General features: G+C 44.1%; 2 protein-coding genes and 2 long non-coding RNA genes across 5 annotated transcripts in view; 1 reads left to right on the top strand and 3 right to left on the bottom strand.

Annotated features, from left to right (window-relative positions):
• CELSR3 (cadherin EGF LAG seven-pass G-type receptor 3) overlaps positions 1 to 16,691 on the bottom strand; it is a 91,606-nt gene extending 74,915 nt beyond the window's left edge. The window contains exon 1 of the mRNA XM_083727099.1: positions 12,433 to 16,691. Within this exon, the coding sequence (XP_083583225.1) occupies positions 12,433 to 16,477 (4,045 nt within the window). The 5' untranslated portion in view covers positions 16,478 to 16,691. The remainder of the gene's footprint in view (positions 1 to 12,432) is intronic.
• A 23,614-nt stretch (positions 16,692 to 40,305) lies between these two features.
• On the bottom strand, positions 40,306 to 134,548 carry NCKIPSD (NCK interacting protein with SH3 domain). 2 transcript variants are annotated; one of them, XM_083727169.1, is made up of 14 exons: positions 134,191 to 134,527; positions 88,256 to 88,368; positions 86,091 to 86,286; positions 82,207 to 82,236; positions 79,534 to 79,621; positions 74,547 to 75,145; positions 65,502 to 65,672; positions 64,329 to 64,415; positions 61,176 to 61,314; positions 51,714 to 51,794; positions 50,464 to 50,592; positions 45,692 to 45,784; positions 43,725 to 43,897; positions 40,306 to 42,006 (listed from the first exon to the last, which is right to left on the bottom strand). In XM_083727169.1, exons 1-14 carry the CDS (start codon positions 134,359 to 134,361, stop codon positions 41,803 to 41,805), a joined length of 2,274 nt encoding a protein of 757 aa, XP_083583295.1. In that variant the 5' UTR covers positions 134,362 to 134,527; the 3' UTR covers positions 40,306 to 41,802. The 2 variants fall into 2 exon arrangements, with proteins under 2 accessions (XP_083583295.1, XP_083583296.1); XM_083727170.1 differs by lacking the exon at positions 82,207 to 82,236 and having other exon boundaries at positions 134,191 to 134,548.
• On the bottom strand, positions 112,233 to 119,059 carry LOC310839051. Its single transcript, XR_014561315.1, has 2 exons — positions 115,106 to 119,059; positions 112,233 to 114,031 (listed from the first exon to the last, which is right to left on the bottom strand). It is a non-coding gene; the product is annotated as an uncharacterized lncRNA (long non-coding RNA).
• Positions 134,549 to 142,063: 7,515 nt separating the features above from the next.
• Positions 142,064 to 143,948, top strand: LOC310838636. The gene is made up of 3 exons (XR_014561085.1): positions 142,064 to 142,133; positions 142,865 to 142,943; positions 143,844 to 143,948. It is a non-coding gene; the product is annotated as an uncharacterized lncRNA (long non-coding RNA).
• The last annotated feature ends 231 nt before the right edge of the window (positions 143,949 to 144,179 follow it).

The raw sequence follows: 144,179 nt of genomic DNA, 5'->3' as shown, positions 1-144,179 counted from the left end.
TTATCCAGACACATTGAAGCTACGTATGTTTTATTTCTTTTTAACTGCTGCAGCTGTTAACCATCTTTTGAACATTTCTAAATGCCTGCTTTCTATCTATAATTTTAATACTTTATCTTTTTGTAAACTGCTTAGAGCTTTGGTTGTTTGTTTTACAACCAAGCTGTCTATAGATAGTCTTAAATATATAAATAAAAATAAATGGAAGGGCAACAGAGAGAATACTGGATTGTAGGGATTCGACGGTGATGTCATCTGGCTCTTCTGTAAGAAGTAAACGAACAAATTAAACCCACCTAGGAGAAAATGGCTTGGAAAGGAATGCATATCAGCACTCATGGAATATCTTGTAAAGTGAGGAGGAGAACAGCATTTACCACACATTCAGTTCTGGACAGAGATCTCTAGGATTAAGGGAGCGGTCAATTCTTCTGACCAATTCATTCCCCGCATAGCTCCGAGCACATAGTAAGCTGGCAATCTCACAAGCTTTCTTGGGAACAATGCGTCATGATGAAACACTGTGTGCAAGCAAGGTGGTCTTGTGGGCAGAACAGGTGCATGTGCACATGCAGAAGCACACATGCAAATGCATGCTACGAGGGTTGTTTTTAGGGGCTGTGTTACGTTGCGAGTAGCGCTTGCAGTGCAATCCTGACTGGTAGCTCCGGCCTCTTGCCCAGACTCACAATCTGTTCGACATTAAAGGGAAGCAGATGGTTAAGAGGAGGACCCCCCTCCCCCCTCCCCACCTTTCAATCGACACACAAAGGCAGCCCAAAGCCTGCTGGAAGCGCCAACCCCCCCAGGAGTAATTTTAATCAGAGAGCCTAAGCCATTCTCGACAAACGCAGGCCCTGGCAACTGATGAAGAGCCAGAGGCTGGTGAATATTCATGTCCCTCTCCCACAGGGAGCTTCCTCAACATGTAGTTGCAGGCGCACGAAGGCAGGCACAGCAAGCGGTTGCATGGACAGGTCACGGTGGCTTTCGCCAAACATTTATGCACATCTAGAGTGGGGTTATGGTTGCAGAGAGCTAAGCGGAATGTTCCTCTGCTCCTGGGATATTACAGGAGTGAGCCCAGGCAGCACTTGGTAGCAAAGGGAGCATCCACACTTATGCCTGTCCCCTGCCTAGAAATCACAGGTCCGAGCACTTTCCTGCTTGTCCCATGTTCTCTAGGCATGGGTCTGAGCATTTATTTTTGCCCTTTCCCTTTAGCGTTAAATCAGAGCTAATGTCAATCTGGCGAAAACCCAATTGATGTTTGCTGATTCAGCAGTAAGCAGGGGCTTCCCCAGAGGAAAGTGGCTGGGCAAGCAGAAGTGTGGATGAGCCCAGGGGTGAAACTATGCTTTATTTCATCTGGGTCAAAGACTCAGTTTGGCACTCCCAGCACGCACATTTGTGTACACACACATCTTGACGCATTTGACTGTGCCTGCAGCTTATAAGCTTCAGCTTGGTAGGAACTGGCTGCAAATTAACTCTGGGAGGTGTCTTCCCTTCTCCCCTCCCCTCTCCCAATTAACCTCTGTCTCCAGGGTCTGTCCCTGTGACATCACCAGGGGCCACCCCTTGGTCTCAGGTTTGGATCCTGAAATCTCAGGGTCAGGGATGCTGCTGATCTGTTAACCCTATTTCCTGTTTTGCTGGCCATCTTAGAAGTGGTTTTCAGAAGATACTCTGTGAACCTTTTGGGCTAAAGGGTGGGCTATTAATGCCTTGGAGGCTTCACCCAGGGCAAAAAACCCCCACCCCAGCTAGCACCCCCTGTAGCCACCCCTTGTAGCCATGGCACTGGATGAGCCAGTGGATCCATGGCACTGGATGATACAAATGGGGAAAGGGATCAATGCTCAGCTGCTTTGATCAATTCCCCCAGGAAGGAAGCTCCTCTTCGTCTCCTTACAAAACATACACAGGCCACATGCTAAATGCGGGTGGATGCTCACATGCATCACTGCATGGTCCACTGACGCTCTCCCTTAAGAGACAACAAGAGTGATTACATTTTCTCAGCCTAGCCTAGAACAGAATAATAATAATATATAATAATAATTTATTATTTCTACGATGCCCATTTGGCTAGGTCTCCTCAGCCACTCTGGACAACTTCCAACAGAAGGTTAAAAATACATTATCAGTTATTAAAAGCTTCCCTAAACAGGGCTGCCTTCAGATGTCTTGTAAATGTCAGATAGTTGTTTATTTCTTTGACATCTGATGGGAGGGCGTTCCACAGGGCGGGTGCCACTACCACTACCACAGAAGTCAACAACTCAGTTGCATTAAGTGAAATGGCTGCTGATGCAAAAGGGGAAGGCTGAAACCGGACGTCATTCAAATCTATGATAAACCTGAACCCACTCAATTAAATTCTCCAGTCCATTGTTTCTAGAGGAAGTTGGGCTTTTTCACACAAGAACTCTGCCCAATCTAAAATCCACACTTGGAATAAAAATTCAGCTGTGTTCATAGCTGTAGGGTGGCCAGATTGACTAAAAGGTAAAGGTAAAGGAACCTCTGACAATTAAGTCCAGCCGCAAACAACTCTGGAGTTGCGGCGCTCATCTCGCTTTACAGGCCGAGGGAGCTGGCACTTGTCCGCTTCCACAGACAGTTTTTCCAGGTCATGTGGCCAGAATGACTAAGTCGCTTCTGGTGAAACCAGAGCAGGGCATGGAAATGCCGTTTCCCTTCCCGCCGGAGCGATACCTATTTATCTACTTGCACTTTGACGTGCTTTTGAACTGCTAGGTTGGCAGGAGCTGGGACTGAGCAACGGGAGCTCACCCTGTCACAGGGATTTGAACCGTGACCTTTCGATAGGCAAGCCCAAGCGGCCCAGTGGACTACTACACCCTTAATAGTTGTGCGGAGGAGGGGTTTGTGGTTCAGCAGGGGTAACTTGTGGTTCAGCACTAGCAACTCAATAGTGGAAGACCTTCAGAGTATCTAGAAAATCAAATCAGGAAGGCTGAACCCCAACTGGTCCCAGTCCTAGGTAGGGCTGGACCACCTGGTATATGACCCTCTTAGTGCAACATGAGAAGATAGTCCAAAGACTTCTAGGAATAGCCTCTCACCTCTCATGCCTGCCCATCTTGCAAGCTGCTGTTTGGCCTGGCAGAGGAGATAACTGCACACCATTTCTGATCTGGCAGGTGCCACCCCTGGCACAAATAATACTTTTGTCCTGGGAAAGGCACTTGATATGTGATGATTGGAGCAAGAGCTGGGGTTGCTTAATTGGCTTCGCAGTGTTATTTCCTGCGCAAATGTTTGTTGGGGGTATTTAATGCTAGGCCACTTTGACACCATCCCTGCCAATTGGTGCCTATGAAACGAAGCGACACATTTGCGCATACATATAGATAGATAGATAGATATGTGGGATCTATGCACCACCGGTCAAATCATACACCTGATTATGCACATGAGCACTTTCAGGAGCAGCTGCAAGGAGGAAAGCAACTGGGAAATGGGGCTGATCTTGTCCTAACATTTGCACTAGCTGGTTCCCTTTTCATGCCGTTCACATGCTACAGTGACTGGTAAAGGAGATTGGTCTTGGCTCGACGGCATTTCTATTTTTCAACACACACTGAGTGCTGGGAAACGATGCCTCTTGGCGGATCGGTTTACCCAGGGCAATTGGACTACACACAAAAGAGCACTCTAGCCTTAACAAAAAGATGCTGTGGCCATGAATTTGTGTCCAAGTGGATGGAACTAATTGGTCCCTAATGCGGGACCATCCATATTGGCTTTTGAGTACGGAAGCACTCCAGGGGACAGTTAACGGTGTGTGGTTATAACTGTGCAATGTTTTAGCCCTACATCAGAATAATTTCAGCAGGATGTGCTCCCCCCACCCCAACCCCCTCCCCACCAGGATTAAGAGCTTTTCCTCTTCCATATACAGCATTAAATCCAAGCCGCAGCAGTAGTGACAGCAACAAGAATGTGGGATGCCAGACTGCCACTGTTTTCAAGAAAAAGTTTAGATTTGTACAATTTAAACTGATTAAAGCACTCTAGCACTGGTGCAACAAATCTACTTCTTGTGGTTAGGAAAGTGCACTGGAAATGAATGAATGATTAATGGGAAGACACATAAACACCCTGCAAGCAAGTCGTGATGGATGCTCCCCAAAGTCTGAACTAACTTTTGTTTAAGTTTTGTGCAAGCAAATCAGGATGGATTCTGTATAAGCAGTTCGCCTGGAGGCGCCCATAATTGCCCAGGCAGGCACGAAGGATATCACACACAGAGACCAATGATTTTCAGGTCATAAAAGAAGGAAAATGACTCATCTTTCAAGTCTGTATGTTTTCATGGGATTTTTTGTGGACTAAACTCGCAATCCAAAACACATGTACCAGGATGTCAACTAACCAAATTTAATTGGCGTATACCTCTGGGTTAAAATGCTTCCGTTTGCTCATTGCTCCATGAAAGAAAGAGAGAGTTTGGGGAGAGTTTTGGATTTGATATCCCGCCTTTCACTCCCTTTAAGGAGTCTCAAAGCAGCTAATGTTCTCCTTTCCCTTCCTCCCCCACAACAAACACTCTGTGAGGTGAGTGGGGCTGAGAGACTTCAAAGAAGTGTGACTAGCCCAAGGTCACCCAGCAGCTGCATGTGGAGGAGCGGGGACGCGAACCTGGTTCACCAGATTACGAGACTACCGCTCTTAACCACTACACCACATTGGTTCTCAGGAAAGAGAGAATGAAAAAGAGGAATGGCAAAAACAAAAGCTGCTTGTTTTTGAAGCAAATGCTTCTTTGCTTGGTCCCCCCCTCCCCCGTTATTTTCTTCTGCAAGGCATCCACAGCTCTTTAAAGTTCCTGGTGATTATTTGGGGGAATTAAGCGATTTTGCAAATCAGGTCAAATTTGGCTTTCACGATGCATTATTACTAATTTAATTAAAGTGCCTCTTGCCTTGGAAACTTTAAATGCGGAGATTAAAACACACAATCCAAGGACACTACAAAACTGTTAATTAACAGCTAACCTAAATACATTCAGCTTGCATGACACCCTGAAAATGACTAGCCTGGAGCTCTGGCAGACCTACAAGGGAGCAAATCCCAAAGATGGGACCCCTCCAGAGAAACATCTGGCACAAAACAGAGGGTGAACTCAGCTCCAGGGTAATTTGATTGACTACAGTGGAGAAACACACATGAAGCTTTTCAAGTTGACAGCAAGCGCATTCCGGGGGCTCTAGATGTCCATGACATCTTGAGAATTCCAGATCTTCAAAGATGTTCTACGATGTGAATTTCAGCCATCTCCTCACCCTGATACCTGTTTTTAATCACCTCAGGAAAAATCAAGTTGCAGAGGATGGCATGTAGACTTCTGACAGTCCTTGCGCTTCCATATGCAGTCCATAGGATCATTGTCAGTGGTCCTAAGTGACTTCATCCCAGTTTGCATGAAGGAATGATGGAAAGCTGCATGCAACCCTCTGTGGTTTTACAACGCCACTCAAATTATTGACTGACAGCCGAATTCCAGAAGTCGGTTGAAAGGCCTGTGTGGAGCTTAGCCCTTAGGGTTCCCAAGCCAGTTTTCCTGCTTGCTGAATCTCAAGCCCCATGCTAGGCTTGCCAATTGTGTTTGCCAGTGTTATTATACCAGTGGCTGCTGTGGTATACACGGAAAACATTAGTGCACATCTCTGAATTCTAGTGTGTGTACCAGGGAACCACGACTGGGTCCATGCCTCCCTGACACAAATAATAATAATAATAATAATAATAATAATAATAATAATAATAATAATAATAATTTATTATTTATACCCCACCCATCTGGCTGAGTTTCCCCACCAACTCTGAGTGGCTCCCAATCAAGTGTTAAAAACAGTACAGTGTTAAATATTAAAAACTTCCCTGAACAGGGCTGCCTTCAGATGTCTTTTAAAGATAGGATAGCTGCTTATTTCCTTCACATCTGAAGGGAGGGTGTTCCACAGAGTGGGCACCACTACCAAGAAGGCCCTCTGTCTGGTTCCCTGTAACCTCGCTTCTCGCAATGAGGGAACCACCAGAAGGCCCTCAGCGCTGGATCTCAGTGTCTGGGCTGAACGATGGGGGTGGAGACATACCCACTGGGTGCCTGGAGATGTGCAATGCCTTCCCTGTCTTGACTGCTGCAGACAGCAGTGCAAAACTGGTGCAACCATGAAACCCATGATTGCTGCGTAAAAGGTGAAGCAACCGATCTGCCCCCCCCCCCATGAAGAGTAAGAACTTTGACGCAGCTGTGCCTGGTAGGGGTGCTGGATTTATTTGGAAGCCAGCGTTGCTGCTGGAAGGGGGGGCAACACCAAAGGGGTGTTTCGTGAGCAGAGCACCTAAGCCCCAACAATTGGTGCGCGCAAAAATGGGTCACCTTGTGTCATTGTGACATCAGATGATGGGAAGGGGTTGGCCCCATCGACCTGTCACACTTGGCCCACAGAGCGTGCGTGGAGAAAAGGATCCAGTCAGATCTCTGAACGAGGGGCTACAAAGAAGGAGAAAGGAACTGCATACAGAGTAGGGCTTTTTCTTTTCTTTTCTGTGACTGTCTCATCTTCTTTATAATATCAAGCTTTGCCCTTGGTCTGTTAGAAGAGCTTCCCACCACTTGGGAATGTAAAAAAGTAAAGAACTTCTGGGAAATGATATATAATGAGATGAAAAAGATGTTGAAATATACATTCTTATAAAAACCAGAAGCATTTTTACTTGGTATTATAGGTCATGACATTAATAGGCAAGATGTTAAATTGTTTTTATATGCAACAACTGAGGCAAGAGTACTGTTAGCCCAGAAATGGAAACAAGAAGAAAATCTGACAAAAGAAGAATGGCAGACGAAATTAATGGACTATGCAGAATTGGACAAAATGACAGGAAGGATTCAAAACCTGCAGGACCAGAGATTTACTGAAGATTGGAAGAGTATATGAATTATTTGAAGAGCAACTGTAATCAACAAATTACGCTAGTAGGACTACAAGACGTTTTGTAAGGAGAAATATACGAAATGTTACAAAGTAGAAAAAGATAAAGATATTGGTTATGAGTTTGAAATGTAATAGGGAAGATAAGAAATGCATACTGAGAGATTAGATTGGAAAATTTTCAGACAGGATTGATGGAAGTCAAAAATTTGAATAAGATGTAAAAGTATGTTTAATTACTGTTGAAAATGATATGTTTTTTTTTAAAAAAAAACTACTAAAAATTATATTTAAAAAAGAAGAAGTGCTTCCCACCACCAGGCTGGTTAGGCAGCTTTGTATATCCAGAATTAATTTTTCTAAGCAGCAGCAGACATCCGCTTGCGCTTCCTGTCTCTATGGAACAAGCTCCCGCCTCGGCACTAGCTGTTTTGACATGAGGCCTTTCACAGAAATAATTGAAGAATCTGGGAGGAATCCTGCCCTCCCACTTCCAAGGAAACTCCGTTAGCTGATTCATACTCACTTCCCTTTGGGAAGAATCATTTTGATCGTAGTAATGTAAAGTTTTATTCAAGCCTATTAGTATGATGCAGCTCATTCTCTCTATTTATCAATAGCTTTATTAAGTCTGTTCCTAAAGGAATAACATTGGCTTACACCTCTCATTTTAATTCTTCACATGAACAGGATTAAACCCACTCATGACAGCATCTTCTGATCCAGCATCTGTAGCTACGATAGTATACACATTCATCCTGTGATATGGCGAGCTTAAGGCTATAATTTTAGTATCATTTATATACCATGCTGACTCTCCAAAGTGCTTTACACTTTTAGCACATGGGGGATCTGTGCATGGGTGCTCAACCACATTGCGATGCTCCTCTGGGCCTTCCTGAATTGTTGGGATGTGTCTTTTGAGCTGGGTGGCGGCAGGGGCGCCGACTTATAAAATATATTGGGGGGGCGGGGGCCCATACCGACTTATAAAAAATATTGGGGGGGCCCAAGACCTCCAAACCGCTGCTGCTGGGGGAACGAAAGGGGTGAGCCCTGGGCTGCCCCGACCTTAAGTGAACCTGTGAGGGCCTGGACGGTGAATATTAATGAGCTAGGGGGAATCCCCGCTTCTCGCGGTGCTGACGCCAGCCCCACAAGATTGTTGATGGGTCGAGATCGGGAGTGGCTTTGTTTTAACTCATTACTGAATGTATTTTAAAAGGTAACTATCGTCAAACAAGGAAAATAAAAAATACCAACATAATTTTGTGATTTTACAAAGCATAATATAACTAATAATTTTCTTAAATTATTGGGGGGCTGAGCCCCCCCAAACGAATTTTTGAGGGGGCTCGGGCCCCCTCAGGCCCCATGGAGTCGGCGCCTATGGGTGGTGGTGCACACCCTTTTCCCACGGTGGCTCTCTGCTGTGCGAGACCATCTCCAGGCATCCACAGCAAAACCAACAAGAGCTTCAAAAGTGGTGGCACTGAATCAGTTGCTGTTGAGATATGAACCTGGCTTTGTAGCTCTCACAGTCATTGAGCGCCATTGGCACCATCAGCAAGAGTGTCTTTTAAAAAGGAGATTGCAGGCACTGGGGCACCTAATCTGGATCAGGACCCTGGCATGGAGGGTGGGGACACTTTCCCACCATTTTGGCCCCAATCCATATCAAGATTTACACACTTACAACTTACTTTTTTTAAAAAAGCCTGGCCCTCAGTTAAATGTTTCATCTATTGGAAGTTGCTGAGTTCATGGGATGAGCAGGAATGAAAGCTAATAATAATAATAATAATAATAATAATAATAATAATAATAATGCAATATTATGGTCAAATGCCTTGGTACTCATATGTTTTGGCACCTGAATGCCGCAAAACCAGAAGTGAGTGCTCTGGTTTGCGAACATTCTTTGGAACCCGAACACCCGACAGGGCTTCCGCGGCTTCTGATTGGCTGTAGGAAGCTCTTGCAGCCAATTGGAAGCCACGCCTTGGTTTTCAAACATTTTCAGAAGTCAAATGGACTTCCAGAACAGATTCGAGAACCAAGGTACAACTGTAATAATAACAACAGTTGCTGATCTTTTGAAATAAATATGTGCTCCCTGATACAGACTGAGGCTTGCCATCTTAATTTCTGCGTGGGCCCTGTGTGTTATTAAGCAAAGTAGTAAGTCTGGGGTTTCCATCCATTAAGATCCTTTTTCGTAAATTGCTCCCTCCTCTTCCCTAGACATGACTAATTGTGCATTGATTCCAGCCACCAGCTCTGGCACTTGTTTCCACTGGATCAACTTGGCATGGGAGGTACTCCACAAACAATAGATTCTTTTTTAAAAAAAGAAAAGAAAAAACACAACAAAAATAAAATCCAGGGGTTGCAAGAAGGGCTTGAACAAAATGGCCTGAGCATCCTCAGCCACCACCAGAGCCAACAAAAGGCGCAGTGCTCCCCCCCTCCAATCCTCTACACCTCTCCCCCACCTCCTCGCCTGCCCCCAGGGAGGGCTCCTTTGCCTAATTCCCTTTCCATGCTTCTCCTCGCCTGCATGAGCTTAGCCTTTTCTCTCCTCATTTCCACACTGGAAGCTGGGGAAATGACAACACCGTCCTTTCGAGAGCCTTGTTGTTCTAAGGCAGTTTAATGTGATACCCGAAAATGTGATTTCTCCCTGCCTTTGTGCGGGGTTAAGTGTGTTAGGGAGGCAGAGCCAGCGTCAGCAGCGCACCCTGGCAGAAGCATGAAAAGGTCAGCTTAGCTCTCCAGTAATCAGCGCCCAATGCCTGCCTGTGTGCCTGAATACGATATCGCCCTGCCCTGCAGTTACAATTAACCCCTGAAGAACCCCAATCTAGCAATGAGCCCCAGCAGAACACATCGCCTGCACCCCCCCATCCTTTTGAAGGAAACAAGGGCTGCCTTTTCCAAGCCCACTCCCTAAATTAGTCGGGGGGGGGGGTTATAGGAGAGGGCTGGATGATAGCTAAGGATGTGGGGAAAGTCATGAATAATGTAAGTCTCCCTAGACACAGCTGGGTAACTAAGCCTGTGAGCCACTGATACATACAACCTCCTTCCTCTGTCTCTCCCCACTCCCCATAAACAGGGGCCTCCTCCCACACCCGTTTGCACAAGTCACAGTTGGGTTATTTGGCATAATTAGGCTCCATTTTCAAGCACACCTATTGCTAGCAACAGAAGGAAGGGGGTGGCCTTACGGAAAGAGTGAAAGATTGGAGCAGCTCAAGCAATCTATGTCCTATTCCTGGCCGTAACGTAGATTTTCCTTGATGGCCTTTGGCTATTGGTGTAACTCCTCTCCTATGACTGCTTCCCACTAATAAAATTAAAATAACATCTCCTTACAGTGCAGGGGAAGTTTTCTAGGGACACATTTGTTTTTTTATATGTCTAGACCTGACCTACCAAAGTGCCATCTATGGCATTACACTCAGGCACAAAACTAGTTTATGCCAGTACAGCAAATGGGCCTTTGAAAAATGGACCCGGCAAAATCGATAATGATAAAGGTAACATTAAAAAGGAGTAGGATTAATACCCCAAGCCCATGTTTAGTAGGAGGGCAGGGAGGACAAAGTAGGGACTGGAGCCAAGACAGACATGCTGACATGTTAACATGACCAATTAAGTGAATTAAATGAAAAAGAGCAGTTTTGATGAAATCTGACCATCAGGCCAAATCCTGATGAAGATGAGTGAGTTGTGGCTAGGGCAAAGCCTGTTAAGACTCCAAATGGCACTGGGAACAATTTTCCATCTTACAGCAAGGGGGGGACTGATGTTTTCAGTGCCTAGGTCTGAGGCAGCATCTAAGAGCCAGCTAGAGTAATATCAGTTTGGCCATGGGGGATCAACTTGTTTTTAAGAGAAAACTCCAAAGCATTCAATTATGTGTACCTGAGCTGCGAGAGAGAGGGAGTCAAGACCTTGAGAAAGGCAGCTGATCCATAGGCTTAGAGATGCATTTAATGGACATGTGTAGCATGGGATTCTTAAAAGAAGAGGCGCTGGGGTTGAATATATGACCAGATGTCATGTCTTCTGTCCCAGAAGCCTTTAACTCTCAAAGCCAGATGTGCAAAGGCTGTTATTGGGCAAGGGAAAGACAGCCCAATTAAGCTCAGAGCCACTCTCTTCATTACTACTTCCTCTTTTAAGGCTGAGCCTAGACAATTCTGAGGCTAACTTCTAACTGGCATTCAAACAAAACAAAACCAAAAAAACACACTAATGGGTTGGCACTTTCTTTTCTTCTTTTTGCATTTTGCTAGCAAGGCAGCTTGCAAAAGTAACTCTGCCTTGCCATGGTTTGCAGGTGGGAAAGCTGAGGTCTGGGAGATGGGAGACTTGTTGGCATATACTTGAGGGTAATTAGCCAGCATTGCCATCACGGTATCCCTAAGCCAGTTTAGAAGGAACTCCCTGCAGCATGGCAACAAGAGTAGATCTTTCCATGCCGTTCAGTTCTTTGCTGGGAAGGCCAGAATGACAGATAGTCATGGACAGTTGCCCCAAATCTCAGAACAAAATCCTCCCCCCCCCATCTGCAGCCAAAGTACTTTTTGGTGCTGAGCATGCTAAACCACTGTGCCGGAAACCCACAAGCCCTGTGGAAACTCTGGTAGCCATCATGCTGCTTCCAGCTAGTCCAGGCTAGTCCAATGGAAGGCTGGGAGATTTAAAATCAACAGAGGAGCATGGTCTGAACAAAACAGCAACCGTGCCTCAGAAATCCTGCACTGGGTGGTATCTTTTTCTCCGGGCAACCCTTAACCTGCTCCCTCCCTCTTTCCCACCCAATTCCAATTAAGTTCCACAGCTGTGGGGAAAGCTCCTAGGAAAGCAAAGCTCTCCAGGCTACATCACTTGTTGCAACCAAACCCAGACGCAGATTCTCCTCTTGCAAAGGCCTTGCAGGAACACACTCTACATTTAGTGAGCTGTTTCCAGCACTGAACAAAAGAAAGCCAAGAAAAGAGCCGGGAAGCCACTCCAGCCGTTTCCCCCTTTTTTAATCCTCTCGGCAACAAGCAGGTTTGTCTCAGCCCATTTGCATCCGTTCTCCCTTCCTTTGTGTGCACTTTATCTAATTTAGATTGTAAACTCTTCAGGGCAGGAACCTGGCTCTGCCTAATAAATTATGAAATGAGTCTGCCACGAGATAATAGCGAGCAATCAAATCTTGCCTTTTTGGTAGCCAACTGAGCTATTACGCCCTAAAGGAAGCAGGGGGAAAATAAATAAAAGATCCACCAGCATAATTACCATCAAAGTCTCTCCCCATCCCCCTTATCCTCCACCCCCGGCATAATGGTCCAGTACTGAGAGTCTGGCGCCGCTTAACACGGCTAAAAGGCTAGCCCAGTTGTCATAAGTCCTGGAAATGCAACCTTTCCACAGTCACCAAAAGCACTGAAACTGCCTTTACCTGTGACGGTCACCAGCATGGAGGCCACCAAAGGACGATTGTTGTCCAGCTTGCGACTCAGCCGGAGTTCCCCACTAGTCTGGTTGACAATCAACAAGTGCAGCTCATTTCCTCGTTCAAAGGTGTAGAACAGTCTGTCAGATGCATCTGGGTCATACGCAGGGATCTTCCCTATAACCCCAGAAGGAAAGGTGTTGGATTTGTTGGAGACGTAGTTGTTAAAGAGAATCTGGAAGTTTTTAAGGATGGGGCTGTTATCATTCTGGTCAATGAGCTTGATGTGGACTGTGGCTCTGCTGACTAGGGGGGCAGAGGTGGCCTGGACTACAATCACATACTCTGCCTTGCTCTCATAGTCCAGGTCAATCAGGGCTGTGAGCTCACCCGAAAATATGTCCATCTGGAAAATTTCAGGGATGTTGCCTTCCACAATCTGATACATGATCTGTGCATTGGGCCCTTCATCTGGATCAACAGCTGTAATCTGAGCCACCACAGAGCCCACAATGCTATTTTCCTTCACTAAAACCTCAAACTCTTCAGCTGGGAAGACAGGAGCATTGTCATTCACATCTTGCACGGTAACTTGAATGTGGACAGGTGTCCTCTGGGGAGGGATGCCTCTGTCCACGGCATAGGCAGTGAGTTCGTAGACTGGGATGCTCTCCCGGTCCAGTCTGCGGACAGTGCGGATAATCCCAGATGTGGGTTCTATTGTGAAATCTCCATCCCCATCATCCCCATTCTGGAAGGTGTACTGCACTCGTCCGTTGGCATGGGCATCCCGGTCCGTGGCGGAGATCTGGAGCACGCTGGTGAAGGGAGGGCTGTCTTCCGAGATGATGCCTTGGTAGTGAGCGCTAACAAACTGAGGGGCATTGTCATTGACATCGTTCACCATGATTTCTACGTAGGTGGTGTCTGCTTTCTGAGGGATGCCGTTATCTTTGGCTGTAATGGCCAGGGTGTAGGTCACTTGGTCCTCGTAATCCAACTGCGCTTGCAACGTGATGGCGCCAGTGTCTGCATCAATGCGAAACTGAGGAATGTTGTCTTCCAAGTAGTAGGTAATCCTGGCATTTTCCCCTACATCATCATCAGTGGCACTGATCACCACCACAGTGCTGCCGACAGGGCGGTCCTCGTTAACACTTACTGAGTAATGGGCGCTCTGGAACACTGGCCTATGGGTGTTGGCATCAGTGATGTTGATATGGACATGACAAGTGTCATGCAAAGTCCGGTCCGAGGCTGTCACTGTCAGCACAAAGCGCCTCTCCTGCTTGTAATCCAGGGGCAAAGAGAGGGTGATTAGTCCCACACCTGCCTGGGTACTGATGGCAAAACGGTTCCGGGTGTTCCCACCTGTTACCTGGTAGCTGATGGCACTGTTCACATCCCGGTCAATTGCCGTGACACTCAGAACACTGGTCCCCACGGAAGCATCTTCGTTGAGACGGATAAAATATTCTTTCTGGGTAAATTCAGGCCGATTGTCATTTACATCCATTACAGTGATGGTGACACTAGCAGAGGCAGACAACGCTGGAGAGCCGTGATCCCGGGCCTCTACTCCAAAGAAGTAGTGCTCCACCGTTTCTCGATCCAAGGGGCCGCTCACAGTAATCCACCCAGTGGCACTGTTCACCACAAAGGGGGTGTCAGATGAGACCCCAGTGAGTTTGTACTCCAGGCGAGAGTTCTCTCCATAATCTGCATCCACAGCCTGGATGTGGATCACCGAGTGGCCAAAAGGGGCATTTTCTAACACTGATATTTGAAAAGGGGTGCTGACAAAGATGGGAGCATGATCATTGATGTCCACTACTTGGATGCTGATCATGCCTGTGTTGTTGGACAGAGGAGGCCGCCCTGCATCCTGGGCACGTATCCTCAGTGCATATTCCCGCTCAACCTCAAAATCCAAAGGAGCCACTACCTGTATTTCCCCAGTCACACTGTCAATGGAAAACTGGCCCCTGCTGTTCCCACTGATGATGTTATAATGAACTAAAGCATTATTGTCTTTGTCCAAGTCAGTGGCAGTAACTCTCAAAATTTCCGAGTGGGGTCTGATATCCTCTCTTACCTGGACTATGTACCGCTTCTCACTGAACTGTGGGACATTGTCATTCTCATCAAGGACTGTGATATAAACTCTAACTGTGGCCGATCGAGGGCCAGGCTCCTTACCTTGATCATTTGCCTCCACCACTAAAGAATATTTCTCCATTTTCTCCCTGTCCACTTGCCCACTGGTGGTGATCAGCCCTGACCGGGAGTCTATTTCAAAGACAGAGTGAGCTGCTTGCTCATTTACAAAACGATATCTGATGTTGGCATTGGGTGGGGAGTCCACATCTGTGGCCCTCAGCTGTAAGATAGGGTAGCCCTCTTCAACATTTTCTCTGATGGTCTCTCTGTACTCACTCTGCTCAAATACTGGATTGTGGTCATTCCTGTCTGCCACTGTAATGGCAACCATGGTGGTGGCAGAAAGACGGGGAGCCCCGTGATCCACCGCGGTCACTCGGAAGTAGTGCAGGTCCATATTTTCTCTGTCCAAAACTTCAGTGGTGGTGATGAGGCCATTTTGGGAATCGATACTAAACAACTCCAGGGACCTGCTGTTCATCAGGGCATCCATGGAATAGAGTAGGCGCCCACCTTCACCTGAATCGGGGTCTTGGGCTGCCATCGTGATCACAGGGGTCCCGGGAGGCTGGTTTTCGGCCACTTGGACCTGGTAATTATACTGAGGGAAGAGCGGATGGCGATTGGCTGCTCTCCGAGTCCTTAGCAAAGGGAGCAATGCCCCGTCTCTCCTCCGTTTCTTGGCACACGAGGAATGGGTTAGCTCATTCTGCATAGTTGGGTGAGTAGGTTTTAGCGGCAGGTAGGGAAAGAAGTCTGGAGTGGAGGGACTCCTAAAACCCACGCCGAAACAAAGAGTTTGTAAACAGCCTTTGGTGGAGTCGAGCGGGTGGAAGAGAAGGCAGAGCTCCGACTTCCTCCGTTCTCCGTCTGGGTGGGCGCTCAGCGAGACGCTGGGAGCTGTCCTGCGCGGTGGTGGTGCTGAAACAGCTCCTGCCCAGCCTCTCCCTCCCCAAGGCTGGAGGCAGCATTGTTCCTGGCCGGCTCCGCAGCACTCGCCGCCGGCACAGCGACGGGAAGCCCCCGCTTGCCCCGCGCGGAGCTGGAGGCAGGTCAGCAAGGCGAGCCACCCGCAGAAGGGCGAGCGGGAAAAAGAAGCGAGGCGCATTCTCGAGAGCCAAAGGGGCTTCGCCGGCGTCGCGGCTCCTCTCCTCGCTCTTGCGTCGGATCTCAGCAGCCCACGCGGGTCCGTGTCGTTCCACACGCGGGGAAATCTCTGCCCGCAGAGGCGCACTCGCCGGCTCCGGGTGTGGAGACCCGGTGCGCGCAGGCGGGATTGGGATGGGGCCGCCCGGCTAGTCTCTCTATAAGCTCCATTGTCCGGCTTTCCGACGCCGGGCTTGCAAGGGCTGGAGAAGGTGCCCGCCTGCTCCCAGTCCGCCCCGAGCCTGGCTCGCTGGAGAAGGCATTCCCGGGTAGTCCGGTGGCACCACCACGCGGGGCGTGGGGGATCCGGAAGAAGTGCGGAAGCGTTTATAATCCACAAGCAGGGGGAGCAGCTGCCCCACGCCCCCGGGGCGCTCGCTGGACGCCGGCTCTTCTTCTTATCCGGCGGTGGGGTCACGTAGCCAGCCCAGGAGGCACCGCCGGCCCCCGGCGGGGGCTGAGAGGAGGTGCCGTCGCAGCCCCAGCCGCCCCCTCGGGCACTGGCTGCGGAGGAGGCTCCCCACCGTCCCCCGACGAGAGCGCAGCAGCGCAGCTCGCAGCTCGGCCCTCCCGGCGCAGCCAAGCGGGCGCAGCCCAAGCCCCCTCTGTCCGACGGCTCCCCCAGGCTGAGGGGAAACAAAGGGAGGAGAAGGAGCAGCAGCAGCCCCAGCCGGCGGCACTGGCGAGGACGGCGGCGGCGGTTTGGTAGTCCCGGCTGCTGCTGCTGCTGCCGCCGTTCAGCCATGGTCCCTCGGCCCCTTCCCCGCCCCCCTGCCCGGGCCTGGCACTGCTCCGGCCCCGCCTCGCCTCTGGCTCTGCCCCCTTCTCCGCCTGCGCCGCCGCCGCCACCACCATCTATCTAGAAGCGGCGGCGGCTCTTGCCTTCCCTGCGGGCCTGGCTGCTCCGCGGCGGCGGCGGCAGCATCGCCTCCTCCCGCAGCCCCAACATGGCTCCCGGCTGCCCCGATGGTCCGCTCCGCCCTCCCTCCCACTCCCTGCCGTGGTAGCGCCCACCCGTCTGGCGTAGGCGGCTGAAGCCACCGCCTCCGCCATCTTCGCTGTGGGCAGGTGGGATCGGAAGGGAAGGGGCTGGAGGAGGAAGAGGAGGAGGAGGGGTCGTCTGGCTGAGGCTGACGGAAGGTCTCGTCGGGGCTGGAAGGGGGCGTGCCCGCCGCGACGCCGGGCTTGGCTAAGCGCTCCGAGGGCTCCGGGAGCTGTCCGACGTGCTGATCTAGAGCGATTCTTTGGGCTGTTTAGGAAATAGGTGGGGTCTCCGCTGGAGTCGTTTGGGGAGAATTAGATGGGGTAGAACGCGCCATCAAGGCACTGGTGTAGAGGCAAGGAGCGGACTGTTTTGAGAACTCGATCTCATTGCTTTGGCCCTAGGGGCATATGTTCAAAGTTCTCACAATGCAAAATTATCCTGTAGCACAATCTAAACAGTTTTTTTGTACACACACAGGTAGGGTGAAGTGGGTACCCACCTGTTTAATGCAGGCATGTAAAAGGTAAAGAAGGTTAAGGTAAAGGACCTTTGGATGGTTAAGTCCAGTCAAAGGTGACTATGGGGTGAGGCGCTCATCTTGCTTCAGGCTGAGAGAGCCTGCATTTGTCCACAGACAGCTTTCCGGGTCATGTGGCCAGCATGACCAAACCGCTTCTGGCTCAATGGGACACATGACGAGTGCCAGAGTGCACAGAAACACCATTTGCCTTCCACAGTGGTACCTATTTATCTACTTGCACTGGTGTGCTTTTGAACTGCTAGGTTGGCAGAAGCTGGGACAGAGCAACAGGAGCTCACTCCCTCACCTGGATTTGAACCACCAACCTTCCTATCAGCAAGCCCAAGAGCCTCACTGGTTTAGATCACAGCACCACCCGCAGGCATATGGGCATTATGCACCAGGTTAGTGATTGAAATGAATCAGCTGAGTGGTTATTTTCTCCAGATTAGAGCAGAGAACAATGGTTAGGTGGTATATGCTGTTTACTTTTATTTAAAAAGAAAAAAGGCACCAGCTATTTTTTCTATCCCAACAAAAGTAGTTCCAGACTACTTTTTAAAATATCATTAGTCTATAAGAAATGAGACATTTAGGCTAACTGATCTGCCATCAGATCCCATGCGTGTTTGTTCAGAAGTAAATCCCACCAAGACCAATGAGGTTTGTGCCCATGTGTGAGTGCCTAGGACCAAAGACTTAATTAGATCTCCCTTCATTAAGAGCATTCAATGAAGCTTGGTGTGCTCCTGGCCAGAGTGAAGCAAGTTGTTTCTACAGGATTGGAATATGTTGCAGGAGCCAGGGAAATGAAAGATCTAGAGACAAATTATACGACACTGGAAGATTATAAGGATGCCAAAATTAGCATAGCTGCTGAAGATGACAGTGACAAGATGTTTGGGGGAAGGGTCATGTAGAATGAGGATCAGAGGGGCAGGATGAGGAAGGTAACCTCACTGGAGGGCAGCAAAGAATACAGCTACAGGGAGTGAGTTGGGAATAAAGGACTCCTAGTCAATGAATGATAGGATATGGGGTAGCCCCAAACTTATTTGACAGCACAGCAGCAATTAAACACCAGTTTCTTATTCAACAGCTCAGGGAGTTTTCTTCTGAATAAGGAAACAAAACTGGACTATGACTCCCAGCACTGATCATCAGCCATGGTAGTTGGCGCTTGTGAGAACTGAAGCTCAGCAACCTCTGTGGGCAAAAGTTTCTCCATCCCTGATCAGAATGATGCCTCACCTGCTATACTTAGGACACCTGCCTTCCTGTTTGTCATGTGCCATTTTCTTTTGTTTGATCATTTCCCCTTGCCATCCTGCTTCTTTGCCCCTTTCTCTTTTCTCCCTCCCCTCCTATCCTTGCTTTCTGGTCAACCAATGTGGAAAAGATATGAAATCCATTCCCTGGGGCACCAGTCATTTCCCTTTGACTCTTCCTTTTCCAGCAGTTGGGATGACCTGCTGATTTAGTCTAAGTCTCCCAAGCTGACCTCCCCCCCCCCAATCACATCTCCCTCAACATGCATTTTTAATGCATCAATGGTGGGGAATTAACACCTTCTCAGGAAATTCAGTTTTTAATTAAAATGGGGAACCAGGAAATTGATGGTGAACTGACATGGTCTTACTGCTGATTGAAGACACAAAGCATAGCTTTGGCTTCCGCTTGTTTTGTCCACCCCCCACCCCCACAATGTCATGCTGCTCATAAAAATCCCCAATCAAGGGAGATGAGGTACAACACTTCTGACAGGGTGCAGATCGGCTGTATGCCAAATGTCATTATACACAATAGTGCTGGAGGAGATGAAATAGATGGCTAACTTTCTTTTAACTCTGCCTCCCTAATAAAATTGCTGAGGAAAAGAAATATTGCTTCATTGAAGAGGTGCAGCCTTGCAGTCCATCATCCCAGGCCTTTGGCTGTGATGGCTAGGACTGAAGGGAGTTGGTGTCCAACAGGAGACCCCAAAAACAGTAGCGGCAGTGTTGGTGAAGTCCAGAACATGACAGCATCGTGCATATGTGTGTGCTGTCCTTTATATGATCAGACACAAACCTGCCATATGTTCACCACAATTGGCTCAGGCAGCATGCTTTGTTGCACCTTCACGTAAGAGCAAGAAGTCCCATGGACAAGGTCCTATCATGGTCACCTCTGTCTGTAATACTGTGCTATTGGCTGCCTGGTTTGGTAGGCTAGAGCGGGGTAGTCAGTGTGGGGCACTTCAGATGGCGTTGGACTCCAACTTCCAACAGCATAGCCAACAACCAGGGTGGATGAGAACTGTAGACCAGCAACATTTAGAAGGCACCATGTTGGCTACCCATGAGCTAGAGGAGAGGAAAAAATGCTCCAAGGCACAAGGAAGCTGTATATGTACTGCTGTGGTATGCAGGAGACAAGCCCAGGACCAAGCATGAAATATGTGAAGGCATTTCACCTCTCCCACTCTCCTAAGTGTAAATAGCAGTCATGGGAGAGCTGTCATCAGGACCAAAACCAGGCAGCATGGGGAGTGGGTTAACCCTCTGTGCTGCAGTCTCAGTTAAATTGTCCTCAAGCTCAGGAGGTTCCATTGATTCTAAGGAGTGCTTCCTTCCCAGGATGAATAGCAGCTTCAAAGAGAGGTAGTCCCCCGCCCCGCAAACCCCACCCAAATAAACACTGCTAGAATACCATAGTGCTGGGATAGGTGGCATTTCTGGTTTAGTAGGTAATTTCAAGTGAGATCCTTGGATGCTGAAGAGCAGTGCTGGGGAGCTTGTGGTCCTCCTTATATTGTTGGACTGTAACTCCTCTCCCCCCCCCCCCCAGCCATAATTTGTGGGACTGAAGGGAGCTGAAGTTCCCCAGTCCTACTGCAAACTGTGGTAGGGAGGCTTGTCGTACCTGAGCACAACTTACACACGACACAAATGCAAACACATGGAATCACAGAGATGTGGTTATTCAAGATCGTGGGCCTCAAGTTGTGGCATTCTTCATGGATGTTGCCTTGCACCTTAATTACCAAGGGGGATGAGTATGAGATCACCAAATCTAAATCCGGGTAGAGCTGAAGGCTTATTATAAAACACCAGGATGATTACAGTGAGTAAAATGCTTAAAATCCATAACATTCAAATGGCTAGAGAGGATAAAATTGTCAAAATTTTAACTTGGACTAACAGGTTAAAATTGCTCATCTTTATGGGTGCAAAAATAGATGGAAGCAGGGAATATTATTGTTGCCATATAAGGAGACGGTACTGGGGATGTAACAGGCGGCCTGGAGGCCTAAATGCAACAGGAAAAACTAGTATACAAATGGTATGGGCAATATGCCTATGATGGGAGACCAAAAGTAGACACACATTCACTAGTTGCCCTGAACCCCATGTGGTACAGTATGCAATCAAGCAGCCTGGTGTCTCCTTGAACCTCCCCCCACCCACTACTATGGTTAAGAACAGAAAAATGACTAAAAGGAAAGCACATGGCTTTGTTTTCCCTTTAGGTTCCTGACTAGACCTGAAGAAATGGACCAGCACAGAGAAGAGGCAAGGGGACAGGGTAGAAGAGGGAGGAAGGAGATGCTTGCTGGAGTTGAAGTATTCCTGGGTCCTGGAGTATTCCATGGAATCCTGGCAGACTGAACCTCATGGCCCATTGGGGACAAGAACTTAAGGAATGGGTTCCCTAAACAAAAGGCCAGCAAGGTTGACTGGAGAAGGGTGGAATTTGCAAAATAAAATGTATGTATGCTAAGTAGCCGGAAGTAGGCTACTTTAAGTTTCTGGCCACAGAGCAGTATGCAGCAGCCTTAAGTAGCAGAAGAAAATTGAATAGGGAGACCCTGAGCGCCAACTGCAAAAGCAACCAGTGCAAAGAGACTGGTTTGTACAAAAGCAAAGAGGAAATGGAGAATCCTAACCTTAAGAAATGCAACCCTGGTTGCCATATTTCAAAAAGTAAAAACCAGGACTTGCTTGCTCATTGAGAAGGTGCTTTTGTTTGGCCAAATATCGGTCCATGTCTGGGTTGGTGATGTGCACAGGAATTGGGTGAAGATTAAGGCATTTGCATACATCTGAAGTACTTTCTCTTCTCAGACAATGAAGGCAAGTTTATCTTGAGTGTATCTGAAGAAGTGTGCATGCACACGAAAGCTCATACCAAGAACTAACTTAGTTGGTCTTTAAGGTGCTACTGGAAGGAATTTTTTTTGTTTTGACTATGGCAGACCAACACCTACCTATCTGTAACTGAAGTTTATCTCCTGTTAGGGAGGATACCTAGTGGGAGCCAAGATGAGCTTCCTCTGTCATGCTTACAAAAGCCACACAGTTTACACAGTGAAGCTCGATGTCGTGGAGTTCAGGGGCACACTCAGGGTGCCAGGGGGCCTGAGAACCTTGGTAACAGGCTGGATTCCAATGACCTCTTGTAACCAAACAGAGCTTGATTGTAGCCCGGAATTACATCTATGTTCTTTGCTAAGTACCACAAACCCACAGATTCTCCCATGAACATATGGCAGTTTGAAATACTTCCTTCCAAATGGTAACATGGCCAGGGCAGGAATTAGATTTCAACTAGGGAAATCAGGAGTGTGTGTTTAGGAGGAAGAGTAAACCCCCATTTCTTGCAGGAATGGAGGGGACTTGAGTTTCATGTACATTAATGGATGACCCAGGTCACAGTGACAAACACATTAGCTTTCACCTACTTTCTCCCCTTGCTTGAGAGTCGATCTCAGTTAATCACTAGATCCGATGACTCCAATGCAAGGAGGCTAATTATGCATTGCACTGAGCTCAGGGTTTGGTTACATCAGATATTTCCCGGAATGGGCAGTCAGACAAATTACAGTCTGAACATACCGCCTTTTTCAGACCCTGGCTCCTCATATAGGATTTTCTCTGCTCTTTTAGAGCTTGCACGAACAGCTCATTTGCTGTGTGTTAGTAATACAAAATATGACAAAAAGGCATTGAGTGGAAATCAATGGTACGAAAAAAGCTGCATTTCCTGGGCTGCCACTCAGGAAGCTGAGATTTTGAGAAATCTTTTTGATGTATGAAAAATCTAATGCTCCAGTGCCTCGTGGTTTGTTGTAGGTTTTGAGAGCAATATTTTTTTTAGGAATCTATTCTTGTTTTTTAAAATAGTTTTGTGCCTGAGGCTTCAGCCTGATGCACACTGACAGCCCTCCGTACAACTTGCTGAGTCAGTATACAGAGGACTGAGTTGTAACTTTTTGCCTCTGTCCTTCATAAAGCCTTTTGATTACTGCAGGACTATTTCCAAAGGGTCTTCTGCCATGTCTTGCATGATGGTCCTTTGACTCTTGGTCACATATATGGCAGTCCAGACATTTGGGAGAAGACCAATCAAGCCAGGTTGGTCAGAGGAGTGTCTGTGTAGAAATCACTGGCCTTTGCATGGCTGGAATGTAGGCCACTGTACAAAAAGTAAGGGTTACCTCTGTTGCTCTGCCCATGTTTGCCTATGGTCCCATCCATCACAATCATGTGCCCCAGAAGGCAGTTCCACATGTGGTAATGTAAGCCCATGATCTGAGAAAGGTTCCCCCACTCTTGCTGTAGGGAGTTACCATAGACTGGTGACAGAGTACATAGTAATTTTAAAACATTTTTTAAAAAGGTATTTTTATGGGTTTGCAGGGGGCAAGGATCCCCTAAAATTCCTGGGTTCCAAGTTCTCCCCTTGATTTCTGAAATTAGTAAATGTGGAGTTTGATCAATGGATTTAGCAGGGCCTAAAAAATAAGTCAAGGCAGCTTCCTCAAGATTGATTGATTGATTGATTGTATTACTTTACCACCCTTCATCATAAGATCTCAGGGCGGTTCACAGAATAAAATACAGGATAGAAACAAGTAAGTAAAACAAAACAGCAACACAATAACACGTCCCCTTCCCACAGACACATTTAAAAGTAGAATATTAATCAGCCAAATGTCTGGTTGAAGAGGAATGTTTTTGCCTGGCTCCTAAAATATATACAAGGAAGGGGCCAGGTGAAGCTCCCTGGGGAGAGCATTCCACAAATGGGGAGGCACTGCAGAAAAGGCCAATTTTCGTGTTGCTACCCCCCAGACCTCACATGGAGGAAGCACACAAAAATGTGGCTGAGAGATGTGCTATCAAAGAACAAAATGAGCGATGACAGAGTCATTATCTTGACAAAAGGTGGAGCATTCAACATCAGACAAGAAGAGGAGTGGAGTCCCTCCCCCAGCTGTGTGTTAGTTAGCAAAAACATATTAGGAGACCTGGGAGGGAGCCAGGGTTACAAGGGGGTGTTATGTCACTGCAGGGGGGGGAGTATCCTCTTTGCATGAGGCTTGGGTTGCATTTTAGCAAGCGTTTGGGGGAAGAAAGATGGGCCCCTGTGCGATGCAGAATGCTGGATGCTGTGTAAAGGAGACACAAATATGGTGCTTTGGCTGCCTTCAATGCTGTGCAGTTGTGGGAAACAAGCTCCTCTTGAGATGAGATGCTTGGTCCCCTCTCTCTACCCTGACTCGGGTGTAAATACATGTGAATAAACCATATTTCATAAAGACACTACGGTCTGCACTGTGCCTCTTCCCCTCCCCCAAAGGAAACACAAACCCTGGTTAAGTGCCAAGACCCCTGGAATCCTGCATTGCCCAGCAGAGATTGGGGTGGCCAGTAAGAGTATAAAGTCCTTCTAGTTAAAGGTGGGCAACTGAGCATGTGTAACAGTAGCTCTCAGGATTGCAGGCACAATGTTTTGAAATTTGCATGTCTCATCTGCTTAATTAGGAGAGAAGGAGATGCAAAGAAGAAAGAAAGAAAGAAAGAAAGAAAGAAAGAAAGAAAGAAAGAAAGAAAGAAAGAAAGAAAGAAAGCTGAAAATCAATAGGTTTAGGTTATATGGCTGGTTTACATATTGAAGCCTGACAGGCAATCCTAACTAGGAGTTCAAATGAATTGCTCAGAAATAGGTGTGGCTTGTTTCATTACACATTTGGTGAACAAAGGATAGCTTGCACTGGGAGCTTAAAAACCACTGAGCTGATGGAGATATGCACAGAGGACTCCTTTTGCAGACAAGATGGTTACAGCATTGTTATATAGAACTGGTATATAATAACAAGTATACAGTGCTTTCCCCCCTAGAAAAATAGAAGTCAGTACTCACCATGAAGTTGTTACGTAAGTGCTACACTTTTTAACATCAAAAAAGGAGGTTGCCAGTACTGTGTACTCTTGGGTACCCCCTAGGGAAAAAAGCACGGCAAGTATATGTATATTTGTAAAATGGGATGCTGAACAGTGATTTCCCTTTAACTGAACAATCTCTCCAATTTGAACAGCGCCAGTCAAAACATTGGGTTGGAGCCAGACTTGTCTGTGTTTAGATTGGACCAGTTAAAATCAATGAGAGTTAAAATTAGCCATAGATTTCATGAGGTTTTCATTAAGTCTGGCTCTGTCTGCATTCAGCCCATTCTAAACTTTCATCTGAAGGAATTGAGATTCTAAAGTAGTTAGGATAGGCAAAGTACAAATAATTTATTCCCCCCACCCCAATCACCTAGCTTTGTTTATAACTCAGACACTCTTTAATATTTCAAAGCATTTCTCTCCCTGCAATGGCTAAAGCGGTCAATGAAATCGGAAATGCCCTGTGCATCATAGGGTTAACCATCCCTTGCCAGTTCCAATGATGGCTTCCAGTGGTACAGCCCTGGCCACCCCTGGCTATGGCATGTGGATGGCATGAGCCAGTGCTCAGCTGGCTAATAGGAGGCTGCTACAATGATTTAATAGAAGCAGGGCTGGGAAGAGAATTCCAATCAGAGGCTCATTGTCCCCATTATTATAGTGGAAGGAAACCACCCAATTCACGCCCACCAATACCCAGCACGAGGGGCCGTCAGCCGCTCATTGTCTACCTTGGAGACTCTGCAAGGCTCAGATTCTGGAGCTTGATGCTTGCTCTCATTGTGTGCACTCAGTGATGCAAATGTTTGGGATTTTTAAAAAAAATCTCTTGCATTTTAATTCTGTTAATGTTCTACTTTATGGTCAGGTGGCTAAGAAAAAACAAACCAGCCTCCCAGCTTCAGGAAATCTGACAGTTTTTAGCAGTACCTATTGGGCAAAGGCCCTGAGTGTGGCAGGAAGGAGGGGGGGAGGAATCTAATTATTTGCTCAAATGAGATAATATTTAATAGGTCCCCAGCTTCTTTTAATCTAAGTTGTGTAGCCATTACTTTGCGTTTAGAATTCCATGTTTGAATAATGGGGTGATCTTGCCAACTTGCAAAAATCCAATTATACAACTCAGATAGCGATCTGGCCGCCACAGCCCAGCCAATTAATGCTGTGGAAACTTTAGCACCTGTGCAAGCGGTGGGTCATTCTGGGGAGCAGAGGGCAGACGGAACTTCTTGAGTGAAGTGGGCTGCTTTCATTCCTTCAGACAAGAGGAGCGAAAGCAAACCGGTGGCAATGGCTGCTCTCTGAGAACGTGATTGGAATAAGCTCTGGTGCCGTCTGAATGAGCCCTGATAATGACAGAATCGGAAAAAGGCAGTGTTAAAAAGTCACCCTACCTCAGCCACGGTTATATCATCATTGTCCAATGAAATGCAGACACTAAACAGACTTTATTTTCCTCAAAGTGCAATGTCCCTCATTAACTGCCAGTTACTTGCAAAAGGAGACAAATTGGATGGTGGGAAGGAAACCAGCTTCACTGGAAACACCAATGGAAGGGGCAAAGAAGTGCGAGAGGAATGAGAAAGTTGGGGAAATTGGCTGGGGGCAGATCTTCCACAGGGATACAGGACAGCAAAAGACCTGTGCCCTGGACAGCTGATAAGAACTGAAGGTGGGGCCGATTTTCATATTTTTTATATGGAAGTGGTGACAACTGCCTGAAGGTCTTCAGCTCCTGTCACTTTCTCTTCAGTAAGTATCCGCCTCCCAACAGTTGCCTAAGTCCCCTCCTCTTCAGGGTTTTCCCCAAGCAATCTGAGACTACGCCAGCATGCCTGCCTTTGCTCCTCCTGTTCCATGCCTCTCCTGGTCCGGGGAAACTAGGGGGGAGAGGAACTCGTAGCAGCAGCAGGAGGAGACACCCTTGTTTCTTCACCAGCCTGACTCATCTCTGTCTCTTGGTCTCTCCCAAGAGACTTCTCTTTGTCACGGACTTTCCTTCCTCACTAAGCCCTGTTGCCTCTTCAGCTTCTGCCACCTCCTCTTCCCAGTCTTCTCCTCTTCTCCCTCGGACCACTCATTGTTGTCCCATGTCGACAGTACCCCTGGGTCACCTACCAGTATCAATGACAAAAAAGAAGTTAAAAGATTCCTTAAGCAGACATTTGTTTTAAAAGCACCGTCAGCTTCTCAGATAGGATGCTTTTTATCATCAGATCCTAAAACAGTTAAGACAGAGTTCTCAAGGGGAAAAGGATGCTCCTCTGCATTCAGTTTCCAAATAATCTTTTGCTGCTATTTTCTAGCTCAATGTGATTTATTAGCAGCCTTCTTTAATACATTGTTTGAGCAGGAAGATAACCGCACAGACCACAGACTACAATGAAATGCTTATTACGCAGGAAGCATTCTTCACAGAGCCACATGAATTAATTACGGTGACATTATAAAGCCAGTGGTAGGACTGTGGACACGTTCAAACTGCTGCTCAGGTTGCACAATTAAATTTGGGTTGGAGATGGTGTACAATAAACCCACTTCCCCCCAAAGACTTGACTTCTTCTCTTCTTCTTGCGACAAGGAAAGCGACGGGAAAAGGCACTGGGAAACGTGAGATAGCATTTGCTTTATGTAACATTGTGTAAATAGCCAGTGTAATCTAACTGCTCAGCAAACAAATTGGGATGTAAACAGGTCACCTCAAAGCCCCCTGTGTGTAAAGCCCATTTGTTGGAAAAGCTTCAGAAAAGAGCAACCAACATGGTCAAGGGAAGGCAGAGACTCCCCTATGGGGAAAGGCTGCTATGTCTGTGACTTGATAGTTTGGAGGAAAGGCGAGTAAGAGGTCCGGAGGGTGGCAACATGATAAGAGGCCTTTTCTGCAGTGGCTCCCTGTTTGTGGGATGCTCTCCCCAGGGAGGCTCATCTGGCGCCTTCACTACACATTGTCAGGAGCCAGGCAAAAACGTTTCTCTTCTCTTCTCCACCTTTTTAATGTGTTTATGGGATGGCGCGTTATGAGTCTGCTTTGTTTTTGTTCTTGCTTTTTTTGCATCTGTATTTTGTATCTTTATGTGGAGAGCTGCCCTGAGATCTTTGGGTGAAGGGCGGCATGCAAATTTAATAAATAAAATAAAATAAAGTGAATAAAAGTACAGTATGCAGAGCATGAAGAAAGCGGGCAGGGAAACAGTTTTCTCCCTTTTGCATAACAATTGAACTTGTAGTTGTCCAGTGAAGATTAATTTTGGAAGATAAAAGAATGGACTTCTTTACGCAGCTTGAATGTTTGCCATGGGCATCTGGTTGGCCACTGTGAGAAGAGGATGTTGGACTGCAAGGAGCATTGGCCTGATCCAGCAGATTTTTTTTCTTATGTTCTTACTTAGTGAGTCTATTTGCAGGGATCTTTCCTTCCTCCCATGGCCAGAGTCCATATCTGGGTACCACCTGCTGGGAACAAGTGTGGGAGATGCCCTCAGGCCCCTATGCATGTGGTTGCTCCCTGTCTGGAAGAGGATTCTAGACTAGATAGGCCAGCAAGGCTCCTCTCACATTATTTTATATGTTCCATCAATCACCTGCATCTGCCCTGTCAACTGGAGTGCAAGTTTCTCAAGGAAGCAGAGATAATGAAATCTCCAATGCTCTGTCAGGCTGCTCAGCCACCAGCACATCTATATTTTGCAATGCCTTTTTCAGTTTTTAGATGGGTCAGAATTCCTGAAGGATCACAGCCTGCCCTATATACTTGGCCACACTTTTGAGCTGCCTCCAAACTGTCACTGTTTTCCAGGGAGGAATTCAATCACATATTGGAAATGTAGGTTTGTGCAATTAAATTCACTCTGTCAGTGCTCTGTTTTAACAAGTCCTCTTAAAAAAACCCACAAACTTATCTGGGGTTAAGAAAGTGAAGGGGAAATGCACTAAAAAGAGAGAGAGTAGGGTAATGTTCAATTGATGGGCTGTTGTATAACCTCTGCACAAATGAATCAGGATGAGTTCTCATTGGCTTAGAACATCCCCGCATACAAATCAGAACAAAAACTCAATCAAGAGGAGATCGTATAACCTCCATGCAAACTTTGTGCCGGCAATTCAGGATGAATGCTCAATGAACATGTTGCCAGCAGAAATCCTGATGCATCTTAATCAGAGACCCTTCTCCAGTTTCCCTCTCTGAATGGGGTGAGGAGACTCTTGAGAGTCCCATGGACTGCAAGAAGATCAAACCTATCCATTCTGAAGGAAATCAGCCCTGAGTCCTCACTGGAAGGACAGATCCTGAAGGTGAGACTCCAGTACTTTGGCCACCTCATGAGGAGAGAAGACTCCCTGGAAAAGACCCTGATGTTGGGAAAGATGGAGGGCACAAGGAGAAGGGGATGGCAGAGGATGAGATAGTTGGACAGTGTTCTCGAAGCTACAAACATGAGTTTGACCAAACTGTGGGAGGCAGTGGAAGACAGGAGCGTCTGGTGTGCTCTGGTCCATGGGGTCACGAAGAGTCGGACATGACTTAACTATTAAACAACAAGCCAATAGGGACAGGACCTTTAGGGGAGGGTTGGTGCCCTGATTAAAGAATGCCCTCCCCAGGGAAGCTTGCCTAGCACCTACCTTAATGAAAATCTTTTCAGCATCAGTTAAAAGTCCTTTTTATTCTCCCAGACATTTTATTTCTGTCTGTGGAACAAGCTTTTTGCCTCGAGCTGTGTTCTAGTGCTGTTTTTAATTATTTTATGCTGTTTGTGTGGGTAGGTGCGCTGATTTATTTTAATTGCTTTGATCATTTACATTTTATTGAGGGTTTTTTTTGTTTTGTTTTGTTTTTTTGGTAAGCTGCCCAGATGATGTGGCAGTGTCAATGTATTTTATACATTCTTACAATTAGCATTACATTTAAAGGCACTCTTTGCAAGTTCATGTAGCAAAACAGCCTTTCACAGTTGAGCACCATCCAGATGTTTTGGATTACAACTAGTATCATCCTTGACCACTGTCCAAACAGTCAAGTGAGAGTCAGAGTCTAAAACCACCAAATGGGGGCAGGGAAAGGCTGTAGCAGAGTAATCGGAACAGAGCTTGCCTTTTCTAACGTTTCAGTGGGCTTACCTCCCCAAATGTGTTTTGTTAACTTCGGAGAATGGATTCTGCCAAGTGATTCTCCGGGTCTAGTGATTCTTTTGGCAGGTTCTTGAGGACTGCTGAAGACCAACATGCAGATTGGTGCTTGCTTCCTGCAGTGGAGTGACCTGCTGAGGCCCTGGATTATTCCATACACATATGAGTGGACTTCTTCTATACAGTCTTTAGAATCTAAGCCCTTGTCCATAAATTGTGAACTGAATCTCAGCAATTCCTGTTTTGACTATAAAGTGTATTTTATTAGTTCACACCACATGCTGTTTGTTGATTGTCCTAATGGGTACTCCACATATTTCCATAATTAAAATGTTATTTATCTCTACTGATATGTTCGTATTGACTTGTTTACCCTAGTGCAGGGGGACAAGGAACAGGTGGCCCTCCAGATGTTGTTAGACTCCAATGCCCATCAGCCCCAGCCAACAGGGCCTATGGTCAGTGATGATGGTAGTTGTGGTACCTGGGAGGCCAGTTTCCCAGTCCCTGCACTAGTGATTCATTCCTTTGCAAACTTGGAATTTCCATCCAAGTTTCTATGCCTCAGATACACTTAAAGGAGACCTGAAACACGGCAAGGGAGAGAGACACCTGACCCCATCTGTTAGCCAGGGAAGGAATAGAGCTTCTTGGGCTTGCTGATCTGAAGGCCAGTGATTCGAATCCCCATGACGGAGTGAGCTCCCATTGCTCTGTCCCAGCTCCTGCCAACTTAGTTCAAAAGCACACCAGTGCAAGTAGATAAATAGGTACCACTGCAGTGGGAAGGTAAATGGTATTTCAATACACTCTGGCTTCCGTCACGCCAGAAGCAGTTTAGTCATGCTGGCCACATGACCCGGAAAGCTGTGGACAAACATCAGCTCCCTTGGCCTGAAGTGAGATTAGCACTGCACCCCATAGTCGCCTTTGACTGGACTTAACCGTCCAGTGCTCCTTTTACCTTTACCTTTTAGATGCTCCAATGCTTGCTTTCCTCTTCCCTCTGCATTCCTTTTTCCCTTTCATTTCATGTCCCTTAGACTGTAATTGCATGGGCAGAAGCTGCCTTTTACATCTACATCTACATCTACATCTACATCTATATATCTGCATCTGCATCTGCATCTGCATCTGCATCTATATCTATATCTATATCTATATCTATATCTATATCTCCAACATATGGGAGAAAGAGAGCTTAGAAAATTGTAGAGACTGTATAAGTATTTATTAAAATAGGAGGAGGCCATCTAGTTGAACAACCTGCCTCTGTTTGTGGAAGAGACAGATTGGCAAAAGCTGTGATCCAGCAGATTTGGCTAAGGTGGAGCCAAGCTTATCAGGTTCTTTTCTTGGCTCGGGTGAGCAAGCCAAACAACAGTGCCAATTTAGGGTCTTTACCAGAAGCTTCTGACCCCAGGCTCCTGTTGACCAACCTCCCATTGTGTCTTGCTTTAGTGGCTACTCCATGGAACAAATATGTAACAGGCAAGCCTGGCAAAGTGTGCATGAGCAAGCCGTCCCAATGGACTTGGAAGTGAGGTTAATGAACCCACCTGAATGGTAAGAGATGCGCAAACACCAATACACAGCTCTACATCAATACTAAGATGCACGTTGAGTCTGTGTGGTGTAGTGGTTAAGAGCGGTAGACTCGTAATCTGGTGAACCGGGTTTGCGTCTCCGCTCCTCCACATGCAGCTGCTGGGTGACCTTGGGCTAGTCTCTCAGCCTCACTCACCTACAGAGTGTTTGTTGTGGGGGAGGAAGGGAAAGGAGAATGTTAGCTGCTTTGAGACTCCTTCGGGCAGTGATAAAGCGGGATATCAAATCCAAACTCCTCCTCCTCCTCCTCCTCCTCCTCTTCTTCTTCTCCTCCTTCTCCTTCTTCTCCTGTAAGCTCAGGTGTCCTACTTTTTCTTCAGCCTTCCTCTGCACAGTGCAGCCCCAAGCCTTTGGCACCAGCAGCTACATGGACTGCAAGCCAAGATCAAAAGGGCCGACAACATAAAGGTGTGCAGATATTTCAGGGAAGCCACAAAACAGAAAGAAGCCTTTGCTTTCTATTCTGCCTGTAGCTGCAATGTTGCTTTTCTTCTTGCATACTGATCTGAGGGGGGTGGGGGCGAGGAGAAGAGCAGTTTTGTTGGAGAGCTCAGTGGGGTAAGAAGCACACACTGCCAGCCACAAGGCCTCCTGGGGGGCAAATTTACCACAGTTTCTACATAGCCAAGGTAGAGAGCCTTTGGCCCACCTCCAGACCTCTCTTTCCAGCCGTGTCCCCTTCTCAAGTGGTTTTGCCTGAGTGGAATGTGATCATGCCTCTTGCTTGCCTGGATGACAGAGGTGTGGATGATGGCACACACCAACTCCATGGGGGTGATGCTTCTACAGCGCCTCCCCTAATGTCCGCTGGGATGGGGCTCAGCCCCCCCATCTTGAAGGGGCAGAGAAGGCCTGGCGGGATGTCGCCCCAGGCGGCACAGCATCAGGAGATGCTGAACAGAACAGTTAGAGATGCCCTCATGTCCTGATTGTGTACTCTCCCACTCTATGTGGTTGCCTGCACCAGGTCTTCAGAGACTCCTCTAACCAGGCCGTTGAAATTCAAGTGCGCTGTCAGGATGCAGAAATGGGTTGAAACAGGTGCCTTTTGTTTGGTATTGGAGTCTGCCAGAACAAAATGGCGAGGGGGTGCTCAGGTCAGGAGCAAAAGGAAGTAGGGTGTGTGTGATGACAGAGACCACCCACCAAAACACCACCACCCACTTAACAAACCCCTCTCCCAAATGCTAAAGGCTTCCATAAAAGTAATGAGTGCAGCTACAGTTCATGTTTTCACTTATCAGTTTTTCTGCAGTTAGGCAAAATGTAGGCTGGGTTTTTCTAAAGAGAGAGAGAGAGAATGAGCTGGCATTTTGATGTTCATACGTCCTGCCAGTATCCTGTACTGGTTCCTCTCTAGCCACTCTCACCTAGTTCTGGGCTTGACAGCCACCAACGTCCTGTATTTTAGTGCTATGTTATGAGGGGCCAGAAGTGTTCTGGGAAGAGACAGGTATGCCTTTACCTTGGGTGCTGCAGGGGTGATAGTTAGAAGAAGACAGCTGTGGGTTTTGCACAGGACCTGCTGGTCTTCAACTGTTTTTACAGGCAGGCAAGGGATCAGCAGGGGCCGAAGCCTAGGCCCATTGTGCAAACCCTCCAGCATTTCTCTCATGAAAATAGACATCCTATTCAATAATAATAATTTTAGTACCGTATTTTTCGCTCTATAAGACGCAGCAGACCACAAGACGCACCTAGTTTTTGGAGGAGGAAAACAAGAAAAAAAAAATATTCTGAATCTCAGAAGCCAGAACAGCAAGAGGGATCACTGCGCAGCGAAAGCAGCAATCCCTCTTGCTGTTCTGGCTTCTGGGATAGCTGTGCAGCCTGCATTCGCTCCATAAGACGCACACACATTTCCCCTTACTTTTTAGGAGGGAAAAAGTGAGTGTTATAGAGCAAAAAATACGGTATTTATATGCCACCCATCTGACTGGGTTGTCCCAGCCAACATATAACAAAACATAACAAAACAGTAAAAAACCTTCCCTACACAGGGCTGCCTTCAGATGTCCTCTAAAGGTTGTATAGTTACTTATCTCCTTGGCTCAGGGGTCACACGACTCCATACTCTCCAACATTTCTCCAATGAAAATAGGGACATCCTAAGGCAGTGGCGTCTAAACTTTTTCCAAAGAGGGCCAGATTTGATGAAGTGGAGGGCCGTGAGGGCTGACCAAAGGGCCAACCAGGGTTGTTGACCTTTTTTATGATTTTACCCCAAAGTTGTTGAGCTTTTTTGAGGATTGAAGTTGTTGAAGTTGAGGTTTTTTTTTAGGATTTTACCCCAGGAAATAAACTACCACAGGGGCCGGATTAAACCGACCGGTGGACTTTGGACATAACTGTCCTAAGGAAAAGTGGGACATCCTTGGATCAAATCAGAAAGTGGGACAGCTTCTGTAAATCTGGGACTGTCCCTGGAGAATAGGGACCCTTTCCCTTTCAGGCGCCCTCTGTTGGATATCCCTAATTCCAAGTGTAGTCATAAGAAGAGCCCTGCACTATTAAGCCAAAGGCCCCTGCATTCCAACATTCTGGTCTCAGTCACCAACCATATCCCACAGGAAAATGTGCAAGCAGGCGCTGAATTCAAAAGCACTCATCCTGCTTGTCCTTGTTTTACACACACACACACACACACACACACACACACACACACACACACACTCACACTCACTCACTCTATGCAGGGACAGAACTTTAAAACCCAGTCACAGGTCCAAAGGAGCCCCCTCAAATATGCATATAAGCAAAGATTTGCCTGAACAGTGCCAACACAATGTTTGGTTATGTAGCTCCTAGCTGCAGGCACTTGCCTTTTCGTGTGTGGGCTTATTTACATGTATGCATGGATTTAAGTCTGTTCTTGTGCACTGCAAGCAAAAAATAATCTTTGCATCTGAGGGAGGGAAACGGCGCATTGTCAAAATGCCCTCCCCACTTTCATAAAAAAAATTGGGGGGAGAGAGGGAAGAGAAGCTGCTCTTTGAGTAGCGAGGGCTGATGACTACATCACTCTTATGACTTTTGCCATCAGCTGATAGAGATAAAGCTAATATCATACTATAATCCACTGAAGCCTCTAATAGGCTTAGGAATAACAGGGGTTTACAGCCTCATTAATGTTCAGCACTAGGTATAAGAAGCAAGTACAATTGGGGAAGTTCTGCACAAAAGAAAACAGTGGGCTGCTACATGGCTAGAGCCTGCTTACCTGTTGAGAGCAGAGGGGGAAATATTAGAAGCAGGAAAGGATAAGAGGCGAGCAGCACAGAGAAGGGTCGATTATATATAAAAAAGGAACAGGTAGGAGCTAAGAAAAAGAGTAGCCAAGGAAACACTGACAGTTCAGTCACTGTCGCCCAGCTAAACTTAAGTCAAGCTGTGCAAAAGAGCTGAAGTCAAGGTTGTCTCTTCTGTAGCACAGCAGAAAACTCACATTCCTAGGCTACCCCACAAAATACAAGGCACAAATTCATGCCCTTTGGCAGGCAGCAAACACACTAGATGTGACTTGCTCAACAGCATTACAGCTCCAGGGCAGGGATAGAAGCATGTTCATAAACCAAAAACTAAAACAGGTGAGTTCAACAGATGAGCATCTCTCCCCAGACAGAGGCTCAAGAGGTCCAAGCATTGATGCAGATGCTCTAGTCTGAACCAGCAGCATGGTGCAGAGTGGTTCACATTGGTAGGAGTTGGCCTATTACAGAAAAAGATAGTTAGGTTTGAGGGTTACGATAGCTGGTGATGAAGGCCAAGGTTGCCCATCATTTTCAAGGTCTGTAGACCTGTAAGTAATCCATGCTGTTCTTTGGGCATGTTTAGTGCACCTAAGCAGAGGTAGCTACACTCGAGGAAGCTGAGTCCAGCTGACTTCGAAGAGAGATAGAACCCGTTCTAAGTGCATATATGCTGGCTTAAAAACTTCCTGCGGATTGCACTATTCAGATAATGGGAAACTATATACAATTGACCTTTTGCAAAAGGTTGCTTTTCTAAGCTCTTTCAATGAACTGGCACATAACCTAGACGTAATGGGTATTTCATCTGTGGTTCACCCATCACCTAGCATTTGTGGGACACAGCCTGCCTGTTATTAGGGAAAAGCAGGTTATTGAATGTATGAAAGAAACCTGGAATGGAAAGAGCAATCAGTCCTATGCCCATTATCTCAGCTGGCAGTTCAGAGTCAATCACCTGTAGAAATGGAGGCAAGAGGCTGTCCGCTAACCTAGGCTTTGTTCCATTTGCAAACCTGTCATCAGCTTCGTTATTTAACTCCCAAAGTTGCCTTTGTTTTAGCCTTCCACAAGACCACAATGCACACAGTTTCAACTCCAAAGACCCACAACAAGGCTTCCCTTTCGGGCAACTGCATTTAAAAAAGATGTTGGGATAAGGAAGTTAAAAAGAAAAAGAAAATGACTATCTTTATGGAAACAAACCGTCAGGGATGTGGCGATGAGTGGAGGGAGAGGAGGAAGGGTTTTGCTTTTGGTTAATCAGTATTTTTAACCCTTGTTCATCAGTATCTTGGGTTCCATTTTTTCTCCCTCTTACCATGCTGTATTTAGAGGAGCTGCAATCTACTGAATGCGGTGGCCGAATTCGCAACTTAAGAAGGGATAGATGGAAAAGTTGTAACTGGGGCAGATTGCCGTCACATTACACTTTCTTGTGTTGGGACCAGTGAACGTGCTTGTTACAGAAAAATTGGAGAGAACCCAGCTGCAAATGTGATGCTGTGCACACCTCCCTCCACACCTCCCCATACAACTGCTTCTACTTTTCTGATGTGTTAGAGCAAAAAGCAGCTTGCCAACCCTAGTAAGAAAAAACCTCCTGAGCACGTGCAATTTCCCATTTTGTAAAAAAAACCTCACTTAAATCATAGCACCATCCTGGCGACAGGGATAAGATGGTTGCTTTTGTTGTCCCCCATGTTGCTGTAGACAAGGTTAATATATTCTAAAAGTACAAATGATAAAAATAGGCTCTGTAACCCTGTACATGGTTCTGAAAGGATGCTGTGGGGACCAGCATCAACCCCAATAGCTCCAACATGCCCATAACAGTCCTAGGGGCTGATACTGGCCAGTTTGCTATCTGCTGCTGCTCTCTGGGTGGTCATTTGAGGCCCCTCCAAGTTGTAGACCCCTGGACCTCAGCCCCAAGATTGAGCCCTAGCTGCACCGCAGTGTGAGTGCATGCAGGTGGCCAAGGGATGGTTGAGGAGAGCATCTTCTGAAGCAGGGCCTGGATGCTGTGATGGCTAACTAGTTTCTGGTCCCCGTTTTTAAGCTCAGGGTAAAATAATAGGACACCTGCTGTGGCAATATTTTTAGGCCTAAACTGAACACAGCTTCGGGCATTCTCAACCTACTAAACTCAATGCATGCCTAACACTTGGTTGGATTTAAGCCATAACGTTGATTGCACTGAGCAGATTCTCTTTCTGCAGAAAGAGCAGCATTCAGCTTCTGTGTTCAGTAAAGGTTCATGGATTCAGCTTTGAGAGACAACAGACACTTCTAGATGACCTGTTTGTTGAGCATTCGTTGTGATATGTTTGCAAGAAGATTACATGTTCTTGCAGGAAATGTAGACAACACTGGCTATTTAATGAGCTTTCGTTCTGATTCATTTGTTGGGCCAGACTTCCCAGCCCACTATAATTGCACAACTTGAATTTACCAGTATGTGACTGAATCCCACCCGAAGATAGAGTCAGCCTGACCAAGTTTGCATTAAAATCACATTTTAAACCACACACACACACAAATAAAAATTTGATTTACAAACTTTCCAAGTCTGCAATTCTGCTCTGACAGGTGTCTTTCAAACAAATCAAAACACAGACTGCCCCTTCTTACCAGAGCAGGTGGTTAAAAATACATTTTCAACAATGTCAGTGAATCTTCTGGCAACAACTAACCACTGAAGGGTTTCTTTTTTGAGATGTTTCTTACAGAGAAGATGATATTTATTATTTATTTCAAGTATTTATATACTGCTTAATAGCCAGATTTTTAAATCATTGTACATGGTTTTTTTAAAACCGCACACACACAGACATGTGCATGCAGGCACACTCAAAGCCTAAGAACAATTAAGTTCCAACCTAGAATTTTAGTTGCTAATCCTGCACCCATTTCCATTTTTTCTAGTAAGAATTGATTCAACTCCTGAGTTGCCTCTTTCAGAAAATGCAAAGTAAAAAAATGAATGCAGGTTATACCCACTGGGGGAGGGGGAAGGTAAAGCCAAACATTCTCACTGGAACAAGGACTAAAGGGCCTTCTGAATTCCTCCATGAAATTTGTGAGCAAAAAACACATCTTGCTCATCTGTAAAATTTCAGATCGTTGGAGATGCATTTCTATAGTATCAGTAAGGGGGGGGGGGCAGTCACCCAGGATCAGCTAGCAAAACAAATTAAAAAATGTTATATGTACATCCTCTCTTCTGCACTGTCTAGGGATATCCTTGTACGATCAGATATACATAAATGTAGTTTTGATTCCCCCACTGCAGACTATCCAACAATTCACTCCCATGCTGTCAAAACTGTCCTCAGAGTGGCATACCCCTCCTACAGACACCAGGAACAACCTTGCCCATTTCACCTTTTGTCAGCCTTCCAAGACATCAACTAAATGTATAAAAGGATTAAGGGACTCTTATGGTAGGGTCAAAAATGAAAGCAAAAATACACACAATTTTTGAAATTTCTAGGGTCAACAGTGGGTACAGCACAAGGCATACATGCAAAAGTGAACAAAGATAGCCTTGCTAGGGGGCTGCTTATAGCATCCCTCTCCCCTTACCCTCTTTTAGGAAAGGTGTTTAGGCAGACATAGGGGTCAAAGGCATCTCATTAAATGCCAGGCCTGCTCTGTTCCAATCAGACTCTTTGACAAGATGTCTCCTTCAGTTTATAGGACACCGTTATTACATAATGGGCCTTATCACAATATGAGGAAGGCTTTGCAAAAGCTATTCATCTTCCTTGTACAATATCCTGGAAAGGCCTTATCAAGCACCTTGGAGATATTAGTTCCTTCTCAATTTATTGAAGTTATTTCACTGCCACAGAAGAGCAGAGATTGGCAGACAAGCATAACTGCACTACACCTATTTTCAATCTGAGAGAGAGATTGTGTAGGGAGCAGTCAGCAGTACCTGCTGCCATCACGCATTGCTTTTCTTTTTTTTAAAAAAAAAAGAATTCAGCCCTGCAAGCAAAAATGTGATGGTCTGCAATTTTAAATGCAGACAAAATGCAATTCATGGGTGACAGATCTAACTCTACCTTAATTTTGATGTATTATCATGCATAGGTTGTTTATAATCCCAACAAATTTGGCCTGCACAGCAAGGAATGAAGTATTCAGTTAATGTCCTCTTGATGTTCTAAAAAGTTTCACAAAATACTGAACTAGGTAGGAAGTCAGGAGCATAGGAGCCAACTCCTAGCGACCGAGGTCCCTTCAGTCCCCCCAATAAAATATTTGAGGGGGTTGGGTGGCAGCCCCCAGCCATCATAGATAATGATCATGGGAGTTGCAGTCCAACACCATACAGAGGGCCACAGGTTTGCCATCCCTGACTTAAGTGCTTGGTGTCACACAGGAGGAGTGCCCACCGAGTGGTCAGTCATGGTTTTAATCTATCAAGAAAAAAGGAAGAAGACTTCTTCATGATCTGCAGAAGCAAAGATGGGAGAAGCAATTGTCTGACCACACTAGGACATGATCAAGGCCGGATTTAGGTTTGATGAGGCCCTAAGCTACTGAAAGTAATGGAGCAATTTATATGTCTGGCTGTCCTCTGTCAACAACAAATTGTTGCTGTTTTTTGTGTTGAATATATGCTATATGGTAATTTATGGACCTAATAGGTATCTAAGGCCATTTGCACGTAACAAAATATGTATTTTATCAAAGTAATTGTTGAACTGAAATACAATTAAGAAGTATATTAATAGTGCGATACAATTAAGAAGAAGTATATTAATAGTGAAATAATTATTAAGTTCTAACTGTATGTAGGTTTTATTTTATTTGGTTTTTTTATCTTATATTTTGGAAATGTACATCCAGTTTTTTCCCCTTTAATTTTTTGGGGGGCCCCAAGAGAGTGGGGCCCTAAGCTATAACTTGTTTAGCTTATACATAAATCCAGCACAGGACATGATATCCTGACTGGAGAAGAGAAGCTGAATTAACCTCACTTAATGCACTTCTCAAGCAAAAGATGGTGTTTTAAACAACCCCCACCAATAGTAAAGACACCTGGAGCTTATGTGTTCTCACTGACTAGCTGAAATCGCCCAAACTCCCAAAGCTAGGAAGCAACTGTAATTGAATCATTTTAAGATAATCAAATGAACACACAGGGCTGCAGAAGCTCTTGGCAGTTTCCTCAATGCCAGCCACCTACGTCATTGACTGCTGGGATGAAACAAACAAACAAACAAAACAAAACAAACAAACAAAGAGAAATTCTTGGTGCTTCCTACCCACCTCCCCTGGCAAAAGTTGTGGAGGAGGAAAGTTGCAAGGTTTTTTATCATTTAAAATAAAACGAACAGAATCAAACCCTGTTGGAGTGGTGGTTCTCATTTTGTTCATCCTCCCATATTTGAGGTGGGGACAGGGAGAAGGAGAACTGCAAGCATTATATGGTTGTCCTAGACAGGGCAGAGGTGTCCCTGCTCAAATTGCAGAGAATGCTAAGATACTCTCTCCATTTACACTGGGAGTTTGCTGCACCAGAAGCAGTGCAATGGTCTAAGTTCATGTGCTCCTATTTGTACGGTTGGGTGCCTGTTGCATTGGGACACCCCAGATATCCACTTTATCTGCACTGTTGAGCTGGTTCTGGGAGTGAAGTGGAGCAGGCAAGGGAGAACAGGGAGCAACCAGGTTTTGAAGTCACCAGGCCTCACTAGGTCCAAGGCTATAAAACAAAGCGTTAGCGACATGTGCAGACTGCTTTAGCTAGCAATTTTGCAGTGTTGTCTTGCCCTTTGTAAAAACACACTTCCAATATCCTGCAACTGATACAGAATATGCAAATATTATCAAATTAAAAAAACCACACAAATATTTATCCATTGACTACGTTTATTTGATTCTATGAAAATACAAATCCCTTTCAACGTTCACAATGGTTTTTATTTTAAACATTTCACTTAAAAACAGGGCTGTTCACTCGTCTCAGACAGTGACCCCCAAACTAACACTTTGCTCACCAGCTCAAACCTGATGGCCAATTCTGGAGGCTCCTGGCACTGACATCATACCAAAGCAGATGCCCGGGCCCAAGGCAATTCCTTAATTTATTTGGTTCACATTAGGTTTAGAGGTTATCCAAATATTTCCAGTTTTAATTCAAGCTACTTCTACACTGAAGATTGCAAAGCTCTTGTTTACCCACTCTGCAAAGAGCTTTGGCAGCGTGCATGTTTATTAAGATATTACAGACCCGTATTAGTATGTGAGCCTGTCGGAAAGATCTAAATAGGAAAAAAGCAGGCAAATCCATTTTGCAGGAGACCTGGAGGAATTAGATAAAGAAAAGGGAGCTCTCCCGATTTGTGCATATTAAGGAGCAGAGCTATCAGATACCAGGCTTAAGCAGCCTTCAGGACATAAAAAGGTAAAGCTAGGCAGAACCAATTGCTATTAAGCTCAAGGCAAGAAACACCCCCAGGCTGAAGGGAGAAGAGCGTGTGCTGCCATCTACAGATACATGGTCCTTGTGTGTGCAGTGCCAGAGGCAACAAGGCCAGTACATCGCAGGAGACAAGCAGCAACTCTCAAAAAGGACACACCTTAGCAGTGAGTCCAGGCAGAAGATCTGTCAAAGGAACCCCTGCTGCCTGGACCATCGTTATCTCTCTGCTGGCGCCGTGGGCGAGAAATTCAAGCGCAAACACCACGGCATAGAACAGGAACGGAAGCAGGTGCTTACTTGTATTAGACCCCAGATAAGCCGGTCTCTAACCCAGAGATCAAGCAGCGGGGTTTAAAAAGGACTGAAAGGCTCACTGGACACAGGACTAAGAGAGTAGCAAGCAGCAGCTTCCTTGGCTAGGATTGCAGCACTTGAGCACTAGACACAGCAGACGAGATGTTACAAAAGCTGGCCGCAAACACTGGCCTACTCCACTGGGTAGCGGCAGGACAAGAAATGCCGGTGGAAATGGATGCTGACAGCAGAGACCTCTTGCTTTGGGATCCTAGGTGCAGCTCAAAGACCCTCAAGGTCACAGGCCTCTGCCCTCTCTCCTGTGCAAAGGTCACTAGGGAGGTATATTCTCCTAGACTTGTCAAAGCACTCCATCTGTGAAGACACCTCTTTTGCCTCCAGCTGTTTTGCCCCACCCCTTAGAAATGGGCAGACAACAATCAACTTGAGCTAACTGCCCAATGACTTGCATAAATGCTGAACATTTCTTCTGTAGGGTCTTATGGCACTCCACTTAAACCTTAGGGCTCACCTGAAGGGACAATAAGGTGTGAGTGGTACTGGAAAAAGGGATGGAAACGATACAACCACAAGAGGCATTCTTATCCCCAACTGTCCTTTCCCCGCACCAGTTAGCTGTCTCCAGGAGAGATTTCTGGAAACTCCTTATAGATCTCTTGGATTATCATTTTGTCCATCTGGCACTGCTGACTCTCCTCCTCTTCCACCATGATGCGCTGCAAGGTCCTCTGCAAGTCAGTGTAACGGTGCTTGTGCTGCAGGTATGGCGTCGACCGGATGATAGAATGCATCAGAGACAAGTATTCCATCCGCAGCTGCGGGAACAGAAGACATCGAAAAGGGCTTTAGCAGCAAGATAAACACAAGCGGAAACACAGACATTGGAAAACAATCTGTTCGTCAAGGGCAAGACTGCAGCACAACAATTGCAAATAGAATAGGCTCATAGGTGAAAGATTCTTCTGCGATCTTTGTTTTCCCCATTGGTCCATAGGGGCCCTCACTTTCAGAGGAGTTCTGGAAATCTATTTAGCCAGCCAATCGAAATAGCTGAATGGCTTTCAACTACTAGTCAACTGGACTCGGACTCAGGTGGCTCAATAAACAACATCCCAGCACTAGATTTGCCTCTTCCATTTCAAGCAGCTTCAGGGATGAGAACAATTACTCAACTAACCCTGGCCAGAAAGAATGCAGACTCTAGAATATACAGCCTCATTGCTTTGCACAGGGGAGAAAGGAGATGGTAGATAATGCTTTAGAGAAACATTCCTCTAGGTTTCAGGCTTACTGTATGAAGCCAAAATGTGAGACAGCTAAAATCCCCAACCTTGACCGACCAAAGGCCCAATAAACTGAGAAGCCCTCCTCTGAAAAGAACCTGTCAGCCATGCATATTTATTGGTCTTGTAGTCTAGCCTATTGGAAAAAGTTTGAGATGGGTGACAGCTTTAAGAACAGATGTTCTTTGCAACTATGAAATATAAAAATATATGTTATGCATGCATAATTCAGGCTTTTAGTGAATCACTAGAAAAAGTAGTTCAGCAATGGAAAGACTAGAACAAAACACAACCTTTGTGCCCATTTGAGCTTTTGGAGCACAAATGCTATCAGGATGATATTAAAGCGATTTCAGAATAAAGATGCCAAAATATTGGTGCCCCAAACCCATTAGAACTTCATTGCAAAACAGGAGCACATTGAATTGGTCCTGGGAGGCAAATGCAGACTCTAGACCATTAGTCATCAACAGATGGTTCAGGACCTAATACAGCCGTACCTTGGATCCCAAACGCCTTGCAAGTTGAATGTTTTGTGAATGCCACAAATCTGGAAGTGAGTGTTCTGGTTTGCGAACGTTCTTTGAAACCTGAACGTCTGATGGAGCTTCTGTGGCTTCCAATTGGCTGCAGGAGCTTCCTGGAGCCAATCAGAAGCCACACTTTGGTTTCCAAACATTTTGGAAGTTGAACAGACTTCCGGAACAGATTCCGTTCAACTTCTGTATTGGGTTGTGGCCTGATCTATGGTGAGTCACAACAGCAGTGCTTCCACCACACAAATATATGGCTGAAAACTTAAGCAGTGGGTCCCCAAATGCATGTTTGGGTTGAAGATGGGCCCTGGGTCTGAAAAGGTTGAAGACTGCAGTTCTAGAGCATTGGCATGACGTGCTTCTAGCATTCCATCACTACCAGGAGATGCACCTTCATTATACAGTTAAGTGTAGCTTCAGAGCCTGTACACAAACCCCACCGACAAAAGGTAGAAGCTGCAGCACTGGCTGTCCCTTTTGGCTTTACTTTAAGAGCTTTACTTTTTCTTAAAATTAAAAAAAGCATCTTTCTAACCCTGCTGGATGCGAAGATATGCTTTTAAGTGTGTGGCAAATGCCTGCAAGCTGGAAGAGCTGCCTATCCATTCAGACACACACCAGGAGGCTTCCATCTCTTCACTCATGTTCAGTTCTGCCTCTTTTTTCAAACTTCCAAAGAGGAGGCATGGGCTTTCTTTTTCTTTCTGTAAGTACCTTTTCTCCGGGGGAGAGATCTGCAATCTGCCTCACAATTATGTCGATCATCACCATCATGTCTGTGTGGTAGAAGATGTTTGCCGTGTCCTTGCTGGCAAAGATGTCCTGTAGAAATTTCAGCACGGAGTGGGGCGGCTGCGGCTGGTGCTTGAAGATGCACACGGGGTCGTCTGATCACAGGTTAGAGAGAAAGAAGCTTGTTGTGACATGCATAGACACAAGCTCCCTTTAGCCGAAGGAAGCAATTTATACACAATGTGCGTGGATGGAGAGGCTTAGCTAGTTTCCGAGCAGGAAAGAAACCAGTCTCTTGAAGAGCAGAGAGATTTTCCTCCCCATTGCAGCGCTGCCCTAGGAGGAGAGAGAAAGCTTTCCACAAGTGCATTACCCTCACCTTGTATTCTCTATCAGCGCCTCTCTTTATAGAAAACTGGCATAAACTGTATTCTGACACATGGGTCATACAACTGTAACATTAAGCTTACCCCCTAAGACACCCACTTCTTCCATGGACCACTTCACTGCAGCTCCATACATGAAAAAGTGTAAGTGCAGGACATATACTCCTGCACAAGGGACAAAGACGGTAGCTGCAGGGAGGCGTTCAAGGAGAATCTTGCTTAAGTCTTGGCATTTGAGAAATAAACTCAAAGTGAGATGTCAAGAGTAAGCTTTCTAGCAACAACTAAGGATCTGAAAGGAGGCCAAGGCAAGGAGATTCAAAAGTTAAAAACAGCCTGCAGTGTGCTAAGAACATCATTTTCAGTCTGGAAAAGGGCTTAAACCAGGGATAAAGTAGAAGCATGAAACACAGGAAGTCATTTAAGAGCAAATCAACAAAGTAAAGGGAGCCTGAACACACACACAAGCAAGCAGGACCCCCATGCTCCTAAATACATTAGTCCACACAATCCTTTGTTAGGAAGGCATAGGTAGAATACTTAGGGAATTAGAGAGTGTAGGGGGAAAGCTCTCCTGCTTTAATGAAGTGCTTTACAATAGGCTCTACAGCAGACTCAACACAATGTTCAGCGCTGGCAAAGTATTCTATAGGTGGGCTACTTGAAAAGCTGGTGGGTTGGGAGAGAAAGAAAACACAACAGGATCCCCTAAGAAGCTAGACTATGGAGGTTTTTGGTTCACAGAGTGTGTCAATGGGGAAGAAAATCCAGTTGTTGAGACATACACAACCACTGGTTTCAAAATATCACTGGAGGTTGGGCACAAAGAAAATCAGTATAGATCCAAAGCTGATGACAAGACCAGTTTGTCAAACCATAAATCCTTTTGAAGGAGGGAAGGGGAAAGCAGAGGCAAAATACAGAACAAAGGTGGGGGGTGGGTGGGTCCCTTGGGTTTGTTACAGTGACTACCAAGGCTAGGAAGCATGCTTTTAAGAAGTGGGGAGGGTTATTAGGATTTCACATCAGCTACCAGATCCTTTATTCAATACCATCTTCCCTGGTTATACAGATCTCAAAATCCCTGAGAAACAGCTGCACAGAGCTTTGCACTAAATATTTATTATACAGTACTTTTATTCTGCTTCGCAACCAAGACACTCCAAAGTGATTGCAAACAGCTATTAAAAATTCAGTTTCCAAAAATACAGTTCTAAGGACACCACGGTTAAAATGTTGGGGGAGCTACACTCCAAACGGCGCTTTGTCTAGTTCTACACACCTGGAATACAGCTCTTTGGCCAGATAAGGTCACTGACTGCCGTTCTGCCACTAACTGAGCAATTACCTGCATTCCAGCAGGTCAATCTCCTTATACCACAGAGGCAGAACCGACTCCCCTGGCCTAGAAACTTTAAAAGGCAGAAAACTTCACGGGAGCTTAGAACTGTTTGCCAATTATTCCTCCTCTGCAATGTCAGCAGGTGCCACTCTTCAGATCTACTTGGCCATTAGTGCTGCCGTTTTCTCAAAACAGTAATAGGAACCTGCAGACAAACTCACCTGCACGATTCAAGAGAAGAAGAAGCTTTTCTGTGAAGGTTTTGACATTGGGGTGCTTGCTCATGGTAACCATGATCACATTATGCTCAGGCACTAGAAAATAAAACAGGCTTTATTAGAAGTGACCAGCTGCCTGTAACTGGCTTACTTACAATACCTATCAGTGATGGAAAAAAAGAGCTGGGGGGAAGACACATCTCCACTGCCCACCCCCAACTTCTGGAGTGTCGCAATGCAAAGTAGGGGTCTCTCTCTATAAGTGGAGGGTCTCTGTGCCAATCAGAATGCCGCTTATTCAGGAGCCTACAATGTGTGGGAATCTTTTATTAGTAGAGGAGGCTCCCTGCTTCATACTGGGAGGATAGCAACATGGGTAATGGTTTGTCTCTGCTTGTGTTTAAGGCTTGCAACCAAGCAGAATGACTGAACAGGGCTAGTGTTGTTTACCCCACAGTGATCACTCGACCCAGATGCACATCCCACTCCCATCAGGTCTCACAAACACATCAATATCATAATGCTGTTGCCTAAGATGGGACTGCACCAGGAATGCCATGTACAGCCACTGCAGAGCTGAAGCACGATCACAATAAAAAGGGTTGCCAAAATTATCAAAGGAATGGAGGCAAGGGACTTTTTAGTTTAGAGAAAAGGCAAGTAAGAGGAGACATGACAGAGGTGTATACAATTATGCTTGGTGTGGAGAAAGTAGATAGGGAAAGGGTGTTCTCGCATAATACTAGATGTCAAGCTGATTAATATTCTGTGGCCTTTTAAATGTGTTTGGGGGTGGCTTATGGTTTTGTTTTTGTTCTAACTACAGTGGTACCTCGGTTTACGAACTTAATCCATTCCGAAAGTCCGTTCTTAAACCAAAACTGTTCTTAAACTGAGATACGCTTTCCCTAATGAGGCCTCCTACTGCCGGTGGCCTTCCACCGTTTGGATTCCGTTCTTAGACTGAGGTAAAGTTCTCAAACCAAGACACTACTTCCGGTTTTGTGGAGTTTGTAAACCAGATTGTTCTAAAACCGGATCATTCTTAAACTGATGTAGCACTGTATTTATTTGCACTTTGACCCTGTATTTTTATATTGTGAACTGCCCTGAGATCTTTGGATGAAGGGTTGTATATTTAATAAAAGAACAAATGAAATGAAACGAAGTAACAAAGACACGGTGCAAGCAAATCAGGATGACTCTTCACTGTCATATAACTTCCTCGCGAACCAATCAGGACCAATGTTCAGTAAACAACTGACACTGTATAACCTCTGTATAAACTTTCTGTAAGCGTGTCAAGATGAATGCACAATAAATATGTCATCTGGAGAAACCCTGGCTGTAAGAAGCCTTGTTATGATGCAACCAGTGCTGTAATGTAGTTGTCCGTTAAAAATGCCATTTTCATTTTATACATGTGTCCCCTCCGCAATCTTTAGGCTGTCACCTGTATCCTCCATTTATTAGTTTTCTTTATTACTTTATACACCTGGGGGAAAAAATCAATACCACCACTTTCTTTTTAAAAAATAAAGCTTTTTGTTATTTTCATACATGAAACTACTGAATTTGCTACTAGCCATTATCAAGCATTAAAGCCCGTATTCAAAATCTGGTCGAAGATTCTAGAACAAATGTTTAACTTATACAATACACACTTCTTCATTTCTACCGTGTGCGTTTGCATCTAGTCACTACGTCAGGGGCTGTTTCAAAACAGGGGCTCACAGCTTGCTCCTGAAATAGTCATCAGGGTTTGTGCTGCAAAATTCAGCTGCAGAAATATGTCTTGCTAGGTAATGTGAAGCTCCCTGCTCTCCAGTCAGCAAACGACACCTGCTCAACCAAGAAGCCAAGATTATTCAGACAACCATATAGAAAATTGAGCTTACTTACGCTACACCACCACAGGGGATGGGAAGACGCCAGAAAGAGGCTCAGACAATGCCACGCAGTGGAGGCCCACCGCTATTTCGGCACATGCCATAATTGATGCCATTCTATCACACAGCATGGGCATGGAAGTGCAGGAGGAAGCGACAGGAGTAAGTAGTCAACAGCTCCCTTCCTCCCTGTGAAAAAGCTAGTATTTCACAGTCTGGTTTAAGTTTAATTTTGAATGTTTCATACTCACATCCCGAACAACTTGTAACGAAGGCAGCAAATGAATGCAAATGATTTTTTTTTAAAAACAACAACAACATTGAGATGGCATAGCCTCTGTCCAATCAGAGCTACCATTGGTCTGTCTGAGTCACCTGACTTTGCACCACCTACCTCCCACCCCTTGTTTCATGGACAACAATCTCATTACTATTCATGTGTAGGGAGGGATATTTTTAAGGATTTCTTTCTATTTTATTTTATGTTTTTGTGCTTTATTCCTTAAATAAAGAATCTTATTCCTTAAGATTGTGCTGCCACTTTTACATGATTTTTTTCTTCTTCATTATTTATGCTTTTTCAACTGCATGTTGCTTTGGAAGGCCTAGGATGGAAGAGATACATGCTTATAATAAGAATTTGGGCTTATTTGTTTTTGTTTCAGAACCATACAATATGGCTATGTATGAAGTGGGGAGGGAAACCCATAAGGATGGAAGAAGGCAACTGATTCTGTCTTGCCATCCCTTGCAATTTGCAAATGACCTCAACTTGCCATGGTGATGTCTTTGCCTCCATTACTGCTCCCTCCATCTGCACTTACTGAATGCTGTGTCTAATACTAGTTGGCACTCTTCGGGCAAATCAGAGCAAGACAACAGAAAGGTAGAGATGTGTCAGGGAAGAAAACGGTAGAACCTCTACATTTCGGGAAATATGTATAACATTTCAGAAAGCGTCGTGCCGAAGACAACACACACACACATACACTGAACAGGTTTCAGAGAAGCAGAATTTGTGGCCTTTTCTGCATTACACACTCTGGTGGCTTGAAAGACATAGACTTTTTTTCTTACACAAAAAGAAATGCAGCCCAAAAAGAGGCTGAGCATTATTTTGTAAGTTCTTGACTAAGTTCCAGTTTCCCACTGTACCCCAGGTGGGCACAAAATAATTCATAGAAATGCTCTGCCCGTCAGGTGAAACAGTGTAATTACTCAAACTAGCCAGCGCTCAAAGAATAAAACTGTAATGAATAAAAGGGAAGAAAAAATAGACTTAAATCCGTTTCTATTAGGTGATTAATAATGCAACAGATTTATTTATTTACACACACACTTTACTATAACCCATATCTTAATGATGTTATCCCTTAAATACTACGTGGCAAATTACTGGATGTGTTTATAGCTGCTTAATCCATTCCATTTCATGAAGCCTAGGTGGAAAGGCATCCCATGCAAAAGCAGAAAGCAATTAAGGCAAGGCCATGAGAACTTGGCAGCGCAATAATTTGCCAAGATATTCAGGATTAACAAGATGCAGCCTGATGCCACGGTGTGTTTTGACCTGCTTATGACTGCCCACTCAAAAAATTACATTAAAAAGTGCCTGCAATCACCAACAGCAAGGCTTCCCTAAGCTGCTTCCCAAAAGGCTCAGCCTGGCAGGAACAAGGGGAGATCAAGTATTCCTGGAGAAAGTGCTGCCCAGCAGAATGCCATTATAAGGAATAACCTACAATGCGTCTACAGCTAATGAAATTCACAAGGCACAGCAAGGGATAAGCAGAACACCTGCCAATCACCGAAAGGAGGAAGATGCCCAGTTAACTGCATTGCTAAGGACCCAGTACTTGTTACAACGAAGTCTCAGACTGGAATTTCCTCACAGCAACCCAGCTTTGAGTCTCCACATTTCATGGAGCACAACTATGAAAGTGCAGTTCTCACATGCGCACTTTACCTATTGGGGAACGCAGGGAGGAGGAGGATGAAACTGTTTTTGATCGTCCACAGGTTAATATTAAACAATGAGCATACAGCCAGTAGGGGGAAACACGTATAGGTGTTTATATCCTACCAATAGAAGCCTCCAAGTCAAGACAGTAGAATAGGCGTGCTCATTTTTAAAAGGGGGCCATAGATGTAGTGGGCAAAAAGGAAACCGAGTGGAAAGAGAAATGGGGGGAAGGGCATACTGTGGACATCAAAGAGGGCACAGTGCCAAACAAACCAGGACTCCTCAATGGAACAACTTCATCCACTGAAGACATACCATCAGGGAAGCATCCTACATAGAAAGCATGATCATAATGCATGACTTCAATGTGCCTCACACAGACTGGGCAAGTGTGTGTTCTGACCCAGACAAAGAGGCAAAATTTATAGACACCTCAAATGACAGTGCCCTAGAAGAGTTGGCCATGGAAGTGGCTAGAAAGAAGGTGACTGTGGATTTAATCCTGAATTGTGCCAAGATGTGTGCATGTTGCTGAGCCAATTGGAAATACTAATCACAGTGCAAAAGGAGAGCTCTGATAGGTCAGTGTAAAGTTCCAAGGGGAAAACTGCCAACCATGTTTACCAAGTTGGCAGGAAAGTTTTCCCTCTCGAGGAAGAGGTGCAGAAATGAGAGCTTGCTGGCAAGTCCGGAAGCAGTTTAAATCTCCCTTAATAATACCTGAGCTCATGTTTTCAGAAATGTAAATCTGCTCCCCTTCCACCTGTTGAGCATGGCCAAGTGTCTTATTTAAATCTGTATCTTACCCATTCCAAAACCTAGGCAGAGGCTTCTTGCAACTTAAACAAAGTACAGTGAAAGATCTTCCACAGCTCACTGCAAACCTTGGCATCATCTCAGCTGGGAAAACTTTTATTACTCACCTGGAATGTGAAGGTTAAAAGCCAGAAGAACATTAATGAACAGGTCAGGTAGCTGGTCTGTGGTGTCTGATGGCAACCCGTCTTCAATCACATCCAACAGAAACTGGACAAACTGGGAATTGAGGTGCTCTGTGCAAAATAAAATATATTTAGAAATGTTTTTGTTCTGTTGTTTTTTTTAAAGGACTCCACACGGGATGTGATTTCTGGTATGTGGAGCAAAACTATAAGGCCAGCCACTACATTTCACAAAGCCGAGTAGCAAATGAGACACTGGGGTTATTCATTTTGGGTTGTATTTAAGTCCTATTCAGAGTAGATCCACTGAAATAAATGAAACTATGTTAGTCATGTCCATGTGATAAAGACAGGAAGTCTGTATCTGATGTGCATTAAATGGATCATATTGTATTATATTCGTATTAAGTAGGTGTACAGCCGTCACCAAGGCCAAACAGTTCCACTAACTGAGGACCCAAACTAGATGATAAAAGAGGGGTAATCCAAGTATGGATCCCTGCTATGCCCTCGCCCCACCCACCTGCTGGTTAGACACAGCTTTTGGGGAGAGGGACTAGGATTGGTAGCTATGGTGCTGGGAGAGGGAGATTTAACCCCTTTCCTCTTGCATATTTTCCCTTGAAAAGTTGCTCCTCCCAAGCTGCTATTTGCCCAGAAAGGGTGGTTTACTGAGAGCCAGTGTGGTGTAGTGGTTAGAGTGCCTGGCTAGGATCTGGGAGACCAGCATTCAAATTTCCACTCAGCTATGAAACTCACTGGGTGACCTTGGGCCAGTCTCTCCTGCTCTCATCATAACCTATTGCACAGGGTTGTTTGTGGGGATAAAATGAGGAGGAGAACTATGTATGCTACTTTGAGCTCCTTGGAGGAAAGGTGGGGTATAAATGAAATAGACAGACACAGACTGTGGAAGGACGGAGTTGAAGGCTTAGGGCCATTTATCAGCTAATAAGAAAGATATGGATGCCCTCCAACAAATGTCCTGACTGATCTCGGGGAAGCTGAATTCAACACACAGTTCTGAAGGGAAGACCAAGCAAGTTTTCACTCATCTGGGCTCCATCCAGTTCTCATATTCCCTGTAAGCGTTTTGGTGAGCCGTTTCCCAGACTGTGGAGAGCAATCTCGGATCAAGCTGTCTCTCTTTAATTATAGGTTTAAAAAACTGCAGAAATCCTCTGCTCAGTGGCAGCTTGCCATCCACCCCCTGTGGTGGAGCTTTTTCTCACCATAGTGATGATATGGCAGCGGTTCTCCCATACAGAATATCATAGCCAGCACCAAAGCAGAGTAGCACATCTTCTGATGGTCTGGAAAAGAAAGCCACGAGTTCAGTTACACCTGCGCCAGGGCACATGCTCATGCGATCTAAACATGGCAGGCATCTAGAACAGCAATTGAAGGAAGGCAGCTGGCTTGCTTGCAGGTCTGCTCTCTTTCTTCCCTAAGGCAAAATTTCTGCCACATTGAAAAAAGTCAAGATGGAAAAAGAGATTATACAATGAATGCAGTAGATCAGAAGATATGCGTTACATTTCCGGCATGGTGTCAGCTCTTAAACAGATACTGTATTGGCCTGAATATAAGCCGCAACCGCATATAAGCCGCACTTTTAAAATTCAAGGGGGGGGGGGGGAGAAAAAAAGACAATACCCAAATACCCAAATATAAGCTGCTCCCTTAAAATTCCACAGGGACTCACACCCATTCTGTTTTACCGTATGTGTTTCAGCAACGATATCATAACAGCCAATTTTTGTAAGGTCGCAAATTTAAGCCACATATTAACTTTTCACAGTCGAATTTTTTTTGGGGGGGAGTGTGGCTTATATTTGGGCCAATACAGTACATTTCTCTCAATATTTGATACCGTCAACAAAGTCTTGAGTCTTGAAGTGGAGTATGCAAGGGCTACATGCAGAACTGTTAAGTTTAAAAATAGGGAATTTGCCCACTGCCAGATGTTGCTGTATAATTCTCACCATCCCCAACTCCTGACCATGCTGGCTAAAGCTGATGGGACTTGGAGTTGAACAAGATCTGGAGGTCCACAGGTTCCTCATCTCTAGTCCAAAGACCAGAATGTCACTGCAAAAGGCAAGGGCCAAGCTCCACATCTGCTGGGTTTTTCTTTTTTCTACAATCCTTGTTCTATGTTAATTCTAACTGAACTTTCAGATGTCCATTCTGTCTGGTTAAGGCAACAGAGTTTGATTTCTGCAGGGCAAGGATAGGAAATCTGTGGCCCTTCAGATGTTGTTGGACTCCAAGTCCCACCAGCCCCAATGGTAAAGGACGAGTTGTAGCCCATCAACACCTAAGAGTCACCCCTGCTGTTGAGCAAAATGATAGCGACTTACTCCTTACTGCAAAGGGTGCCTCCATCCATTGGCTCTAATAGCACAAACAAAATCGGCAGTAGAGGAAAGAGTCTATTCATTCCCTGCTTTCATATTTCCTAATTCCGATCACCTCTTGCCCAATAGATTTCAGATTGGTGAAATTGACTAGACCAATTTTACACAAATGAAGTTCACTGTGGAGGATAAACTTGTTTTTCAAGGTTGGTTAAGGCATTAGAGCACACATTTAAAGAAAAATGGATTTAATAAAAATTCCTGGTCTTAACTTGTTACTGATGCACATCGGGACAGGACCTCTTCTCCTATTTCTTTGACTGCTAATTGTATTGTAGTATTAAATTCTGATTTGATTGCTTTTTAATAAAACAGGGGGTATGGCACATTATCAAATGCTGTGCTGGAGAAGAATAGACTTCTGCTTGCCCAGAGAAATTTCACCGCTCTTCTCCCCACCCCACTTCCCAGAGCCTTCCACGGACCTCAGAGTCTTCTCCAAAAGGTATGGGGAGCCTCTGGAACAGATTTTGGGGTAGTGGGGGAGGCGATGCAAGGGGGAAGAGGGAAAGGGGAGGTTCTGGGCACGATTGGAAATTTGCTCACACATTAAATTCTGCCCTTTGTATATGGATTTGTTTGTTTGCTTTGCTGTTAATTGTGTTGAGCGTCTAAGTGAAAGAAAAGCAGGACAATTTAAAAAATATAATACAACTGGGTTAAACAGCTTCCCCTACCCCAAATAGTATTTCAAGATCTCACATATATTGTAATTTGGTTTGTTGGGTTTTTTTACAGCCGTTCCTGTAGAACACATTTCTTTCCTATAAATCAGCAATAGTTTGGCTACAAGTCACCTGAGATTCAGACTATTCCAGGTGTGCGTTTTCGCTTCCTTTCCAGTGCACATTTGTACCTCATGCATCAACCTGTCCTGCAGCCTGCTAGTATAGCACAATTTTCACTGGCAGCATCTATACATGAGCGCTCCACAGAATCACAGCCACTGCCTTTCCTGAATCTTAATTAGTTGGCATGTTCCAGTAGGGGTTTAAATAAGAAACGCCACATGATAGGGCATATGGCCACAATGAAATATGCACTGCACTGTTTACAAGAGATCATTAAAGCATGGAGAGGTTTACACAGCCTAGTTATTATGTGCAGCGATGAATAACCCAGTAAAAGTTGGCTCATTTCTGTATAGGCCAATACTTCGGTTATGTACTCTATGTGACGATTAGCAGGAAAGTACTTGGACTTCGAAAGTGTGGATTTGTCCATTTCTCTCTCAACATGTTTTGTTTCCCAGGTGGGTCCCAACTTTCATCTGGCACAACCATCCCCCTCCGCTGGATGTGACCACCAGTTAAGCAGATGAACATAAGAATTTGTGGCAGGGTTGGACACAGGCTTCCCTGAAGCTCCAGAACAGGTTAGGGAGCGCCAATGTTTCACAGGTACCTCGCTCTGTTATTTTACCAGCAAATGTGCCATCCTGGGGGAAGCTCTCGTGTCCAGACACCACCAGCTTTGTTTATGGGTGCAGCTGCCTGGGAGAAGGCCTTTGGCTGCCTGGGAAAGGAGTCAAGGAGCAGAAGCCCCAGTTAGCCAAGAGAAAGGAGAAAGAAACTGGGGGAAATGATACATGATCTGACAATACATCAACAACCCAAAAGCACCCTAAAACTAAAACAAGGAAAGAGCAGAACAATGAAACATGTTCTGCTGTATAGGGTCTCTGCTATTCAAATAGCACGCCCGCCAGTGTATGGGGATTCTAGGCAAGGAACTATTTGGGGCTGATGGGCCTTCTAAAGATATCAAGCCATCACTGCAGCAGGTGCTTTGGTTTTGCACTGGGCAGCAATGTACTGGTTTTGCACTGGGCAGCAAAGTGGCAACGTACAAGCTGCCACTGGCCACTGCTACCATCTTCTCTGGTATTGTACCCGGTAGCAGTTACTCGCAGAGGAATGAAAAGAGCTAAGGCAATTAAAGATTTGTAAGAAATATATATGGAATGCTATATATGGAACTGAATAATTCAATTATTCAGTGCATGCTAAATTCATTGATACAAAACCTTAAGATTGTTCTGAGCACATAGTTCATTTCTCTTAAGCCACGGCAAAATGGTGCGTCCTTAGCAAATTTGACCAGTCACTTTTCTATCCTGAGCATATTAAAGGAGAAGGGGAAAGGGTTACCAGTAGCTCTATGAAGACTAAAAAACCACGATTCAACCCAATTCACTTTGAAGACACAATTCACCAGGGGGGACCTATGATGACTGACACTACACACAAACTGAGGCCAGTTTATGAAGGGCAGAGGAAATGAAAACTGCATTACCCAGAGTTTTGAGTCAGCTTGAATGTTTTCTGAACTTAACCACAAAGCCAATCCTCTGGACTGCAAATGCAACAAAGGAAGATTAGGACTTTGGAAGGGCTTGAAAAGTGAAGCTCATAAAAAAGGATAGAGCAAAAGAAAAATGTGGAACTGACAGCAGTGTTGTGTCTCTATGTAGCAATGACAAGGGACAGTTGATTACAGGAGTGAATTATAAACAGAATTGTTCTAGTTAATACTGCCTTGCTGTGTCTTATAATAAGCTTCCCCCCAAAAATACCATGTGGAAAAGATTTGCAGACTAGAAGCACCACAGGAAAGTGGCTGTCCAGGGTCAAGAAGCTTCTAGCAGAAAAAGTTGGACAGCAGCCAAGGTGCTTGCATCAGCACAAGGGGAAAGCATTATTTCATCAAAAGCATCCAGAATCCATGCAGAGAGCTTTAGCCTCCAGTATTCCTCTTTAAGCACCAGGCAGGATCCAATGGAACGCTTGCTTCTGGCTTGACAACAATCCCCAGCCGCCTGAGAGTTGGCATGGATTGCTCTGCTCTTTGCCATCCGCAAAAGGGATTAGATGCTCTGCAGTCTATCAGAAGACAGATCAGCCTCGATTCCCAAGTTCCAAGCAACAAAGTAAGCCTCTATCACTCCAGCACTCAAGGTCATTTTTCATGAGAGAATCTGTTTACAGTTTTGTGACAGCAACAGCAGAAAAAGAAAAAGAAATCATCTAAGCACTGTTGCACAAAATGGCCCCTGGAAAGAAAGAAATGGCTGACATGGACCGGTGGCAAAGTATTCACTGCCCCTTGCCACTTTTTCATTGTCTCGGTGATCAGTCCTGTTTCATTGTGAAGTGTTATTTCAAATGAACTGGTAACTGACATGAAGGGAAAGCGCTGGATAGTTTTGGCTGTCAAAATCACATACCTGTCAAGGTCTGCCATTGCTAACACATGAGCAATAGTGTGTGTGCAAGATGAATGCTCCTCAGATGTGCTGTGTGGGGATAGAAAATGCTCAAGCTGAAAATAAACGTGACAGGAGGGCATGGGGCAGAATACCTTTCCAGAAGCAGATGCTTCAGTCAAACGAAAACATATGTAATATTTATAATCTAGTCTTATGGTCTGTTCCCTTAGCAGCTTATTTGTATTGTATTTGAAGCGCGCAGAATTGAAAAACAAAACTGTTAGGGAGCAATTGCACAAAAGCTAGTTAATACTAACCAGGAAGCAACTACTGGCCACAAAGCCAGAGGCTGACTCTAGAAGATTGGAAGGTACTATCTGTAGGGAGATCACAAAGGAACAGCCCAGGGCAGCTACCAGGAGAACATGGTCTGCACATTTGGTGACAGCTAAATTGGCTGGCCAGGTTGGGCAGGTGCTACCACACAGCTCTGGCAAGATAGACTTGTAGGAGTGGTATCAGACTTGTAGGAGGAAGGAAGAAGCAGGAGACAAAAAAGACCTTCTTTTTCAGCGCCCCCCAGCAAAGACAAGTTAGAGGTCTAAAAGGGCACCTGAACTCTGAATTATCCAAGCAGTAGATGAAAAAAGGAATCCTTTTGTGAGAAATACGGAGTATAGAATAAAAACATCTGCCTGTAGACGAACTTATAAATTAGTGATGTATGGAGCTGAAAGTTTATTTTTAGATGCCAGCAAGCTAGGACTAATCTTAAAATCCAGGCAAGCTTCCCGCTAGAGTGAACAATGAGAACTACAGCTTCAAGTACTGCCATCTTAACCAGCAGAAATAAACACCCTTACAGAGACTTTTGCATGCCAAGATAAAAAACGCCAACAACTTCAGACACTGTGGACAATCAATAAACTGCTGTGATAAAGAGAAAGCTCAGACATCTATAAGCATAACAAGTATAAAGTGCAGGCACAGATCATATTTGCATTGCAGCAACGCAGGGAATGAATGAATGTATCACAGAGCAGAGCTGGGTTGCCATCTCCCAGATCACCATCCCACCCACTCAAGAACACACATCCCCTGCCTGATCCCCATGCTAGTTCTGCTCTGTAGTTTTCCCATTTTGTTTGTGTTAAGTGTGACTGTCGGATTTTTTATACCTTCAGGGCAGAACCATCTTGGCTATCTGTATGCAGATAACGGCAGCCTGGCATTCCCTCTCATCCCCTTGCAGCTCAGCAAGGCTTAGAGTTGCATCCGATCAAGCGCAGGGCATTCATGTTCTCTAGCCTACCTTGTGCTTCTGCTGGCTTTAATTAATCCCCTCTCTCTTGTTTGCCGCTTGCACTGAGGAAAGGCCGTCTTACTGGTACATATCAACCCTATGCTTAGCACCCGAGTGTACCCCTCGAATGGTTTTTGAATGCGACAAATGAAACAAAACAGAACTGCGGCTTTCTTAAGGCTGGCCAAAGGATTCCCTTCAAAGTTTTGTTCTTCAAAGAAACTGTGTAGTGAGCCTCTGTTTGGACTTATCGAACAGATCTGGTTGCACCCTAGACAGATGGAACACAGTTTCTCATTACCATAGCTACGTTGCACCCGTTTGGTAAATGTCCGGTTCTTCCCTCTAACCCGTAACTTTAGATTAAAGCCATTAAGCTTCCAAATCCTTTATCAGAAGCCTTGGGATGTCTGACAGCAAACCTCATTTTAGATACAGTGGAACCTCAGTTTTTGAGTATCTCGGAAGCCAAACGTTTTGGTTTTCAAATGCTGAAAACCCGGAAGTAATTGCTTCCGTTTTCGAACGTGCCTTGGAAGTCGAACGGCTTCCGAGACGCGTTTCTCAATGGAATCTTCCGCCCACCCATTGTGCCTCGGTTGTCAAAAGTTTTGGAAGTCAAATGGCCTTCTGGAATGGATTACGTTCAACAACCGAGGTTCCACTGTATATAGCTACACAGAGGAAAGGGGTGGGTTGTTCCATATGGCAAGCTGAAATGCTTGTGTGGATGCATGCTGTGCAGCTGAATCCCACCCAGAGCTGGTAAGGCTACAATCCTATGCTCACTTGGATGAGAGGAAGTCTCACTGAACTCAGAGGAGCTTACTACTGAGCAGACCTGAACAGGATTGTATCACAGGAGGCAGTGGGGTGCAAAGGTTAGCGCTGAACTTGGACTGGGAAGATCAGAGTTAAGCTTGCACAGCTAACGCCCTCTGTCTAACCTCTCACTATTATGCTATGAGGATAAAGTGAGGTAGTTCACCTGTACAGGTAGCTCACTACCCCTGAGCTCAGTCAAAGGATGGGATGCAAATATGGGTAGTCATATAATCATCATTTATAATGCTTACCTTCAAAGGGTTATTCATTTGTATAGAAAAGCAGGTTGTTAATGCCACGTTTGATAGTGGATTATGGATTCAGTTTTAAAAGATTAAGGGTCTAGACTTTATCATGTGTGCTTGCATTAGTTTCAGAGTTCTAATTAAACTAGTTCCCATGGTGGCAGTCTGTTGCAGCATGTGTGTGTGTGTGTGATACTAAGCCAGATAATTTTTAAGGGATACTTAACTGATTTTTTTTAAAAATCAAATAGCCCATTAAATCCCAATAAAACTCCCACTCTTTTGCCAGTGTACTAGATGGCAACAGGTGACAACACCAAGTCAAAGACAGCAACTCTTTTTTTAACTATTCCATGTTCAGCAGCTGAATATAAAAAGGTAAAAGGAAACAAGATACAGCCCACTAGAAAGACACCATGGGCTTCTTTCTCCGAGATATGTATGCATTGCCCATCAAAGCCATGGAACAGATAGAAAGCCAAGAGATTTAAATCGGCACTTGGCAGCAATAAACAAACTGCAGAATTAATTTATTCAGCCTGCTGCATATTTTATACATATCGAAGAGCAGAAGTAGCTGGCTCTGCTAAACCTAGTTAATAAAAAAGTTCTCTGTCTAATGAAAGCATTTCCAGTCTTTTTCTTCTGCAAAACTTTGCTTTCAAAGACATGGCTTCACACGAGGTCACCCATGAGATCAAGATCTACCACCCCTTTTTAAACTGCCTGAACCAGGCAAGTTCACCCCCCACCCAGCCATATCCATGCTATTGCTCTTCCCTCATTTCTAAATCAGAAATATACAAGGCCACCCTTCCCCAAGATTTACATACACTTTCCCTCATAGAACGGACAAGGTATCGTTCCCGCCAAAAACCTTTATCAATGCTCCCCAACTCACTCAAGCCATCTTCTGAGCCACTTGAAAATTAAGCTACTTGAATGATCATTTAGAAGGAGGCCAGTAAACTCAAAACGCATAGACCAGCACCTTACTACTCGCTCAGCTACCCGGGAGATGCTTGCAAAACCCAAACTAAAACTCAAGCACTCTCTCTTTGGCTATCATGAGCTGCTTCCTCAGCTTGCAACGGGATTTCCAAGGATGTAGAAGCATGGAAGAAATGCCAGGCAATTGATCAAGGATACGGGTAAGAGAATGTACTTTCAGATCTACTTTCCCTCCCTCTCTTCGCTTCCTGTTTTTAGTCCAGCCTCAGCCCTTATCTGCTTCAACTTGGTGGCAAAACTCCACTGTGCCCATCAGTCTTAATTTCCTACTAACACCCATCTCAGAGACTCTTGCAATGGTGGATTAGATTGCTGTCCAAATACCTGTAACAATTATTTTGGATGCCCAATCTTCATAACCCCACAATACCTCACAAACTGCCCAGAGTGGCTGGGGCAACCCAGTCAGATCAGATGGGTGGGTGGGTAGGTAGGTAGTAGCAGTAGTAGTAGTAGTAGTAATAATAATAATAATAATAATTTTTTATTTATACCCCGCCCTCCCCAGCCAAGGCCGGGCTCAGAGCGGCTTACAAGCAATAATAAAAACAAGATGAATGATTACAACTTAAAAACAAAAATAAAATACAACATTAAAATAATGGAACATTAAAATATTAAAATGTAGCCTCATCGCAGGAGGAGAAGGAAAAGAAAGAAAGAGGGGAAAAAGAGAGAGAGAGAGAGAGAGAGAGAGAGAGAGGGGGGGGGGGAATCAAATTGGCTCCAAGCCAAAGGCCAGGCGGAACAACTCTGTCTTACAGGCCCTGCGGAAAGAAATCAGATCCTGCAGGGCCCTGGTCTCATGAGGCAGAGCGTTCCCCCAGGCCGGAGCCAGAGTTGAAAAGGCCCTGGCTCTGGTTGAAGCCAATCTAACTTCCTTAGGGCCCGGGACCACTAGGGTGTTGTTATTTATGGACCTTGAGGCTCTCCGTGGGGCATACCAGGAGAGGCGGTCCCGTAGGTACGAGGGTCCTAGGCCGTGAAGGGCTTTAAAGGTCAAAAGCAGCACCTTAAATCTGACCCTGTACTCCACCGGGAGCCAGTGCAGCTTGAAAAGCACTGGGTGAATATGCTCCCATGGCAGAGACCCCGTGAGGAGCCTCGCTGCAGCATTCTGTACCCGCTGGAGTTTCTGGGACAGCTTCAAGGGCAGCCCCGCATAGAGCGAATTACAGTAGTCAAGCCTGGAGATGACCGTCGCATGGATCACTGTGGCCAGGTCGGGGCGGGAAAGGTAAGGGACCAACTGCTTGATGCGGCGAAGGTGGAAAAATGTCGCCTTGGCTGTTGCTGTAACTTGCGCCTCCATGGAAAGGGAGGCATCAAGGATTACACCCAAACTCTTAACGGAAGGCAATGGCACTAATTGGGCCCCTGCAAGAGAAGGGAGTTGGTCCCTCATCCCCATGCCATCCCGACCTAGCCATAGGACCTCTGTCTTCGAAGGATTTAGTTTCAATCGGCTCCCACAAAACCATCCAGCCACAGCTTCCAAGCATCTGGTCGGGGCCAAGTCAGTGTGGCCATCCATCAGCAGATAGAGCTGAGTGTCATCAGTAGTAGTAGTAGTAGTAGTAGTAGTAGTAGTAGTAGTAGTAATAATAATAATAACACCACCTCAAGATCTCCATGACCAGCAGCAGAGATGTAGCAAGAGCCATTTTATAAGCTTGCCTTACCTTGGGTATGTGTCTGCATGTCTCGAGCTAGCTCCATTGGCAGGACCGAATTCACCAGAGCAGAGATAATAGCAGCGTCCAAGTTGCACATTGCTCCAAAACACTTCAGAAGCAGTAGCCGTAATGGCACTCTGTGCTCCTAAAAAGTTATAAACGACAAATTTTAAATGACAAAATGCCAGGAAAATACTTCCTTTTTGTTATCAGTACTCACCAAGATTAAGTATTTAGTTTAAGAACTGAGCTCAGCAAAGCGAGTACATTTAACTTCACTGGAACAGTTTCAAGTTACAGATATCTGTGTATCTGAAGAAGTGTGCATGCACACGAAAGCTCATACCAAGAACTAACTTAGTTGGTCTTTAAGGTGCTACTGGAAGGAATTTTTTAGTTTCAAGTTAGTGAGTTCACATGGAAGCTGGCCTTTCAGGGTATGCAAAATGGTGGCGAACCGGATTTCACCATTAGTTTTTCCTGCCTAGTTGTTTATGAATAAGATAATCAAAAAACCAGGAAACCATGGTTAGTGACCTCTAAACAAGCCAGAAATGAAGCTACAACTTGTTTGGGAGTTATTAACCACAGTTTCCTGGACTCGGAGTACGGAGAAATGACAGTTAACCTAGACTTCCTGGTTTGTCGAAACCAGCTCTGAACACTACAAGACAGTGCCAGATAACCTCTTCCTACTTGAGGCAAACCCATTTATTGCCACCTTCCAATTTGCCTTCTGTGTCAATTTGTAGCATCACACAAGTTTTGTGATAGAGTGCAGTCCAAGCATTGTTTGGGATTAGAGGAAAGTAAGCTTACTCCTCAAGAGAGGGTCTCCTAAGAAGAAGAAGAAGAGTTTGGATTTGATATCCTGCCTTTCACTCCCCTTCAGGAGTCTCAAAGCGGCTAACATTCTCCTTTCCCTTCCTCCCCCACAACAAACACTCTGTGAGGTGAGTGGGGCTGAGAGACTTCAGAGAAGTGTGACTGGCCCAAGGTCACCCAGCAGCTGCATGTGGAGGAGCGGAGACGCGAACCCGGTTCCCCAGATTACGAGACTACCGCTCTTAACCACTACACCACACTGGCTAATTGATACAACTGGGAACAGATGAATTATCCACTAATAAATAACTCCAACTCCTCTATAATTTCTTTTCGTGTGTGAAGATCCTTTCAGATATTTCATCACAGAAAGGAAACATTACACTTGTAAAACTTATTTCTGATCCATACAAGTGGACTATCTGTCACAATGGCAACTCTCACCACACAGGAACATGCCTCGTACCAAGTCATAGCGTTGGTCGATCTAGTTCAGACGCAACTACAATGACTGGTAGTGGCTGTCTGGGGTTTTAGACAGGAATATCTCCATCTCCCAGCCCTTCCTGGTGATGCTGGGTACTGAACCAGGAACCTTCTGCATGCAAAGAAGATGCTCCAGCAGTAAACTACAGACCTCCCCCTACTTTCCATGCGCTGGGTTTTTTAAAATAAAAACATGTTTAAAATAAAATGAATTAATGATGACAAGCATAGGAGAGTGGATTATCTAGGGCAGATGGCTGTAACAGCGAGCCCTCGGAAAGGGATGGAGCAAAGAAGCACTAAAGAGAAACACCTACATGTTACTCCGCATACTTGATTTCCTTCCTTTGTCCCAGAGAAGTATCTTCATAACCTAATTTCCTACCCAAAGCTGTTTATGAATGCACAGATGTGCATCAATTAAGAGAAGAGCAGGAACAGCCTGCCAACGTTCCCAAGGCATTCTCAGAAATCCTTCCTCTCGATGACAGCAAAGCTGCTACCTCTGTTCCTGAGTGGAGTGCTTTTGTGTGTTTTTATAAAGGGCAGCTAGATTTATCTTCCAAACTGCTAGCAGAGATGTGTCCATGACCCAGATATAAGGCTTGTTCTCAGGCACACTTTTCCTGATGCCACAAATAAACTTTGGAAATAAGCAGTCCTTTGTTATGGGTTCATTTACAGCTTATGCTCTCTAGATTTACAGTGTTAAGCTCACACTCAGCATGTTTATATTCTTCCTTTGCTCTTACTGTTTGGCTACTTGATCGTAGTGTGGAATACTACAGCCTTCATAGGTGCCTGATTTAACTGGCGAGCCCATGCATGGGGAAGCTATGCCCCCCACCAGATGTTGCCAGACTACAACATCCATTCTCTCTAACCACTGGCCAGATGGGACCTGGACTCCAACAGCACCTGGACGGCTAAAGGTTCACTATTCACAGGCTAGACAAACCAATTAGAAATATTCCTGGAACCGAGAATGCCAGGAGGAGGTTAAGGTTCTTGACAACACTGTTGTAAACTTGTGTTCACATTTTCACTTACTCCTGTCCCCAAAAACTCTCCATCGGTTTTGATTTGTGAACAAGGATTACATAAAAACAGTGTGCCCCCTACATGCAGCTGCGATGATAACAACAATAATAATTTATTTATACCCCGCCCATCTGGCTGGGTTTCCTCAGCCACTCTGGAGCTCTACACCCATGTCTGGTCAGATTCAGAATGAGTTTTCCACCACTGGTGCTCTAGCCGTCTCAACGACTGTTTCCTTGCCCTCAGCTCTGGGGAAAACCACGGGGCTGTCCGGGCTCCATGAAATCAGAGAGGGCACTTTGGAGCCAGACAGTCAATAGGTAAAGGTACCCCTGCCTGTACGGGCCAGTCGTGTCCGACTCTAGGGTTGTGCGCCCATCTCACTTAAGAGGCTGGGGGCCAGCGCTGTCCGCAGACACTTCCGGGTCACGTGGCCAGCGTGACAAGCTGCATCTGGCGAGCCAGCGCAGCACACGGAAACGCTGTTTACCTTCCCGCTAGTAAGCGGTCCCTATTTATCTACTTGCACCTGGGGGTGCTTTTGAACTGCTAGGTTGGCAGGCGCTGGGACTGAGCAACGGGAGCGCACCCCGCCGCGGGGATTCGAACCGCCGACCTGACAATCGGCAAGTCCTAGGCGCTGAGGTTTTACCCACAGCACCACCCGCCGTTCCTAGACAGTTGATAGCCCTGGTTAACTCTGCATTCCAGTGGGCCACCAGGGAATCAGCTGAAAGGCCATCAGCATGGGATAAAACATCCTCTACCATTCTCTGGAAACAAAAAATATTGACTGCAGCCTCATACCATCTGATAATATGTAACAAGGGACATAACCGATTCAAAGTCATTCTTCTTGCACATCTTCTTGCAGACTTCAGGATCCGCATCGGTCTGGAAATGTGGATGGAAAAATCAGTTTCCCAGTGAACCAAGAATGGATTGTTTCTGACAATAGCCATGCAAGATGAACCTACAGATCTGTCCCAAACCACAAGCTTTCCATTCCCCAAACATAAACTAATATAATGCAAACTAAAGTTATATTCAGTACCAAAACAAGTCTCTGTCCTGAAGCAAAAACAGTCTACAGATGTATGGTCCAAACAAAAAACCCCATATATAATTCCAGAGAGCTATGCAAGCTGCTGAAACAAGAGCATGCTGCTACCTATAAAGTAATATATCTCTCATTCTGGAAGATAAAATAGCTTATAAGGGTTTTTTTCCCCAAACCCCAAATTTCCAATTTAATTTCAGGCCTAGAAGAGGAAAAGGACCCCCTCAAGCCAATCGCATCCTTAAACAATGAACATTCACTAAAATGCACCAAATATGAGAGGTATAAGTTGTTTTGGACTTCTTTCCCGCTTGCTAATAGATGCCTCTTCTGAAAGAGTCAGCCTTTTAATGTAAATTTACACCTGCAGACTCCTTACTTTAGAAATGCTATTGAAGTTCACTCTAAAAACAAGCAACATTAGGCAATTTCACATTTCAGTTCACATTCATGTTTGTACACATGCTGGCCTCTCAAGAGAGATATGGATCAAAACAAGGTTATCATGCCACATATATAACAGAAATGCATCTGTATCATTTTTTTTTATCCCCACCCCAGCTAAAAAGTTACACTAGAGCTTTCCAAACTGTCGCAACATGTTAGTGTGTTGGCTGCAGTGTGTAGTTGTGTTAAGCAAACGCTTCCCTGTGCTCCTCTTGGGGCTGGAAAGGGGTTAGTTTAATGGGTAAAACTGAATTACTGTGTCACAAAATGATGCATATCTAAAAAGTGTGTCACCAACATGCAAAGTTTGGAAAGCTCTAAGTCCTGATTGTTACTCGGGGCTCCTCCAGGAGGATATGTGGGGGTATAAATTCAATAAATAATACATAAATCAAATTTTACATTTCTGCTGAACCGAATTCTGAGAAAGTAACCAAGTCTCCAGCCATGCAAAAGCCAGAGCAGGAAATTACCAGAATACGAAGCAGTTCCTCCAAGTAACAGCAAATGACGTTTTCGTCTTCATAGAGGGCCCAGCTGCGTTGCTGGGCATCATCTTTATGGCGGGCCAGATCTGCAAATATAACCTTTAGCCTCTGTTCATCATGGCAGATCTGACCAGAAGGCAGTCCTGAACAAAGATCCTGCAACAAAAACAATACACATCGCTTTAACAGTGAGCAACTACTGGAAAAGCACTTGTTTTCAACTATAATTTAATTTTCAACTGAGATTTAAATGGCTAAGGTAAGTGCACCTTCCAAGTGAAGGCCTTCAATGAACGGCCATTTGCAAATCGCGCACAGGCATCCATAAATGCCACAAGTGACTTATTTTACTTTATTTTATTCCACATCCGGATAATGTCTTTTATTTGTTTCTTACCCTGCTTTCTTAATGGCCATTGGTCTTAATAATAAAGGTTTTATTTGAACTGGCCACAAGAGGTTGAATGGGGTTAGTATCACTTATGAGAATACCCTCACAGTCATAAGCATGAATTAGTACTCTGAAAACTGAAATGTCTGTTCTGCTCAGTGTCCTGGGAAACGGATGGCAAACAGCTTGAACAATTAGTTAATTCAGCTGGTACACAGAAAACGATATTCCTCAAAGATGTGTATAACCTGGGGAGCAGAAGTGTCAACACAATACAGCTCATTGGGCACAATCATATCTGTAAGGAAGGAGGCAGTTTGGGAATCTTACAACTGTTGGGTTTTTGCACCTGCCAACTATGCCATTAACCTGATTAAACAAATGAATTCACATTGGCAGAGGGGGTGTATAAAGCAACTGTGATTCTCCTGAAGATTAGAAATCTATTTCTCCCTATTTGTGCAACTTTCGTTTTCTCACAAGGCATGAAAGTGACCCTATGTGCTTGCAAAATGTGATGAAAATCATAGTCCTAGGAACCCAACTAAAAGAGCCTTGCATCGTTTTAGAGTTCAGATGGTAAGAATCTCCATCTCCCATCACACTGTTCATTCAACCTCATTTTAAATCAACACTGTGAGAACAGAAGCACCGTTAACTCTATCAGATTTCTCCAACCCTTTCTTTCCCTTCCTTAGACGGAGCTCTACTGCTACTATATTGGGAATAGGTAAAGAATCATGCTAATGTGTTTTTTTGGGGGTGCCTCCCCAACACCCACAACAACAAAAACCATACAGGGGCAGTTGCTTAGATGCAGCCAAGAGTTCCTTAGCTGGCTAATTTGCAGTGTGGATGGGGGGGAAAGGATAACACATGGTTGGAACTGAGCAAGATGATTTCTCTAGAGGCCTGATTTCCATGCAAAACATGCCCTAGAATTTGCCATCAGCACCTTGAAATGTCATCTCTCAGTATCTAAGCAATTTGCAAGGAAGGAAATTGGAAGCCGCCTTATACTGTCAGACCATTAGTTCACTTAGCTGCATGCTGACCCTACTACAGTGGCTGGCTGTAGTTCAACAGTTTCAGATGGGTGGAATGCCCAGCAGTTCCTTGAAATGTCAGAGATTGAACCCGAGGCCTTATATTTGGGATGAGGGTGGGAGAGTGGAATAAGGACAAAAGATACTAGCCTCTGAAAACCACAAAAGCTTGGTGAAACAAAAACCAGGCTTCTCCTGGAGGGGTGTCCCCAAACAAGTATGCCACAATAAATAAGTCCTTGTTCTGTGCATCCACACTGACTGAGCTTTATAGATGGTTCATGCAACATTTTTTCAGGACCAAGATAAAACTTTATGCTTTTATCTTCACATAGACTTATAGTGATGGAGGTCTTTATCCAGCCCTATGGCCTGAGACAGGATTTTCCACAAACAGATCAATTCAGACCATAATATGACCCAAACCAGAGGAGAAGCATTGTATGATTCTAAGGTACATGCAGAACCATTAACTCAGTCCTTGCTGAGGATGTGATCAGACAAATCAGACAAGTTCCCAACACAAGTTCCCAAACAGCAAAAGTTTAATCCAGAAGTAAGTTAAAGTATTTCACTTCCATGCTCTCCATATTGCCAGTTGGGTAAGAAATAAACTAAATTTGTAGTTGGCTGACTATTTAAGAGTTGGTAGTCTGAAGAGTGCAGAACTAAAGTGTTTCATTGATAGAGTGTAAACAAAAGGTGTTTGCGAGCAAAGGTGCGCAAATAAGCTGTGTCGTTGGAAGACAAGTTGGACCCTAGTTTTACACTGTCATTTTGAGGGATCATGACCAGACTCTCCATGATGATAAAAAAGTCAAAGGTCAGTGTATTTGGGCAGCTGCACATTCAAAACTGTTCCCCCTCTATACATGCTGGGCAGCCATAATTGCAGTTCCACTATGTTACTTGTGCATTTCTTAAATTTATATCCAGTCCTTCCTCCTGAAGAGCCACTATGTGTGCCCTGGGTGTATATGGATTGAAAATTGGGTTGATGTAACTTATCACGAAACTATAATGACTTCAAGATCCAAGTCTGCTATTTGCTTAGTGCAATAACTAACTTTGTTTTGTAATCAGCAAGATAGGGCTTAACTAATGTGTCATATAAGATGACCTTTAGACTAGTCAACAGCAGTGTGGGAGCAGCATAGTGTTAGAAACTGAGATATGAAAGCTACGAGCTAAATGGCACCTTAAACCTAAGCTACGGGCACAACAACAGAATGTCTAGGCGCACTTTTTTATAACAAAAATACAAAATGAATGAACTGCAGCCAAAATATCATGTTCATTTTCCACATGCTCTAGTCCTTCCCCTGCCCACCCCCCTAATATCCTTAAGAGGGTCTCTTCTCCAATCTTCAGAGAGTAGCTAGAAGTGGTCAGGCAGAAAAAGGTCCTCCTTTCCTTCCGCTCTGCAGTTTTAATCTGAAATCTTAGGCGCAGTACGGCGCCCTGAGCTCAGCAACTGTTTGCGCTAATGAAATTGCCCGTCACAAAATGTGCCTAGAACAATGGGAGTTTTGAACACTGGGCATAGTGATGAGGCAGTGGCCTCACAGGTTTGCAACACTGAGATGTTCCCAGCCCCAAGGGATTGCCTCAAAGCAGCATGGTCCCCGTACTATTGGGGTGGGGGCAATTCCCTGTCTTGAGGGTCTTTCCTTCAAGGAACCTCTGTGCAGCCCATCAGGGTGCCTCAAGCTAAAATGGTGCTTGACTAATTTTTTAGTATAAGCAAGCTTTTTGAGTATAAGTAGTGTTTCTGAGAATGTGAGCATGTTCTTTTACAAACTCGTGAAGTGTGTATGGACAGCAGTGCTAGCTTCAGCATGAAGTTAAGTGCTTCTTTCTCAAACAACCTTAACTATGTTCTCTCTGGGGAAAGTGAGAATTGGAGGAGGGAGCTGAAAGATTTTCTAAGAATTTTTTCCTCCCAAATGGAATAAGAGATCATCATTGATTAAAGCTTCCTGCTGCTCTATACTAAATCTCTCAACCTTTTTTCAGGCTTCATATTACATTCTTTAATTAGTTGTATCCTTTCTTCTGTCCTCCTACTTTAAATTAAAAGTCAAAGCACTGCTTTACTAAATCAATTTTAGAATCCATTACCACAGACTTATTCCCAATGTGCTCTTTTGAAGGATGAATTGCTTGTGGTATTTTTCATTCAGGTCTGCCTTGCTGCTGTGTTCATGCAATACAAGGATCAAGGGAAAAGAAATATACTCATACCTCTGATGCTGCACAGAGTCTGCCAGGGTGTCCTTGCACTTATTCTATAGTGGAAGCAATTTCAAAAAGAAGGAACTTGTACCTCTCAGGTACTCTCATATACCTAAATAAGGCAGGAATGGAGAGAATCTAGCCAAAGGTGTAATTCAGGCCTCCTTTGATGTAGGAGAGACTTCTTTTTAAAATGTCAGTAGAAGCTAGCTTTCCCTTGAGATTTGGGTTTCCACTTATTTCTCTAAATTGCCTTTTAACATATTGCCCATTTGGGCAATGTAAGAGAACATACATCCACATAATGACAGGCTGCTGAAGGCCCACTCGCACACTGTGTAAGCTGCTCCTGTGGTAACTTCAGTGCCCCTGCACACATGCCCTCTGCACATTTTATTTAATATCCAAGTGTGGCAAACATGCATTCATTCATAAGATCAAAAGAGCAGCCCTTCTGGATCAGACCAGAGGCCTATCAAGTTTAGCATTCTCCTTCCGCAGCGGCCAACCAAATGTCTATGCAGGAAGCCTACAAGCAGGGGGTGAGGGAAGCAGCACTCCCCTGCTCATAATCTCCAACAACTGGGAGCCAGAGGTACTGATTTTCTGACACTCAATGTAATCTATAGCCATCGCGAATGAATAATGGTCATTATAGGCCTTATCCTACAGGAATTTGACTAATCCTCTTTTAATGTCAGCCGTCTTTGGACTTCAAATTCCATAGTTTAACTATGCACTGCGCAAAGATGCACTGTGTATTTCCTTTTGTCTGTTCTGAATCTCCCACCGTTTAGCTTCATTGGATGGCTTTTTGGGTTCTGCTATTATGACAGGAGGAGAGAGGAAAAAATCACCCAGTGTGCTTTCTCTGCACCATGTGTATTTTTGTGAACTTCCATAGCGTCCCCTCTTACTCATTTTTTAAAAAATTCTCCCTAGACTAAATAGCTCCAAACATCCTCTTGTAGGGGTTTGGTTTGATCTATAAGCAGCTATGGGATTTGCTTTTTCTTGGCTGGGGCCTATGGCCATTGCATTACTATAGGGTCTTCAATTGAAAATGCTTCATGATATTGCCTCCTCCTATAAATATCGGAGAGCCAGATCTAGAGCTGAAACAAGTACCAGAATTGGACAGCCATCACTAGTTGTACGGAGAAAGTTACTACATTTGGAGCAGAAGTGACTGTGTGGGGATTCACACACAAGGATAGAAATAAATGTAAGTTTATATATAAATAAAAGAAACCCAGCTTGGTGTCCGGTGCTGTTCAGCACTTCCAGTTTTGCTGCGCCTTAAGTCCCTTGACTGCAGTCACCAAAGCATATCTTGCAGCCCAATAACTCTGTGGAAGGAGTGCTTGAGTGACTGGCCTACAGATGACGATGGGAATACCTGACAGGCAAAGTGGGGGGAGCATAATTATTGCAATAGGAGAAGCCAAAAAAACTCCTCTTGTTGTCCGGTGCTGCTGAACATCTGTAAGCACTTGCTTCCATTGCGCTGCAAAATAGCCTTCCCTGTAAGAGGATTATAACTGCAGAAGAAGGAGGAAGGAAACACCCTGTAATTACTACACACTCAGCTCAGGGAACTGAGCTTGCTGCTAAATGAAACACTAAGTTTCCAAAGGCTCTACCCTAGAGAGAGGCTCAATAAATTGAATTAAGTGTCTGTCTCACTCGGCACTGTTAATCTGGGCTGGAGTCTCCTAGGGTGTGCTGTTGAGATGGCAGCCCCATCTCTTACATTAAGCATAGGTTAGTACAGTGGATTTATCACACAGTCATCAACGGAGTCATGTACAATGATACCTTTTTATTTATTTATTTAGGGCTCAGGGGAGATGATTGTGCATACCCACTCAAAAAAACAAAAAAAAACCCCCTAAAAATATTCCCTACATTTTTTTGAGAGTGCCATTGGCTCTCCAAAACGGCTAGCCAGGACTTAGGGGGGAAGGAGCAGAGCAGCTTTTGCAGAAGTGCAGCCACGTTTGCACAGCAGAATTGTCATTCCATCTGCTAGCAGTGAAGGCGAGATAGCAGCAGAGGGAACTTTCCCAAAATAATCATGTTCTCTTCAGCAGAAAAGATTGTGATTGGATGTTTCCCGCGTATAATTTTGCCCTCCAAATACAGAATGACAAACACAGATGAGCTTAAGGCACATCTTACAAATACTGTAGTGTAAATCATTTAAGTTGGCTTTTGTAAGGCATAGTCTGGTTCCTGGAAATGTATGGGGTGGCTATACAGCAGTAATAGTTGCTAGTTACTTAATAAGAGCAGATCTGACCCTAGCTGTGCGAGTGAAAGAAATGGAGTTAGTGATGAAATCGCATTAAGGAGGCGCATGATATGTCAAGAAGTTAGTCAGATTAGAGAGCTTTGCTAATAGATTAATCTCGTTCAAGTCCATTAACGGCTTGGTTCACAGTGGAAACCCTGTGGATGAGAGATGGTAGGGAAATAAAGTGGACTGTTAAAAGGTGGGGAAAGCACTTCAGAGCAACTGTGAAAATATGTGGGCTCTAAGGCTTTGCTTGCCCCAACATTTTATCATCGCAATTTTAATTTGGTTTTTTAAATCTGTTGCTGGCCTCGAATAATTTTTATGCATTACCTTCATACACATGGCTTCCCTTGTCAACAATTTAATGCTTGTAGGTTTTATTTTATAAGTGCTGAATTAGTTCACCCAAACACTATGCAATTAGGTTGTTATAGTCAGCTAAAAGAAAGGTAATTGGGATGGGGTTGACCTTGAGATGAATCATGAAGTAATACTGTTACATGCCGCCCCTCAAACTCAGAACAATACTTCTAGGATTGTGGTTTAGCTCTGTTTTTAAGATTTTGGTGGTTTCTTCACTCCCACTAAAGTATTAAGGAAATTGCCTGGGTTCGTAGACACTCTTGGCTGCCCTGTTGCTTTGACTGTATACTTTATATTTGACTTTCTTCAGTAATGTTTTCTTCTGGATTGTTTTATTTGATTATTTAATGTGTTCTAAAACATTTTTGAAAATTTTCTTTAAAATATAAAGCGGTACAGAAATGGAATTAATAATATTGATAATTTTTTGCCATACGCTGCCAAATGGGGGGAAAACCACGGTCTTGTTTTTCTGAGTAGGGAAAAAGTGACAAGAGAGGTTGCACATTTGGGGTTGGATCCAGTGCTAGTCCTACTTAGACTAGACCCACTGAAATTAAGAGACCTAAGCTAGTCATGCCCATTAATTTCAATGGGGCAACTCTGAGTAGCAGTAGCAGTGGATACAGCCCTTTAAAATTATCCTTACACGAGAAGTTGGTGCACAGACTCCACACATTTCCAGTCTTCAATTAAAAATTGGTTTTGTTAGTGTTTTATCAGGATACAGTCAGCTCAAAGTATTGTAGGTGTTTCCTTTGAGCCATAGAACAGGAACAGAAACCAACAGTCTAAGCCAAATTGTAGACAGGTTGTGGGGAGAAAAGGCTGCAGCATGAAATTGCTTATAGGTTTCTGCTGAATTGAGGCTGAGTATTGATACGCCATCTTTATCAAGTTAAAAAGCAATTATCTTGATTACCCAGTGGGTCACATGATCCCAGAAATGTGAAGTTCCGCTGCTGCATCTAGCGATTGTGTTCACTATGGACAGCTAACTGGATTACAATTTGATCTGAATTTTGAGCAAAACAGTTTTCCATATCTGTATGCCTCGCTAAACCCTTTTGTAATCTTGCCAGCATCAATAATGCTTTCCTATTAGAGGTCAGTAGGAAGTTTCCTTCTCCACTACCACACAACAGAAAGGAACTGAATTTAATATTATTCCACTTAAAGCCAGTTAGCCAGACAGACTATGGAGTCAGTGGCAAGAGTGCGCAATTTAATGTTGGGGGAACGAGCAGTTCCAGCATAGCTCAAGTGGTTTGAAGATGCCACTTGGTGAGTTAAAGAGGGAATTGGAAACTGTGAACAAAGCATAAACCTGGCCCTACATGCTGCACCCATCAGAATCTGTGTTAAGCATCCATCTACCTGTGAGGTGGAGAGGACATGGATCAGACCTTCTCATAATCAGTGCTCACATCATGTAATTCATAGCTGTGGGAGATCTGGCTTTCCATGTCATTGAGCGCACTGAGCCAGGAAATCAAGAACCCTCTCCAAGCACACTTTTTATGGCAATGCCCTTGATGCTGTTTCTGTCCTGTGATAATGTTGCTAGGATTATTTTACACTAATTTTTACACTTGTTTCTCAGACGGACACCCATCCAGGCACTGACCAGATCCAGGCCTGCTTAGCTTCAGCAAGCTGTGACCTCAGACCATACGCTGGTAAATAAAAGATGTAGCAGGGTAGAAACAAAACTAGTTTATAGATAAATAATAAAAAAAGAAAACATCGTACCCCAGGTTGACAGAGACCAAAGGATTTGACTTTTGGGGCCATATGAACACAAAGCAGTGTAACAGCATTATCTCTAGAACTCTTCATTTGGGGGGGGGGGGAATGTGGTTTTGGATAAAATAATCTGAACAGGACCTCACAGTGAACCAATGTTGCTTATGGTTCTCCCACCTCTTGCAGGCCAGATTTATGCAGTTCCTTCTCTGTATGCCTAACCCCACGTTGCCAGTGTATTATTTACCAATAAGGATGTCAACAAGACCGCATGATCCCATTCCCTTTTTATTCTGTTGCTCTTCTGACATATGAAGTGTTCAGTAATTCTACCATCTCTTCATAAATAAAGCCCAGTAACCGAGCATGCATTCTGCTACTTTCTGAGGTGACAAATACACCATAGAGTAGGGATGGGCAGAAAGCAGGATATACTGGTAGATCTGGGTAATTTGAAGCAGATTGGCAAGGATTATTGACTCCCAATTGTTTAACAATAACAGCACCCCCTTCCTGGCCACAAATTATATACTTCTGACACACCAGGGGGCAGGGGTAGTTAGGAGTGGATTCTTGTCTGAAAGGACTGTGACCTCAATTCAGCTCCGGTTCTGGAATCAAATTTCTGGGCTCAAAATTATTTAATTCTTATTCAATGTATTTTGCACCTGGCTGTGATTGGTGGATCGTGGGATTCTAGAACAAAAAAATCAAGGACACCCTGCTAGTCTAAAGTTCAACCATCTCTAAAGGAGCTGGCATAACCTCAAGGGGATATGTCCACTCTTATTCTGGACAGAATATGATCCACGCTGCCTCAGTCACCTAAGTACTTGAGCTCCCAACTCATGTTACTGCCTGCCCACTAATAAAACCCCATGCCTTCTAAAAACAAAGTTCATCAGCCAGCAAACCACAGAAAATGCTTTTCAACCTATGTATTTTCCTACCTTGCTTTCCACCAAAGAGATGAGAATCTGCTCCATGATGCTATTAGTGGCAGGAACAGAAGTTTGGATATGGCCAATTACTACACCAATGGCAACCCGGGAGAGCTCATAGCTGAGATTCGTGTTCCTGCGGACGAGTTCAATCAATTCGGCGCCTATTGTCTTTGGCACAGATACTACTAGGCTCGGTGATTCATGATCTGCATCCTCTAGATCAGCTGACTTTTTATCTTCCGGGCAAAGGGAGTCAAAATCCTCTGCTTCCGCAGGAGCAACTGGCACAGTCTCCTTGGCTTGTACGGTCTTCTCATCATTTGCACCTGAAGCCCCTGCTTGCACGGGCACTTGTGGGGCAGCCCTCTTGGTCTGGGGCGATTTGCTTGCACTCCCATGCTTTCTTTGCCCTGGCGGGCTAATATCCAAGCTGTGCGATGCCATCGTGTGGGCACTTCTGCTGGGGACAGGGGGAGGGGTGTTGCTGGGGCTGGGAGTAGCAGTCGGGAGAGCCGACTCTGTCGAGCCAGTGTACAAGGTATCCAGCGAAGTTGTGCTTACAGAGGAGGCACTAGAAACTGACCGAGAGGTGATTTCAACTGCGTCTGAAAGGCAACGATTAAAATGTCTTAGCAACAGCATCAAAGGAAAGGAGGGGAAAAAACAAACTGCAACAGCAGAGTCCATTAAGAAGCTCATTGTGCATGCTTCCAAAGTAGTTTAACTAGCCTTCCTGGTTCACTTATCTCAAAGCAAAATTGTATTAACTCTCTCTTGAGTATTCCTGATCACTAACCTCTTTCCAACAAGGGAGAAAAAGCAGCTCTGCAGACATGAATTTTCTTCGAAGATCCCAGGGTTTTTATTAAAAAGCATTAATCTGCAGGTGGAAGAGATTTTCCCCGCAGGAATAGATGCACTTTTTTCTCTCTTTCATTTTTAAGCATACAGCTATTACTTTTGAATAATGTTTCTTACATATTTCAAATTACAAGAGGAAAACTGCCCATTGCTGAAGCATCCCCCTTTTCCTTTCTGCAGCTACTTTCAAGCACCAGTTGAGAATGTACTATGTACGGAAGTCAACAACAGAGATCATTGGCTACAAGGTACTGACCGCCACCCTCTATAACACTCGTGGCTCATGGGCAAAACGTAGCCTGCCAGGGCTGTCCATTTGGCCCACAAGGCTATTTCAGGTAAGTCATGCCTACCTAACATATGCCTGAAGTCATAGGACATTAAGTGAGGTCATAGGATGATGACTGATTGGCTTTGCAGGACCTGCTGGCTGGCTGACAGTCACCAAGTACACGGCTTACAAAGTGCTTCACGCAGCATTTCAGAAGTGCCCATCAATCAGTTGGATGTTGGATACTTGGAAAGCACTGTGAAGAGCACTGTGTTTAGACAGGTGTCAATCACCCGGCATCATTATGTTGTCATATGACTGACCAGTATGTGGTCCCATCCGCCTGACAAGACTGGCCCGTGGGGTGGAGGTAAAGATCTGGCCCTCCAGGCCAAAAAGTTCTGCATCTCTGACCTTTAGCTCAACACAATGGGATGTTGGTTCACAAGGTTTATCCTAAAATTGGTCAGAGATCTTCCTCCTGCATGGAATTTCTGGATGCCCTTTGGTTTTCTATAACAAAAAAACCTTGCATTATATTACGATTCGCTCTTGCATGGCTGGCGTTGTTAAGAAGTGGAAACAACCAGTTACAACTTTTACAGATAATAGGAATGGTTTGTACCTAATAAGTAAAATAAATAAATAAATAAATTTATTAGATTTGCGTAATTTATTTTCTTCAGCAATCTTGCTGGTTAAGGCTTTCTAAGTACCATGCTATTTTTGCAGCCACAAACTCATACCTTCACAAACCCAAATACTCAAGGCAAATGAAGCATGTATGTACGAACAGTCCAACTGCTGGAATGTCTTGTTTAAGATTCTGCCTGCATTTCCGTACTAAGTTTTATTCCTTATCTTCCCAAAATAGGCTACTATATATCCCACAGTCAGTCTTTCGCTGCTAAGACAAGGAAGAGTATATATAGTAAATAGTGACATAGATGAACAACTTGAGAACCTTATCGGTAAAAGGAAAGAAGCAGTGCTTTCAAATGGCAACAACGCTGATTCTAATTCTTGATTAACTGTATCACCCTTATGTTACCCACCACTCTTAAAAACCAAAGGGGAACAGATTTATTCTCAATTCCCAAGAAGATTTTTTAAATTGCTAATGAATCACTAACACACTCTCATTGCCTTGTACTCAGCACACACGCCTAGCAGGATCTGGCTCCAGAATATTTCCTTTCCTTTATTTATTTAAAAGAAACATTGGTAACCTCTATACCTACTGATCTCTTTTCTATACAGGGTAGGACTCAGATTCAGATAATTTATTACGGTCAAAGACCAGTAGGACTCAAGTAACACACAAGTTTAAGTACTATGCTTTATTATTTTTGGCCTAAGTCATAATGCTTAACCAATGTTTGTTTTCCTTACACCAAGTTTTCAATGCTAGCATTTGCCTGGTTGCTTCAACAGAGTATAAATTTCCCCTGGGTGACTAGGGCTGATCTAGCATAATTCCTTTGCACCTAATAATCCAGCATGATTAAACTTTAAATAATGAAACTCATTGTATGTGCTCAATCTGGTACTAAGTAAATTATTAGTACCTACATGCAATCTAATACTTTGACGGTCACACCTCAAGCCTCCTATAAGCAATATGAGTTGCTTTTGTTGTATTTGCCTCACTATGTGCCTAGTTTAGTAAGGTTCATGGTTCCTTCCAACTTTTTTGGATTTTTAGCTCTCTATCTCTGAAGAGGAAACAGACGGAAAAAAATTTGGACACAGTTTCTTCCAAGTGCTCTTGATTCTAGATGTGTTGGAGTTATTGTTATTGAAAATTTCAGCTTGAATCTATGCATGCACCTTTTCCTCCTTCTTCACTCTTCCCTTTGCATAAGAAGGGGAAGCAGGCAGAAAGCCGATGGTAACATGCCCAAACTAATGGCTTAGAAGCAAGCCAGATATGGATCTATGGTTTAAAATTCACCTCTAGTTCCCCGACTTGTTTGGAAGGCATTAACCACAGTTGCCCATTTCAGACATAAGGGGAAGCTTTGATTAACTGCAATTTCCTGGTTTGTTTTGCTATGTGCATGAAAGGAAGAGTGAAGCAGGGGCAAAGAGGCTGTGTGTACAGCTATTATAACTATGGTTAGAAGTAGTCAGGACTGACTGAAATCCAGAATGAGCAACCCTGGTCTATGACTTTGGCTCAGCTTCCGACACTCAAACGTTTCTGATTACAAGGTGACAAGTGGGTCTCACTGGTGACTTAAAGGGGCAACACTTAGCTTCGGAACCTTAACCAGGGTTAAAGCAACAAATGCTGATTGGTTCTAACCATGGCTATGTTTTATGTCTGCACTGGGCATTTCTGAAGAAAATAGTTCCTGTTGAATAAGGTTGACCTTTTGGATAATTCATTTTTCAAAAAAGCATAGCACCGGAGAATTATCTGCTTTGTTCTCAACAACACTGGGCATTTCAGATTTAATGAACATACATCATTGACGGCCAGCAGTTGCATAACTGACACACCCTCCTGGTAAAAGCTGAAAGAATATGGTTCCCGAGAGCACCGCTTCTACAATGTTCAGCTCCGAACAAAGAGCAGGATGGATTGTTCCCAGAAAGCTCCTTCTTAATTGAGCCCTTCATCATTGCATTATTAGTGGGCTCCCCCTGGTGATCTATGGAATTATCACATCTTGGCCAGGGGAAAGCTGGGATTCTCAGTACACTTGGTTGCAGTACTCCAAAGAACAACAAGAAGTGCTTATGCACCTTAGCCAAAGCAACTAGCTGCACAGAGGCATGTCTGTCATTCAAATACTGCCACGTCCTTTGGGAAAGACCAACCACTGCCACTTCCAGCTCATCTGAAACTGACTAGAAAGGAAGAAGGAGGTGTGGTGGTTCCCATGAAGCTATTTATCATAAATCTCTTAAATTCTCTCTCCAAGTTACTACCAGAACCAAAATTCTTAAGGGGGGAGCCCTAGGCACATGTATCTCTCTAACTGATGAAAGATTCCAGCAGTTTCTGGAATACCCAAATCTAGCCACAAAGGACACAAACATACACCAATCCATTCCTGAGCTTTCTAAAATACGCATGTTTATATTGTGTGCTTACTCATGCAAATCTTCCCATGATAATAGCTTTAAGTCATAGGACTGGTGGTTTTGTAAAAAAAACCATACGGGAACAGCCTGAAGTTCTCAACTAGATGAAATCGTGCTGGAACAGAGCTTTCCAAATTGTGTGCCACAACACGTTAGCGTGTCAGCTACAGTGTGTAGGTGTGTCACGCAGAAGTTCCCCACGTTGCTTCCAGGGTTGGAAAGGGGTTAGCTTAACCTCCGGTTTCCTAGTAAAACTGAATTACTGTGTTGCAAAATGATGCATGTCTAAAAAGTGTGTCACCAACATGAGAAGTCTGGAAAGCTTTCTGCTAGAAGGTTTTAGAACAATTGGAAAAAATCGTTCTAGGACTGCAAGCCTTCTTCTAAGTTCCATGGCAAAAAATACAAAAGCAAAACATTTGGAATAAACTCTTATCCATAATACTCCTTTCCATCTTGTGGAACACACACAGCCGGAAGTAGCTCAGCGGTACATTACCCACCCTACCCCAGATGTTTATAGGGCCGGTGGACCTGGCTTGGCCAAAACGATCTGACAGTTCAAACGGGGAGGCCTGGTGGGCCTAACCAGGCCTGTGACTCAGAGGATCCCCACCGTGATGTAGACAATACTGAGCTTGACGGACCAACAGCCTGACATACTATAAGCAAGTTTTCCACATTCCTAATAGTTGACAACCAAATAAGTTAGTTGAGCAATGCATCTGATCCTCAGTGTCATACAGCCGCAAAAAGCTTTTTTCTTACTTTTAACAGAGGCAGCCATCTGTGTGTTTTTGTATTTCTCTGGCGGTGGCGGAGTAACGGGAGCTGCACGGCGTGGCTGTGGTGGGATCTAGAAGAAAAGGTTTTAGAACAATCAAAGGAAGTAGTGAAGACAGACACATAAAAAATAAATCTTTTTTTTTCTCTGTGTGCACAAATTTGTCCCAATATTGCTCTTTTCATTCCTTAAAGATGCCGCTGGAGGATAGCGATGTTAATAATAATCAGTTTCCTCCAAGAGCAAAGCAGAAGCGTCTGAACGTGTCGCTTTCCTCCCTCCCATGGACAAGACAAGCAGCATGTTTAATTGCTACGTTCAGCAGTGCACTGTGTGCTTGTGTTACACAGACCTGTCAAACATGTACACTTTGCCTTCCTCTCAGCCCCTCCACAGAGGCAGCAAACCATGTGCATATTAGATGCATTCGGAGCGATCCATGCAACAAATTATGCTCGCAAAGGGATAAAGACAAAGACTAGAAGCATGTAGGTTTTCTTCGCATTAATGCATTCAGAGCCTTTTTTACTGAGACCGGAAAAAAGTCTCAGGCTAGACAAGGCCATTTACAATGCCATTCATTCCCTGCAGAGGCTCCTGACAAGGAAAGCTTTGACTCGCGCACGGTGCTTAGAGCTCCCTACAGCTAGCACACTTCCAAAGTCACATAATTTTTCTGTGAGCAGATAAGGCTGGAATATTAATTGCATAGCTTGATCAGCAGTGGGAGGAGGGGAGTGGGGCAGAGGCTAGATTAGATAGTCCGTCTGTGACATCTGGATTAGACAGAAGTAGCTCGAGGTCAGCATTTCCCAACCTTGGGCCTCCAGCTGTTTTTGGACTACAGCTCCCATAATCCTCAGCTAGCAAGACCAGTGGTCAGGGATGATGGGAATTGTAGTTCGAAAACAGCCGGAGGCCCAAGGTTGGGAAACACTGCTCTAGGTTTTAAGGCTCAATTTCCTTCTTTTGGGATACAGGAGCAGCACTTCCCATCCGTGTTAGAAACTCCCGTTGTTCTAGGCGCATTTTGCAACAGGGAATTTCATTAGCGTGATCAGTTTAGGCGCTGTACTGCGCCTAAAATTTCAGATTAAAACTGCAGAGTGGAAGGAAAGGAGGACCTTTTTCTGCCTCCCTGCTTCCAGCTACTTTCTGAAGCCTGGAGAAGAGACCCTCTTAAGAATATTAGGGGAGTGGGCAGGGGAAGGACCAGACCATGTGAAAAAGGAACGTATTATTTTAGCTGCAGTTCATTCATTTTCAGCTTTGTATTCTTGTTATAAAAAAGCGCGCCTAGACATTCCATTGTTGTGCCCATAACCTAGGCTTGAGGAGCCATTTAGCTCCTAGCTTTCATATCTCGGTTTCTAACACTGCTTCCCATTAGTGTTTGTTATAACAAAGTCAGTTAGCCAGCTAGAGAATAGTTTCGCATTCAATGGCACACGTCATCCTGGGCTCCTTAACACAGCCCACTTCCCCAAACTTAAGGCTTTGAGGGGCTACATCGCTACAGGGGTCCTGCACCTGATTTCCTTTATTTGGCCTCATTCTGCTCCTGGAGTTCTTGCCACTCAGGTGGCAGCTGGAGGCAACTCTCTTGACACCAACGCTTATTTGCAGGAGTCTGGATGGTGAAGACCAAAAATCTCACCTTTTGGGCCAGCACTCATCTCTTGCACTCTTCTTCCTCATCTGTGTTTGTCCCCTCTCTTCTCTCCCCTTCCCAGAAAAACAGGACAGTCCTTTCCTTATACAGTGGTACCTCGGGTTAAGTACTTAATTCGTTCCGGAGGTTTGTTCTTAACCTGAAACTGTTCTTAACCTGAAGCACCACTTTAGCTAATGGGGCCTCCTGCTGCCGCCGCGCTGCCAGAGCACAATTTCTGTTCTCATCCTGAAACAAAGTTCTTAACCTGAAGCACTGTTTCTGGGTTAGCAGAGTCTGTAACCTGAAGCGTATGTAACCTGAGGTACTACTGTACTTATTTAAATGCCTTTATGCATCACCACACAGCAAGCTGCACTGTTTTGGAAATTATTATTTCAGTCTATTTTTGAATTTATCATTTTATGGTCTGCTGATGAATTTATCATTTTATAATGTGCTTTATAAATAAAGTAAAAAGGAATCAAACCTGGCTCCTCTAGAAGCTACACTAGATGTTTGGGAAAGTCATATCATCTCTGGCCACTGGCCATGCCGGCTGGAAATTGAGGGGGTTATATTCTATCAACACCCGGAGGGTATCAGGTTGGGGATGGCTGCTGCTTTAAAGGATGTTCAAAAGATGTTCATTTGAAGAAAAATGTTCAAAATTTTTCATGTGCTTAGGGCCAGCTTATTTTTGGAACTCCATGCATCCCAAATAGCCAGTCGTTTGCATATTCTACTGTAAGCAGCGTATTTTGCAGAATAGTGATTTGCAAGTGGCAGCTTCCTGTCAACGGTATACTAGGAATTATATATAAACATTATTGGTTAAACAGCAGTGGGCAGGAGATAAATGGAAACTAAACTGAAATACAGCTTTTGAACAGAACAAGCATAGCCTATGGTTATGTTTTGCAGAACATTTTACACTTAAGTATTAAAAAGTTAAAGTTAGGGTATATGGAGTTAGAAACTACAACCATAAAATATGTTAACTTACGCCATGCTTTGTTTCTGGCCTTTTATCATTCTGAAATCGTAATCCAGAATAAAAAATAAATAGATAGATAAAATGAAATGATTTTTTTTAAAATGAAAGATACTGTTTAAACAGCTCCATCCCATTCATTCCATTACCATAGTGAGGCCTATGTGTTTGCCTTCCACAGTCATTCTTTACTTCAAGCCCAGAATTAACAGTTAAGGTTCATAAACACAATACTTAAAACCACGATGAAGCTCAAGCTCAGTCCCTTTTTTTTAAGTTTAAAGAAAAAAGTGTTACTCATTTGAAAACTGGCAATGGTTACACATGATTCTAACGAAAGACAACAACTCATTTGTTCATTTAGAAATTATGGGTATTCCGTCTCAATAAATATCAGACAGCTGGGAGTTTAGGACATAAAGGATGTCTTTCAAAATACTGGCAAAATGCCTCTTCCTTTCCCCTAAAGCAGGGATGTCCAACAGGTCAATCACAATCTACTGTTAGATCCCTGGGAGGTTTTGGTAGATCGCGGTCGATGGCTCGAGTCCCTTTCCTTAGCATTGGTAAAATGGGGCCTGCCCCCCATTGTTGCACGACTTGCAGGATGGAAGACGGAGTTTACTCAGTGAGGCTGTTTGTTTCCCCAGCGATCCGTTGCTGAGTGGCGCTTTTCTCCTTTCTTTGTCCCTAGAGCTTAGGTTTGAATTCTCAAAAATCAGGGCATTCCTCCTCCCTAAAACAACTTTGACCTGAACCCCCAAAAAGGGGGCAGATCACTGCCATCCTGTGAGTAGATCACAGTGTTTTGGGAGTTGGCCACCCCTGCCCTAAAAGATTATGTATATGCACATGCACCAAGTCAACTTAAATCTTCAATCCTTGGCATTCTGTAAACTTTAAAGGCTCTGAAAACTGCTTGGGTATGACGAGGAAGCAGCAGAATTTGTTTTTATATTATTTATTTAAGTTACTTCTTAGCAGCGCTCCAATAAAGGATTCTAGGGCAGTGTGCAAAACTGCAAATAAAAGTGCTTCATGCCACTTGGAAACCAACAAATAAACATAACTAAATAAGCCGGTTATTTTAAACGTTCCATTGAAGTCAGCTAAGAAAAGGATCTTGGTTTTTCAATGGTTTCCATCAAACTTCTCAAACTGACCCCTATGTGTTCTTTTTTCTTTTCTTTTTTTACAAAATGATAAAAATCTGTACTTTAGTCCTGGGTGGTGTTCAGGAAATCTTTTAAAAAACCCCAAAACAGGATGCAACACAGATAAGACCAATATAGTTTGTTGTTTTGCATAAACATGAGTTATTTTTAAAACTTCCGTCTGAGACTTCATAAGATTACAAAGCAACACCTTCATTATTGTTATAAAGGCTGGAAGCTCATCCGCAGGTGTAGCTGTAAGTATGCTTTGCACAGGCAAATAAATATATATTTCTCAAATACATTCCTGCTGGTTAGTGTGCCTGCGGGCAAGAAAGCTCAACAGCTCCTGCTAATCCTCCCCTGTCAATACCCACAAGAATGTTTTTCTCCCAACAGCCAGATTTCTTCCAGCCTCAGAGCCCATGATGGTGGGCAGAACAGTTTTTTTAAATGGCTGGGAGAGGGACGTTGTCAATACCACTCAGTGATTGAAGAATTCTCCCATGTAAATGCCCCGTCCCTATTTAGCACTACCAGGCATATTTCCATAATGATGTACAATTCTGCTCTCAATGTTGAAGCTGCCTGAGTTTCCTCTGCATCCACCCTTGCTTTGTAGAATGACAAGAATAGCCCAGTTCTGAACATGTTTGCTGCTTGCTGCTTTTCTGGATGTCGACCAGAAGTGAGAGCCTGTGAAATTTCAAAGAATCAGGTCAATTTCACGCTGCTGATGCTTTGATGCTTTCTAAGAGAAGCACCAACAATAACAAGGGAATACTGAAAATAAATGGGGGGGTTGTTGTTGTTGGTGAATCTTCCATCTTCCTTCTCTCCTTGCAAGCTGGTTTCACGTGTAAGACCATATCACAGGTCACACCCTTAAATGAGTTCTGATCACTTCAGGTTTAGCATACCCTTGCTAGCTAGAGATTCTTGTGCAAAAAGGAACACATGTCCCAATATCCAGAAAATCCCTACTATGGGGGGCTGAGAGCAAGCTGTCTAACAGAACATGCTTCCTCCAAGTCCAAGGTTTCTGGGTTGTTATTTTTTTAAGGATCTTTAAAAGAATCTGGGGAGGGGCATTGGCTTTGCAAGATGTGTGCCCTACGACACGTGTCTTCCAAACCCCATTGCCCCATCCTCAATATCATTTTGGTGGCAATTCCCTGTTTACCTTTGCTAACAACTCTACTTGGGAAACAACGGTGATGACAGTGCCAAAGAGAAGTCAATCTTAACAATCAGGAGAGCTGACAGGTTGGTATTCTTCAATTTGGATGTTCAAAAAGTATTTTCTCTCCAGCGATTCTAAATTCATCATCTGTTTATCACAGTGCAAAGCGCGTTCCATCAGGAGCACACTCAAAAGAGATTGTGGAGGATTTATAGCCAAATTGGGTTTGGGAAGCTTCCTTCCTATTAGTCAAGGCACTTCATGTTTTGCTAGAGCTTCACTGGCACTGAGGGTCATGATGGAGAATACAGATGGGGAGTGGATTTCCATCATTCATTTTTCTGTCTATAAAGAAGCATTCTCTGGCCTCTTCCAAAGGAGATCTAACGAATTTATTTGCCTTCAGTGTAGATATAAATAGATGAAGAAACAAGTTGTTATGGCAAGTGACATGCTCCATTCCATTCAGACAACCTTTTTTATAGTTCCCGTCAATATTAATGTCCTAATAATCACTAAGACAAATAACGTCATTTCTGAAGGAAGAGTCTCCCTGTTCCTTTGGGAGGGAAAGGAAGCCATACTTTACTGGGCCAGTAATTCCAGCAAACTGTACTATCACCTTCAGAACTCAGCCTACCATTTGAAAGACTTAGACAGGCATCTGAGAAGTCTCAGAATATGTTTAAATGTCTACAAAACTAAGTTTTGCTTCCTTCATCCCTCCCATTCTTTTTTCCCTAGTGTGCCATGGACCAGCCTAGAACTAATTTTTGTAAGCTGCTCCAACAGTCTTTTTAGAGAAACAGGATATAAATGCCTTAAATAAACAAATCTCTGCTTACAAATCATATTTCCTGTGCTTCCTTCCTTAGTTTATCATCAGCACAGAAAATTTAAGGCATATTGCGCAATGCAGTAAACTGGGGAACAAGCAGTCACTGTAGTTAAAAGAACTAATCTGTCGAAGAATGGGCAAGACAACAAGAAACACTGTCCCAAATACATTTTTCCTACTTATCTGAGAAATCAGTATCTCTTTAAAAGCGAGTTACGAGACTGCTGAATGCCCTAATCTGCTCTCACAAATCTCTCTTCTATTGGCCTCTTCCTGGGAATTCCCCAAAGTTTTACAAATGAAACCATCACACACAGTAGCCAGGTCTATCATAGGTTCAGCTACTCTATAGTGCTTGTCAACTGTAGTGAACACAACTTAAGAACTGATCTCAAGCTGCCATTCAGTTAATATCACCTGCAGTCACCTCCTTCATTCTCAAAATAGAACACCGACAAGAAGCAGCAGGTGGCATGTAACATATTTTCACCTATGCTCAATAAAATAACGCATGGGGGCTGAGCTTCTAAATAGCTGGCAGGTCCAATAAAAAAGAAGCTCTTTACTTATTCTGTAGGATCAACACTCACAGCCAGCTATAAATGGTTAAGTGTAAGAGGTAGAAATTCTCTCTTTCCCACCCAAGAAAATTTTTTGACACGATTAGCACATGGAGTAGGTATCTTGTAAGATAAAGGATTAAATATGCCACAGATCTCACCTGGTAAACACCAACTTCCTCCTCTTGGGGATCTGTGTTAGGCAAGCTATGGTGTCGCTCATATCCAGTCCTGCAGACGCCATTGGGTTGCCTGGCTAGGTCCAGGTGATGATCACTGGAAGATGGAGTCATTCCTTGAGTGGATGGTGAGTGACTTTTGCGGGAAACAGTTTCCTTCCGATGATGTATCAGCTTCCTGGCAACATAAAACAACAGCCATATTGAGGAAGTAGAGCTCACAGGACTGGTCCAGAGTTCCAAAGCTGAAGTCATATTACTGAACTGTGAACACGGACTGACCTTGAAGATCTTACTTCAGCGGCAGAATGAATCCAATTCCACTGAGCTATCGAAAGCTATGGGCAGCATTCATCTAATGAGTGCCTTTGCAAGGTCTTCCACTTTCACAACAGGGCTCCCCCACATCCCTGCGCCCATAGAAACTGGCTCTGGGAGGGGCTTGGGAGAACTCCCAGAGCAACATGCAAGCGGGGAGGGGATCATTCCATCTGACAAGTTGAAAAGCTTCCACTGTGCTATGTCGAATTCCTCCCAATGAATTTTCCCATCTCCTACTTATGGTGTGCAAGGTTTAGTATTTTACTATTTCTTGCCCTTTTGTTCATGATTCATGAGATATTTGACGACAAAAAGATGTGCAAGGAAAGAGTATCTCTCATGAAACTGAAGTACCAATGTTGGAAAGCAAACCTGTTTTGATTTGCAGGCACCAGACATTTATAGCCTAGAAAACCAAGGAGTTCAGTTTAGAGGAAGAAGCTCTGCAAAGCTCTTTACTTCCCCTCCAATGAAACTGGATTGCAAACAGTGTGAATGCAGCATTTTAAGCTTTGGTTACCACCTTGGAAACGAAGCTTCATTGATTTCAAGATTACACAACTCTTTGGTATCTTGGCACCTGCACATAATTTGTGATGAAACTACTGTGGCTTTATCTTCTTCCTTAAATTTTAATACTTTGATCTGGAATACATACCAATTCTATGGGCACTTCTGAAAAATCAGGTGCTCTGGATTCATAGAGGTGCTTTGGTTGCCAAAAGGATCATCTTATTACAACTGGAAATCCTCATGTTTCCCCCAGGAGGGTGTCTGGATTAGAATCACTTAATCACTGGCAAGCATGCTGACATCTTCCCATTTATATGGCATGGTTTTCTTTGTGACTCTCACATTATCTGGGTTCCTTTGCTGCTGCACATCCCTCCTATATCCCATTCTCCCTACCCTTCTCACTTCTTCTTGCATATTCAAGCCTTTTGTCTTCCTTATTGCTTACCACATTGGGTTGCTTATTCTAGTAGCCTACTGCTTTCTTGTTTTTTCCCCTTTTCCTTTATTGGGTGGGCAGGGTTGGGAAAGGGAATGGGCAGTAGTTTTAGCCACCATTATTAGTGCCAGATAACACTCCACCAATTGAAAAACAAATAAAAATATATTACAAAAGAAAGATTGTGTCTGCACATGTCAAGCCCAGATACCCAGCAGCCTTTTCTAGGTGGGACTAACATGAGAAAATCTGTAGTAAATGGATAGTTTCTCAGGGCTGATCTAGAATTGCTAGCAAAATCCTGAGGTTCACGTGTGCACTTTCTACTTTTGCGCTGGACCCTCTCCAGAAAACCCATGTTTCTTTGTCCACTATTGGGTTGTGCTTAGTCCGATTTTTCTGAATGTGTCTGCCTTGCGCTTCTTGGGGTTCAAAGTGGCTGCAAGGAGTTGCTAACTAAGGAAGCTCTAGGCTTCCAGGACTCGTTGCTCCCTCCTCCCTCTCCATTCTCTGGAGGCACCAGAATGTTTGATGTTTTATCATATCCTGTATATGCTGGAAGCTGCCCAGAGTGGCTGGGGCAACCCTGTCAGATGGGCGGAGTACAAATAATAACATTGTTGTTAGTATTATTTTATTTTTTAGAGAGCAGGTTTTGTGATTATGCAGAGATGGGAAGCAATCAGGTGTTAGCTCCAACAATTCTGATGAGACTGGAGTACAAAAAAGTGATAGAGCAGGCACCGCTCCATGTGGTGGACACCTGGCTTGGCCCTGAATGCTAACCGCATGCCTTACAGTCATTGGCCCTCAGATGTGCCTTCCCTAAAATTATTTCCATACTGTCTTGAATATTCCTGCTTGCTGTACTTACTGGAGGACATCCCTCTGCTCCAAGTTGTATTTCCCCCCATTCTTCATCGCTGCATTATGAATGGCCTCAATAGCTCTGTCAATAGACTGCAGAACCACATCTTGTTCCAGCACCTAAGGAATGTAACAGGCATTGTGTTAAACACCTTCACTTTCATCTCCCCATCAACACTTATAATGACAACGTGAACCTGACAAGCGTAGCCATCTTAATTCTGTTTTATGGACAGACTTAGAAACTCTCTCATTGTTTTGGTACTCAACCACAACGTACATTCGTAACAGAAATCAATTCCCTCATTTTGTTTCTTATGGGTATTTGATAAAAGTTTCTTTAAAAATAAACAAAAAATAAACCCCAAGGGGTGTGTGTGTGTATGCGTGTGTTTTAAAAAAGTAATATACAAAATGGATTCTGTCTGTGCAAGATTTATTGGCGGAGTAGAAAAACATTTGTTTGGAGGCAGCAGAGGATACATCACAACTCCACTCACCCATCTTGGGCCCTGGAGCCCCAGCAATTCATTACATGAAGATCAATGGCAAGACTTCAGAGGCACAAAGCAGCTCTTCAGATCAATTTCACATTCAAATTGCCACAGTGACTCTTCCACCCTCCACTGCAAGTTGTGACAATTTGAAGCGTGTTTCCTTCCATTATCTTTGCTTGCCTTTAGAATAGAATGAAGGGGCTGGATTCCCACATACCGCCAACACCCATCTTGAAAAAATATAGGCGCAAGTATTGACTTGAAATACGTCAGGCAACCAAACACCTGAGAACAGCTATCCCATGATTCATACTACTTAAGGCTCCTCCAGACAGCCTTTTTTATTGCACGTTCATGATGATTTGTGCTCATGCTGTTATCAGGGCAGTCATATGTGATCCCACTTTAAATATTGCTTGCACCGGCAAAAGTTGTAGGGTGGTCCTATTGCTTCATTTCCAGTCAGCGCATATCCTGTTACTTCTGAAATCCTGTACCATTTATACCACAACTATTCAGGTTTATTTTCATCCTACTTCTGTTGCACTATAGCCCCTTTAGACAGCAACCTTGTGGTAAGGTTATCCCTATCGCTATTGTTCTCCAAGCAAACGGGCATGCCCTTCATCAACCAGCTTTGTTTTTGTCAAATCTTTTTAAGGCAAATCATGAATCTCACATTCACCAAAGTGTTATCTACTCCAGACATTTAATATGCTTATGAAAACAAATGAATGTTGATGACTGCTGGCTACAGTCTTCCATTCGCTTCACTGCAGGCACAAGTCATCATTGACACTCACATATTGGCTCTGCATGATCTGACATACTGAGTGCGAACTTTCTTGGATTAGTTATATATGCTGCTGTTAGCAGTGGCAAGGTCCTGTTGGAAAATTGAAGGAGTTGTAATGAAGTTGAATTCTTGCTGGTCAAGAACATAGCTATTCTTTTAACTTCCACTGACTAATCAGTAAGTGTTTACGTAGTACAAAAAGGCCCTGATCTGAAGGGAAAAGCAACCAGGAGCTCAATAGATCCATAGTCTTCAATGTTTGCTAACTCAGGACCCACCTTTAACCCAAACATGCAATTGAGGACCCATTCCTATTTTTATTTTACATATATCTGTATGGTGCTGGATACTGCTGTTGCAACCCAACTTAGATCAGCCTGTGGCTGGTAGTGGGTTCTGACCCACTAAAGGCCAGCATGTTATGAAGTTGGGAAGCCCAATCCCAACCTCCACTGCAAGTCTGCAGCTTTAGGGGCATTCTGTGAAAGTAGGGAGGGGCAGAGCTGTGCCCCTCCACTCCTTGCTAAAACCTGATTCAAAGTCCACTATTACATTTGCCATCACTCAATTATTGCAGTATTGATAGACATGGATCTAGCTCTAGAGATAGTGGCTGGTTGGCTCCAAGGCTTCTGCCCAGCACTCTTTCCCCACTCTTCCCATGCTAGTGCAGCAGAGTTCTAGCTACAGCTACCCAGATATAATAATAATAATAAATAATAACAACAACAACAACAACAACAACAACAACAACAACAACAACAATTTATTTATTTATACCCCGCTCATCTGGCTGGGTTTCCCCAGCCACTCTGGGCAGCTTCCAACAAAATATTAAAATACAATAGTCCATCAAACATTAAAAGCTTCCCTAAACAGGGCTGTCTTCAGATGTCTTCTAAATGTCTGGTAGTTGTTTTTCTGTTTGACATCTGGTGGGAGGGCATTCCACAGGCCAGGTGCCACTACCGAGAAGGCCTTCTGCCTGGTTCCCTGTAACTTGGCTTCTCGCAGAAAGGGAACCGTCAGGAGGCCCTCCGCGCTGGACCTCAGTGTCTGGGTAGAACAATGAGGGTGGAGACGCTCCTTCAGGTATACAAGGTCATTTAGGGCTTTAAAGGTCAGCACCAACACTTTGAATTGTGCCCGGAAACGTACTGGGAGCCAATGTAGGTCTTTCAAGACCGGTGTTATGTGGTCTCAGCGGCCACTCCCAGTCATCAGTTTAGCTGCCACATTCTGGATTAGTTGTAGTTTCTGGGTCACCTTCAAAGGTAGCCCCACATAGAGCGAATTGCAGTAGTCCAAGAGAGAGATAACTACAGCGGGCAGATAGGGTCTCATCCTGCATACCAGATGGAGCTGGTAAACAGCTGCCCTGGACATAAAATTGACCTGCACCTCCATGGACAGCTGCAAGTCCAAAATGACTCCCAGGCTGTGCACCTGGTCCTTCAGGGTCAAAGTTACCCCATTTAGGACCAGGGAGTCCTTTACAACTGCCCGCCTTCTGTCCACCCAAAACAGTACTTCTGTCTTGTCAGGATTCAACCTCAATCTGTTAGATACAGATGTTGCGGCAACTCCCCAAGTCAGAGCAATATTTAGAAAATTCCTTTTACCAGTACTGTAAGCCTAATGTTTCATTTTATGAAGCAGAGCACAGGATCAGCTTTGTGGCCCTACCACTGACATTTGATGTATTAGCCTTTACGTATTAGCCTTTAGTGGGCAAAACCCAATTTGCTTAGATGGGTTAATGCCATCTAAATGCCAACCAACTTCTCTGCTCAGTTAAGGAGTGTTTGGAAACTTTATTTGCCTTAGGCAGGATTCTTGTACAGCAGAAGGTTCCAGCTCCCCAGGGGGTTAAGATCTTTGTTGCCCATACAAAGGAATATGAATGCCATAAAGCACTGTACATTATGAAGGCATTACATTACTAGGTCAAATCTGTACTTAAAGAATTCTATGAATACTATGGAAATAGACTTTCAAAGATGACAAAGGGAAGTGACCTTGCAGTCCTCCAAAATTTAGATACCACGCTGCCATCAGCTGAGCTTTCAGGTCAAGATGAAACTTCCGGGGTTTTTTTTCCAAAATAATTATCTTACAAGAGAAAAGATAGGGAGAAGATATGGGAGAGAAGAGTCTGAATTTCATTAACACTCTGCGGACTCATTAAAAATATCAAAAATGGGTCTAAGCTACCTTGGTGTTTTTAATACAAATCTGTGAGAAAGCCCTCTCTAAACTTTTCCTATGGAGAGTGAGAGTGTGAGATAGTGTGTGATTAATAGTCTAAGCAGAAGATAACTGAATCTCATTTGCAGGTTATCTTAGCTTTCTGTAGGGAAAGCTATTACGTGTTTAAATTCAGAGTAGAAAGGATCCAAATGGTCACATGGTCTAATCTCCCACCCAAGTTGTAAGATCTGCCACACCCTCTCCCAAACAATTCATGCAATCAAGACCACTAAAGTCATGGTGATGGCTGCAGAGAACATGGCCCCAACGAGACTAGTAAAGAACATGAGGAGAAAATCAGCTTGTCTTCTATGACAATGCAGCTCAGCAAACGAGAATTGCTTCTCATGCTTGGAAGAAGTTATTTTGGGAATCTTCCCTGATCTTTTTACCAACAGGCCAAAGATGTTGCCCTAGTAATAACGAAATCACTATTAAAAAAGTTTACTATTCACTATCATTTTATGAAGGTCTCACATACTTTTTTAGGGTGCATGCCCAGTGGTTACAACAGATCAACACATTTCCAGAATTTAAAATAGCTATTAGAATGACATTTAAATAAGAGCACCACATAAACCAGTTCTTAAATCAATTTAACACCGTCACCTAGAGACAAATGGAAGAGTCTATTTCCAGTTTGTGTCATTGCATATGCTAACACCAAGTCCATTCCATCATGTTACCAAAATTTTTAGTTTTTTTTTAAAAATGTGCAAAAGTTACTAACAACGTTAATTACTAACAATTCTACAAAGTGATAAAATATGAGGGCAACTTTGCTTCATCCATACACCAGGCCAGGAGATGGAGATGAAGTCAGTTTACAGCTGAGGTAATTCCTTGAGAACCCTTCACCACAAACAATGCTTCTTGTACAACTCTTTTGGGTAGCTTACCCTCCCACGCCCCCCCCCCCGAACAGCAGTATCAAACTGTGCAGGATTCTCCAAAGAAGAGGTTGTTGTTTATTCCTGTGACATCATCTTACTGGCGTCAACTAAAACTGAACAATTAAGACATTTAGAGCATCTTTGTCAGCTATCATCTCATTTGGGCTTCCCCTCCTTTCTTCCCTCCTCTTAGTCAGGCACTACATCATTTCTATGAATTCACAGCAAAAGCTTCTGAACATAAGCTATGTGCCTTTGTTGACTTTAACAATGCTACGCAATGCACACACACACAGCCCTTCAGTTATCATGTTAACGTTGCATGTCTTTTTAAAAAAGCACCCCCTCTTTTCTTAAAACTCAAGTAACTTCTGTCACACACAAAAGTACTTAAACTACGTCATAAGCGGCACCAAGTTAGCCCTCAAAACCACCAGCACCTAAAGAAATGGTTTCTAAAAATGTCATCATTTTAAAGCATAACTTGGGAGGGACATGTTCTAAAGTCTTGGGGCTGCTGCACAAACGTCATAATCCACCCCACAGCAGTTATTGCTTCTTTTACATTGGAGGTTATTGACAAAGCGACCCAGGTGTTGTGAAGGGGCTGAGAAAACCAACAGAACCACTACAGTGACCACAAAACTGGCTGAATACATCCTCACATTCACACTTCTACAAGGAGGCAACATGCAGCATTTTGCACTAAATTAAAGCTGCAAGTCATATTCAAAGCAGTCCCTGGTAGAATGGCATAATCTTAAAATGATCCTCAAGACTACAAATGTATGATAAAAGATGCCAAAATTCCCGATTTTGGAGCAGGAGCACAGCTGATCTGCTGTTAAAAGAAGCTCCTAGCCCTAGGCACCACCTGTTCTTCCGAGTAGAAAAACTGCATTGGGGACTGACAGCCCACCCCAAACAGACACCTCTCTTTCAAGAGAAGCGCTTGAGATTATGCCACCAGCATCACACTCAGAGCGGGTAAAAATTAACAAACTGTAGTGCTAGCAGAATTGCTTCTCCTTGCACAAGACGGGATGCCTGCTTCTCCCCAAGGCGTAGCAGGGGGTGCCGTGGCCCCGGGGGCAATGTTGAGAGGGGGCTCAAACAGGCGCCCCCATAGCAAGCTCTTTCATTGGAGCCTGGCTCCATGTCAGAAGGAGGTGTGCCCTGGCTGCAGTGCTTCTGCCTGGTGCCTGACCTGGTGGTAGAGAGCAGGAGAGTGGGCAGCAGCTTCCCCGCCCGTCTCCTAACCCTGAACCATGGTGCACGGAGGGTGGCTTCTGTGCCCCGTGAACCCACCCTGGGCAGCACAGGCATATGTTCCACCGCTGGCTTCTTCTAAGCACTGGGGACCCCTCAAACAGTACAGGTTATGGCACAAAGGGCTGTGATCAGTAGGAGGAATGATCACAGGATTGATGCAAAGCCACCATCATGTACAACCATATTTTTAAAGGTCAGTCTCCCCTCCCACATTAGATCAATTGTTACTTTTTTAAAAATCCAGTTAAACATAAAATCTGAATTTAATACTAACGTATTAAATTCTGCGCTGCTCATGAAACTCTGTTCATGGCCCTCCATCAAACACCCTGAGTTTAAGCCTACTCTTCTCTATGGAGAAGAGTTGTCAGGTCAAGCATTATAAATAGAACATAAAGTATGCTTAAGCCAATTGTTTTCAGAGGATTTAAGCATGCTTAATTCTGTATTAAAATGGATTGCAGACAATGTATTACAGCAAATTATGAATATTTATAACTAGCTTCACAGAAATTTACTTTCCATCTCGTGGAGAAATACAGCTTTATCAAATAGTAAGGAGTAAGTTGCTTCTGGAAACAAACCTACAACCCAGCTGAACTCTATCCTGAATTAAAGTTACCTTTAGGCAAATGACCTTGCTAATTGCCTTTCAGTGTGTACAGAAGAGCCAGACAGAAATCCATTACAGTGGTGCCCCGCAAGACGAACGCCTCGCAAGACGAAAAACCCGCTAGACGAAAGGGTTTTCCGTTTTGGAGGCGCTTCGCAAAACGAATTTCCCTATGGGCTTGCTTCGCAAGAAGAAACCTCCGGGGACCTCTTTTAAATGCTAGCGGTGGGGAGCAAAGCCTCCCCCCCCCCTTCTGGCCTTCAGAAGAGGTCCAGGAAGGCCGGCGGGGGCCGAAAGGCTTTGCTCCCCACCGCCAGCATTTTAAAAGCAGTCCGGGATAGCAGGGAAGCGCTTCCCGCTATCCCGGATGGCTTTTGAAGGGCAAAAGTCTTTGTCCCCCCCCCCTGCCTTCCCGGGGGCTTTTAAATTGCCCCGGACAGCGGAGAAGTCTCCGCTGTCCCGGGGGCGATCTTAAAATGCTGGGGGACGGCAGCAAAGCCTTCGCTGCCACCCGCCAGCATTTTAAGATCGCCCCGGGACAGCGGAGAAGTCGCCCCCCGCCGGCCTTCAGAAGAGGTCGGGGGACAGACTGTCCCCGGACCTGGTCTGAAGGCGGTTTCCATAGGAACACATTGATTGATTTTCAATGCATTCCTATGGGAAACCGTGCTTCGCAAGACGAAAAACTCGCAAGACGAAAAGACTTGCGGAACGAATTAATTTCGTCTTGCGAGGCACCACTGTATTTCACAATTCCAGTCCTAACCCCTTGTTTCTTAAGTAAGCATGATCTGCAAGACCAGAGGTTTTAGAGCATGCTCCCAGGTAGTTTTAACCCTTTAAAAAGTTGTAAACTATCATGTTTCCATTGGTATAGTAGCCAAGTAGAAGGTACTCCTTTTCAGGGGATCTATGAATGACAAAGTGGAAGCTTGATTTAGACAGATCTCTTCAAACAGTGTTTTAAACCATTGTTTAACAGAACCATCCAAGCCCCTATACAAGTGGGGTGTGTTCCTCTGTCCATCCCAGCCTTCATCAGTGAGGCAGCCCCACCAGCAAGGAGCACCCCAATTCACCCAACCCAAAATGTAGGGGAAGGTACTGTTGATAGCCTCTCTGCTAGCAGCAGCCAACAAAATATGCTGAAATGCTAGTTCAGGAGCTGGCCCATGATGGCAACAACTTATCCAGGCCTCTTCACTGCACCAGCCTAGGAACTGGCACAGTAAAGGGGCATCTCCCCTGTCAACCTTCACCTTCTGCCTTGGCCAAAAGGCCAAGGAGACAACAGATCCGACCCCCAAAGAGTGTGCCACAGTTGTCACTGCCACTGTATCAGCAGCAGTGGGCAATGCATTCCTTGGAAGTTGGATCTGCTGCCCCCGTGGGTCCTGCTGCCTGGTGCAGTTGCCTTATCTTGCTTCACGGGTTCGCCCTGCCTATAGCTCAGGGATAAAAAGCAGTACATTGCAATTGTAAATTACAAATCAAACCCCATGCCACTTCTACAGGGGCTTCTTGGTGAATGGGAGGGGCTGCTGGTCTCATCCTGCCCTTGCTCCTGATGTAGATCTTCACTCACACCTTCTTCCCTGGTTGGGGTGGGAAGCATTTTGTGGTTTGCCTCAGGTGCCAGAGGGCCTTGGGCTGGCCCTGGCTACACTCTGGGGTACGACAGCAGAAGAATGGCATATAAATAAAATGCCACAACCAGTGTAGTATCATTGGACCTGTCATGCTTGAGACTAACAAAATGACCGCCTTGGTTTCTCTCTCTTTTGTGGTTGGCTGTCTTAATTGTATTTAGTTCTGAAATTGTTCTATGGGTCTTTGGACAGCAATAAAGATTTATTATTCTTATAAATAAAATGCATTCATTATGAATTTATTATTATTATTATACAGCGTTTAGGAGATGGGGAGATTAATAGGAAAATAGGAAGGCGGGGAAAGGGGTAAGCAAACCCTTCCTTCCCTTCTGCTCCTTCACTGCTTCAAAGTGCCTCAATCGACAGCTGTTTTGAAAAGGAAACCATGCTATTAGGACTTTATGACATGCCCCTGAGACAAAACCAGTCTGACTTAGATGTGAGTTTAAAAGGAGCATTATTCAATAAATTCATGAAAGAAGATGGTGATGATAACGATAACCTTCATATAGTATTAACTGAATTTCTTACCCAACCTTCACCATAATGTTCTAGGGCAGGTTACAATGATATAACCATACCATATTAAAATCAGTTAAAACCATTTAAAATAAGGTTAGGACCTTAAAACATGTATCTTAGGTGTCAAAGACCAGGGCAAAGAGTTGCATTTGTACCATATGACAGAAGCTATACAATGAGGGTGCTAGACTCACCTGTATGGGTCTAGTAGGCTTTTTGCCCTTTTATAATGCTGACAGATACCTCAATGGTTTAGCATTCCTAATCCCTGAAGAATCACTACCAGCAAAGAAACCGTTGCTGGGAAATGTAGATGTCTTTGTACAATAGAATGAATTTTGTAAGAATGCATGTTTAAAGATGTGAGAAACACAGAGCAGGTTTCAAATAAAGGAGTCAAAGCAGGTATAACTATTACGTGAACCAAATAAATGTGGAAGCTTTTCCTTACAGTGGTGATTGACCCCATGGTGTGTTTTCATGGTACTATGAGAGGTCCATGTTGCTCAAACATGTTAGATTGACTCTGGAAGAGGCCTGAATCATCAAACATTAATTGTGCAGAGGATACCTTCTTTATAGTCTAGTAAGAGGCAAAGCTATAGAACTGAATCAAGACACGGATATTTCCAATCTCTGTTATTAACATGAGCAAACAGGCAATTTAATCATCGAATCTCAGAGGGCTTCTTACTTCTCTGCTGGATTAAGACAACAAATAATATAAATAAGACATTTCCTGCTTGAAAGCTTCATACAACATGCTTGAGCCTGCATTTGAGACCAACATAAAAAGAAATTGCTCCTTTCCCAACAACTAACAGGACAGATTATCTTCACTTTTCAGAAGCATTTTTAATTAAACTCAGTTACAGAATATTCATGCAAGTGTTCAAGCTACTAATCAGCATTTCCCAAAAGAACTGCCTTCACCCCTTTCTCCATAAAAAATCCATCTCTTTGCAGTCATTGCTCGGAATCTTCTGACTGTAGAAGATTCAGGCTTTTGTGCTGATCAGAAGGGGAGGGGGGACGTAATGATAGTACAGTATGTTTCTTTCTACACCCCATCCCCCAACCACTTTTCTCTTTTCCATTTTCTGCCTCCCTCCAACACACTTATATCACTCCTGCAGAGTACTTCTCTAAGTGTCACTCTACAAAACACCATGGTTGTTTAAATGCCAGTCACATAGGAAAACTTGTTCAGCAGTCTAGAATAATCATACCTTTCAGAAAAGCATTTTTCTAGACAAATGGGATCTTATAGGGTTTGCTGACAGAACCAAAGATGGACTGCAGGCATGCGCTGTGCGTGCAATTTACATATTTAAGGCAATGGGCCTATTACAGATATGACAAGCCCCTGAAAAATGTGCCTTTCAAACCAAGTTTTTCCTTTCCTTTGGCAAGGTTAGATTAAGCACAATAATATTCTACTCCTTCCTTGTCTCTCCCAATTTAGGGGACAGCAACACAGGCCCGAAATGGTTTCATTCCAGAGGTCACATGCTAAATTAGAAGCAAGATGCTTTCTACATTCAAGGTTAGGAATTTGAATTACTTACAGAAGCTAATGTACCACATTCAAGCAAGTGTCAACAATAGTTTGCATACCCTCCCAAGGAAGCAGACAGAGGGGAAACAAAGATGTTGTTCAGGTGTTTTCTGCTACAGTGGCTTCCTGCAGACATAATGCTTAACCCTATTTTGCATAACCATGGCTGGCTGACTTAACCCAGTTAAAATCAGAGCCATGCCAGAAGGTCTTTAGAGACTCTTCAGCTCAGTGCAGGAAAACAGAAGAGTATGTGAAACCACACACTCACCTTTTTGTTGCTGTTGCCACAAAATTGTAAGGTTTTGGAAGCAACAGAAATCATGCTTGCCACTGCTGCTAGCTGTCCTTTTCTTCAATACTTTCTACCCAAAAGATGCCAATGTGAAGGCGGTATCAGAAGCAGCTTGTGAGGTGAAGAAATTGCCTGAATCACACTTTGCTCAGTGCAAATTACAGTCATACCTCGGGTTAAAGTAGCTTTGGGATGAGTATTTTCGGGTTGCGTGCTGCGGCGACCCGGAAGTAACGGAGCATGTTACTTCTGAGTTTCGCCACTCGCGCATGCGCAGACGGTCAAAATGACATCATGCGCAGAAGCGGCAAATCACGACCTGTGCACTCAGGTTGCGTTCACTTCAAGATGCGAACGGGGCTCCGGAACGGATCCCGCTCGCATCCAGAGGTACCACTGTAAATGCTTAACCATGGTTAGTGCTAAACATTGCTTACAACCTGCTCTGTGACCAATTCTTAAGCACTGAAAAGTGAGTGTGTTGGTGTGGTGCCTGAAGTGTTGGGAGACCAAGGTTCAAATCCAAACTGGACTATGAATCTCAACTGGGTACAATTGGATCAGTCTTTGTCTCTCAGACTCAGCTACCTCACAGGATTGTTGTGAAAATAAAAATGAGGGGGAAGAGAGAGCCACCTTGAGCTACTCAGAGGAAAGGCAGGATATAAAGGTAGAGAAAAAGCAAAGAATAGCTTTAAGTTTTCAGACACAACACTTAATCGTTAAAGTGTTATGTCCTCAAGGGCCAGGCTTATTGCACATGTAGAAACAAAAGGCCAGTTGTTGCATTCCTCTGTGAAATCATATAGTCAAGTGTCCACAGCCACATGGAAAAAAGTTGGTGTGCACCTGCATGTACACATGGAGAAAAAGAAAACATATCTATGATTATAGTTGCACTTTTTACGCTAGCCATGATCTCAGTACTGTAATGCATGAAGGTACATGTGGTTCCCCCTAACTTTTGTCCATGTGATTATGTACTGTGAATATGGACTCCATGGAAGAATTTAGTGTAAATTATTTTTTTTTAAACTTGCCTAAATAAATAGCTACATTGTTTCTAAATTCCTATTTCAATAGAGAAGGTGCACCCAAGAATACAATACAAACTCAGAGACCATAAGCGGCCAGAACATTCTGCTCCCTTAGGGGTTGCCTGATTGTTCCAAATGACAGTTTTTCCCTCAGAGTAATTATAGGGCAAGCCATTATAATGGACTGAATTACTCTTACCCGGGGATAGGAAGGCTGTGATCTTCCAGATGTTGTTGGACTCCAACTCCCCAAATCTCTGGCCATTTGCCAGGTTCATTGAGGATCTGGAGGTCCACAGCCTGTCTACCCCTGACTCGGGCCAAAATATACATATTAATAGTACAATCAGCGCGCAACCCCAGAGTCGGTCCCGACTGGACCTAATAGTCAGGGGTCCCTTTACCTTTACCAACTTGGATCGCCTTGGATAACACAATGTGCAAGGCTCCCTTCCCCCACCTGAGGAGCCTAGAAGAACAGCACTACTGGGAAGAAATAAGACTTTCCTTCTCCTTTATCAGCAGCTGCTCCTCTCCTTCCCAAACAAATCTGGCTATCGAGCATTAGTTCCAACACTAATAGCAGAGGGCTAAAATGAAGGAGATAGGAGCTCAACATTGTCAGGATCAATACATCCATGTTTCCCCCCTCTTATCTGAAAAATACATCCATTGCAATAAAAATATAGGCGAAGAAGCATGGAAACTGCCCTAATCACTGCCATACAAGTTGGGGACACAAACTACATGGTGTTAGCCAACATATGACAGCTGAACGGACCACTTTTCCAGTAAGTTGGGTCAAATACCTCTGAAATTGCTTTTGATTGCTTCTTAGTGCCTTGATGTGGTAGACTCACACAAGTGCCAGCTTACTGAGTTCGTGGATTTACAGCACTTCAGTGGGGCCAGGCAGACATTTTACATTGCTGCTGACTTGCATGGGGAATAAATAAAATAAACTTAGGAAACTGTTTCAGAAAGCCTTGTGTTATAATAAACATTTGCTAACAGTGGAAATTCTGGTTTTAGTGAGCCATTTTTTCCTGGATGAAGACAGAAAGAATTGTTCCACCAGCGCTAAGTTTAGAGGACTACAAAATCAGATTTTAGTTGAGAATCCCACTTTCCAACAGATTGTACATATCACATTTGGACTAGTTCATTTAGCAGAGACTCCAGGAAATGAAACAAAATTTTAAAAAATTCCTAACAAACTTAGTTGGTCTCTAAGGTGCTACTGGAAGGAATTTTTAAATTTTGTTTCAACTACGGCAAACCAACATGGCTACCTACCTGTAACTAGAATCCAGGAAATGAGTAAAGGTCTATAGCAATTCAAGGGCAGAAATGCTATTACTTAGCTCTTCCATTTCACATTACAGATTCCATTTCACATTACAGTGGTACCTCAGGATACAGATGCTTCAGGTTACAGACTCCACTAACCCAGAAATAGTACCGTGGGTTAAGAACTTTGCTTCAGGATGAGAACAGAAATTGCGCAGCGGCGGCACAGCAGCAGCAGCAGAAGGCCCCATTAGCTAAAGTGGTACCTCAGGTTAAGAACAGCTTCAGGTTAAGAACAGACCTCCAGAACGAATTAAGTTCTTAACCCGGGTACCACTGTATTTTTAAAAACTAGTATCTCACACTTACAAAAAGGCCAGTGGGAAACTCATGTCTACATGGAGCAAAGTAAAAGCAATATGTCTTGAAACTGTGAGTGTGTTTCTTGAATCTAAAGGACAAGAGCTTTAAATTAGGGGTTAGGTGTGAAAAGCACACACACACACACACAGAGAGAGAGAGAGAGAGAGAGAGAGAGAGAAACCCTATTAGGGCTGTCTCCAAACCTAATGCTAGACCCAATGGGTGGAATTCAATGTCGTACTATTACAAACCTCCTACCAGTGCAAGCATCTCACATATGAAACAATCCCCACTCTCCTCCCCCTGAACCCTGTTCTGGGGGGCTTATCCAATTTCAAGGGCAAGGGCACACAGGAGGAGGAGGGGAAGCCCCATTGCGCAAGAAGTTCTGGAGCAGGGCTTCTGCTGACATGACGTTAGGCAAATCCTGTCCACTGAAATAAAGGGACCTATGTTAGTGACATATTTTAATTTCAACGGGTCTACTCCACCGTTCAAGAAGGACACTGACAAACTGGAACGTGTCCAGAGGAGGGCAGCCAAAATGGTCAAAGGCCTGGAAACGATGCCTTATGAGGAATGGCTAAGGGAGCTGGGCATGTTTAGCCTGGAGAAGAGGAGGTTAAGGGGTGATATGATAGCCATGTTCAAATATATAAAAGGATGTCACATAGAGGAGGGAGAAAGGTTGTTTTCTGCTGCTCCAGAGAAGCGGACACGAAGCAATGGATCCAAACTACAAGAAAGAAGATTCCACCTAAACATTAGGAAGAACTTCCTGACAGAAAAAGCTGTTCGACAGTGGAATTTGCTGCCAAGGAGTGTGATGGAGTCTCCTTCTTTGGAGGTCTTTAAGCAGAGGCTTGACAACCATATGTCAGGAGTGCTCTGATGGTGTTTCCTGCTTGGCAGGGGGTTGGACTCGATGGCCCTTGTGGTCTCTTCCAACTCTATGATTCTATGATTCTACTCTGAGTAGCACTGGATAGCACCCTTAGATTTCTCCCAGGCAAAAACAAGTTGTGTGGTTTTTTGTATAAGCAGATTCCTGGCAGTGCATACTGAGGGCTTTAAACCATCCCTGTTTCAGGATTCATTTCTTCATTACATTTTTATGGATTTTCACAAGAGTAATAAAAATGAAGAGAAAAATAAATTTTGAACCTTATAAACATAGAAAGCACTGAGAGTACAAGTACGGCGATAGAAGCAATAAAGGTCATAGAGGTAGAAAAATTGTTAGAATTATAGCAGAATAGCCATGAAATTATAAGGTAAAATATTCAACTAGAACTACTCATACAATCTAGCAATATGTCTACAGGATGAATGCTGGTTGGCATACTATACAAGTAGGTACCAGCTCTCAATGAAATTGTCAAGACACAATGACTTTCTTTCATAGGCTTGTCCATTAAAACTAGTTTCCAGAGCTCTTGATAATGGCCTGGTTCACATGTAATAACAAGGAGCAGAGGAGCTGCTTGTAGGGACTTTCAAGCAATATGCACCAGCTCACTTTAAAGTGATGCATGGACTGTGTCCACAGTCTGGCTAATTATCCATGCACTAGTAACCTATCGGCTAAACTACAGTAACACAGCCTTTAGTCTGATGGCGCCCAAACTATGCAACACCTACCCCAGAAATGTTATCCTGGTGCTTTCTTTGTTATTTTTTTAGACACCCAATGAAGTCCACCCTCTTCCCCCATCTAGTTTTATATTGTATGCTGCAGTGAAGCCCATTTGGTGAAAGGTGTGGAGTGAACACAATAAACGAATAAATGCTCCTTTGCCCTGGCTATCCTCTAGTTGTGGAGGTGCTGATAACCAAAAGAACCCTGTCATCTTAGCAAACGCCATTCCTTACCAAGGGAACATAACCACATCTCCATCCTTTCTTCTCCCTGCACCAAAAACACCCCCGGCTACATGCAGAAATAGTTTACGGGGCAGTACATAAGGGGTAAATTCCCTCCCTTCCTTTGCACAGTCGGGTTACATTCCTCACGACTGGCATATGCCAGGTAGATAGTGCCTGTTTTCCACAGGCACAGTACCAGCCATGAGTTCTGAAGTTTCACAGCTCAAAAGGGAGTTCTGCACTGACTTGACAGGAAAGGAAAAGTGAGGAAGAATAAACTGACCTTACTCCCCTGAGCTGAAGCTCAGCTTGCTGCTTGATCAATAGCCAGCATCAGCAAGTAGTTATTAAAAGGGAAGCTGCCAGCAGTCACACAGCTCTACAGTCAACAGCCCAGCTGCCCAGCTGCAAAGGGGGAAGGAACGGGATCAATGAAGCCAGTGGGGAAGCTGTGGACTTAAAACCCATGCAAAAACAAAACATAGCTTTCAGGTATAAGCTACATAAGGAAAGCCATGTGTACTTTAATAAAGCCACTAATGAGGGAAAGGCACTCCTCTTATGCTCAAGGGACGGACTTGGAAAGAAAATGCCACTAGTTACATTTTTCTTCCTGGACAGATGTGAGAGAAATTGTACAAAGAGAACAGTAAACCAGAGACACAAATCCCAAGGATCTTTTTAACAGCAATCGGAAGAGAACCCAGGGGCTTGACAGAGAAGCCTCCACTTCTTCCTACAAAGCTGTCATTGTGAAATTTAAAGGCATCAGCACAAACTTTAAAGAGACCTTGAGATGTTCCCTGAACACGTTTTATTCTGATCTAAAGGACAAGGCTTTGCCTCGTACGGGACATGCTCATATTAAACAAGGTCATTCACACGGCTGTTTTCCTAAAACGGGGTTATCTTTGGGCCATCACCTCACAACAAAAACACCCACATAAATTCTAATGTCATACACATTCAAAATAACTCCTACTATAGCTTATTATCATGTGAATCTCCATCACAAGGAATGTACAGAAAAGTCACTTTTATATGGGGTTTTTTTTGGGGGGGGAGGGCTTGTACATGGTAAAAAAAATCAGGTATCAATATAGCACCGCATTTATCTACGTGGAGGAAACTCACCATTATTACTCAGCATGGAATATTACATTATTATTATTTCCCATGCATAGGATTCTCTTTGTATGGAGAGGCTAGAATCCCCTCATGTTGTCTTTTACAAAAATACTGGAAGACTCACACACATCATCCCCCACCCACCATTTTAATCTACACGTATAAACATTTGTCACGATATACAGGTAATACACATAAACTCTGTTGTTATAAAAATCATCCCATTGCCCATCAGTCTCCTTGTTTGAGCTGCAGTGTTGGGAAAACCCACACACAGCTGCCCTGTGGATTTTAACATCCATGTTGGGCCTGCCTTGGGGGGACCAGCTCAGAGCTTCATGGCTACTATAACAACCACAGTGCTGCCTCTAAACATCACTGGTCCAACATTTTGCAGGACAGACTCCAGATCTAGTATTTTCAACAGGGCTGGAGGGTAATGGTCTGAAATTAGTGTGTTTTAATAACCTCATGGGCATGCATAGACCGCTTCCTGGTGTACTTTTGATTGGAAATAGTAATCCCCTTTGCAGTGGTGTAGGAACTATTAAGATGTTCTACTTGCGCAGGCTTACAGAATCCAATGGATTTCTGAAAGCTCCAAGAATGTTTCTGGTTGACATGGCTGGCATTCCCATTAAAGGTCTATCTAGTCTTGCTATGATATGGTGAGGTAGAAGGAGCTATGGACTTGATTGCTTTCACATGTAGAGCCCAAGTAGCTCCCTGATTTACCAGGGAAATGCATGCTATGCAAAAAGCAACAGGTGGAATGCAAATGTTACAAGTCTCATAGCAACCATGAAATAGGCTGTGGCCAAATTTCACCTGCCCTCTTTAACAAATAATAACCATTACTAGCAGAAGCAAAATGGACAATGCTCAGTTACCCTCGTGACAAGTGAGGTACTCTCCAAATGAAAGACAACACGTTCCATACAGAGGTTTCGCAATAGAGTGAAGCATCTCTACAGTTAAGGGAAGTGGGTGGGTGGGTGGGTGGGTTCCTGCTTATATTTTGTTTTTAAGTTAGGTACAAATGAGCCATACAATAAGCCTGCAACGTACGTGCATTTAACTTGTGTTCATTCAGCTTTATGTGTGTTGCCGTTTTTTTAAGGGGGGCAGAAAGGAAGTAGGCTTCCAGGGAAAATGGCTTTGGCAATCACACCCACCATTTTAACCCAATGTGTACAGACTATGTGCAATTTTTGCTTTAGGTGAGATCCCTGGAACACAACCCCTGCATAAGCTGTGCACTTACTGTATAGCAAAAGTTGTTAAACCTTCAAGGAAAAAGTGATAAAATTAAAAAGTTTCCAAAGTGTTTTAGGTAATTAGGGAAGTAAAGCTGTGTCGCTTATCACAGGGTCCATGCAATAGGGTGCTTTTACATGTTCCACACAATACTCCTAACTGCAACATACACACTACCTGAGGGAAACCCTAAATTTCCCAGCAACAAGATATTTCAGTGGAGAAAGACCTGGAATGCTACACAAAATGGAGTTATCAACTGCACATTTATTGTCCTAAAAATAGCCAGGGGAAAATTAGGCTGCTGGCCTACTATAACTGTTGAATGCTTATTTTTTCCTATGTTTTTAGCTGTTCTTATTTTATCTGTGAGGCACCTTGAGTCCCTGTCAGTCTCAAGAGACAATGGAGTACACCTCTGGGAGTTAAGTCAAACTGCTGCACTGGCAGCACCGAAGTGATGTCCATGGGGCACAAGCCTGGGCAGTGAATATGGAGGTCCTGGGCTGCCCAGACGACTAAGGTACATTTTATTTGGATGGTATTTTCAAGCAGTTTAAATTTACTTTAGCCTATACTAAGCCTTTAAAAAAGTGAGGTACAATATGAAATTCAAATATATACATGGGCTGCCCAGATATCCAAGCCATCAGAGAGGAACACTTCCAAGTAAGTAATTTTTTATGGGTCAGATAAGTGACAGCAAGTTCCTATGGCTCACTGTTAATTCAGAACACATTTTGCAAGCACCATTTTCTAATATGTGCTATTCACTTGCCATTTGTTGTCTACTCTCAAAAAACACAAGATGCATTAAGAGTTACAAGCAGTTAAAAGTGTTTGCAACAATTCCACAGCCAATATCAAGTGGGAGCCTGTTAACGGGTAGAAAAAGCAAGGCTGTCTATCATATTTCCCAATAGATTAGCATAGTGGTGAGATGTAAACAGCTTCCTTCAAAATTTCTCAGCTGCAATTTAAAGTTCTGCCTTTCAGCCTTTAAATAGACTTTATGTTGTGTAGTCTGCATTCTCTTCACTTTAGGGCAAGCTCTTGTACATTGCTTAAAAAAGAACAGATCCAATTATGCTTCAACCAATAAATAAATGTATTAAATATCCAAAGAACAAAGAAAAGGGTTAGCAGCATTTTAACATCACACTAAAATCTGGGTGAATAAATACAGCAGTGAACAACAGGCTAAGGAAAGAATGAATATTTATGTCATCACTGTAGGTAATAAATTTCTACTACTCACATAGCTGTTACCTCCAAAGGCATTCATCCTTTATTATATCTAGCATTATATTTTATAAGGAACACCACCTAGGTTTCTATAATGCAAGAGGCAAGATACTACAATTCAAAAGGCTATAACCTTCTCTAATACTGCTTATTAAATGGATCTCTGCTAACACAAGGGGAGGAGGAAATTGGTGTGAAGGACTAGAAAAATGTCTAGAATACAGCTATTTCATGTGTGATGGGCCTTCACATACATTTGATATGATAAACGGTTTTGTCAAAATGCACATATCCACACAGTATACAGTATGTTATTTAAGAATGGCATAATGACAGAGATATAGCTGTGCAACTCTCCAGTAAGTACACAAATAAATAAGGTATAAGTCCCTCAGGGTCAACTTTCTAGAGAATGCCCAATTTTGTGGTGAGATCAACAACCAAAAGAACCATAATCATAAAATTTCACCATTACTGATGGCACAACATTTAACTCTTTCCATGGAGGGGAGTCAGTCCATGTTTCTTCATGTGTGAATTCAAATGGTGATCACTTAGAAAAATGCAACTAATACATTATGTGCTTGTAATGTCACCATCACTTACACCAAACGACTTAGCAAACGAGAGCATGTAAGGTTATGCACCCAGGTAACATAGAAGTCAGGTGTGTGCATGGTGTTTGCTTCCCTTGTAGCTCAATCTTTTAAAATAAACCTCTAATAAAACATCAGAGTACTTAGCCCCTATGTACTCATGCACTACCCAAACGATATTACCATGCAAGCCATAAATGGGAGTCGGGAGAAAGGCAAGAACATCAGCTAGGCTACAGAAGAGAGCAACTGGAGTAGTTTGACTCATAAATAAATACCACAATGGCATAACAGCATGAGCATTTCTGTCCACATGTGTCTTGTTGCCCTCCCTGCGAGAAGCAAAGTTACAGGGAACCAGGCAGAGGGCCTTCTCAGTAGTGGCACCCTCTGTGGAACGCCCTCCCTTAGGATGCAAAGGAAATAATGAACTACAGAACTTTTAGAAGACATCTGAAGGAAGCCCTGTATCAGGAAGTTTTTAATGTTTGATGTTTTACTATGTTTTTATATGTGCTGTAAGTTGCCCATAAATATTATTATTATTATTATTATTATTATTATTATTATTATTAAAACTTAAGTGTTTTCCTTTCCTAGCACTGAAAGGAAACTACCTGGGTGCAATAGCAATTTCCAGTGGTGCTGGTGCCTTCTATAAAACTGACTGGCCTTTAAAGGGCTTAAGGCAGATTCATGCTGGATAAGCCTATAAAGTTAGAGAGTTCCAGAAAAGCATCTACTTCTGTTTCATTCACTATGCAAAAGCCTTTGACTATGTCGACCACAGCAAACTATGGCAAGTTCTTAAAGAAATGGGAGTGCCTGATCACCTCATCTGTCTCCTGAGAAATCTCTATGTGGGACAAGAAGCTACAGTTAGAACTGGATATGGAACAACTGATTGGTTCAAAATTGGGAAAGGAGTATGGCAAGGCTGTATATTGTCTCCCTGATTATTTAACTTATATGCCGAATTCATCATGCGAAAGGCTGGACTGGATGAATCCCAAGCCGGAATTAAGATTGCCGGAAGAAACCTCAGATATGCAGATGACACAGCCTTGATGGCAGAAAGTGATGCGGAATTAAAGAACCTTTGAATGAGGGTGAAAGAGGAGAGCAAAAATATGGTCTGAAGCTCAACATCAAACAAACTAAGATCATGGCCACTGGTCCCATCACCTCCTGGCAAATAGAAGGGGAAGAAATGGAGGCAATGAGAGATTTTACTTTTTTGGGCTCCATGATCACTGCAGATGGTGACAGTAGTCACAAAATTAAAAGACACCTGCTTCTTGGGAGAAAGGCAATGACAAACCTAGACAGCATCTTAAAAAGCAGAGACATCACCTTGTCAACAAACGTCCATATAGTTAAAGCTATGGTTTTCCCAGTAGTGATGTATGAAAGTGAAAGCTGGACCATTAAGAAGGCTGATCGCTGAAGAATTGATGCTTTTGAATTATGGTGCTGTAGGAGACTCTTGAGAGTCCCATGGACTGCAAGAAGATCAAACCGATCCATTCTGAAGGAAATTAGCCGAGTGCTCACTGGAAGGACAGATCCTGAAGCTGAGGCTCCAATACTTTGGCCACCTCAAGAGAAGAGAAGACTCCCTGGAAAAGACCCTGATGTTGGGAAAGATGGAGGGCACAAGGAGAAGGGGACGACAGAGGACAAGATGATTGGATAGTGTTCTCGAAGCTACCAGCATGAGTTTGACCAAACTGCGGGAGGCAGTGGAAGACAGGAGTGCCTGGTGTGCTCTGGTCCATGGGGTCACGAAGTGTCAGACACGACTAAACGACTAAAGAACAACAACAACCAACTCCACTGTGGTAGGTAGTCTGCCTCTGAACACCACTTGCTGAGAATCACAAGCGTAGAGTGTGCCATTGCAGGTGAAGTCCTGCTTGCTTCTGACTGGCCACTGTAAGAACAGGAGCCTGGATAAATGGTCCTTTGGCCTGATCCAGCAAGACTCTTGTTGAGTTTAAACTATCATTTTCTAAATATATGTGCTAGCACATATAGAAATGGAAACACACTGCACCATACCATGAGAATCAAAAGGAAAGCTAACAGATCCATTTTAAGTGAAGGTTCACACACGTTGAAGATACCAAACAGTTCCTGGCATGTTCAGTCATTCCAGGGTCACCTGTGGAATGCATTTATTTTATTTTTAAAGTGGGCCCTAAATTTGAGTGCATGTACCACGGAAAATGATGCCTGCATCATACTCTTAAACGCTTAAATGACTCCAGACTTGATCCAACCCACAGCTAGAACAAAAGCAAAAACAGACAGATGGCAACCGTCTCTAGCAGGGGAAAACACATGTGTTTTCTTGGTAGTGTTTAAGTCACCTCTCTGACTTACAATGAAGTACTCAGTTTTAATTTAGCAGCAACAATGGATTAGAAGAGGTTCGTTTTTATTGATTATCAGCATTTTAAGAAGGAATCTAGTTTGTCACCTGTCAGGCAGATTTATTTTGTTGCTTTACTGCATTTGTTCGTGAGCAGAGTTAAAATATGTTTAACATGGTGTTGTGCAAGATGCTGCACTTTCCACAGCAATGTAGCAAGCTAGTTCTGAAGATGCCTTCACTGGCACTCACAAACATACATTCTAATCTTATATATCAGAAAGGAAAGCTCTTGGATTTGGTATGGGTTTGTTAGGATCAATGGGGCTCCAAATGGTTGCTTGGCATTTGCAACAATTTATTCAAAATGCATCTGGTGGCAAAGCAAATTATACAACTGAAATTGCTATAGTAATGAAGAAAGGATGCAATTTAAGCCTCTCCGGAATCACAGAATAATATAATTACCTATTTAATACTTTGCACACTGTGGATCCTTCACAACCTGGTGGCTATGTAATTTGGGTTACTGCTGACCACTCGTGTCAGTGTTTAAGTTTAGAGAACGAAAGGAGTTTGTTTGTTTTTTGGAAGACTGATACTATGATTGTGTATCAGGGCTATTTTGTATTTAATTTTCAAAGCTCCTTCAGGATTTATCCTTTTTCTAGCTCCCTGACAGCTCAGTTGCTGAATACATAATCTTAGCTAGAGACAGAATGAAGCTTAAATTGTTCACCGGGAACTGCGCCAAGACATTATTAAAAATTCTGTTTATTTTTATTTACATTGAAACTCTACCAAAAGAGGAAGAGAAAAGATTGGTCTCTGTAACAGAAACAGAGGCCTACGTGTTTGCCTAGGTCTGAGACACTGACACACCCTATAAAGGAAGGATCTCTTTATCAGCAAGGTCAGAATAGCCACTGCCAAATGTCAACGCTTGCAAAAATTATCTCTACTTACTTATCAGTGCTTTTTAAGGGCCTAGATTTCTAACCAAGCCTCTGCTGTTACTCCCATCATTCTACTACACACATGGAGGTTGTGTTCAGAGGATCTGGGTTGGATCCAAATAGATCACTGTGCACAGAATCCCTTCCATGAGTCCAACAGAACTTCCCCTTCTCCTCCTTCCCACCCCCAAATCTGCTCCAAAGGGCAGAAGCAAAATTCTGTTTTTCTTGTGGATGTTGTTCCAAGCATCCAATGATTTAGCTAGATACAACTCCAACTATCCCACCAAATCTTTACAGGGCCCCTTTTCTCCTTCCCTAGAAGAACAACCTTAACCTAATTTTATTTGACGTTAATCCTGTGGGCATGGCCATTCCTTCATTTTAGCTGTGTATAGAGGTAAACTATGTACATGCAATAATGAAGCATCCTTCCAGTATGTTCCATAACATCCATGATTTGGAAATGGGTTTGAGCACAAGCCATGTGTCAACACTTGTGCTTCAACATCACACACACACACACACACACACACACACACACAGAGAGAGAGAGAGAGAGAGAGAGAGAGAGAGAGAGAGACAGACATCCCTCTACCTTTGTAGCTTGAGACAAAACAAGCAGCCAAGGAAACACATGCTGATGTTGTGGCTTGATATGGAAAGTCTGACCCGTGGTCTATCCAGCCCAGTAATGTCTTGTCTTCCCCAACAGCACCAGAAGTCTCAGATAAAGGGTTTTCCAGGCCCTGCTGTGAGGGATTGTTTAATGAGAGATGCTAGGAAGCAAAACAGAAGGGTAAAGGTGGTTTTTAAAATCCCTGCCAAATGTGTATGGCTCCTATGTAAGACTTGAAAGGGCAACAGATTACATGCTTGAAGAGTGACTGGCCTCAAGAGAGTTTGTAAGATGGGCACTGTCAGTAGACTGTTTAAGAGGGGGGAACTATTTCCTGTTTGAGGCACCTGGGATCCACCTGCATGATGGGTGGATCTGATGACCACTGGCAAAATCCTATTTCCAGAGAGCATTTAAGAGTTGCCGTGAGGCAAGCCACAGATCAGCTGCTGCTCTACCACTTGCCTTGCTCTTTCCAGGGATCCCTCAAGCTAAGGTGGGAAGCAGCACCCTGAGTATTGCTCCTGTAAAAGATAGGAGAGAGATTCTCAGCTTACATCTGCTGAACGGAAGTGAATGCCTACTTGGAAGCAAGCAGATTAGCTGGATGTCTCAAGGGGCATGGTAACAGCTATAGCTGCAACTAGGGCACTATGCAGTATGTCCTGTGCTCAGAGTCAGAGTACCCAACATCTCAGCCTCTCCTTAGGGCAACCCTATTGCCCACAACACAGGCATTTTTCTTCTAGTATGGCTCAATTATCTCTGCTGTTACACAACATGTCAGCAAATGCAAATCATTTCAATTAGTACCAATGGCAACTGTATTTCTCTTTAGTGCTTTCCATTCCAATTCAGCATATCATGGTTTCGCAGACATTAATTCCCAATCTCACGAGGAAAAGAAGCATTATTGAATTTTTATTTTTCTAAAATAAGATACTAAGATGCATCCGTCAAGTAGTCTAAAGACCTCTAAGGGAGCCCAAATTGAAAATTAGACACATTCACACTTACCTCTTCAAACATTAGTAGACTAACCTAACATTAACTTCAGCAGTAAAAGCACATTTCTGAGTGGTCTGTACTGCCTCTGCCATGTGCACTGAATCTGTCTTTACTCCCCTCCCCAATGTCAATAGAAGTCCCATTCATATTGCCTTGCATAAAGAGAATACTTTCAGCTTCCTATCTTTAAAAAACCCCAACAAGTATATGTGCCCAGAAAAATGCAAATGCAGAACTTTCTATCTATCCAGAAACCCTTTAATTGTTTTCTAACATGTATCCCCAGCATGCTTGAAACTTCTGCTAGGTGCTTTTTGTGATAATTTAACACCCATGTGCTACTGAAAAAGGATAAATCTGCAGGGCAGAGCCACTTCCAGGGGTAATTATAGCAGTAAACCAGACTGCTAGCATGAACACATCTTTCAAATGTGCTGACACTTAGAAAGGACATCAACCCATTTCCCCATTTCCAAAACATGTAGTATTTCAAAACTCACAAGGTGGACTTTACCCCTCTGGTTGAAGACAGAGCCCAAAATAAAAAGAATTCACAACATGACCTTAGGCATAGATAAGCTTGGCTTCACCCTTGCTTTGCAATTTGGATGAGCCTTGCAAACCATGAAGCTGACTTTTACTCTTCTCCACATGCTCCCCGTGATCTGCCTGTTTCATTTTTTTAAGTGCTGCATGCACATTTATGCCCTCATTATCTAGACGTTATAAAGTGCAAAGCTGTTCTGAATGTGAGGGTGGGTGGTCTTGGTGACATCATAGAATGGCAACCAATCAGAACCATGTATGGTGGCCTATGCTACAGACTTAAAATAACCTTTTTCTGAGCATAACCTTTAAAGAGAAAGTGTTTGGAGTGAATATAGAGTGCGTCTAACCCAGCCCCAAAGCTCTAAAAACACAGCTGTAGACTGGGTTGAAACCTGTTTCAAAATGAATCTTCTACAACAACTGCTTAAGGGAGAGGTCAACTTGTGTGATCAGGGCAACACTAGGTGACAGATGTCATCACAGCAAATTCTGTAAAGAGGTTTACACATCCCTAGCATGCTCCAGTGCTATGCTGTCTGAATAAGTGAAGAGTTGTTTGTGCAGAGGCATCGCCTGATAGGACGTGTGAGCAATGGATTGCACAGTCAGCCCTGGGCTGCCAACGTCACTCACACTTGGGAATCCAAGCATAGTGGTCAATTTTACTCAGTACCAAGGATTCAATTTATTTCTGCTCAAAATGCCCGAAATGAGCACACTCTATCCATATTCACACTTAAATGGTCCAAAAATCATTAGCTTATAAACTTTAATTACTATGAATGGTGCAAAAATGGGATTTCCAATAAAAATACTGTATAGCTATAGTAATTAGTGGAAGCTAACTATATCAATCTAATTTCAAATAAAATTCCAGCTGAGTATCTTTGCTATTCTAACAGGCAGAAGGAAATATCCCCCTCCCCTCCATTATGGTTTGTTGTAGTTAATATGCTTTTATTGCTTTTGGTCAAAGACCATTACAACCACCACAGCACCCTTATTTCAAAATACAACCTCCCCCCAAAAAACCATTTCAATGCCCCCTGAAAAACTAAAAACAATTAACAGCATAATAGCCAAATATATGATCGAGTTCAGACTAAACATCGCCATGGCAATAAACTGCCAAGATTTTTGGGTTTTCCTTGAATTCTTAGGGCTGCCAAAGCACACAGGGAAGTTCCAGGTTCTGAGAGGAGGGCTGTTACTTTTCAAGTGCTGCTTGGGGTTTCTTTTTTCTTTTTCTTTTTCTTTTTTTTTGGAAAAATCTGGCCAGTCCCCACTAGAAACAGGATGCTAGACTAGATGGACTCTTGGTCTGACCCAGCAGGAAAAGGCACCAGTTCACCTCCATTTGCCTGCACACATTCCTTTTACTTTATTTGGTTTATGAATAGAGTTGCACAATAGGGAAATTGTTAAATACCACTCCAAGTGTTATTGTGCTGTAATTTTACATCAAGGTATTCCTTGTGTATCTGTAGAGTTTCCTAAGGTGGCAGAGGATGACAGAATTGGTAATTCAGGGCAACCTTTCAAACCTTTGTAGGTCTGTAGGAAGAAGACAGGAACTGCAAGTCATAGGGATGTTGCCCTTACCCTTGCCTGCAACTAAGACACTACCTGCAGTTGTAGAAGATCTCTCCCAGTGGGAGCAGTTAGTGCATCAAGCGTTTCTGGATGTGCCCTGTCTGAAATGGCAGAGAAACTCTGGCAACAACTCTATAGGCAGAGAACCATCAAGTGGAAATGTATCTACTGCTCAGAAATGTGGGGCAACAGCCCTGTACAGCCACTGCAATGAATGCCACATGCAAAGGCACAGCAGGTCATCTGGCTGCAGAGGCTTGTGAAGCCCTGTGGCGCCTCTTAAGTGCCAATGATCATGACACTGCTTACAAAGGCACAGGGCTCTGCAGATGCTGAAAATCAGCTGGAAAGCAGGATGACTGATCATCATTGTAACGTCAGAGAATTGACAGATAGGTGGCTGTGCCCATCTGTGTCAAAGCTGGTCCATGGAGTGGAGGAGGTGAAGAACTGGCCTAACAATCAGATCCAGTGTTTCAGAAAAATTCATGGAGAACGGAACTATCAACAGGTATCAGCCAAGATGAGTCAATCAAACTTTCAGGTTCAGATACAGTATCTCTCTAAATATCAGTTGCTAGGGGGCTGAATACCCTTCATATGAACTCCAAAGCATCACCTGGCTGACAACTTTTGATAACAGGATGCTGGACCAGGTAAGTCTTTGATCTGATCCATCAAGGGTCACCCCCAAATAGCCCAATCCTGCAGTTCAAGAGCAAGTGTGGTAGATATTTAGAGGAACTTTGGCTTGCTTGAAAACCTTGTGGTTTTCACTCTGGAACACAAAAACAAATGCTTATCTTCACAATTTTATTAAAGCAGCAGTGTTATTCCTATATATATCCTCAGCAGTATGCTGTGGGTGTGAATTTCACAGACTGCTTGTTGGCAGAGTATTTACTCTCGATTCATTGCATGCCAGGTTATTCTTGTATGAAGACAGGGAGAAAGGGAGCCTCAGCTATTCTGGCCTAGAATATTTTAGCTCCTCTGTTCATATCTCCTTTCCCAACCCTGCCACCCCAACTGTTAAACTTTCCATCAACATCTTTTCAACGTTTGCTGCTACATTTTGTAACATTACTTTTAACTGTAAGGAATTGAAAACTTACCAATAACCCAGGTGATGCATTTTCTGCATCCGTTCTCCATTTGTTTAGTCTTTCCAAACAAGCTATTCATTTGTAAAACATAATATGATAAAGGGCTGTCACTTTCAGAAGAGCTTCCTTCAGTTCAAGCTGCTGCTTTTATCATCCTAGTAACAGGAGAACAAGGCTACACCTAGCTATCTTTTAGCTATATATAATATGATGTCAATGTTAAATATTTCCAAGCATGGAACAGCTGTGCAGAACCACCATTGAATAAAGCCTGTGCTGTATCTTAAATGCCAAAGTAAGAGAGACCACAGATCTGTGACTGAATCTTCCATCTTTTCAAATTTTGCCAAATAAGAGCAGCCATCAGAGCCAATCTGGATTGGGACCATGGAGCTGGGAGAGCAAGAACCAGCGGATCCCCTAAGCAGAGACTGGGGCCTGGGGCTGAAAGACAAAGGAAAGTAGTTGTAAGTGTGCACAGAACAGGAATGAGTGTACGTATGGAGTACTTGCTGCTTGCATGACATACAACTTAAGGTTCTTCCTTTAATGTGAAATTTACATGATTTTTTTGTACATGTGTGAATCTGTAAGAGTCTGAAGTCTTAAAACTAGAGGTTTTTTAATGCTACAATTTCTTGTTTTTGAAAACAATTCTCAGAATCACATAAGCCATCTTTAAAGTAGCAAGATTTAACATCACTGTGGCTTTATAATACTTATTATACTGCACTTTTATGTGTTGAAATCACTTTACATCAGCCCTGTAAAATGTAGGCCATTTTAATTATCCCCCACCTTGCCTCTTTGTTATGCTCATCGTTTGTCATTTGGTCCAGAAATATAGTAGGCATACAATTTTGCAATGCAGTATTGTGCATTGGCCCAAAGGGGTGGGGTGGGGCTAACACAGAGACCGAGTAGTTTACAACAACTTTGGAATGTAACCCATTATTATCACAGAGTGCAGATCAAGTAAATCTATGGCAGGAATTTCAATGGCTCAAGGAATGAGTCAACCCAGAGGCTACAACTGAAGTCACAAGACAAAGTATATAGTAAGAGTAAGAGTAAAAGAGAGAGAAAAAATATGGTATGCAGAAAACACATACACATTTTTCAACGGGAAATAGACCTGACCAAATGACATACACATGCAGCAACTCACTCCTAACACCTTCTCTCACGCAGCAACCCCTTTCCCTCCTCCCACATGTAAACACAAAGCACTGTTCTCATTTTCTCTCTCACACACACACCACACACAAGCACACACTGGCCACCTACATCCCTTATGAAGCAGATGCCCATGCCAAACCTTATACACGTACTGAAAGGACAAACCCTCACTTTTAGAAAAATAGGATTTTCAGACTTTGTAAATGCTGGACAAACAAGATGCCTTAGCCGTGGTGCTGTTCCTATGACTCTATAATAAGAAACAAAATACAGCACTGAGATTCAGTGATAATCACTAAATCTGACATTTAGAGAATTCTGCAGAAACTGATAAAGGAGCTTATCGAAGAAAATAGTTCCAATCCTATGCACACGAACCTGGGAGCAAGCCCACAGAGCATGGTGGAATTTACTCCCGAGTAAGTATGAGCAAGTTTTTGCAGCAGCACATCAGGCCAATTCTGCACATAGCTCTTGTAGCCTCAAAGGAAGAAGGAACACCACCTGGTCTTACTCAGCTTCACCTGATCTAAGACTGTTAAATGCCTGCCTTTGCAATTTTAGCCACAGTCACTAAGGTAGTTATTTTTGCCCTCTTTAGCACTGTAAAGCAACAAAGGTTTTAACTGCCAGCATAATAGAGCTGTCAGAACTGAGCTTGATCCTCAGAGGCTTTGATTAAGGCAGGGAGATCAGAGCAAGGAAGAAGCTACAAACCTTGCTATAATCCATGGGCAATGCCTTTGTTTTCTCTAAAGAGAAGACTCGAAATTAGACTAATAAACTAGGAGAACAGCTCCTTTTAAAATTGGCATTGCAGTGGTACCTCCTTTGTCACAAAAATCCTCTAGTCCACTGAGAGAGGGAGTATTAGCTCCATTGTACATGGCTTAAAATAACCCAGTATTAATCACACTAGAGAGTGAACCTAGGCAATTAAAAATCCTATTCCCAGACTGGAAGAAGTGTCCAATCAAAAGCAACAGTAGACCTTCCACACCATTTCACTGCAAATTCAAGTTTAGCACACTGAGAATACAACTGTAGAAATCTAGCCACCAGAGCAAGGAGACATGGGTTGGGGTAGGGAGCACACAGTCCCATGGCTAGCGTTTTGTAGTTGCATTCTCAGTGCGCAGTGCAATCCTGTCCACTTCTACTCAGAGGTCAGTCCAATAAAGGTCCAAGGTACTCTGAGGTACACAGGTACAGTCCAAGACTTACAGTGGCATGCTTTATGCTAAATAGGTTCCCTTTTAACCATGGTTTGCAAACCAGGTTCATGTCTTGGTTTCAATCTATGCTTACAGAGGGAACTCAGGTAGCATTAACCATGGACAAGGTTAGTGCAAGATTAACCCTTGAACTTGGTCGATAGTATTGGGAGAAGGACAAGAGAACTCACACAAGGAAGGATACAACGCTAAAGAATGGAAGCAGCATTCAAGCAGCAAACCAGCCTGAGCACGTGAACACAGGTCGTTCCAATGAGAACTCACTGAAAGCAGGAAGCCACCTAAACAGAATGGCTTGTGTGTTTTTTAGACTTGTGCACTTCCTCACCTCCTAGAAGAAACCACTTTTGTCCAGGAGGCCGACCCTCTGTGGGCCACCTCTGACAAGTGGGTGGGGTCTGCCCACCTGCCAATCACCTGGCTTAAGGTGGACCCGATCCCTGCCAAAAGCAATGGGGTGTGGAAGAGATGCATTCAGCCCTGAATTTAAACAGTGACAACTGCAAGCCCTGCTGCCAAAGAACAACTGGGAGGGCACAGCTGCTGAGAGTGTCATCCCAGTTGTCCCTTTGCAGTGAAGCATGCACTCAGTCCTTTTAAAATTTAGCACCAAATGCAAGTCCCACTGCTTTCAGCAGGGATTGGATCCAGCACCAAATGAAGCCTCACTGCAAAAGAACATTTGGGAGCACAGTTGTTCCTTGACCACCACGGAGGGGGTGGAAAGAAGCATGGGGAGGCTTCAAAGTGAAGAGGGAGACACAGTTCCAACAGAATATTTACCGTTTCTCCTTGCTGAGCAAGGCACATTCCAACAAAGTAATCTTGCTCCAGCCAAGGAGCAACAGGCAGCCCATTTTCTTTGAAGTCCCACAGTTAGCTGCCGCACACCTGATTTCAGGTGTAGGGCAAGCAGTTGTGGTTTCCTGGCAGGTCAAGTCTGGCCTGTGAACTGGAGGTTCCCCACTTCTGAACTGCTTCTTCTGTTGGCCATTACCCTTAACCTCCTGCCCTGACTCATCTGCTGTGTTCTCATTGCTCTGTCCTCACCACTCATCCTTTCTACCATCAGCTGCGTGGAATGTTCAGAGTTTGACATGAAATAAAAGTCTGAATTAACCTGCCACATTGAAAATCCACAGTGCTCAAAAGACAGATCTGATTCATCCATTGGTCCATGGCTGTCTTGCTGTTGACATATACAGCCCTAAACAACTTCAGGCCAGGGTACCTGAAAGACTGCCTGCCCATAGATAGATCACTTCAATCATATGAGATCTTACTTGTAGCAACAAGTCCTGTGGGCTCTTGTGCCCTTGCATTTTGAAATGCTCTTCCTTCTGCCATACTTCTGTTATGGCAGATCTTTAAAAGACATATTTCTTCTGTTATGACAGATCTTTAAAAGACATATTTCTTTTCCCACGCTTTTCCTGACCACTGCATTTGGTTGCTGAAGCTGGACCCCTGTACCTGACAACTGTGACTTGTGTTTTATCCATTGTTACAATGATGTGGGATGCGTGGTTTTATACTGTTCTATATTCTGAGTTTTGTATGCCACTGTGATGGGATAATGAGCTACTTGTGCGTAAAAACTTGATCCCTCTGGGGTTTGGCTGCTCACCCAAACCTAGGCACTAACGGAGCCCCCAAAGCATGACTCCGTCAGTCGCTGGTAGAATCCGACAGTGGGCGTCTACGGAACTTACTCCAACCTAAAAGTTGTTTGACGGACATGCGCCTCCTGGACTCTCTGCGTGACAGCTTCCGGCGAGGGGTGGGGGTTGCTAAAGGGGTTCTTGTTACCTCCTCACTGTTCTCACTAGAAGTATCCCAGAGCCTCTCCCCCGATTCCCTTTCCGCTGGAACTCCTGCTCTCCCCCTACTGGTTCCTTCTTCTGCTGTAGAGTCTCTCCTATTCTCCTGGAGCCTCTCCACCACCTGTCCCTCCGATGGCAGATCCCTGACAGCCACTTAAGAGATTTTTTGTGATATTTAGCTGGTAACAAGTGCTCTTAAATAAAGCCACAGCAAGGGAGCAGTTACGTGTAGCAAACCATATGTAAGAGAAGCTCTCTACGTGGTTCATATAGATTAGCCATGTCAATGCAACCCCCCCCCCCATTTTTATTTATTTATTTATTTATTTTTGCTGGAATTGCACTGGCATGGCTGGAATCCATCCAACCTGCCTGATGAGCTGCTCATTGTCATGTTGAGTTCTACCCATGTAGCTGTGCTGCAACTGGTTACCCATGTGCCTGCTTGCACGTATGAGGATTTCAAAACAGATTAATATTTCACAGACCATTTCCCGCAACTGAATAAACAGGCTACAGTGACAGCTGAGCCAGTCTTTTCCTCATCTCACTCTCAGAGACAGAAGACAACAGTCCTACAGTAACAGATAATAAATTGTTATTTTTTTTGTCATGATTTCAACTGCAGAGATAGAGGCAATATTGTTCTCACTTTCATCTTTGATGACAAAGATCCTGTACAGCTATGGTGCAATCCAAACCCTTATGGTCTAAAAGCTGAAACTTGGAAGAGATCCAGATTCCCATTAAGTGATTACATGTTTTACTATTAAGATAATGTATGGACTGTTTAACCTAACCATAAGGCCCTCATTTGTTACATTGGGCTTTCTTTCCTATTCAGCAACTATTCACTTCCTTGACACACAGAATAAATCCCTTTCTCCTGAGGAAGCTTTTAAATTGATTTTTTTTTATTACTCCATATAAAACTTCACTCTTCTATTTACAATAAATTATTATCTGCCTCAGATGAAAGCTTCCATTGTAGCCACCACACTTTTTTTTGCTGTTCGCAACCTATTTAAGTATCACTCTTACACTCTTGAGATCTTCCAACAACTGGCATCCTCCTGTTTAGTCAGACACTGTGAAGTTCATAGGCTGGTTTTCCTACCACAACATCTGCTTTGCATTAAACTATTGGCAGCACTTACTAGGGACTCTCAAGTAACTCCAAGCAATTAACCAAATGATGCTGTCAGGTGCACTTCTCATACCTCTCAGCTGTAGCACCTGTTCGAGTCATTGTTCCCTACAGTGTAGCTGACCTCAGATCCTGTATCCAAAACTCTACACGCTAAAGGCTTGCTTACATTAAACTCTCCCATTATCGTTGCAGCTGAGTAAGAAGCAGTTTACCAGATCTTTGTGGTGTTGACACAACTTCATGGAAGCTGCTGTCCCGTCCCCATGCGAGGAAAAACGCTATGGATGCAAATTCAAACAAATTCTGTGCCCAAGAACTTAAAATCTGCATCATGAATTTAAACACATTTCCTAGAAGCAAGGCTGGCTTAAAAGGACCTTTCATTTACCACTATGTCCCTTTCTGCATCTGTGTTCAAAATTACAATGAATATAATAGCCACGCAGTCAGGAAACGAGCTCAAGGTGACTCAAGCCACAATTTCAAGGGGAAGGCAAAAAAGAAAGCCCAGGATCACTGCTAGCTTCTTCAGTTCAAATATGTTGTGACAAATCCTGAACATGAGAAAAACAATTCACCAAAGTAAAACTGAATTGGACTCTTGCATGAATTAATCTGGCATTTCTTACAGAAGAGAAAGATGGTAGGGGATAAGGCAAGAGAAAAGATGGATTTGGACATCTGTTCCAGGTAACCTGTAGGGACAGGGATCAGTAGGTTCACTGGGTACTAAGCCTCACCAAGTATGCACTTGCAGCTGAAATCACTCACCCTTTGGTGTTCAAGGTTTCACCAGATATGGCCCTCAAATTCTCAAGCTGCTCTTTACAACCAGGTCAACAGTAAAACCCTAGCAGTGCCCAGTTTTGCACTGAAGCACTATAAATTCTGTAGTTCCACAGAACAAAAATAGCTCGACATAGCATTGAGCTGGAGAAAACACACATGGCCTGGCAGAACATTTTCTAAAACAAAGCTAGTTGTGCATTTTGCCTCTTGAAGCCAAGATGTGAAGGAGGAACTCAAAGGAAACATGCAGGTGGCATTAACAGGTGTAATGCCTTAATTTAAGTCAGAGATCCCACTTTAAATTACATTATTTCAATTGCCATGCTGTGATATCAGTTCATAACTCCCACTGGGAAGTTCCATCAGCTGAGGGAGGTTTTCTTCCGCTGACTGTAGCTCTTGCAGCATGTGGAGTTTACCTGGAACCTGACTGCATTATTAATGAAGTTCGCTGCTGGGTTACTTTTTGCAACAGTGATTCTCACTGGCACCACACATCCTCTCTCGTCTCAACACACTGTCACTTATCATTTGATGCAATGTTCTTGCAGCGAGCGTGGCAACATAAATTACCTTTAAGCATCTTGCTAATTAGCATCAATGCACTTATTAAATGAGACTCAAGAACAGACAGCTCTTGAACCCTTAAGCTACTCTTTGGTACACAAATTTTCTATAAAGGATTTGGTTCATTTCCAAATATTATTGGCATCTTCAATCCATCAACACTTGCATCACCACCAAACTGGAAGCAATAGACGTACACTGAAAGTTAGAAAGCAGCTCAGAAATATTTGGGACAGAGGTTGCCGTCCTACAGTCACCGAGACACTGGAAACCTCCTGCTCGGGTCACTGTAAACAACCAGAACACTGTCTCCTACATAGGCGCCGACTCCATGGGGCCTGAGGGGGCCCGAGCCCCCTCAAAAATTCGTTTGGGGGGGCTCCGCCCCCCAATAATTTAAGAAAATTATTACCGTAAATTTCGCTCTATAACACGCAGATTTTTTCTCCTAAAAAGTAAGGGAAAATGTCTGTGCGTGTTATTGAGCGAATGTGTAGTCCCTGGAGCTGACTCCCCGAAGCGCAGGGGCAAAAATAGGCAAAAATCAGGCAAAAATAAGATCGGGCGGTCGGGCGGAGGGAAGGCGGAAGCTGCTGCTTTCCTGCATTCTGCCTCAGGGTCTTACTGCCCACCCGCTTCTGTGGCTGCGTTTGCTCAAACACAACAAAGAGCAGGGAATCCCCTGCCCTCTTGGCAAGCAGAGGGTTAAGGAAAGGATCGAGTCCTTCCTTCTAATTCTTTCCTAGTCACACTGCGTGCTGGCTCCAGCCCACCACCTCCTCCTCTCCGTGCTCTAGGGACTCGCAGGTGGGAGAGAGAGAGAGAGGGCTGGCTTGGGGGGGGGGGGACTTTTGCCTTCCTTTCCTCCCCCCACCCCGTTAAACTCCTCCCCTGCATTCTTAGCCAGCTGCTTCTCCGCACACCCCTCTTGTGCTTTCCTTCCCTCCCCATTTAAAACGTGGTGACAAAGCACGGATCCACATGGATCCTCAGGATTTTTGCATTGGGTCACTCCAAATGCACCATCAGATCACATTACATGTCCATGGCTACAGTCTGTACCAAAAAAATCACGCACCCACTGTTGCCTGGGGCTGCAATGGTGCAAAAGCGTGGTTACAAAGCATGGATCCACAGGATCTTTGCACTGGGTCACCCCAAATTCACCATCAGATAACATAGCATGTCCATGGCTACAGCCTGCACCAAAAAAATCACGCACCCACTGTGGCCTGGGGCCACAATGGTGCAAAAACGGGGTTACAAAGCACGGATCCACATGGATCCTCAGGATTTTTGCATTGGGTCACCCCAAATTCACCATCAGATCACATAGCATGTTCATGGCTACATCTTGCACCAAAAAAATCACGCACCCACTGTTGCCTAGGGTCACAGTGGTGCAAAAACATGGTTACAAAGCACGGATCCACATGGATCCTCAGGATTTTTGCATTGGGTCACCCCAAATTCACCATCAGATCACATAGCATGTTCATGGCTACATCTTGCACCAAAAAAATCACGCACCCACTGTTGCCTAGGGTCACAGTGGTGCAAAAACGTGGTTACAAAGCATGGATCCACATGGATCCTCAGGATTTTTGCATTGGGCTACTCCAAACTCACTGTCAGATATTAAAAATCTTTATAAAATAGAGAATTAAATGTTGGGATTCGCAGGATCCTGGATAAGTCTGCAGGCTTCAACAGGATGATGCAATACTCTGCTGGGTCAGAGTGACTCAGCAGGAGTGTGATTAATGTGATTGGCTATCACCTGTTTTAAAAAGGAAAGCCTGTTTAACAGTGGGTGTGGTTGGTGTGGTGGTTGTGCTGTAGTGGAGAGTCTTCGTTTGTAAGTACTCTGTATGGACTGTTTCTTTTGTATATGCCTGTATATAACTCACATTAAAAAGTCTGTACTGGAAAAACCTGGAACTCTTAGCGTCTCTGCTGAAAGCACCGCGTGGAATACGCGACAGGGTTATGGGCCCAGCACGCTTCCGCTGTGCAAGAGTACAGGTGGCAGTTATCTAGCCGTGGGTGCTGGAGGTGAGCTGCAGGGATGGAGCAGTCCAGAACTGGCGTGTTGCTGGAGAAGCTGACGGCCACGAACTACAGCACCTGGTCGGTCCGCATGCAACACTTCCTCAAGTGTGAGGGCCTGTGGAAAGTGGTGGAAGATCCACCGCAGCCCTCTGAGGAGGATGAAAAGGATGAGAAAGCTTTGGCTACGATCATCCTTGGAGTGGACGACAGCCAGCTAGTCTACGTAGCTGATAAGGTGACGGCAAGTGAGGCGGGAATGCGCTCAAGGCTGTCCATGTGCGAGAGACAGCTGGCTCACTGATAACACTGACCAGGAGACTGTACCGGTGTCGGAAGAAACCGGGGGACTCCCTGGTAAACCACCTAAAATTCCTAACAGGCTGTTTCCAGGAGCTAGCCTTAAGAGGGAGGCCTGTGGGGGAAGAGGACAAAGTCTTTATAGTCCTGAGTTCCCTTGATGACAGCTATGATATGCTGGTCAACTCCCTCGAGTCTGTAGAGACTGATAAGCTGACTCTGGAATACGTTACTGGACGGTTGTATGCAGAGGAGGACAGGCATGCAGAGCGAAAGATGACCTCAGCCCAGCTGTTGGAGCATCCCAGAGGGAACAACAGCCGGGAAGAGCAGAGGTGTCGGGAGCCGGAGAAACAGCCAGGAGGAGCTGCTGCAGACCAGCCGGTGGTCAACAGAGTAAAAAGGTGTTTTTGCTGCAAGTCCAGTGGACATCTGCTTCGGGACTGCCCGAGAAAACAGCAAAAACAGCAGAAGCACAGGAGGCAGCAGAGAGAGTCTACTGCTTGGGTGTCTGCAGATGGTCAAGACAATGAAGAGCTGTGGGTTCTGGACAGTGGAGCTTCTCAAACCTTTTGTAAAAGAAAAGGACTGCTAACTGATGCTAGGGCTTCAAACAAAAAACATGTAAGTCGTGCTACGGGCCAGAAAGCTAATGTGGTTTGTGAGGGGGAGGTTGTGTTCCCACAGCTGGGACACACATTCAGGAATGTGTTGTGTGTGCCTAGTTTGCAAAACAATCTCCTAAGCATTCCTGACTTGGCAAAAGCAGGCTTTGAAGTAAACTTTGTGGGAGACCAGTGCCAGATAAAGCAAAATGGGGCAGTGTTGGCAAATGCTAACCTTAGAACTAATATGTATGTACTGCAGTGTGAGTCTAAGGTTGCGAATGTGCAAAATGTCCCAACCCATGATATGTGTATTCATCTCCTGCACAGGCGTCTGGCTCATGCAAGCTATAAGGTGCTGAACAAAACACTGGAGTTGTGTGGGGGGATGAAAAACATAAAAAGTTGTGATAATTACTTAGACTGCAATATCTGCAAGGAGGTTAAAAGCAGGGCTTGCCCAGTAGCAAGAGCAAGCCAGAGAGAAACCAAAAAACCACTGGAATTGATTCATGCTGATGTAACTGGTCCTTTTCCACCAAGTGTCTCCCATAACAAGTACTGTTTGATCCTAGTGGATGACTATTCTAGATTTGGCTGGGTCTATCCATTAAAGCAAAAGTCTGACGTTGCCCAAACTTTGAAGTTCTGGGTAAGAAGGGTAGAAAGGCAACTTGGTGAAAAGGTGTGCTCTATTCAGTCAGACAGGGGAGGAGAGTTTATGGCAAGCTCCCTAAGAAACTGGTTGCGTTCCCAAGGTATTAAACATAGGCTTACCAACGTGGCAACGCCTCAGGAGAACGGAGTAGCAGAGCGTAGGGGAGGTGTCTTGCAGACACAAATGAAAGCATTATTAGCAGATGCAAATCTCCCAATTAAGTACTGGGCTGAGAGTATTAAGACCGCAAATTATATTGGGAATCGCTTGTGGTCAAGGGTACTAGATGACATACCCTATAAAATTCTCTATAACAAAAGTCCCAGTTTGCAACATTTGAGAATCTTTGGGACAAAGGCGTGGGTTGACATACCTGTAAAGAACCGAAGAAAAAGTGGGAAAAGGGCACAGCAGTTGCTATTCCTTGGGTATGAAAGTGGTACGAAAGCCTACAGGTTTGAAGATGATAAAAATCTTTTGAGTTATAGTCGATCAGCCAGTTTTAATGAGCAAAGAAATTGGCCCAAGATACATGCAAACCTGCTGCCAGAAAAGGTTTTACTGCCGAGTGTACCTGTTAAGGCAGTTGAAACAAAGCTAAGAATTGGCAGCTCTCCCAGAGAAACTGAAAGGGAGGAGGTAAAGGTTGAGCATTTTTCTCCAGCTGCTAGCATGGAGCAGGGGAGAGAAGAAAGTCCAACAGGGACAGGAGGAGGTAAATCTCCAGAATCAAACCACCCCAAAAGCAGTCCGGAAGGTAGCCCAGCAGGTGAGATTAATGAACCAAGGAGGTCTGCAAGAAGTAATAAAGGTCAACCTCCAGACCGTTATGGGTTCCCAGCCACCATAAACCAGGTTTGTGTAACTGAGCCAGAAAACTTTGAAGAAGTGCAAGAGTTACCTACTCTAGAGAAAGAGGCGTGGTTAAAGGCAATGCAGGCAGAGTATAACTCTCTGCTAAACAACAATGTGTTTGTCCCTACAGAATTGCCTGAAGGTAAAAAGCCCATAAGCTGTAAGTGGGTTTTTAAAGTGAAAAAGCTGGCTGATGGTAGTTATCAGAGGAAAGCCAGATTGGTTGCAAGGGGCTTTACACAAAGAAAAATGATACATTATGATGAAGTGTTTGCCCCAACAGCAAAGGCTGAAACAGTAAAATCAGTTTTAGCAATGGCAAGTCTGAGAGGGTTAAAAGTTAATCATTTTGATGTTGCCTCAGCATATTGAAATGCTCCTATTGACGCCGAGGTGTATTTACAGCAAATACCAGGTTATGAGCTTGAAAAAGACAGCATGGTGTTAAAGCTGCAAAGGGCACTATACGGGTTGCACCAAAGTGCACGTCTATGGCATGAATGCATAGACACAACTTTGAAAAAGATGGGATTCAAACAAAGCCTGGCTGATTCCTGTTTATATTCAGCAATGGTGCAAGGAAGTATTTGTTATTTACTTTTGTATGTTGACGATATCTGTCTGATAACAACTGCACAAAAGCAAGTGTCTTGGTTTATAAACAGCCTAGGTAACAAATACAAACTGAAGTATTTGGGAGAGATTCAGAATTACTTAGGAGTAGAGGTTCTGACTCTCTGAGTCAGAAGGAAAAAATTGAAAAGTTACTGAAGACATATGGAATGGAGAGGGCAAATGAGGCTGACACTCCCATAACTACCCAGTACAAAAATGAACCAGAAGGACAAAAATGGGAGAATGCAACAGCGTTTCATTCTCTGTTGGGTTCTCTGTTATATTTAAGTTGTTGGACAAGACCCGACATAACATTGGCAGTGCACATGTTAAGCCAAAGAAGTACAGACCCGGCTCAGAGAGATTGTAAAGGTAAAGGTACCCCTGCCCGTACGGGCCAGTCTTGACAGACTCTGGGGTTGTGCGCCCATCTCACTCAAGAGGCCAGGGGCCAGTGCTGTCCGGAGACACTTCCGGGTCACGTGGCCAGCGTGACATCGCTGCTCTGGCGAGCCAGAGCCGCACACGGAAACGCCGTTTACCTTCCCGCTGGTAAGCGGTCCCTATTTATCTACTTGCACCCGGAGGTGCTTTCGAACTGCTAGGTTGGCAGGCGCTGGGACCGAGCAGCGGGAGCGCACCCCGCCGCAGGGATTCAAACCGACGACCTTTCGATCGGCAAGTCCTAGGCGCTGAGGCTTTAACCCACAGCGCCACCTGCGTCCCAAGAGAGATTGGGTAGCACTTAAAAGAATCCTAAGGTATCTGAAAGGCACAAAAGATTACAAACTGGTGCTGGATACAGGATATGATCAGCAAGTGTATGCATACGCTGATGCCAGCTGGGGGGATAGAGAAAATGGAAAGTCTACCACTGGCTATGCCATATATATTGGAAATGCCCTGGTTCAGTGGAAATCCCAGAAACAAACATTTGTTGCCACAAGTACTTGTGAAGCAGAGTACTCAGCCATAAGCGAATGTGTATCACAAATAGAATGGTTTGCTTGCCTAACAAAAGAGCTTGGAATACCTTCTGAAATGCCAATCACTGTGCTAAGTGACAACATGGCTGCACAACAGCTTGCTAACCAACAGAACTTTAAAAGCAAGAGTAAACATATAGCTATAAGATACGGAAATGTTAAAAATGCTTTGGAAAGAAATTTGTTAAAGGTACAGCACTGTAACACAAAATGTAATGTGGCAGATTTGTATACAAAATGTTTGGATGCTCCTAAATTTCGAGACTTAAGAGAATTATTAGGTCTCAAGCCTTTGACTTAAGGAGGAGTGTTGGGATTCGCAGGATCCTGGATAAGTCTGCAGGCTTCAACAGGATGATGCAATACTCTGCTGGGTCAGAGTGACTCAGCAGGAGTGTGATTAATGTGATTGGCTATCACCTGTTTTAAAAGGAAAGCCTGTTTAACAGTGGGTGTGGTTGTGCTGTAGTGGAGAGTCTTCGTTTGTAAGTACTCTGTATGGACTGTTTCTTTTGTATATGCCTGTATATAACTCACATTAAAAAGTCTGTACTGGAAAAACCTGGAACTCTTAGCGTCTCTGCTGAAAGCGCCGCGTGGAATACGCGACATTAAATACATACAGAATGTTAAATTTTCAGTTTCGAAATATTAGTACTAGTTTAATACTGTATTTCTATATTACTATAGTACTGTATTAGTTATTTTCAAATACTTAAATATTTTTAGGGTGTAAGACCCAATTAAAGCCCGTTATTTACATACAGTATTACAGTATTTACATACAGTATTAGGCATACTGTATTAACTTTATTAACCGTATTAAAGCATTAACTTTGAGATATTATTTTTATTTAATGAACCCTCAGCCTTATTCAAAGTAAGCTTAAATTAGCTATTTCACTTATTAATCAAAGTGCTATTACTGTGCGACAGCAATATTTTATGTTTTATTCTTTTAATGATAGTTTAGGATTTATTTAAATATCATTTCAGTCTTTTCAGAGCTATATATTCACTGCTCTGTAATAGTCTATAAGCATAATTGTTACTGTAAATTAAATTAGCTTTTTACGAAAATACCGTGCGTGTTTATGTTTTGTTTCTTTTTTCAAAGCCAAAAAGTGTTTCAGGCTTGTCGAGTTTCCCGGAGTGTGGAGTTATAGAGAGTCGAGTTTTTGGGGTTCTAATGTTGATCATATGACTCTAAAATACTTTTAAAAAACTTTAAAACTCACTAATTTTCATCTAAAATTTAGAAAACTTCCCGGGGCAAGACCCCGGTATGGGCCCCCCCAATATTTTTTATAAGTCGGCGCCCCTGGTCTCCTAGCAATTGAAGCCTTGGGCTCACCAGGCCTAGCTATGCTACAGCAATTTAAAAAATAAACCTTGTTTTGATTGAAAATCAATAGATGGATAACTTAGCAAATCCTTGAAATCAGCGGCTAATTATTCTACAATACAGGATGCTATGATTGGGCTAGCTAAACTCCACTGTAAGTACCTACCAGAATGAACTCCTGGGAGAAATGTCTTTAGGCTGGTGTGGGGGGAAAAGTCACAACTAAATTAACAGCAAGTTACTGAACAACCAGAAGAGCTAGGTTTCTGGTGCTTGAACACAACAAAAGAGAAAATAGTGTGTTATGAAGAACAGAGCATGTACTATAAAGGTTAGGTCCAGTTGCGGATGACTCTGGGGTTGCGGCGCTCATCTTGCTTTACTGGCTGAGGGAGCCGGCGTACAGCTTCCGGGTCATGTGGCCAGCATGACTAAGCTGCTTCTGGCTAACCAGAGCAGCGCACGGAAACGGCGTTTACCTTCCCGCCGTTTATCTACTTGCACTTTGACGTGCTTTCGAACTGCTAGGTTGGCAGGAGCAGGGACCGAGCAATTGGAGCGCACCCCGTCGCAGGGATTTGAACCGCCGACCTTCTGATTGGCAAGCCCTAGGCTCTAGCACCAACCGCATCCCTGAGTATGTGCTATAGATGCTGGCAATTTAACCTGGAAAGAAACTGATCATCGAAAGCATAACTCATCAGTTGGGAGTTCACTTCTCTGGATTGCTCAAAAGCAAATCCTCTTAAAAACCAATACAGAGTATCCCTAAACCAAAAGGGATGAGTTAGTCCACTAGTTATTTTTCTTCTGTATACAGACAAAAAGATGGCAAAAGATGGACTCAAAATGCATTTTAAGGTACTGGAAGAAGAAAATGCTTGCTAAATACAAGTTTGAGACACTGATCCTCAACTGTGAAAATAAAGAAGTTTTGGAGCACCCTTTCTTACTGCATGCATAGACAAGGGATAGGCTGGCATTTTGCTCCATGCTACGCAAGGGCAGAGAGGAGTTAACATCTCCTCAGGGGATTCAGCATCTCCCTATGGAAGGCACCACATACAACTTTTTTTGTGCAGTTATTTCTAAAAATGCTTGAAGCTATTTCCAAAATGCCCTACTTCTGTTTGGCTGAATTTGATTATTAAAAAAACCCAATACTGTTCTCTCCCACCCTCACATTTTCAATGAAGACCGCACCCCCAATGCAGTCTGATCCTTTCACAGTTTTTTGATACAAAACTGGAATTCTGGCATCGAGCTGTTTGCAGAGGTCAGTGTGGAGTCTACTGTTTTGAATGTATTCTGTTCCCTGCTCCCCTGCACACTCTCTCGCACACACACCTATAATCATGCACCAGGCAAGGCTGAAAAAACAAATGTTTCAGGTACATTCTGACAGGACATTAAATTAATGACAGGCTCCAGACCAATATCCATTATAAAGCAGTTGCCGAAAAATATTTTATGATGAAAGCACAACTTCCCATAACCAGTCATGGTTGTCCCATTTACTTCAGAGCTCTTCACACAACATAATATAATATAATATAATATAATATAATATAATATAATATAATATAATATAATATTACATAATATAAAATGCTACCCGTGAAGTAAGGAGCATGAATTAATATGACTTACAAGTTCTAGGTCCACATCAATGTAAATAAGGAGCATGGGACAGCAGACAGGCTGGTTTGCATCAGCTCCAACCCCACATATCCACTTTATCCAGCCCACAGAGGGGTGTGTTGGCAGGATGTGGCAGGGCCACTAATAGGAAGGGGCAAGGCTTCACCATCCTTACACTGGCCCCATTTTTCTCTTGGCAGACAGGCAGATAATGAAGCAAAAGAGGACTTTTCACAAATAAGCAACTGAAACATAGGGAAGCCTGAACAGCACAAAGGCCAGTGCTTCTGATGAGTCATGGACCTGTTTTAAGACACAATTTCTTTAACACTAATTAATTGCCTATATTAAGACACAAGTGTATTCTGAACATTATAGGGCCTTGTACACGCGCTGTGGGGGTTTGGGGGGAGGGAACTGGGGGATTTTTGCATTTTCAAAAAATTGAAAGCTTCATATGTGCATTAAAATATTACAATTAAGTATGTTGAACCCTCCCATCATTGATAGAGGGGAGTGTTTCTCCCACTGCAAATGGCAAGTGTGAGGGAGGTTAGGACAGTGGTTGGGGTTAGAGACTTATGATCCCCTTCTTCCACGCCTGTTCCAAAAGAGGCTACCCCCCACCCCAAATATGGGGGAGGGAATCAACGATGCAAGAGTAAACTATGTGACAAACATCACCTCTAGTTTGACTCTTAAGTAAGTAAATTATAACTATTAAGCATAAAAGCATGATTTCTTTATGCAGCTGCTTCAGGCACAAGTTCAAGTTTCTAGCATTAGAACTAAATGCTTTAAGCCAAGCTGTGTTTGTTTCAAAGCAAATTCACATTTCAATGTTTATGCTGTCCCTAGGAATTCTCCAGTAAATACACCCTCACACTAGAGAGGAGGGTGTTATCACTCATCACTCTGATTCCTATTTGGGCTGAAGCAATCTGTTCTTTCACTTTCCATAATTGCTAACATGTCTGACTTGGCTATAATTACTGCCACTATTGTTACAACATTTGCTCAGGCTTAGCCGTCTGGCCCCTTCATCAGTAGTTGGACAGGCCTGTTATTAGCCTCTCTCTATTATAATCCACATTAGAAGGAGGTTTGAAACCACTGCTGCTCTCCTCTGCATTCAAGGAGTCACAGTATTCTCAGTAGACACAGAAAGCCAGCTTCAGAGATACTTTCTAAACAGCTGCCTGATTTTGTGTGTGTGTACGTACACACACACACACACGAATGTATACATAAACATCAAGAAATACATGCATTAGTCGAGCTCTGAATCCTTTGTAATGGCTATCATCCAACACAGGCTCCCTTTGGGAGTAACTGCCACATAGCTTTTCCTTTTCCTTTTCAGCATTACAAATGCCTTCACATTTCATCCACATCAATACACTCGAGCTCCAATGCACTATATATTCTGCACATGGAGATCAGGTGTGAAAGACGGGTCATTGGATTTGCAAACACTAGAGATAAAGGGAAGTAGTGTGTGTTAGCTCCCCCCCCCCCCCCATGATCAATTTCTGAATACAGTATACCGTGAATACCTTGGGTTGTATGCAACTCACCCTTGAACGTGCCCACATTAGAGCTTGACTTTCTGCTGTGAACATTTGGACCAAATGCATGTATCACATCCCTTGGGCAATGAGAAGCAGGTATAGGCCAAGTATCTTAGGCTGCACCTCATCTGATATACTATCCCATCTTTCATTCTGCACCTGTTTCTCTTCCTTGCTACTTGCGCAAGACTGCATATTTTCATTTCTCCCTATGTACCAATCCCCATCAGTTTCCATCTCACATATTGATATTTGGAAGTAACGAGAAATGCCCCCCCCCTTTGGCACACTAGGAGCAGATACTGATGTAAGATTGCAAAGCGTTCTTTGCAAAATATTCTTTTTATTTTTAACCATTTGCCTGGCCCAACTATAAGAAATCACAGTCAATTAAAGTGCATCGCAAGAGCAATACCAGGCCACTGAGGGACAAACCAAGGACAAACATCCGCAAAAGAGCTTTGAAGAAGACCTGAAATGGAGAGGTGCTAAGTGACACAGTCACTACTAGGAAGCACCGTAAAGTGAGGCTTCCTTTAGCAAGGAGACACTCTCTCTAGCCCAGAGTCACCTTCAAGTCTCACGAGTCTTGTCATTTGACCCCTAGCCTGTCAACACACCATGTGAGACACGCCAAGCAGCCCATCTCCTCGGAGCAGGCCCTGCGCCACTTGACACAACTCAAAGCGGCACGGCGTCGCCGAGACCCAGAGGCCAGCGCCGCCTAACTTTCCAGGGGAAGGTGCGCGCACCATTCTCACCCGGTGCCCAGCAGCTCTCTAAAGGCAGCAAAGCCCCCTGGGGTGGGGGACGCTTCCGCCCCTTCCTTCCACAGTCCCGAAGTGCTTCTTCTGTGCCCGGAGCTGCACCCAGGCTACATAGGTGGCACTAGGAAGCCACCTTCCTGCCCCATGGACCTGCGCAGCGACAAAAAGGTGTGCGCGGGAGAGCGAAGCAGTCGTAAACACGAGCGGAGCGCGAGGCAGATCCGGACTGGCCTCCTTCCCTCGAAGTTATGGGCTGCGCCTGGAAAAACCCCCAGGACCAGCTGCGTGCCTGTGCTTTGCACACCTGGAAGAGGGGGGGGGGACACGGGCGCAAGGCTCACCCTCCACCCATGGCATACGGGGAGCAGCAGCAGGAGGAGGAAGGGGCCGGAGCCCCTCCGCGCCCCCCTGGAGGCAGCCGTCCCCGCCGCCGCCGCCTCCCTCGCCCCCCTGCCCCCGCCCCCCGCCTGACCTGTAGGCGCTGCAGGTAAGAGGCCGGCACGTAGCCCGTCTCCCCGGAGCCCGCCCGGGTCACCAGCCACCAGTGCTGGTTGCTCCGCTCCAGCAGCAGGAAGGTCTCTCCGGCGCCGAAGGCCAGGGAGCTGGGCTCGGCCGAGCGGAAGCCGTACAGGGCCCGGTACATGGCGGCCGCGAAGGTGGCGCGGGGAGGTGTGGGGGGAAAACACACTACAGGACAGCGGACCCGAAGGGGACCCTCCGGTCAAGTGCCAGCGCCGCCTCCTCCGCCGCTGCCGCCGGCTCCTGATGCAAAACACGGCTCCCCAGGCTCCGCCCCCGCCCCGGGCTGCGTCACCCTCGCCGGCGATGTCAGCGCGCAGCCACGCCCCCTGCCGGGCTCGCGGGGCTGCGGCGCCACCTGCTGGGCTGCCGCTCTATGAGGGAGGCGGGAAGCACGGCCGGCGGCGGAAAGAGCAACAGCGCCTCAAGCGGCTGCTGCTGCTCCTGCTGTTGTTATTGGGTCAAGTTGTCGTCCCTCGCCCCGCCTTGGGGGAACGTCTCCGGCGCCCCTCTATACTAAAATGCTCTCACGCTGCATTTTCCCTTATTCTTATTAGAAATAGTAGCTGTATAAGAATAAGAATTTTATTATTTCTACCCCACCCATCTGGCTGGGGTTCCCCAGCCTGGCTGAGTGGCTTACAGCAAATATAAAACCATAGCGTGGTTTTATATATTTTTTGTCTGTGCACCCTCATTTTTCACTCATGGAGGGTGTCAAAGTGACTTACAGGTTTTTTAAAAACTGCCAAAAAACAAACATAGGTTTCAGCCCAGGCATGGAGCCAGTAGAGAGAAGAGTTTGAACTCTTATCTGGTTCTTGCTTTGAAGAGAGAGGAGGAAAATCACAAAGTAAAGCTGTCGTATTGCTTTACTGGAGACAAGGGGCAAGAAGGACATGTCTCTTGGCCTAATCACTGGCAGTACTCTGGAGGAGATATTTTAAGGCACTGGATGAATACTGTATACCTGAACAAAATGAAACAGTGGGACGCTGCCAAGTTCTTTATGAGGGAACATGGTGCTGAAGGCAGATGCTTATGTTGCTGTATTAAGGACTCTAGCATCGACCTGTAATTTTAGGGTGACTCTCTCATCAGATTCACAATTGTTTGGGGGACAAGAGATCAGCATTTGCATGAGCAGCTGTTGCGAGAAACCAGTTTAACACTACATCGCTGCCTGGACGTATGCAGGTCAGCAGAACTTTCTAAAGCAAGAATTAGAATATTAGCAGGCACCCAAGAGACACAGGTGCATGCTGTCCAACAGTCCGGACATCACTATATTTTTTTTATTTTTTTTCCAAAAATTTTATTAGGTTTTTTTAATAAAAGAGATACAAAAATAAAAAACAGCATTGTTTGTGTCTTTACAAAATTTCATAACATCTTTGGACTTCCTCGCGTCATCCGCTCGCACTTACATTGTTCATAAAATTTTTCAAGCAAATTACCATCTTATTTGTAATCTTATAACCAATCATTACAATATAGTCTAATAATGCTCATCTAATTTAGTGATGGCCAATTGTTTATAATCAAGCATCCTTCTTAGCATTCCATCAAATTACAATAATTTTGTAAATAAATCTTAAATTTCTTCCAGTCTTCTTCAATCCTTTCTTCTCCCAGGTCTCGAATTCTGCCAGTCATTTCCGCCAGCTGCATATAGTCCATCAGCTGCATCTGCCATTCTTCCAGCGTGGGTAGATCTTGAGTTTTCCAGTTCTTTGCGATGAGTATCCTTGCTGCCGTTGTTGCATACATAAAGAAAGTTCTGTCCTTCTTTGACACCTTCTGGCCGACAATACCCAGAAGGAAGGCCTCTGGTTTCTTAGTGAAAGTATACTTAAATACCTTTTTCAGTTCATTATATATCATTTCCCAGAAGGCCTTCACTTTAGGGCAAGTCCACCAGAGGTGAAAGAATGTTCCTTCATTTTCTTTACATTTCCAACATTTATTGTCAGACGAGTGGTATATTTTGGCAAGCTTAACTGGGGTCATGTACCATCTGTATATCATTTTCATTATATTTTCTTTCAAAGCATTACATGCAGTAAAGTTTAGCCCAGTGGTCCACAACCTTTCCCATTCCTCAAACATAATGTTATGCCCAATGTCCTGAGTCCGGACATCACTATAAATCGGATGTGCCACCTAGTGAAGGAGCATGCAGGAGACAAGGCCTGTATTGCGGGAACCAACATGTAAAGAGAAAAGAAAAATGCCTAGCATATGGACAGCACTGCAAAGCATGTGGCAAGTTTTCAAAGCTAGTGCAGGAAGGTGAAATCTCAGAGACAGACAGTGAAAGCAGCGCAGGAAGACATTGATGAATCTAAGCACTCGGATGATGTCCTAAGCTGACTTTCGGATCACTGTTAGTGAGAAATACTGGAGCAGTGGGGATCAGCACCTACCCTTACTGCACTCTTTGCTCATATGCTTTTGAGCAAAAAACCATTTCCTTTTCAGCTACAATCTGCTGCCAGTGACACTGGTTAATGTAAAGACATACTGTACATTGAACTGTGTCACCAGCTGCATATTATGTACAACAAGGCTACAGTGGTACCTCGGGTTACATACGCTTCAGGTTACAGACTCCGCTAACCCAGAAATAGTACCTCAGGTTAAGAACTTTGCTTCAGGATGAGAACAGAAATCGTGCTCCGGCGGCGCGGCAGCAGCAGGAGGGCCCATTAGCTAAAGTGGTGCTTCAGGTTAAGAACAGTTTCAGGTTAAGAACGGACCACTGGAACGAATTAAGTACTTAACCTGAGGTACCACTTTATCCTGAAACCTGTGTACAAGTGCAGACGTCTTCTTTTTTTACATTAGAGAGGCATATCAATTTTATGAAATAAATAAGTAAAGGAATTGCAAACAAATTGGAACAATTAGATGTAAATCCACTGTAAAAACACAAAGGTGTTTTTTTGTTTTTGTTTTTACAGTCTGTAGTGGGCCAAGGCTTGTTTGTTTGTTTGTTGTTGGCTATTATGTTGAAAAAAGCTCCGGAGTGCCAGTTCTCACACACTCCCTTTTGGCTCTGCCAGCACAGTTTTCTAACATCCTGGAAGTGATGCTAGCCAGGCAGAAAGCAGAGATTGCTCCCTTAAACTCTTGCCAGAAGTGGGGAGAGGATGAATGAGGACAAGGGAATGAGAGGGGAGGCTGGGTATTGCCTGCAGGCATCTCTAGCGTAAGCAATGTGGTCGCTTTCAGAACATTTAAATGTTCAGTCACCTTATACTCGAGAGAAACTGTCACCTTCAAGACGCACCTTTATTAAGGTACTGCACTATGTAAATGCATGCAAAACACAACTGATATTAGTCACTTGCCAAGTTTTCTTTATTTTTTAAACAGAACACAGAGTTCTATTCATTTAAAGCATCTGAAATTGGTATGACAATCCCAGTGAAAATGAACTGTACGGAGCACATATCTCCTTTCACTCTCCGCTACCTGACAAGGACAGAGAGTAAGACTGAAAGGCTGATAATGGAAAACAGAGAATAAAAGGAACTGTTTCAAGGAGGCTTGACTATGACAGTCTTTTTCATGAGTTATGGCAGAGGCAAGAAAGCAGAACGATCCAACAGAGCTTAGGAGCTACACAAGTAAAAACACCGGGGGGGGGATTGAGAGTTGTATCTAACAAGGCCCTAGTCACAGTAGAGACATTAAAATTAATTCTAGGACTAACCACAGCCCCAACTGCATGAATGCCCCACGGATACTTTTTTTTTAGACCTGTAAATAAAAGAGGCTTCCATGTATTATTCAAGCCATACCCACATTTAAAGCACATTGCTTCTCCAAAAGAATCATGTGAAGTGTAGTTTGTTAAGGTGCTGAGAATTGTAAATCTATGAGAGGTAAACTGCAGTTGCTATGATTTATTTTATTTGTTTGAGGGAGCCAGGTGCTTCAAATGGGCTTTAAATGTATGGTATGGATGTAACCTTATCAGTCTCTGAATTGAGATTGAAAGCTGGCTCTTGAGTCCTCACAGAGTGTTATAGCTCCAAGTACAGAGCTCCAAGGACAAAGGACTGTTAGATTGCCACAAGTGGAATCTGCAATGAAGTGTTGCAGCATGGAGTTCTCCTGCTGAGAATTCCAACCAGCCAGCCATTCCCGCCTTCCTGGATACTCCATGTCATTTCCACTCCCACTGAGTTTTTCCTTTTCTGAGCTTCCTTCCCTCCCCAACCAAAATCAACCAGCATTCTGTGGCTTCAGAGAGTCCTCATAAGTCTTTTGCAGAGTTCCCATTGTAATTTTTTCGTAGGCAGTTGTTTGTACTTTTGCAAACCTTGGGGTTCCTCCAAGATTGCTGATAACTCTCGTGTTTGTGTGTCTGGTCTCTCTCTCTCTCTCTCTCTCTCTCTCTCTCTCTCTCTCTGTGTGTGTGTGTGTGTGTGTGGCTAACAATATCCATGAAGCTTTAGTTCAGCAAATGCTCAGTAGAGGGCGATCGGAGCTTGCAAAACAGAGCTCTTTCGCTATCCGATTCCTTCGTAAATTACCAAATATAGAAAAGCCCTCAAACTCTGCCTTCTGCTTTCTTTGAACTGTTTTGTTTTGCTTTCGGAAGTCATGGTTTACTTTTATTCCCTACCAGCTAAAAATAAAAAATATAAAAATGCACAGATCTAGAACAGTGTGGCAACATGCTGTGGCATGATCTTTTGCAGGCAATGGCCTAATTTGCCAGCTTTTGGGTGTGTAAGATTTTCACCCAAAACAGATATGGATTAAATCTAGTGGTAGATGACTGAAAGGATGGTGGAGAGCAGAGTGGGTGAAACTAGGAAGCAGAAGTCTTGTGAGCAAAAAAGTAGGATGGCCAAGAAAGCACAAATGAGGTGAAAGCTAGCTTTCCCAGAAGGAGACCAGAAATAAACAGCTACCTCCCTCCCTCCTTGTAAGAAGAGCCTGCTGGATCAGACCAAAGGCCCATCTGGTCCAGCATCCTGTTCTCACTGTGGCCAGCTAGATGCCCATGGGATGCTCACAAGCAGAACCTGAATGCTACAGCACTCTCCCTTCTTCTGATTCCCAGAAAGAGGTATTCAGAAGCATACTCCCGTCAACAGTGGAGGCAGAATGTCACTAATATGGCTTGTAGTCAGTGAGAGCCTTATTCTCAATGAATTTGTCCAGTCATAGGAACACACCCTGCCAATGCACATGGCACTAAAATGGAACCCCCAAGAACTTTACACAAGCCCCCCCCCCCCCTCTCCCGGCCAATTTTGCCAAATCATGGACTGACTGATGGTAAGCAAAATACATACTGGACAATTCCCATTGATTCTGCCTGATTACTCAGTCATGGTGACCTGGCCCCAAACCAAGAAAGGACTGAGGGGATCTGATAAACAGGTCTCAGTCATCTCCCAGGAAAACACAAGAGTTGAGACTTTTTACACTAGATGTTTCCCGGCCAACAGGCTGTGCCTAACCCAGCTGAGAAAGTCATCTTCTTGATCTTGTATGTCTTTCTCACATTCATACTCGCCCCATTCCTCCAACAAGCCCATACATGCTTCTCCCTCTCCCCATTTTATCTTCACAACAACCCTGTGAAGCGGGTTTGGCTGAGAGACAGTGACTGGCCCAAGGTCATCCTCAGTGAGCTTCATGACTGAGCGGGGATTCAAACCCTAGTTTTCTAGGTCATAGCCCAACAGTCTCAGCATTATACTACACTGACTTTCTTTAATTTTAAAAATGGCAACTGCATGAGATGAGCAGGAGCAGGTCTGTGGGGACTGGGGTGTATGCCCCTTTCACCCCATGCCACCATCCTGAGGAAAACTCTCCTCCGAGCTGCTGTTAGCCCCCCAAATAACAGCTGTTATTGGGAATGTCTAAAAGAGGCATGATAAATATACGGACACATTGCAATGTCATGGCTGTTTGGGCAACAAGGACCAGGGCAGGAAAAAGAGGAAGCAGGTGCATCATATTCTGGCTCATCAGGGAGCTGCAAGGTCCAGAGCCGTCTCTGTCATGCCATTGCCAGAGGTGGAAAAAACTTAAACACGATGCAGAGTTACCAAAAAATAGACCGGAGGCAATTGTACTTCATTCAGCAGAGCTTTTACTGCTACCATTTATACAAATATGCTTAAATCTGCAGGGATGCTTGCAAACAGCAATCTATGTTTGGATCTCATGCTGGCCTAAGACATTTTGCAGCCCTTAATATATGCTCCATGCACATGCATTTCTCAGCTTATGCTACCTGGGCATGGTGTTTTGGCATTGCTCTTTCATGTTTTCAAGGAATCCTTCCCAGGGCACAACTTTTGTGCAACTTTTATGTGCATAAATTGCGGACTTACTGTACCGCCATCTTCCCCTTCCTTAAAAGGTAAGAGCTACAGGAAGAGGGAGATGGCAGAGGTGGGTGCTTTTTGAGCACCTAGAAACCTTTTTCGAGCACTCAAAGCAAGTGCTCACTAAAGCTCAGCCAGCCCCTTTCAGAGTGAGTAGTGGGATGATCTCTTGATACTCCAGCACACAAAGGGCTTAGATGTAACACAGCCAAATTGTTTAGGACTGGAATACAACAGGCAAAACATATGTAAGTGGTTTGGCTGGCAGCAGTCGTCTCTAGGGATTAAGCCTGCCATGCAGACAGATAGTCCATGCGCTGTTTATATGAGGAGCAAAGGGGATCCAATTTCTCAGGAATTCCTTATGGAGGTGGGAGCAGGGGGCTGACTCTTCCCTAAAATAATTAAGAAGTGGTGAAGTGCTGTGTCTTATTGTTTACATATATTTTTTTATGTTTTGCAGCTTTTTTCCAGACTTCCTTTCTGGCTGTTGCATAGTGTATTGGCTCTCCTGGCTTGCCATACCAGTCAACTCTTAGGCAGTGAGCAGTTTAGTTTGCAGTTCTGCATTAGCAGCACCAGCCTGCTGCATGGTTTGTTCCTTCCATAAACTGTCTTATATTAAAGAAGTCTTCCACCATTTATTATTATTTATTAAATTTGTTAGTTGCTTTATCTTGCCCAAAGCTACTTACAAACAACCAGAGTTCTGGCAAGTTCTGAGTGTTTTAGTTTTAGCAGACCAACATATAATTAAAAAAAACAAACTTAAATGAAGCTTTTAACTTTTAAAAATCCCACACTGTTATGCTTAAACAAACAAAAAATCCAGTGTTCTGCAGGCAGCATTTTGGACAGCCTCATTCCTTGCAAAGCCCACGGGCCATGGACATATATAGGACAATTTAGAGCTGAACGATACACTACAGAATCTGACTCAGGGGATTATTGTCATCACACTTGATTCCCAAATAACCTCAGTTTCCCACATTATTCTATTCCCATCTAGAGCCCATCCCTAGCATTAAGTCCATCTTAACAAAACAGCCAAGATTTTAGAAGCCTAATTTTGATCTTAACAGCCATATTCTTCACTATTTCTCAAAGGAGCTACTAGGCTAATGATGAAATAACAGCCTGAGAGCAGACCCCATCAGCTCCACGTTGCTTCCTGGGGGAGATGAAACACTCATGAAGATGCAGAGCCCTTCTCCCCAGACAGGAACAGAAGAGAAAACTCTCTTAAGATTTCTGTGTCAGTATGTTTTGTTTTTTTCCAATTACTGTTAATGCTTTCATTCAAAAGATGCTTAATGGAGGTAATATTCACAGAGGAGAGGAATTTTAGTGACCGATGAGGGCTCCACAGTTGTAGTGACTTAGCAGACATCCAATTCAGACAATAGTCAACAGTTTCACGAGTTTAACAAATGTTTCTTTAAAACAGCAGCTATGACTCAGAACTCGGCATAGAGGCCTGAAATGCACCTGCTACGGTGCCTAACAGAACAATCGCATACACGTCTACTTGAAAGTAAGTCCTATTTAGTTCGGTGGGTAACGGCGTCTAGGGTTGCAGCTTACAGTACTGGAGTATTTGGCAGTACAGTTTGGCAGTCATGGAACATTTAGCACCACCATTTCAAGGACATTTTGCAAGCCCCCCCCCCCCCAAATCTAAGCCAGGTGTGGCTAACCTGTGGCCCTCCAGATGATGCTGGACTTCCATCAGCCCCAGCCAACATGGCCAATGTTCATAAATTATAGGAGCTGTAGGGTGGCAACATCTGAAGTGCCACAGCCTAGCTAGCTCTGATTTAAGGCAAGGTACCAGGGAGAGGACCTTCTCAATGGTGGCCCCCAATTATGAGATGCTTTTCCTATGGTATACTTTGTTGACTTTTCAGTGCCAGGGAGAGTCCTTTTCTATTTTCCCCAGTCTTATTTTTAGTCCCTGCTTCTTGTTAGGACTAAAGGAAGTTGCATTTTACTGAAGTCAGACCATTGCTTCATCTAGCTGAGTATTGTCAACACTGACAATGCTGGCAGTGGCTCTCCAGGTTTTCAGGCAGCAGATACCGGGGATTGAACCTGGGACCTCGTGCATGCAAAGCAGATGCTCTGCCGCTGTGCTGTGGCTCTTCTCCAGTTGTTTTAATCTGGCTCTTAAGGTCTTGCTGCCTTTTGAGCTTGTGTTTTATTACAGTTCCATTTTGTTCTGCTTTATTTATTTATTTTGTTTCTGTGTGTTTTCCTTTTATGCAGAACTGCCCTAGGAATTTCTGCTGACGAGCGGGATAGGGAGAAATAAATATTCCACCTTCCTGCAAATGGAGAAAGAAGGGTAAGCATCAACCCCCCCCCCAAGTTTTATTTATAAGATTCGCTTAATTAATGGAAGCCCAATGATCAGTGTTACCAGCTTGCACCTTGTATGGTATGAGGATCACTGTAACATCCTTGCAGGTGGTGCGAAGTAGCACAGCCTCGATTGACCTGCTGTAGTTCCTGTTTCTCATTTGCTGCAATATTCAGCTGCTATTTTACGATCGGATGTAGCTACACGGCTCAGCCTGACCACAATATTTTGCAGGAAATGTCACATTTCTGCATAGAATGATACATGGTCATATACCAACAATGAGTAAACCCAGCATTTCTTTTCCTTTAGGAGATGGCAGCTATATCACTGTGCAGGAATATAAGATGGCAGCAATTTCCATTCCAATGTGTATTCATCATAAACAACGCTGTTTCTTTTCCGCTGCAGTTTGTCTTCTGACCAGTACCATGTTATTTGCCTTGCAATCTGCTATGGTTGAATTTAACATAATTTCAGTTGTGATGATTATTGGTATGATTATGTGACTTCACAACATGAATTCAATCCTGCTTGCTTTGGGTGTGCCACCCTGCACAGAACTGGCTGGCACACTTGTGTTCTGCAGGAAGCAGGACTGAACTGCCCATGCAGCAGCTTATATGCAGGGAGTTCAGTCCCGCTTCGGTTCAGGAGCATGAGAATGTTCCATGCGGGGAACATTTTCACACATCTATACCCCGCAGAAATATAAATGTAAAACCATGTGAAAAATATATCATCCATGATGTGCCATTGGGGGGCTTAGAAACAACAATGATGTGAGCAAATACTACTTGTCTTCACTTGACTTATTTCCATTCTGGGATGCAAACAAACACTCAATCTGTTTCAATTTCCATATCTGCCCTTGTTTTATTGCAGAATTCTCTGACATCCCTGCTTCTGTGGTGTGGACCCAGAGCCTATGAGCTCCATCTGCCTGCTGTTTATGAGATGGGGAGTGCAATGGCATTCCTTGCAAAGGGCCTCATATTCAGTTCCTGGAACTTCCAGGTAAATGGGCCGGAACAGATAATGTGAATGGTCTTTGCCTGAGATCCAGGACAGCTGCTGCCAGTCAGAGTAGACAGCACTAGGCTAAATGGAAAACTCATCTTGGTAGAAAGGAGATTTCTGTGTTCTTCTTATGGTGCGAGAAAGGGGGCCATTGCTGTGGTTCAGAAGCAGGCCATATATGGAAGAAGTCCAGGAATGACC

Source organism: Podarcis gaigeae (genome assembly GCF_964106915.1).
Source record: "Podarcis gaigeae genome assembly, chromosome: 2".
Taxonomy (NCBI): domain Eukaryota; kingdom Metazoa; phylum Chordata; class Lepidosauria; order Squamata; family Lacertidae; genus Podarcis; species Podarcis gaigeae.
This window is presented reverse-complemented; position numbering and strand designations above follow the sequence as displayed.

Excerpts from the sequence above, each read along its gene's own strand:
- NCKIPSD (XM_083727169.1), bottom strand. The coding sequence starts at position 134,361 with ATGTACCGGGCCCTGTACGGCTTCCGCTCGGCCGAGCCCAGCTCCCTG. Across the intron at positions 79,622-82,206 it reads GGCCAGAAACAAAGCATGGC|ATCCCACCACAGCCACGCCG; the intron begins GTAAGTTAACAT and ends CTTTTCTTCTAG. Across the intron at positions 64,416-65,501 it reads AGGAACTGCTTCGTATTCTG|ACCGATGCGGATCCTGAAGT; the intron begins GTAATTTCCTGC and ends CCACATTTCCAG.